We start from the raw sequence: 121,896 nt of genomic DNA on the forward strand, positions 1-121,896 counted from the left end.
GGATGGGGCAGCCACTTCTCCAAAGCCTGGCTGCTGCTGCTCCCCCTGCTGCCACCAAGGGTGGGGTGGGGCGCTCTATCCCTGGTAACCCCCCCCACCAATGCCCCAACTTGCTCCAGGTCTGGACACTTCCAAACTCCAGGAGTGAACCAGAATAAGAAACAGGATAAAGAACCCCAAGAAGCCCATGTTGCCCGCATACTGACCCATACTGACCCCGAGCGGGAGGGGGATCTCAGACGGCCCCTGAGAAACCTTTGAAGCTGGGCCCCCTTTGTGCAAGGGGGCAGGAGCGGCCGGGTCCCCCTCTGGGCTGGTCAGGTTGCTGGAGGGTCCACTTGCTGTCAGGCAGGGCCAGGCTCAGCCAACATGGACTGATTGGGATCCCAGATGGGGAAACCGAGGCTCAGAGTGGCCAGTCACTGTGTGAAAAAGCCACCTCATTTCAAAACCCCCGGAAAAGGACGGGTGGGGAGCGTGGGGAGAGGAATGACGTCATACAGCAGAAGCCTCCCCCCCCTCCCCCGCCAGGGACTTGCCCAGGCTGGTTCTGAATCTGACGCAATCCCCAGGGCACTCCCCCAGAAGGGACAGGAGGGGCTGTAGCAAGGGCAATGTCTCCAAGGCGCGGCCACCCTGCACCAATTCACCTAATTGAACCCTGCTTTCCCTCTCTGGGTTTAGAACTGTGCTGGGTTCACTGAGGCCCCTCCAGGAGACCCCGGCCATGCACCAGCCTTACGGTCCAAAGGCCCTAGAGCAGGTGTCCTCAAACTACGGTCCACGGGCCACAGGCGGCCCGCCGAGGACATTTATCCGGCCCGCTGGGTGTTTTTGTCCGTTTGGGGTTTTTTTTTACTTCGAAATAAGATATGTTCAGTGTGCATAGGAATTTGTTCATAGTTGTTTTTTTTTTAACTAGTCTGGCCCTCCAATGAGTCTGAGGGACAGTGAACTGGCCCCCTGTTTGAAAAGTTTGAGGACCCCTGGCCGAGAGGCTCAGAGCTTCTGGGATTTAGGCACCCTGGGAGGCTTGGGAACATTCATTCCCTAGATGTGGGGGCAGAGACTCTATGATGGGCACACTTTGGGGGCTCAATCCCCAGCCCAGGCACTAGGCAGATCTTTAATAAAATGCTTGCCTGTCAGGAGGCCGAACCGGCGTTTGAATCTGGGTCATACCTATTCACACGAGCCGCGGCAGCATCGTGGTTACGCAGCCGGGCTGCTAACTACAAGGGCAGCCACTGGAAACCACCAACGGCTCTTTTGGAGAAAGGCAGGGCTTTCTACCTCCATAAAGAGTTACAGTCTTGGCACAGCCCTGCTGGATGCTCACCTGCGTGAAGAGACCACTGAAGACCAGCGTGCTACAGCAAAGGGTGGTGAAGAAAGCAGATGGAGCCGAGCTGTCTTCAGGGCTGAATTCAAACAGGCAGCCATCTCAGTGAGGCTCCACAAAGTCTACCCAGAAGGAGCATACCAGCGGGTGTGACCTAAGGAGGTTAAATAATAAAATCCAAATCCAAAGGAGGGGATGGTCTCAGAATTTAAGTTGGGAAGATCCCATTTGCAGAAGGCTCTGGATGACACTGAGACCCCCAAATCCATCTGCAGGGCCCCCACATGGATGCGCCCTCTGACCACAGTCGGGGGGTGTGAGGAGCCTTGCCCGCAGACAGAGTGTATGGTCAACTCGATTATGCCTGATGCAATTCGGTTGCAATGTGATACCTGATCATGTGATCTCCCTTTGGACCCATGTTTAACATTTCCTGCCTTTTTTCCTGAAGGAGGTGTTTTTCTCCCGTTTATTTGAATATTGTTGGTGGATTCTTCTTTTAAAGATGTGTTTATCAATATATTTACTGTCTTTTTTAATGTTTTCCAGTACATGAAGCCCATGATAGGAAAATAGAGAAGACGGTAACTGGTGTAGTGGCTTATTGGGGATACAGCGCAGAGGGTAGAGAGGGAAGAGGGAAATGGGAAGCAAATAATGAATAGATGGAATGTTCTAGAACTGATTGTAGTGATGTTTATACAGCCCTTCTTAATATGACTCAACAATGGAAGGGCATGATATATGAATTATCTATCAATAAGACTTTTAAAAAGGAGTTGCAGTCTTACAATCTCAGAGGCAGTTATAACCTGTCCTACAGTCGCTGGAAGTCGGCATCGACTCGATGACAGTGAATTTGGTTTACACACACACAGCATCCACGGCACTTATGTATATATATTCATTCCATCAAGGATTTACCTGGAGGCCAGGACTAGATGGTGCCTGACAGACATCAGTGGGTCCTGATGGAATAAGAAGAAAAATGTGGTCCAGAAGTTAAATTCTGAACAAATCCAGACTGAATGTACGATGAAGACTAGAGGGCTCCCCAAGAGATGGCCCTGAGAGAGTCTTTAAGCCTTGAACCCAAACTAGTACCTAAGGGTAACCTGGAGCAAAACCAGTGAAACTTGATGGGGCAGTTCCATTCTGTCCTACAGGATTGCCACCAGTCCGAATCCACTGGGCTACACTGGGTTTGGTTTGGTGACTTTGGCCAGTTTTGTCATAGCACCCACGAACACGCCAGGCTGGAATAAAGTTTAGAGAGGCTACTGAGGCGCAGACATGGGCCCCAGCTTCTAAGGCACGGCGGCACACACACCCTTTCCCCCCCATTCCCAAGGCACCTCTGAGGCCCAGCCCAGCTGTGGCTGCAGTGTTTATTCTGCACGCAAGGGTGGGCAGGGTCCGGAAGGAGGAGGCGGACAAAGTCCGGGGACTATAAAGCACCGTCCAGCAGTGCCAGGTCATTCCCAGCTCAGATCACAACCAGCACCACACAGCCATGTGCTGGCCGGGACCCACGCCGCCGCATCCTTCTCCCATGCTGCTGCTGTTGCTGCTGCTGCTGCTGCTGCCGCCACCGCAGGGTACCGTGTCCTCCGTGCCTGAGCCCAGCCCTGGCCTCTCCGAATTTCCAGACGCACTCCGGGGTCTGGACGCTTCGAGATTGCAGGAGATGCGGAAAAGCTACGAAGCCCTGATGGACCAGCTTCGGATAAACCAGAGCAGGACAGACTCTAGCCTGGACGGCCGCACGGGATCTGTTATCCGGATTCTGACACCCAAGGGTGAGTGAATTCTTGGAGTGCCCTGTGTGAGACATTCCACGTCTAACCACTGGTTCTGAGTCAGAGACCTATACCCACCGCTGGCCCTGTTTGCCCACCCGTGAACTGGGTAGTAATATGCATAGTCTCTGATTCCAGCTGATAGATTCTGGCAGCCCCGGAGTAACCAAGGGGGGCCGTTATAACCATGCCCCGACTTTTCTAAAGGAGAGCGCCCCTAGAACGCAGGGAGCAAGCAGTCCGGTTGGCGGATGGTGAGTGGCAACAATCAGACCAAGGACCAGGTGGGAGGAGAGAGGCTTGCCACACCTGGCTAGGGCCGGTTCCGAATATGAACACGACCATCGAAGCCCAAGACAGCACGTCTAAGTTGCCTTTGCTGGGCATCTCTGAGGTCCTAAGAAGCCTCCAGGGCTCAGGGCCTAGGGCCAGGGGCTGAGCAGGACCCGAGGGGGCTGAAAGAAGCAGGGCTCTTCCTGGGGTGAGCCCCTAATCTACACCAGTCCCTCCAGGTGAGCTCCTCGCCCTTAGAGTTGAGAGACTGAGAGAGGGCCTTCAAACCACAGCCTCCCAGCATGTACCAGAAATCTGGGATGTAGGCACCCTGGGAAAACGGGCTTCATTGCCCAGATGAGGGGTCAGAAACCGAAGCGTATCGAAGACGCTTGCTTTCCCGGATCACAGAAGTTGCCTCCCCAGCCCGGGGACATTTGAAAACCAAATGCAACCCAGTCACCAGGTGGATTCCGGCTCAAAGCCACCTGGGGGCTTAGTGAGCCTTGAAGGAAAAATGATGGAGCCAAGTTTTGAGTCTGTCCTTAAACATCTTAATTCACTTGTTCCTTCGAACTCCTACTGTGTGCCAGGCATAAATCCTGCGGAGATTCTAGCGGGGGCGGGATGGGTGGGGGGGTGACGTAAGGACTCATGGGGGGGGCGGTGACCTGAAGGTCTAGGTCGGTGGGTTGGGGGGGAGGAGCGGCAGGTGTGGTGGGAAACAGGCGGGAGAGGGGGTAGTTTGTGCAAAAGCTGTGAGGCGGCGGGACACGGCCCTGCACCCAGACCCTGGTAACCGGTGTCCTCTCTCTCCCCGCAGTGCGGCCGGCTCCCCGCGGCCAGGTGCAGCTGCGCATCCCCCTCGCCGCCCTCCCCGCGGGCCGCCGGGCCGCTCTCCGCCTGCACCGGGCCCTGCTCCGCCTGTCCCCCGCGGCATCGAGCCCGCGCGACGTGACGCGCCCGCTGCGCCGCCTGCTCGCGCGCGGGGGCCCCCCGCGACCCGTGCTGCTGCTGCGACTGCGGCCGCCGGCCCGGGTCCCCGCGCGCGCCGCGCCGCGCTCGGCCCGGCTGGAGCTGCACCTGCGGCCGCGCGCCGCCAGGGCGCGCCGTAGCGCGCGGCCGCCGTCGGCGGAGAACTGCGCGGCGCGCGCGGGGACGTGCTGCGGCGTGCGGAGCCGGCGCGTGACGCTCGCCGAGCTGGGCTGGGCCGACTGGGTGCTGGCGCCGCGCGAGCTCGACGTGCGCGCGTGCGTGGGCGCGTGCCCGCCGCGCTTCCGGCCGGCCAGCGCGTACACGCGCATCAAGTCGCGCCTGCACGACCTGGACCCCGACGCTGCGCCCGCGCCGTGCTGCGTGCCCGCCAGCTTCGAGCCCGTGGTGCTCATGCACCAGGACAGCGACGGCCGCGTGGCGCTCACGCCCTACGACGACATCCTGGTCAAGGACTGCCACTGCGCTTGAGCGGGCGCCCCGCGAGGCCTGGGCCTCCGTGCTCTGCATCAGAGCAGGGGGTTCACTGCCCACGCCCCCTGTCGCTCTATTTATGAACCCCTTATTTATTGCTAAAGGAGCCCTCGCGACGCAGTGTCTAGGTGCCTGGAGACTGGAACCCACCGGCAGTCGGGCGGGAGAGCTTGACAAGAGGCGGGGAAAGCCCCATCTTTCTCCCGAGGAGTGGCTGCTGGTTTCGAACTGCTGACTTTTCAGTTCGGAGTCCAGCTCGTGACCGCTACTCCATTGCCCTCCAAAGCCGCTTGGGACAGGTCCTGGTCTGCCCTACGGCGTCACTGAGTCAGAATGAACTCTGTGGTAACACTTTATTATTATTTTCCTATTGCTAATTTATTGGGGCGATTTGCCGGGGACTGGAAGGTTGAGAGGGGGGTGTGTGTTTTTATAACTGATCATTAAAAAGTAAAGAGTTAAAAATGGTTTGTGTGACTTCCTGAAGAGGGACTAGGAAATGACCAGTCCTCCCACACACACTTCAGTTGTCCTGAGGGTCCCCAGGTCAGGAGCACGGCAGGGCTCAGGGGCAGGCCTGTCAGAACAGGCGTTCTTGGCAATGCCAGCTGACCAGAAGGTACTGATGAGGGCCGAGGGTCAGGAGGGCAGCCCTGAACAGCCCTGTTTCTCTCTTGGTTTACCCACCTCTTCTTTCTCTGCTGCTGTTTCTTTCTGTGGTCATCTGAGTCTCAGTCTCCTGCTCTCTCTGGCTCTGGGCTTGTCTGGCCCCACCTCTCTCCTTGAATGGGAGTCATCCTTGCAAACAGAAAGGAGCCCCTGGCCAAGCCCATCCACGATAAAGGTTTCAGACCGCTTGCATAAGGCTGCCCCAGCTGGGCAGGGTGTTAAGGGGCTTCCCCCGGCCCCTGCATTACCCACTCCTGCCACCTTTCACGTAAACAGAGCAGGGAGAAATCAATACGCCATGAAAACCATTGTCATGCTCACAGCACGTCCCAGGATGTATGCTCTCCCCCCCCACCCCCCACCCCCCACCATGAGTGACCCTATAGGACAGGGTAGAATGTCCCCATGAGTCCAGCCGGACTCTTCACCGGGGTAGAAAGCCCTATCTTCCTCCAAATGGTCTTCCAACTAAGGGACTTGGATTCTTTTCTGACACAGGGTGATTTCAAATAAAATTCCTGGGATGTGCCAAGCCCACTGCCCTCCCTACACTTATCTTCCTGTCCACGTTTGGAATCTCTCAGAGGGATCTGTGATCTGGGTTGGAGAGAAAGAGGACCGGTTTTCAGCTGCGAGGGGTGTCCGCTCTGAATGTCACTGCCCAGAGGCCACTGTCACAGATTGCATGTGCCCCCGATGGATAGCTACTGTGTGCTAGGCCCTGGGTGGAGATTCAGGACATAATAGTGACAAGATACACAAGAACTGCAGGTGCAAAGGTCCTGAGGTAAGACTGAGCTCAGTGTGCAGCCGCAAGGCAGTGGAAAATAGAGGTGGCCAGAGGCTGAAACACATCTGCTGATGTGAGTGGTGGTGGGAGCTGTGGGACTGATGTAAACGGGAGCCATGGAAGGCATGTGAGCTGGGGAGGGGCAGGATCTGATTTATGCTGGGAAGTGGACAGGCAGGCAGTCAGGGGAAGGAGAGGATCAGAGTAGGGCCATTGGGGTGCAATGAAAGGTCCCCCTTGTAGGTCCCTCTCCAGCTATGACATCATTTCCATGTGTTGGGAAATGGGGGGGGGCGGCAAAATTAAACTCAAACCAGGGTGGTAGACAAGCTAGCAGATATTTCACTGAATCTCCCCCTGAGCATCTGCTGCTGCTTTTGCTGGGCCCCTCTCACGCTTCCAGGGTCTTGCAGGAGCTGGTGTCCCTGCCCAGTATTCCATTTTCCCCTCAACCTTCCTCTTCCTCCTTCAAAACCCAGTACAGAAGATGGGAACTGGAAACACAGGGAATCCACACCAGATGATCCCGTCAGGACCAGTGGTGAGAGTAGTGATACCAGGAGGGTGGAGGGAGGGTGAGGTAGAAAGGGAGAACTGATTATAAGGATCTACATATAACCTCCTCCCTGGGGGACGGACAACAGAAAAGTGGGTGAAGGGAGACATCGGACAGTGTAAGATATGACAAAATAATAATAATTTATAAATTATCAAGGGTTCCTAGGGGGGGAAGGGGGAGGGAGGGGGGAAATGAGCTGATATCAAGGGCTCAAGTAGAAAGCAAATGTTTTGAGAGTGATGAGGGGAACAAATGTACAAGTGTGATTGACACAATGTATGTATGTGTGGATTGTGATGAGCGTTATACGGTCCCCCAATAAAATGATTAAAAAAACAAAACAAAACCCAGTACAGATTATCCTGGTCCACACAATCTTCCTCAAACAGCTTCAGTCAGCTCCTGAAGGAGACCCGGCCTGGCCTTAAGTTCCTGAAGGTGTATAAGTCAAGCTTGTTAACCCCAGCTTGGGGGTTCTGTGGCAGCCAGGCCTGCGGCCAGCAGGCAAGAAATCCAGTTGAAGCCGAAGTCTGAACAAACTCCGAAATGCACAGACTCTGGGAGGGGTGGCCTCTGGTTGGGGAGGCCGCAGGGAAGGCTTTCAGAGAAGATGGGGTGGTCCCTGGGTCCTGAATGCGAAGTCAAGTGTTCTCAGAAGATTAGAGCTAAGGATCACCTCTCATCATCCCGTTTCACAGATGGGAACACTGAGGCCCAGAGGGTTACTGACAGGCTCAGGTTTGGGATCCTAGCTTCCGGAAGCCCTGACCAGAGCCTACACGCGTATTCGAAGTTTCAAGTCTGAGAACAAGAGACAGAGAGGCTCGAGGGGGGCTGGGTTTGGGAAGGTTCAGGCCACAAGAGATTGTGTGTGTGTGTGTGTGTGTGTGTGTGTGTGTGTGTGTGCGTGTGTGTGTGTGTGTCCAGAAGGGCAGGATCAGACCGCAGGAAGGCCAAGGGCCTGGGGGCAGTGGGATGCCACCGGAGTGTCCTGAAGACAGGAGGGCGTGGGGCACCGCAGAGGGGCTGGATGGAAGGATTCCTAGCGGGCTCTGGGTGGTGACCTGGTTGAGTGTGCACTGCTAACTAACGGAAAGAAAGACTAGCGGTTCAAGCCCATCAGAGGGGTTTAGAGCCCCCTCTGAGGGGGAAAGACCTGTGGATTTGTTCCTGCACAAAGGACATGTTAGTTCTGCTTTGTCCCCCAGCACGGCCCTGAGTCAGATCTCTCCGTGGTACACAGCAAGGGTTTGTGAAGATGGGGCAGCAGGAAGGGACCGGGGTGGGGAGAGGAAGCTACATTCCCAGAGCCAGCCTCTCATCCGCCATGTTTATTGTCATCTGCACACCAATAGGCGCGTGCTGGCGAGGGTCACGCATCGACCTCCCGGTCCCCTCACTGGGGTCTTCCCCTTCTGACCTTGGGGGCCAAGGATCAGAGTGGGGCCTGGGAAGAGGGCTTCAGAACCTCTCGGGGACCTAAGGATGATCCGGCCTGTCCTCAGATGAGAAGACTGAGGCCAGAGAAGAGGCTGAGGTCAGAACTCCCTGAGTCACCTGTCAGGGACCAGAGGGCCGGGGGAACCCACGTGGCACTCAGCGCCCCGGGATCACGTACTCCTCTTCATCCAGGGACCCCAGGTTGCCATAGACAGGCTGGGAAGTCTGGCTCTCACCCTCGTAGTTCATGTAGAAGTCATCCTCCGAAAAATGCGTCCTGTGGGGAAGGAAACACGAGGGGGTGGGGGCAGGGACATCAGCTTTGAGAGGCTAAGAAAGTTCAAGGCGGCTGGGTCCCACTTCCCCTAATATTGATGGCCCAGGAGACAGAGGGCAGGGCTGCCTGCCTTTCTCCAAGGAAGGAAGGGAGGGGGGAGGGAGGGGACTGTGGAGGCAGCACCTTAACCCTGAAGTTCAAGGACCTTCAGCCATTTGAGATTCCAAACCCCGCCCCCTTACAGTTAAAACAGACGCATCCAGCCTCTGATTTCCTCTGGGAAACCCCCGTGGGTCCCTGGGACACACAGATGTCCGGAGCCCTACGGTGGCTCCCCATTTATGGGAACTGCACTCACAGACTGCCTCACGATGTGGAAATAAGAGTATAAGCACTGGGGCTGGGGAGTGTGACCAGGGGAAGTGCCGTTTGTCTCGCTGAGCCCTCCCGCGTCCTCAGAATTGGTCGGGAAGGACTGTCTTGTGATAGGAGGTGAAGTTTCAGAGAAGAATCTTCTTGCCTCTTGATTATCCTTTCCCCGTCCCAGACCCTGTCAACTCTGCTTGTGAAGGACCACAAGGGGTACGTGGGACCTTACCACTCACAGCCACTCACACTTTAGTATGAATTACTCTGAACCCGAATGAACCCGAATGTCAATGGAAGGGATGGTGGGGGGAAGAGAGGGATGGGCAGGGCTGAGAGTGGGGGGGGGGGGTTGTTGTTGTTGTTGTTTTCATCTCTGCTTTCACAAGTCACGGCCCTCCCTCCTCCTGGCTTCTCTTTTCACCACCTAACAGGAAGCCTGGAAACAAGACATTGCGTTCTAAGCAGAGTAGTTGTGGAGGTTGGGACCCCGGGGGACGCCGGCCTTGAGGTCTTGCGAGTGATCACCCAAGACACAAACTGCTGCCTGAGTAAGCCCTGTGCCTTCCAAGCCCGCCACAGACCACTTCTGCTTTCGATCCATATTTGCATCTGCTTTGCATAGACTTACTCTCCTTTCCCTCCAACAGCCTCCAGCGGCCTCCCTGCCTCCAAATGTGGACTCAGCTGCCTAAACATAGGCACGCATGCCACATCCCCTTCCTGCTTGGATCTGCCCAGCCCCCTCCAGCCTCGGTCTTCACGTCTCACCTTCAGCAAACTCCTTCACATGAGGGTCTTTCTCCTCTCCCACCTCCTGGCCTTTGCCCCTGAAATTCTTTCTACTCCCGGATGCAGCCAGGGAAAGCTGAGCTTCTGGAGGTATTGGGGCCTCGTGGGGGAAGAGGGGCACAGGTGGTCTTTGTGCCCTCTGTGTTGGGGGCATCCTATTGGCTCCACTTGTTGAAAATGACTTGGTTGAAGCGGTGCCTCTCAGTCACTCACACTTTAGTATGAATTACTCAGCACACATAAGCTCTCCAGTTTTCTTTCTCAACAGCCTTTCCCATCAGATTCTTTGTTATCGCTGCTGGACCACCCCTGAGATTCCCTCCACTCCCTGGCGCCTCCTGTGTCCAGTGAGGATTCCAGGGCTACATCCCTTGTCCGGAGGCATTAACAGAGGTTTTGTCACATGGGATCTGAAGTCAGGCTGGTGACCACAGAGCTCTCCCAACCACCCCTGGCAGCCAGAACAGGGTGTGTGGGTCGTGAAGGAGGAAACAGGTCCTCTATACTGTAACTCACATGATTCTTCCGGTCCTACCTTCAACACCCAGGGCAGGGGCTTGCTGCTACCCCTATTTTATAGGTGAGGAAACTCAGCCCGAGAGCTGAGGCTGCTTGTCCAAGGTCACACACAGCTGTGCAAGATGCAGAGTCAGGGACTTGACTCAGGGCTATGTAGCCCTAAGTTCTTAGCCACTCTCAGAGGGTGCCCTGAACACCCTAACCCCGCCCCACATCCTATGGGCTCTGCTGAGAAAATATCATTTAGGTAAGTGGTGTCTATCAGTCTATCAGTCATTCTCAAAGGAGCTGGTGGCACTATAGATAAGACATTGGGCTGCTAACTTCAAGATCGGTGGTTCTAGCCCACCATAGCCGTTCTCAGGGAAAAAGATGAGGCTGGCTGCTCCAGTAAAGATGTACAGTTTCAGGAACTATATATATATATATATATATATATATATATACACACCTTGAATCTGAACCAACTGGATAGCAGCAAACCTATCAGTCACTCACACTTTAGTGTGAATTACCCTAAATGCCAAAATCACTTTAGGGGGTGGACAGGACGAGGAGTCAAGGTTTGTTCCTTAGCTCTCTGCTTTTGCCACACTCGACGTGTGGGGTCACTCACCTGTGTTTGTCCCAGTGGTACTCCTGGGTGCTGGGCCCACCAGCCAGCTGGCCCACAAACATGTTCTCATAGTCGGGAGTGGAGGGCCTGGGTGGCGTGGCCACCGAGGGCTTGGGGTGGAGGCTCCGGCTGCTGTACCGTGGCTGCCGGGTTGAGCTGTTCCTGGGCTTGTCCTTGCTAGTCTGGGTTTGTCTCAAGCCATGGCTACTGGCCTGCTGGCGTCTCCGGAACCTCCAGACCAGCAAAGGGCTAGCGATGAGCAGACCGAGGGACAGACAGACCCCAGCCACCACAGCCCCAATAGTGCTTGGGGCCAGGCCTGGGACACAGCTGACCTCCAGGAAGGCAGAGAGGTTGCGCCAGGTGCCCGTAGCCAGATCCAGGCATTTCAGGGCCAGCTGGCCAGAGCAGTTGTCAGCCCGCACCTCCTGCCAGGCCGCCAGGCCACAGCCACAGTCAGCTTGCAGGTCCAGGTCACATCGTGCGGCCAGCGCACCGCTGATGCGGTCCAACCGGTTGCCAGTGACATTCAGGAACCTCAGCGACCCCAGGTTCTGGAAGAAGAGAGGTGGGAGCGTGCGCAGGCCGGTGGAGGACAGGTCCAGGAGGACGACATTGCTGGCCTGCAGAGACTGATTCTCAGGCAGCGTCAGTTTCTGGTTGCTGAAGTTCAGGCACTGGCTTGTAAACGGGACCGTCCAGTCCCCGGGGTCCGAAGACACGAGGCAGGCGTCCTCCGTGCTCCTTGCAGCCCACAGCCTCAGCAGCAGCAACAGCACCCACAGCAGGGCGACCCCCATTCAGGCGACCTGGGCAGAGACACCGGAACCCCCAAGTTCAACTTCGGCCCTGTGGTCACCCTTACCGCCCACGCCTCTGGGTTTGGTTGGGTTTGGTTTTACAGCAGAGATGGGCTCAGACCGCATCTGAAAAGGGAAAACCTCTCTGGGGGCTTCAGCCCCCATCTAAGCCTCAGTCTCCTCTTCTGGACACCCTTTCCCCAGACCCCAGATAATCCCTGACTGGGCTTGTCCCTGGCTCCAATATTTCGGGCAGCCTGGTTTGTCAAAACAGGACAGTGTGCAAATGAATGATGGCCTTGCTACCTGGCCTTCTCCAGTGACCCGAAAACTGCTTCTCCCAGAACTGCAGGGATCTGGGAATCTTGGGCAGGGGTGGGGGTGGGGGGACTGCTAGAAGGGCCCCAGCTCAGGTCCCATCCCTGCACCAGTGTAGGCCCTTCTAGTGCCCGCCCCCCTGCCCAGTCTCCCTCCGTGATGCCCCAGGGCTCTTACCTGATCTTGCAGGCCCGAGTGGCAGTCACCCCCAGGATCCGCTGTGGTCCCCGGCACGGCACGCCTTTCCAGCTCTACACCCGCACTGCGCTTTGAGAGAAGAGGAACTGGGGTCCAGCTCAGCTCTGAGGGGAAGAATGAAGAAGCAACAGAGACCCGCCCCCAGCGAGGCCTCCAACCGAGGTTCTCACGGGAGGGGGAGGGGCAGCCCAGGGTCCTGCTTCCCTCTTGCTGGGAATTACATGTCCCCCCCTTAGCACCCCAAATGAGTGGCACTCACCAGCGCACTTCCTGGTCCCAGCACGGCTCACTCCTGATTGACGGCCCCAATCATTCATTCAACAAAGGACACCAATGCTGGGCCCTTGATGCCCGTATCAAGGAACCCCCATTCTTGGGGGTGGTGGGGAACTGACCAGACACAGCCTCAACTAACCACACAATTTTGGGACTGGGCTAGAAGGAGAGACAGGATTGGAAATGCACTGGAGGTGGGGGGCATTAGAGGTGGGGCTTCAACATATGAGCAGGAGTTTGCCGGAGATGCCCCAAATGTGCTTTGGGGCCCGGTGGAATGGACAGGCAGAAGGTGTGGTCTGCAGGAAAGACTTGGCACTCACACACCCCATATATTGATTGATTCTTTTACGCTGAAGTGGGTCTGGGCGCTCAGTGAAGGAGAGGCTATTGAGCCTGTGACCAGAGAGATAGGAGTGCATTGCAGAGTTGAGGCAGATGGCACAGCAGGAGCAAAGGCCCAGCGGCTTGATAAAGTGTCATCAGATGGGCCAGCAGGGTTCAGAAGGGCTGGAGTGGGGAAACGGGCAGGGCCTTACCCAGGGCAATGGGGAGCCAAGGCAGGAGTGTGAGCAGGGGAGAGGCGCTGTGCTGGAAGGAAGGAACTCCCTGCGGTGTGCCTGGTGTCCAGAGGAGGCGGTCACACCTGGGTTACACTCAGGAGATGGTTGGAGAGAGAGTGTGGGTAGGCCTACGGAGGGGCGGCGTTCAGAGTCTCACTAACTGGGGCCCTGGTATCAGGCTGACTAAGTTCAAATCCACCCTAGCCCCAATTTGAGGTATAATTTTAACCTCTCTTTGACTGTTTTCACATCCATAAAATGGAACCAGAGTCTTGTCTCCCCCACCAGCTTCTTCCGGTCCCCAGCCCCACCCCCTCTGCCCCCTGCCATCCATCTCCACACCCCGGGGAAGGGGCCCACAGAGGTCACGAGCCTGGGCTCTGCAGACAGGCTGTAAGTGCTTTCAGCTGACCCACAGAGAAAGCCTTGACCTCACTGGACAGAAAACTGCGACCACACCCCCAGACACCGGTTCTTCTCGCCTCTCAGATTGGGAAAACCTCACGGTGTGACCACACTGTGGGGAAAGGGACCCCGCCCCCCATCGCTGAGGGGAGGGCAGAGAGGCAGCCCGACAGGGCAGGGTCCTCCTGGCAGAAGCCACTGCAAAGATGAGTGTGTGTCCGCGTGACCCAGCAACTCCACTCCAGAGGATTCACCCTCCTGGCCCCTTATTTGCATGTTTGGGAAATGACACGGCCATGAACAGAATGTGGTCCATCCAGAGCACAGCCCCTTCCTGGGCCATGAGAAGAAAGGGAATGCTGGTCCCGGAGGAGTGAGGGGCACACAGGTGCACGGGAGCCGCTAGTCTACAGGACGAGTAGAACACACAAGCCCCAGGCTCTGCCATCCTGAGACCAGAAGAACTAGACGGTGCCCGGCCACCACAGCAGACTGCTCGGAAAGGACTCACAGTAGCTAGTCTTGGATAAAGTGGGGGGAGAGTGTGGAGCAAGACTCAAAATCACACAGAAAGGTCAGGTGACTGGTTTGAGAGACTAGTCGAACCCCCCCAAGACGAAGGCCCTTAGTGACCCTTCAGAGTTGGAACCCAACTCCACCCCTGACCTCAACTTTCAGCCAAGCAACAGACACAGGCCTGCACATTTCCACACTAAGAACAGGCGAGAAAAGACTCCGCTCCACTGAGACGCTGGCGAGACTGGCGGCCTAACGAATGGAAGCCGAGCATTGTCAGAGACAGTGCCGGGGGATGGGGTCCTGGGGCTCGAGGGCACTCGAAACGTGACTGAGGAGGAGCTGAGTTCTCAGAGCGGAGGTGATCACGGTGACCCGAGCCTGGTGAAGCCTGTGGGAGGGGAGCCTTGGGAATCTTCTTTTGCTGATGGCGCCCGACTCCAGGTACAGAGAAACAGCTGCAAAAATGTGCGAATGATCGCAACTTGGAATTTACAAAGTATGAATCCAGGAAAGTCAGAAGTGGTCACAAATGAAATGGAATGCCTAAAATCGATAGCCTACGCGTGCGTGAACTGAAATGGACTGGTATTGGCCATTTTGAATCAGAAACTCAGATATGATTTACTTTGCCAAAAATAACACAATCAACTTCGCCACATTATCATGACCTCAATCTGTCTTACAAATTGGATTAGACCAGAGCATGTACACTACTACAGATAAGAGCCCGAAACACTGGGAATCCAGGATAGATTAACCCCTCAGGGCCAACAAGGAGAGTAGAGATACCAGGAGGATTAAGGGAGGGTGGGGGGGAGGGGAAACCGATCACAAGAATCAAACTAGAACCCCCTCCCAGGGGGATGAAGAAAGGGAAAGTGGGGGAGGGGCAGCAGAGGACAATGTAAGATATGGGAAAAAATAATCTATAATTCACCAAGGGTTCGTGAGGGAGGGCGGGCAGGAAAGAGATGGGGAAGACATGCGGAGCTGATAGCAGGGGCTCAAGTGGGAAGAGAATGCTTTGAAAATGATGATGGCGGCATATGTGCAAATGTGCTTGACACAGTGGATGAATGTATGCATTGTGATGAGATGTAAGAGCCCCCAATAAAAGTATTTTTAAGAAATAATATAGTCAAGAGGAATGGCATGGCATTCCTTGTCAAAGAGGACGTTCAAAATCCATCGTGCGGGACGGTGTGTCTGTGTGGGGATCATATCACTGTGGCTTCAAGGAAACCCAATCATGATGACAATTATTCAAATCGATGCACCAACCATGAAAGCTAGTGATGAAGAAACTGAAGAATTCTACCAGCAACTTCGGTTGGAAAATATGGACTTGGTAATAGAAACAAGGCTGGAGATTGCATGATAGAATTTTACAAAAACAACAACCTGTGCACAGCAAATGCCTTTTTGTTCAGCAACACAAAAGGCAACTATACACATGGACTTCTCTAGATGGGATACACAGAAATCAAATTGATTACATCTGTGGGCAGAGACGACGGCGAAGCTCAATATCAGCAGCTAAAATAAGCTCTGGGGGCAACTGTGGAACAGGCCGTCAACCGCTCACATGGTTGTTCAAGTTGTAGCTGAAGAAAGTGAAAGCAAGTCCACTGGAGCCAAAATACGACCTTGAGTCTCTCCCACCCGAACTCTGAGACCATGAAAAGACAGGGAAGAAAGGATCAAAATGGATGTCAGAAGAGACCGTCAGCCATAAAAGAACAAAAATTCATATCGTTGTGTGCTCACCTTCCTGACAAGATCTCTGAAGACAAACGGGCGCACAAGCAAATGTGGTGAAGAAAGCTGATGGTGCCCGGCTATCAAAAGATACAGCGTCTGGGACCTTAAAGGCTTGAAGGTAAACAAACAGCCATCTAGCTCAGAAACAATAAAGCCCACATGGAAGAAGCACACCAGCCTGGGTGATCACAAAATATCTAAGGGATCAGGTATCAGACTTCAAAGAACAAAAAAAATCCTATCATTGTGAATGAGGGGGAGTGCAGATTGGGGTCCCAAAACTCATCTGTAAGCAACTGGACATCCCCTTACAGAAGGGTCGCAGGGAAGAGACGAGCCAGTCATGGTGCAGTGTAGCAACGATGAAACATACAACTTTCCTCTAATTCCTAAATGCTTCCTCCCCCCACTATCATGATCCCAATTCTACCTTACAAATCTGGCTAGACCAGAGGATGTACACTGGTACAGATAGGAACTGGAAACACAGGGAATCCAGGACAGATGACCCCTTCAGGACCAGTGCTGAGAGTTGAAATACTGTGAGGGTGGAGGGAGGGGGGTTGGAAAGGGGGAACCGATTCCAAGGATCTACATATAATCTCCTCCCTGGGGGACAGACAACAGAAGAGTGGGTGAAGGGAGACATCGGACAGTGTAAGACATGACAAAATAAGAATTATTGATAAATTATCAAGGGTTCGTGAGGGAGGGAGGAGTGAGGAGGGGGGAATGAGGAGCTGATGCCAAGGGCTCAAGCAAAAAGAAATGTTTTGAGAATGATGATGGCAACAAATATACGAATGTGCTTGACACAATGGATGGATGTATGGAGTGTGGTAAGATTTGTATGAGCCCCCAATACAGTGATTAAATTCAAAACAAAAAAAAGAAGAGACTCTGAAACTTACTCTTACTTGTCGAGTAACTAAAGCAAATGGAAGAAAGGATGAAGTCAAAGAACTGAACAGAAATTTTCAAAGGGAAGCTAAAAAAAAATAAAGCCAAATATTGTAACGAAATGTACAAAGTCCTAGAATTTCTAAACCAAAAGGGAAAAACACACTCAGCATATCTGACACTGAAAAAAAAAAACCAAGAAACAATTCAAACCTCGAGTTTCAATTATGAGAGATTCTATAGGCAAAATATTGAATGATGCAGAAAGTGTCTAGAGAAGATGGAAAGAGCACAGTCACTGCACCAAAATGAACGAATCGAGAGTCCACCCTTTCAGGAGGGAGCATGTGAGCAAGAACCAAAGGTGCTTAAGGAAGAAGTCCAGGCTGCATTGAAAGTGTTAGCCAAAAACAAGGCCCCAGGAATTGATGGAATCCCCATCGAAATGTTTCATCACATTGTGGTAGTTAAATCATCTGGTGTCAATTCGAGGAGGGGTGGAGTGTAGCCTGTCAATCAGGTCACAACTTGATGGCCTCATTTGGAGGCGCTAAGGAGATAAATAACTCACTGGAGGCTGGGCACGCACACACTCCCTGCAAGACATCCCTGCTGACAAGCCACATGGAGAGAAGCTAATGGAGCCAGAGCCCTGGAGCTGAGGAACCACGTGGAGACCCAGGCCGGTGCTGAGATGTTTCCACCACCACAGGACCTGCAAGACTTTCCACCCACTGGCCTGTGATCTTCCTGCATTCAGCGTCATTGCATGTGTTGCGTGAGTCTAAACAGGAATTTATAGACTGGTACTGGACAAATGGGCTAATATCAGACTTACGGGCTTGGACTGGCCTGGGCTGCGATGCTTTGTCCTTAATGTACAATTGGTCTTTGGTATAAAGCTCTCTCTGACACACATATGAGCGTCAACCTAGTTTATTTCTCTAGTCCACCCAGACTAAGACACTTAAGGAGCACTGGACACACTCGCTCGTCTCTGCCAGTGTAGGGAGCTGCGTGTCTCCCCACCCTGGATTTTAGCCATGAATCTACTCTCGCCATACAAACTGCCCTGAGGTTTTTCTGCCCTTTGTTCCTTTCCCGCCAGAGGGTGGCTGCCTTGACCCTTGCTAGGATTGGTGCTCTTTCACTAGCAGCTGCTATGCTCATTGGTCAATACATGACTGATGGCATCTCCCCCCAGGCTCACCGGGAATGCTTCATTAGCATACTTACCTGCTCGATCAGTTGCCCGCCATTCCTTCCTTGTTTGGAGATGCACGACTATTGGCTACCTCAGCTGTACCTTATTTTACATGTGACGTAATGGTGCCAGCCCCTCGCTGGCTATTTAAACCTCAGCTCTCAACTCAATAAATGAGGCTTGATCAGATTCCTGTCTTGCCTCCATCTCTGAGCCCTTGCCCATCTTCATTCCCAGTCCCTCTTTCAGGTCCACGTTGTTGATGTCCCGCGGGATGGGACATGCCAGGAAACTGGAAGACAGCCACTTGGCCGACTGACTGGAAGAGGTTCAAACTTGTACCCATTCTAAAGAAAGGTGGCCCAACAGACTGCTCGAATGATCGAGCAATATGATTGGTACCGCACAGAAGTAAAATGTTGCTGAAGATCATCCACCCACAGCTGCAGCAGCACATGGACAGGGAGCTGCCAGAAGTTCAGGCCGGATTCAGAAGAGGACGTTGTGGAACCAGGGGTATCACGGCCGATGTCAGATGGATCTTGGCCCAAAGCAGAGAATGCCAGAAAGATGTTTACTTGTGTTTTATTCACTGTGACAAGGCATTTGACTGTGTGGACCACAGTCAACTGTGGGTGCTCTGGGGAGGAATGGGAATTCCAGAGCACTTGATTGTGCTCACCTGGAACTTGTGCCAGGATCAAAGGCAGCTGTGAGACTAGAACCAGGGATTGCGACACGGTCTAAAATCGGGAAAGGTGCGTGTCCCGGCTAGATCCTCCCCCCGCACTTGTTCAGTCCGTATGCTGAGCAGATCTCCGGAGAAGCTGGATCAGGTGCAGATGAAGAACGTGGCATTGGATCATGGTGGTGAGTGACATGACATGGAGACAGATCCAAGGGGGACGGGTATCCCAAGGTGGGGGGCAGCTTTGCTGGTCATGAGACAGCTGAATAAGGAGACATAGGAAGACAGACGGGGAAGGAGCCATCTGTGGTGGGCAGGGGGGCGGCGGTGGAGTGTGGGGGGCGGGGGGCGGTCATGCCAGGAACAGGAAGAGCCTGTGCAAAGGCTGGGAAGTTGGAGCCAATGTCAGCAAAATACAGAATTAAGCAACAAGGGTCCAGGCTGCTTTTGAGGGAAGAAACTCTGGAATAAAGCTGGAAAACCAATCCTCCCTGCCATTGACCTTCCTGAGCAGAAGGCAGTGGGAAAAGCCTGCCGCTGGCACTTACACTTTTTAAATTTTAGAATCATCTCATTGCCAGTGACATCAGTCAGAAAAGGGGAACCAAGTCATCTCCACATATGTGACTCAGAGGGTGTTGGGGACCGAAAGCATGGAGGAGCTGAAGTCAGTGTGCATCTGGGTGTGGGAGGAGCACCCCTCACCCCCCCACCCCACTCTCGTGCCCTCAGGCGCCCTCCACTCCAGGGCCTCTCAGAAGAAAGAGGAAATGGTAAAATGAGGAAGTGCCTCAGGCGCTCGGGGTGCAGTAGGGGTGCTGAGCCTGGGACCCTGAGGTCTGGGGTGCGGTGGGAGCCTTGGGATCTGGGGAGCCTTAAGTCTGAGGGAGCTCAGAATCAGTGGGGTAGGAGTCACGGGGTCTGGAGGACCAGGGGCTCTGGGGAGCAGGGGTGTAAGAATGGGTGGCAGAGACATCTGACCTCGGGACAGCGGGAGGATTAGTATCGGCCTCAGCCAAAGCTGAAGGAAAAACGTGCCTCCTTCCTGTCTCCAGGCGTCTCACCCACGATGCCGCCAGCTGCCCTGCCACGTTACTCTCACCCTCCCTGCTGGGTCAGCATGGTGCCATGACGGGCACACAACTCACAGCCCACGGTCACCGGTCTGGGACAGGCTACCATCCAGGATCCGAAATGCTCAGGAGACAGTTCTTTGAGCAAGACAGACTCTTCAGCTAAGTCCACAGGCAGGCCTCTCTCTGGCGCTTAGCCTGGTCTCTGCCCTGCTCTCAGGAGGATTTCAGAGACACCCCCCCTTCTATCAGTTAGCCTCCCGTCCAGAGATGCACAGGTTGCTGCTGATTCTCTGCTGCCGACTTGCACTGTCTTAGGAGGGTCTCCGTGCAGGGGTCTTGGGTCCAAAGGATGTGCCCTGCTCACATCTCTTCTTGGGGGGTACTGGTCCCCACTTCCTGCTTCTGGGAGGGCTCATTTTAAGCCTAGCCAGATGACAAAACTGACTGATCCTTCTCTCTGGTTCCATACACCTTCCTCATTAGGTAGCTCCTGCACAGACACAAGGATGTTACTTCGAGGGCTTAGGAGCTCCTGACCCAAGCCCCGGGGTTTCCCATGGCCTCCTCTGCATGGGGAAGCCGGACACTAAGGAAGAGCCGAGCAGCATGGGTGTATTTGCATGGTGGTGCTGGGGATGACAGTCCCACGGACTGCCCAAAGGATAGACACACGACCTTGGGAGAAGAACGGTCAGGGGGCTTCTTAGAGGCAAGGAGAGCAAGACTGCCGTCTATATTTTGGACACGTTGTCAGGAGAGACCGGTCCCTGCAGAAGGACATCATCATCATGCTCGGTAAAGCGGAGGGGCAGCCAAGGAGAGGAAGGTCCGCAATGAGATGGTTGACCCCGTGGCTGCAGGGATGGGCTCAGGCACAGAGAGGGTTGTGAGGGCGGGCAGGGTTTCCTTCTGTGGGGCACGGGTGGCTGTGGGTCAGAATGCCTCCATGGCACCCAAGAGCAACCACTATGTCCCCTTATTTGCATAGCCCCACCCAAACTTTGGGTGGAACTTCAAAGGCTATGGCTAGAAAGGGCATCTACAGTGACCCTTTGCGTGGAAGCAGTTAGTCCAAAGGGCTAAGGGAGCGCACCAACATCGAAGTCCGTGACTCTGAGGCCAGAAGAGGTCAATGGGGCCTGGGTGGCCGCTGCCCCGCAACGGATCACATGAGAACGTCCCGGATGGCGCGCAAGTCAAATGTCGTCCTCCATGCAAAATCATGACGAGGACCATGCTAGCTGCAGGGAGACTGGGGGACCCTAGCTCACCCATTCAGATGGGGCAATGAACTCAGCCCAGCGACTCAAATTTCAGTTCGACCATGGAGGGGTCTGTAAGGGAAGCAGTCATGCTAGGGGGATGCACTCCTTAGCATAAGCCAGTGGTTCTCAACCTGTGGGTCACAACCCCTCTGGGGGGGCAAAGGACCCTTTCCCATGGTTGCCTAATCTATTCTGTATATCAGATATTTGCATGACAATTCGTCACAGTAGCAAAGTGACCGTGATGAAGTAGCAAGGACAATGATGTTCTGGTTGGGGGTCACCGCCTCATGAGGAACTGTCTGCAAGGGTCGCGACGTGGGGAAGGTGGAGAGTCGCTGCCATAAGCTGTCCTTTGAGATCAAGGGCAGCTGATACCCGAGGATTGATCAAACAATGCTCAGAAGATGAGGGAAGGAGGAGGCAGGGAAACAGGAAGCCCGGCGAGGAAGTGGGACTCGGATGTCACATTGTGGGGGCTGCAATCAGTGACATAAACGTGCATTTTTTAAGAAGTCATCGGTTGCACCACGGGTCTGGGAAGCCTGGGGCTTGGGGGACCCAGGACCTGGGGAACCCGCGGTCTCAGAAGTCTGGAAGACCTGGGGTGAGGGGGCCTGGGGTCCAAGAGTCTGAGGGACTTGGGGTTCATGGGATGTGGGCTCAGGGGACCAGGAGTCTGAGGGACCTGCAGTCAGGGGACCTGAGTGCGGCTTGAGGCGGGGGAGCTGAGTTCTTGGGGACCTGGTTTCTGGGAGGTCAGAGGTATGGAGGACCCGGAGTCCTAACCTTGCTTAAGCCCTAGCCGATCCCACCCAGGCCTGGGAAAAGCAGGGTGTGGTCTGGGCTCTGCTGCTCCTCCCCCCCCTCCCCCCACACACACACCCTCCCTTTCCCCAGGGCAGTGAGGTCCTAGAAGCTTCAGGCGGCCACACCAGACACTGCCTCCCAGGAGGGAGTCCCAGGAACACAGACACTGCAGCGGGAGGAAGGTCCCAAGACAGAGAGCCCCCTCCCCACAGAGACCCTCAGAGGTATTCAGAGATACCCCCCGGGGTGCAGAGACATGCAGAAAGCAAAAGATACCCAGAGAGAGACTCCCTGGGGTGGCCTTGTGCCCGCGTCCCCTTAACACATCAGACAGCAAACTAGACTCAGCCTTGAACACTTGGTGCCTCTGTGCCCTCTGTCTGAAATGCCCTTTTCCCAACTTTCTCCCAGCCCTTCTCCTCGGTCAACGCTACTGGGAGTCACCTCTCCTTCGACCCTCTGGATCCTCCCTGTCTCTGTGCCCATGTGCATCACTGATGAAGCCACCGTACCCTCGGGGCCACCTGATGCTAATCAGGCCAGGCGCTGGGCATCAGGGACCACAGGGGACACCCATCGAGACCTCCTCAGAGATGCTCAGGGTGGGCAGGAAGGTGGGGGTGCATGCATTCTTCACGGGTTATTGACTTGTCCCTGCTCTTTTTATATGAGGGGTAGGGGGAAGCAGGAGGGGGACCTAGCACACACCGCCAGGCGGGGGCAGCATCACCTGGAGACGGGCGGCGGGCAACTTGACTGTGGACGACTGTGTTTGAAGCAGGGCTCAGAGGAAGAGAACCAGGTGAGATGGAGGAAGACGGGGACCCTGGGGGTGGAAGAGCCGCAGAAGCAATGGCTTGGAGGTGGAGAAACGGAAGCTGAGAGGCAACAGGGATGTCGGGCTGCCCCGGGGTCCCAGGGCCTCACTAGCACCTTCTGGTCACCTAGCATTGCTGAGAATTCCATGGCCCTCCAGCCCCCTGGGAACTGAGACTTGGGGCGGTGGGGGGAGTGTCAGGTTCTTCCTGAGTCTTCCAGGCCCTCCTTTCTGGACACCACCGTGGTGGTTCCTACGTGCCATTTTTACTATCAGTTAGAAATACATACAGGCCCGTCCTGCCAGCCCTCCCCAGGGAATCCCCGCCCCCCACAAAAATTGGCAGTTTAAAAAAACAAAAACACAAAGCACAAGCAAACCAAACCCATTGCCACGGTGTGGATTTCAAGTCACAGCAACCTGACGGACACTCACCGTCCTGCGGTGACCACAAGCCGCCGTGAGGGGAAATTGCATGGCTGGTATTTCAAACGGCAGCAGGGTCCACGTGGAGGACAGATTTTAAGTTACACAGGGGTCGTTCTCTCATTTCCTCTAGGGTCACTCTGAGTCGGAATTAGCTCAATGGCAGTGAGGTGTTTTGTTTTTGGTTTCGTTTTGGGTGTGGTAGGCTAAGAATAGACGCAGAAGATGGGCTAGATGGTCCACTTCTCCGAGATTAGCCACCGAAAAGCCGGTACATCGCATCCGATCCTTGTGTGCTGCCGTGCTGGGAGACGAGGGACTGGCTTGGAAGGCCCTCAGAATGTGACCGGGAAGGAGCTGGCTTCTCAACGTAGAGGCAACCCAAGGGGGTGGAGGGAGCCAAACTCTCAGGACCTTCAGTTGCTCAGGAGATGTGGCGGCTTGACAATGAGAAGAACCAGCTGCAGACATGCATCAATCATGGGAACATGGGATGCACAAAGGAGGAATCTAGGAAATCGGAAATCTGCCAAACATAAAGTGGACCACGTAAAGATGGATGCCGTTGGCATGGATTCCCGGAGCTGCGAGGCTGTGACCCTGGCCCATTGGCCTGGACAGTCACATGGTTTACTCTGCTGGGAATGACATTCATCATCAGAAAGAACCTGTCGAGATCTATCTTGGGGGGAATCTATCTTCAATACAGTGCTGCCATGATAGGACACTATGTCTATCCCTACACGGAAGTCCAGTGAATGCAAGGCTTATTCACATGTCCACAGTAAACACTGCAACCAGGGATGAAAGAAAGTGAAAAAACCCACCCGCCTCTTCCCTCTGAAATGGATCCAGCAGCAATCACAACGCACTGCTGATTACGGCTGATTGGAATGTGACCGGCGAAGCATCAGCTGTCAGAAGATGGCTTTGAGCAGCGGCTCTCGACCTTCCTCAGGCGGCGACCCTTTCACACAGTCCCTCATGGTGTGGGGACCCCCACCATTATTTTCGTGGCTACTTCATCACTGTCATTTTGCTGCTGTTATGAATCATCATGTCAATATCTGACAGGCAGGAGATATTAGGTGACCCCTGTGAAAGGGTCGTTCAGGCCCCCCCAAGGGGTCACGACAGACAGGTTGAGAACCGCTGGCTTTGAGGATGGAGATTACCATGGTAGGAGTTTGCGAGACCAATGACTTCTTCATACCAAATAACATCCCCCCCGCCTCCGCCCACAACAGCAACGTGGACCTTGCCACGTTGAACACACAAGAATGAAACTGCCAAACCTGTGGGAAGGGAAAGGCACCCCCTGGTGGTGACGTTGCATACGCATTTGGGCTGGGAGCCCCGGGGTCAGCAGTTTGACTCCACGAGCCATTGGGAGGAAGAGGAGGCCCATCAAGAGTTACAGTCTCAGGAATTCACAGGGGCAGCTCTTCTCTGTGCTAGAGGGTTGCAATGAGCCGGAATCCACATGACGCCATTGAGTTTGGTTTCGGTGGGAAGAGATGATGGAGAAGCTCAACCTCCTCAGCCAAAATGAGACCAGGTGTCGAGAGTGGGACAGACCATCAATTGCTCAAATGCAAGCTCAGGTTGAAATGGAAGAGGATGAAAAATTCAGAGACCACCTCAAGAGCTGACTGGACGCACCGAACACCAGTGACGTGGGAGAGCATCAAGAGCAGCATGCATGAAGAACACAAAGTCACTTAAAAGGGATGTTGGTCTGGGTGGACTAGAGCAGCGGTTCTCAACCTGTGGGTCGCGACCCCTCTGGGGGTGGAACAACCCTTTCACAGGGGTCGCCCGATTCATAACACTAGCAAAATGACAGTGATGAAGTAGCAACGAAAATAATGTTATGGTTGGGGGTCCCCACAACATGAGGAACTGTATTAAAGGGTCGAGGCATGAGAAAGGTTGAGAACCACTGGACTAGAGAAACAAAGCCAGTGACACTCATATATGTATGTAAGAGAGAGCTTTACATCAAGAAGTAATTCTATATCAAGCAAACATCCCAGCCCGGTCCAGATTAAGTCCATAACTCTGATACTTGTCCCCAAGTCTGAAACGAGTCCATAGTCCCTCTTCAGACTCACGCAGGCGCATGCAGCAATGGCATGCATGTGGAATACAGTAAGACTGCAGGCCGGTGGGTGCGAAGTCTTGTGGATCCAATGGCGGTGGATGCACCCCAGGGGTCGCACGTCTCCTCGTGGCTTACCAGTAGGAAGGTGAAAGGAGAGGGGGTGCGGTGAGCTTCCCAGGGCACCTCCTTCTGAGAAGGCCACACCCACACGGAGGCTCCATCAGGCTGCGACCTGATTGACAGGCTAGACTCCACCCCTACACTTCAAGTTGGCCCGGAATTATGTAACTGCCACGAAAGATAAGACCAAAGTGGATGTCAGAAGCAACTCTGAAACTTACTAAAGTGACAGGGAGAAATGGTGAAGCAAAACCCGACCATAAACGTTCAAAGGACGACCGGAGAAGACAAAGCATTCTTATGAAATGTCCAAAGACCCAGAGTCAGAAAGCCAAAAGCGAAGAACAAGCTCAGCACGTCTCACGCTGTGAGAACCAAAGGAAACACCGCAGCCTCAAGCTGCGATCGCGATCAGCCGATGGGCAAGTATTGAGCGATGCAGAAAGCAGCTATCGGAGACGGGGGGAATCCACAGAGACGGAACAGCATTGGCCGACATGCCATCCTTTCCAGAGATAGCATGCATCAAGAACTCATGGCAGGCACAGAAGGCTGAGCTGAAGGCAACTGTGGACAACAAGGCCCCAGAAAAGGACAGAAGACCAGCGGAAACGTTTCCACACACAGATGCTGGGCTGGAGGTGCTCACGTGTCTCCGCCGAGAAATCTGGAAGGCGGCTCCCTGGCCAAACGACTGCGAGACACTCGTTCCTATTTGTGCTCATCCCAAAGGAAGGTGACCCAACAGAGTGTGGAAACCAGCTACCAATCATCGATACCACATGCAAGCAAAGCGCTGGCTGCAAATCATTTTTTAAATGGTTGCCACAGTAAGTACCCAGACAGCTGCAGAAACCCAGGCCAGAGTCAGAAGACGACACGGGACAAGGGGTCTATCACTGCAGAGGTCAGCCGGATCTTGGTTGTAAACAGAGAATGCTAGAAAGATGTTTGCTTATGCGTTTTGTTTGTTTGCTTGCTTGCTTCTGTTTTATTGACGATGCAAAGGCACTCAACCGTGGGGATGACCACAAACTATGGATCACATTTCAAAGAATGGGAATCTCAGAACACCTCCGGGTGCTCCTGAGGAGCCAGTGCCGAGGACAAGAGGCAGTTGTTCACACAGCGCAAGCGGATACTGCGTGGGTTAAGCCCAGTGAATCTGAGTGTCAGCGTTAATACTTTCACTGCCTGATTCAATCTGTGTGATGGGCAGAGTCCAAGAGCCTAGACGACATGAAGAACGCGGTCGCAGGAAGGCTAACAGCCTTCACTAGTGTGTCAGTCGGGGCAGACGAGAGAAACAAATCCACAGAAATTACAGAGATAAGAGAGTTTTCTATAAAAGGTAAGTGTACATTCAGAAAGCATTCCAGTCCAGTCCAAGCCCATAAGTCTGATATAAGTCCATATGTCCCACACCGATCTATAAAGTCCTCCTCAAACTTGTAAAACACATGCAGTGACGCCAACTGCAGGAGGAAAGCTGAATCAGTGAGTGTGTCAGCATCTCAGCGCTGGCAGGGGTCTCCACGTGGCTGCTCCAGCACCCAGGGCTGCATCAGGATAGGTCCATGCGGCTTCTCCTTGGGAATGTCTTGCAGGAAGGGAGCCTTGCTAGTTGAGGCAAAGTACTAGTTAAGGTCCAACCATCAGAGAACAAGAGACCAAAGAAAAAGAAAAGTGAGGTTCGCTGAGCCATTTAGCTCTCCGCCCTTCAATAAATCCCACATGTGTTTCTCGGCCAGGTTGGCACCATGGACCTTCACTATCACAGCTAGGCAGCTGGCACGGCCCTGCTGGCTGAAAGTGAAGAGGTCTCCAGGCACTTACTGATAAAGATCAAACGCGACAGCCTTCAGGATGGATTGTAACTCAATGTAAAGAAAACAGATACTCCCACAGATGGACTGGGGGCTCACACCATGATAAACAGAAAGGGATGGACGTTGCCATAGATTTCATTGAACGTGGATCCACAGTCAGTGCTCATGGAAGCAGCAAAGAATCAGCGATGTATATGGTATTAGGCAAATCTCCCGTATCCCTGCCATCGAGTCGATCCAGACTCACAGTGACGCTGTCGGACAGGGTAGAACTGCTCCTGTGGGTTTTCGAGACCAGGACTCTTGATGGGAGTAGAAAGCCCCATCTTTCTCCTGAGGAGCAGCTGGTGGGTTCGAACTGCTGACATTACGGTTAGCAGTCTCATGCTTCACCACTACGCCACCACCTGGGGAGCAAGGGGGGGAGGGGTCCAACCTGCTATGTAAGGCCTCTTAAAGCCTTAAAGAACAAAAATGTCACTTTGAAGATTAACCAAGTCCTGGCATTTTCAATTGCTTCACATGCATATGAAACCCAGACACTGAATAAGATAGATCTAAGAATGGATGTATTTGATGAGGGTTAATACCACGACTGCAAGAACGTGCAACTGTGTGGGAAGAAATGCAGATGGAATGCCCCTTAGATGTCAGGATGGCAAGACTTGGTTTCACGTACTTTGTGCATAGGATCCAGAGGGACCAGTCCCTGGAAAATGACATCATGCTTGGTGGTGGTGGTGGTAGTAGGTGTCATTGAGTAGGTCTGAACCCAAAACGCCAGTATGCACAACAAAACCGAACACTGGACCAGTGGTTCTCAACCTTCCTAAAGCTGCGACCCTTTGATACAGTTCCTCATGTTGTGCTGAACCCCCCAACCATGAAATTATTTTTGTTGCTACTTCATCGCTGTAATGTTGCTACTGTGATGGATCGGGCAACCCCTGTGAAAGGGTCGTTTCCCCCCCCACCCCCAAAGGGGTCTTGACCCACAGGTTGAGAACCGCTGCCCTGGACTGGCCTGCGCCACCTCCCCGTTGTTGCTGTGCCCATCATTGCAGGCATGGTGTCCGTCCAGCTCACGGAGGACCTTCCTCTTTTTTTGCTGCCCGTCCACCTTACCAAGCATGATGTCTGTGGTAGTTATACAAACGTTTGTCAATGTGAGAGGATTAAGAGGGAAGGGGTGGAGTCTAGCCTGTCAATCAGGTCATAGCCAATGAGGCCTCGGTGTGGGCATGGCCTTCTCCTGAGGATTCTGGGAACTCCTGTATTCCTCCTGGGAGGTAGGAGACATTCTATGCTCAGTCCCTGGGAGACATTGCAGCTGACAAGACACATGGAACTATGCTAGCACCCTGAACTGGAAGAGCCACCATGGAGACCCCAGCCATCGCTGAGATGCTACCACCACTGGATCCACAAGACTTCCCACCCACTGGCCTGTGATCTTCCTGCATTCAGCATCATTGCATGTGTTTCGTGAGTCTGAAGAGGACTTTATAGATTTCTGACATATGGGCTAATATTGGACTTATGGACTTGATCTTCTCAATATTCAATTGCTCTTGTATAGAAAGTTCTTTCCTATACACACGAGTCGGTTTGAATTGGTTTCTCTAGTCCACCAGGACTAACACAGTGTCCTTGTTCAGGAACTGATCCTTCCTAACAACACGTCCCAGGTATCTTCACTCCGGCTACTTCTTCCAAGACAGATCAGTTTGTCCTTTTAGTAGTTGGTGGTACTTCCAACAGTCTCCAGCATCACAACTCAAGTGAATCGACACTTGTCCTGTCTCCTTTGTTCCGGGTCCACGTAGCACAGGCATGTGAGGCGACTGCAAACACCCTGGCTTGGTCCGGCCCACCTTAGTCCTCAAAATCACATCCTCAGATTTACCAAACACAACGTGTCCTCTGATCTCCTGACCGCTGCTTCCGTGAGCATTCATGGCGGATCCGTGGCAACGTCAAGCCTTTTCTCCATCTTATCATGATGATGTTACCTATTGGTCCAGTTGTGAGGATTTGGGTCTTCTTGACATTGAGCTGTGATCCGTACGGAAGGCTGCAATCTTGGAGACTTATCAGCCAGGGCTTCAAGTCCACCTCCTTTCAGCAAGCAAGGTTGTATCATCTGCATATCGAGCGTTGTTAATAAGCCTTCCTCCAATTCTGCTGCCGCACTCTCCTTCGTGTAACCCAGCTGCTCTGGTGACTTGCTCAGCGTACAGACTGAATAGGTCTGATGAGAGGAGACAGCCCCTGAGGCACATCTCTCCTGGTTTTAAACCATGCTATCTGCCCTTCTTCTGTTTGCGCAAGTGCCGCTTGATCCGTGGTTCTCAAACTGTGGGTCGCGACCCCTTTGGGGGTCGAATGATCTTTTCATAAGGGTCACCCAATTCATCACAGTAGCAAAATGACAGTGATGAAGTAGCAATGAAATTAATTTCATGTTTTGGGGGGGGTCACCACCACAAGAGGAACAGTATAGAGTTGACGCATTAGGAAGGTTGAGAACCCCTGCTCTTGATCCACATGCAAGTTCGGAATGAACACAACGAAGTGCCCTGGAATTCTCACTCTCAAGGTTACCCGCAAGTCACTGTGATTCAAATCATCGAGCGCCTTGGCATAGTCCATGAAACACAAGGAAACATCTTTCTGGGATCCTCTGCTCTGAGCCAGGGTTCATCTGACATCGGCAATGATATCCCTTGTTCCACCTCTTCCTGAATGTGGTCTGACCTTTTGGCAAATCCTTGTTAATGTGCTGCTGTCACCATTGCTGGATGACCATACAGGAAACTGTACTGTGTGTAACATCAATGACATCGTTGGACACTGTGAGCATTCTGTCGGGCCACCTTTCTTTACAAGGGGTACAAGTATGGATCTCTTCCAGTCAGTCGGCCAACCAGCTGGCTGTCTTCCAAGTTTCCTGGCAGGGACGAGTGAGCACTTCCAGGGCTTCTTCAGCTTTCTGAACTGTTTCACTGGGGGTTCCATCAATGTCTGGAGCCTGGTTTTTGGCTATGCTTTCAGAGCAGCTTGAACTTCTTCCTTCAGCACCACTGGTTCTTTCTCACAGGATCCCTCCTGAATAAGGCTATTCTCGACTCATCCTTCCTGCTACAGGGACTCTGTATTCTTTCCATCTTCTCTCGGTGCTTCCCGCATCAAATACTTGGTCTATAGACTCTTTCAAAACTGCAATTCGAGGCTTGAATTTTTTCTTGAATTCTTTCAGTTTCAGGTATGCTGAATGTGCTCTTCCCGTTCGGTTTTCTAATTCTAGGTCCTTTCACACTTAAGTAATATTTAGCTATGTCTTCTTGAACTGCCCGTTGAAATTTTCGATTCAGCTCATAGCAAATCATTTCTTTCAACAACACAAAAGGCAACTATACACATGGAATCCCCAGATGTAATACACAGAAATCAAATTGGCTACGTCTGTGGGGAGACACGATGGAGAAGCTCAATATCAGCAGCTAGCACCAGACCAGGGCGGACTGTGCAGCAGACCATCAATTGCTCCTATGTAAGGTCAGGATAATGCTGAAGACAATGAAACAAGTCCACAGGAGCCAAAGTATGAGCTTGAGTCTCTCCCAGGCGGTTCTGAGACCATCTCAAGAACATAATTGATGCACTGATAGAACACCTTATGGGCTGTGGGAGGGCATTACGACCATCACTGGCGAAGAAAGCAAAAAAAAAGAAAGTCATTAAAAAGACAGGAAAGGTACCACCCACCACCCCCACCCCCACCCACCACCACCACCACCCACCACAAAAAAAAAAAAAAGACAGGAAAGAAAGAAAAGAGCCAAGTGGATGTCAGAAGCGATTCTGAAACTTGCTCTCAATTTTCAAGTAGCTAAATCAAATGGAAGATCCCAAGGGCTCCACTGCCACAGACTTTACAAGACGCGTGTCACCACGGTCAAGGACTCGTGTCCCCTCTAAGGAGTCAGCTCCTCCTCAGCCACATTTTGAGGGCCCTCAGACCCAAGGGGCCCTTCCGGCACTGTCTCCTGTGGGAAACAAAGATTTCTCTCAAGTTGTCTCCCCAAAATTTATGCTAAACATAACTGCTTGCTACAAGCAAGCACATGACTATACATTTGGAAGTCAACAGAAGTCAGGGATTATTCTCCCTAAGGGTCATCAGCCATCCAGAGCAAGCAGACACCACTGTTTATACCACAACAAGTAGGGCCCACTCCTTTCTGATAAGGATAGTAGTTGTCTGTTTCCTTGTAGGAGACCTCTGAGAGGTCAAGCCCACCCAAGGGTGACCAAGGTTAGGCCGGCATCATGAATCTAGGGTCCGCCCATCTTGTTACATGTATCCCTCTAGTCCCCCCCCCTTCCTATCATGTGCACACCCCTAGCTCATCCCCTTCCTTTCACACTTATGCCCATTGTACAGACCTTTCCTATGATGTGTATGCCTGTCGTACAGCCCCTTCCTGGGACATGTGTGGTTACCTGTAATCACACCCCCTAAGTAGATATAAGCCTTGGTTGGCAATAAACAGGGTTTCCACCCCTCTTCACCTCGGCCCACACTATGCAAGGACCTGGTTGGTAAGATCATGGCCATCAGGAGGTAAGCATGCTACTATGAAATGTGTCTGACTTCTTTATTTGATTCTCTCTTCTCTCTCATTCTCTATGACTGTATTATAATTTTTATGTATCTTAACCGTACAATTGCACTTACTTAATCCATGATTAGTTGTGGGGGGGCTGGCTGCCCCCCCCAGTCTCCCACAATGCTCTGCTTCCATACATTAGGCCTTCGGTGATTGACACGTTTTCAACACTCTGCATGAGGTCTGAAGTGGGCAGCGAAGTCCTTAGAAGCTCCGCTGAACCCCGTTCGCTTTGGGGGACCCTGCTGGCATTCGACAGACCAGTGAGTGACCTAGCTCCCAGCCTCAAAGCGACCCGGGAGGCACAGCTGGACGACAAAGCGACAGACGGGCGGCGGTCACGCTTGGTAGTATCATTGAAAAAGAGGCAGACCCTCAGGAGGTAAATAGACACAGTGGCTACCATAGCGGGCTCAACCCAACAGTTCTGAGGATGGGCACCGCTTCATTCCCTCGTGGGTGAGTGGCCAGGAGCCGGAACAGACCACCTGCCAGCCATAGCCACGTGGACAGACTGGAACTATCTTCTGGCACACTGCCACACCATTCTCCGCATGGACGATGGGTTTGAAGAGCACAGTGAGTCTCACTGCGATCCAATCCATGCTCACTGACTGCGGCCCTGAGACGAAGCAGCGCTGCCCCGTCCGTGACTTTCAGAGACTGTGCGTGTTTACGGGAGTAGAAGCCGCATCTTTTTCCGGCGGGGTGGCAGCTGGTTTCCATCTGCTGACCTTGCACATCACAGCCCAACGCTTCCCCACGACGCCACCCGGGCTCCTGTGACAGTACCCAGTGGAACGTGGGCACCAGCAGCCTCTGGGGGCCCCTCCAAGGTTTGGGCGCGGGTCACTGAGGCCCCGACTTCACGGGGCACCCACTCAAAGGGCAGTGGCAGCCCTTGACCAGGAGGACGTCTTAGGGTGTGAGGGTCCCGCGGCCGTCGCTTTCGGGGCGCAGGAGCCACGCAGTCTCGGAGCGGTGCGGCGCAGGCGCAGAATAAGCACGCAGTTCCGGGGGCGGGGCACCTGCCGATGACGCATGCGCGCACGCCCGCGGTTGCGGCGCCCCCTGCCGGGGGAGCACGTTGGTGCGGCGCCCCCTGGTGGCGCGCGGCCGCAGGCGCCGGTCCAGCGGGCCTGGCCTGGCGGCGCCCGGGACAAGAGCGGGACCCGAGGCCGGACCAGGGCGAGCCAGCACTGCGGCGGGCCTGTCGCGTCGTGCTGACGTGTGTGCTCTCCGGTGGCAGCAGGAGCTGGTGTGGGAGGGGAGCGGTTCTGGGAATACCCGCGCGCGCACGTGACCTCCAGCCGAGATGGGCCCTGGTGGCCTGGCTGCTTCGTCCACTGGGAATCCTCGCGCCCCCCCCCCCCCATCCCACCATGGCTGGCCGCAGCTCCTCCTTCCAGCCCGCCCCAAGTAAGCCCACCCCGCATTTCTTGGTGGGTCCCTTGTCGGCCCTCAGCAAAGACCCTGCCTGCCTTGTGGTCACTAGTTCCTAGGACAGTGGGTGCTTAGTAAGCCTTGTACTGAATGAATATCTACACGACTCTCAGAGACCCGGATTCAAGTTGAAGAGCGCTGGGGCCCGGAAGGTAGGTAGTTAGGAACCACCAGCCACTCCGCGGGAGAAAGACAGAGCTTTCTACTCCTGTAAATAGATACAGTGTCAGAAACTCACCCCGTCCTAGGGTCACGATGAGTCGCATCGACTGTGAGTGAGTCAGATTCAAATTATAGTTCCCTAAAAACAGAGAAAAGGAAGACAAGAACACACACAGAAAAAAAAACTGCACAAAACAAACTCACTGACATCGAGTCCCTTCTGAGTTAGAGCAAACTGGGTGTAGAAAGCCTCATCTGGCAGGGGCCAGATTAAATACAGGGATATACATGGTAGACAACTAAAAAGGAGGTAGGGAAAGGTGAAAAAAATAATTAAGAAATGAAATGGGTAGCGGGGGCACAGGGTACTCCCCCACCCAAAGGGAGGGTATTGTCTGTGTCTCCACAGGGAAAGAGGGACCAGACTTCAACCCGATGCTCCAAGATATGAATACAACATGCCAGCATAGAGTAGGGAACCAGTGGAGAGGTCTGGGGGGCTGGCCCCAATCCCAACTACTAAGTGGACGCTTGCCCCTTCCCCCAGAAGAATTTATTTCAAAAGACGGCATTGAATCTGCAGCTCCGGGAGAAGGACATATCTGATTGGAGCACATGGGTACAGTGAAGGGGGAGGAGGAGAGAGTAGAGCACATCCTGGCCCACGAGGCCTTGAGGATGATGATCCCAATCAGAGCATCCAGTCCACAGAGAGGACCACATGGCTGGCCCCACTATGAGACATGACGCCCCTCACTGACCCATAGCCCTACATGGGATAACACCAGAGACAGTGTGGGAATCGCACCCAATCTGATCCCGCCACACCGAGGCAAAACACTCAGGGGGTGCAACAGAACAGCAAAGGAATGGAGCGGTGAGGTCCCCCAGGAATGCTGAAGGTGGACTTTGGAGCTAGGGCATGGTGCCCCAACAGACTGGACTGGAAAACACTCCTAAAGGCCAACAAATGATCCTTGAACTAACTACAGGCTTTTCTTTCTTGTGTGTGTGTTTGGTTTTTTTTGTCATTGGTTTGTTGTTTTATTGTATATTGTTGCTGGTTTTGCTCTGTCTTGTTTTTGTGCATGTTATTATCTCTGCAGGTCTGTCTAAATAAGATAGGCTGGATGAACAATCTGGAGGAGACAACAACGGGACCGACAGTTATGGGGGGGACATGGGAGAGGGGAAGGTGGGGGCAAAGGAAGTGGTGTTAACAAACCCAGGGACAAGGGGACAATAAGTGATCCAAATCGGTGGTGAGGAGGGTGTGGGAGGCCTGGTTGGGCATGATCAAGGGTAATATAACAAAGAGGAATTGCTGAAACCCTGGTGGGGACTAAGCATGATAGTGGGACAGGAAGAAAGTCAAGGGAAATAGAGGAAAGACCTGGGAGGCAGAGGGCATTTATAGAGGTCTAGAAAAAGACATTTACATATGCAAACATATTTATACATGAGGATGGGGAAATAGATCTATGTGCATATATTTATAGGTTTAGTATTAAGGTAGCAGAAGGACATTGGGCCTCCACTCAAGTACTCCCTCAATGCAAGAATACTTTCTTCTATTAAATTGGCATTCTATGATGCTCACCTTCCCAACACAACCACAGAAGACAAAGTGGGTGAACAACTAAATGTGGTGAAGAAAGCTGATGGTGTCCGGCTATCAAAAGATATAGAGTCTGGGGTTTTAAAAGTTTGAAGGTAAACAAGCGGCCATCTAGCTCAGAAGCAACAAACCCCACATGGAAGAAGCACACCAGCCTGTGTGATCATGAGGTGCTGAAGGGATCAGTTATCAGGCATCAAAGAACAAAAAATCATATTATTGTGTGCTCACCTCCATGATATGATCGCTGAAGACAAATGAGTGCATAAGCAAATGTGGCAAAGAAAGCTGATGGTGCCTGGCTATTAAAAGATATAGCGTCTGGGGTCTTAAAGGCGTGAAGGCAAACAAGCAGCGATCGTCTGGCAAGGAAAGAATTAAGCAGCTCTGGTCACAGCCGGAGCTTCTGCTTCGGAACCAGCCGGACTGGGAAGTGGAGGGGAAGGAGGGGGAGAAGCCCAGCAGCAGAGAAAGAACTAAGAATAGTAAGAGCAGTGGAGCCAGAACACGGCTGAAGTAGGGCATTAAGTCTTCGGTACATGTGTTAATGCTGGTAGATACCGCCAGTGGGCCGGGTGCCCGCTTTGGGGAGCTGACCTCACCTAACCAGGCGGAAAGATGGGCTGGGTAACCCTTGGAAACAGAAGAAAGATCTGCTGCTGTCCTTGGGAACGCCGCCCCAGACCCCAGTCTCGGGTGCTTTGGACATGTTCCCAGGGAGGACCAGTCCCTGGAGAAGGACATCATGCTGGATAAAGTCGAGGGGTAGTGAAAACGAAAGGCCCTTATCAGGATGGACGGACACGGTGGCTGCAACAGTGATGAGGAAGGCACAGGACTGGGAGATGTTTCCTTCTGTTGGACAGAGGGTCCCTTGTCCGGAGCCGTGAGGCCCGGCCATTACTTGGAATTTATTAGGACTTGCCTGGAGCCGTGAGGCCCGGCCATTACTTGGAATTTATTAGCCTGAGCTCTGGGCATTCTTCTACCCCAGCCTACGTGACAGAGCACTGCAGCTGTAAAGCTTGAGCAAACAAGGGGTGATGCCCTTTAGATAAGCACCCTTGTCATGCCACTCCTCTGCGTACCTAATTGAAGACTGTAAGTCCTTACTGACTCAAGGGCAGGGCACACTCCCCTGAATCCCCTGATTGGCCTATTGTCAAGGTAGCCTAATCTGCATGTGCGGCTGAGGCTCCCCCCCTTGGCTGGCCGTTATAAGCTGTGACTCTTTGTTCATTAAAACAGGACTTGATCAGGATATTGTCTTGTCCTCATTCTCCGTGCCTCTTGTACCCCCCCCAATTCCCACTCTCTCCTCCAGGATCCATGGTGAACGTCCCGCGGGACGGGACAGTCCCTAGCAACAGAAGTAGGTCAGGGGTTCTTCTCCCTAAGGGTCATCAGCCATCCAGAGCAAGCAGTGACCACTGTGTATCCCACAACAAGTAGGGCCCACTCCCTTCGGATAAGGATAGTAGTTGTCTGTTTCTTTGTAGGAAACCCCAGAGAGGTCAAACCTGCCCAAGGGTGACCAAGGTTAGGCCGCCATCATGAATCTAGGGTCCGCCCTTGTAACTTGTGTCCCCCTAGTTCCACCCCAGCCTGTGATGTGTATGCCTACGGTACTGCCCCTTCCTGTGACGTGTGGTTACCTGCAATCACACCCCTCGAAGTAGATATAACCGTTGGTTAGCAATAAACGGGGTCCTCCAGCCTCCTGCCCCGTCGTCCTCGAGCCTCCTGGATCTACACCCCTCCTCGCCTCAGCCCTCACTGTGTGCCAACCTGGCCGGTAAGACCATGGCCATCCAGGAGGTGAGCATGCTACATGAAATGCATCTGACTCCATTATTTCAATCTCTCTTCTATTTCTCATGCTCTCTATGACTTTAATGTAATCTTTATATATCTCAACCGTACAGTTGTGTCTATGAAACCCATGATTAGTGGTGGGGGCTGGCACCCCCTCCAACCGCAGTCCCTGGACACACTGCCAAGCATTCCACAGTGAGGGACCTTCCAGAAACTCCGCGGCCACTTCTGACACCTCCTCAGAGTCCCTGACACTTCACTCCTGAAATCCAACCTGCTCACATTTCCTTCCCATGTGCCTTTGCTTCCAGAATATTCTACAGCCCTGGGATCCCAGTTGGCTAGAGGCAGGCCTTTGTCAAGTCTAATACCAGACTCAGCACAGAGCCATGAAATCGATGCTGACTCATAGTGACCTTCAAGTCAGGGCAGAACTACCCCTGTGAGTCTCCGAGACTGGAACACTTTACAGGAGTAGGAAGCCCCATCTTTCTCCCGAAGAGTGGCTGGTGTTTTTGAACTGCTGACCTTGGAGATGGAAGCCCAGCTCCTAACCATGACACCACCAGGGCTCCCCTCTAATACCACAAGTGACAGGATTCATACCCCTTCCCAGCCTCTTGGGACTGGGGTACCCCATAGTCCCAACTCCCATCTAGTCCTGGTGACTGCCCTCAGCACTGTCCAGGGGCATGATGGTAGATTTCTTCCGCTGAAGGGCGGAGGGAAACAAAAGGTGTGTTTTTCCAATGGTGTGTCTTTTTCCTGATCTGATGTCTGGGGGGTGGAGGGGGAGGGAAGACAATGCAGGCCACCCTCTCTCCTAGGGTCACTTGCCAGGCATCTGGACTTCCAGAAAGAAGTCAATCTAAACAGACACCATCATCTCTGGCCGCTGTCCTGCTACTGCCTGTCCCTGCCCCCTAAACAAAAAGTGGGGGATACCTGTCGGTGCAAGCACCCCTACGGAGATTTGCAGACAGAAAACAGCAGAAGAAACGTGACAGGAAAGCGGTGGACAGAAAACCAGACAGAGGGAAGCCACAGAGGGAGAAGGAAGCTTTAGAAGGAACTCCGGCTTGAAAACTTAGGGACTGTCACCCTGCAGACGGTGAGAAGCCTGGAAGCGGCCCTGCCACAGAGCTGGTGGCGACAGCAGTGACCTGCTACCTGGAATGGGGCTAAGAAACCAGAACAAGTACAGTGGCTCCGAGCTGGGTCTCTTAGCCACTTAGCTGTCAATATGGTCTGTGAGTTCGGTCCCTGTGGCCAGGCCCGGGGAGCAAACCTAGCAGAAAAGTAGAGAAGGCTGTAGGAGGGGCGGCTGGGTCAGGACTGGTAGGAATGTTAGAGTGGAGGTGTATCTGACCTTCCCCCTCCTCAGAAGGACCAGCCTTGGGTCCTTTTGACTCTCATGATCTCCCCAGGGCATGAGTCTGACCTTGGCACCCTCTGACACCACCAGCTGCCCTTCTGAAGAAAGGGACACCCACAGGGCGGGGTAGCCTGTCCTGTCCTGCAAGGCCTTTATGAGTCTGAACTGGCTGGATGGCAGTGAGCTTGTTTTGACCCTGCTGCCACATTTTATAACCCGGAGTGGAATTGCTTGGCCACATGCTAATTGTAGGCCTGATCTTTTGAGAAATCACCAACTTGTCTCCACAGGGGCCGCCTGCCCGCTTGAAAATGTGTATTGAAATTTATGCAACAAGGACTCACCTTAGGGGTTAGGTTCAGTGGTGTTTACCTACAATGACTCTTGTGTGACCGCCTCCCTCGGGATCTAGAACTTTCTTTTACCCAGGGACACCTCAGCCCACGTCCAGGCTCTTTCCCCAGGGCACCCGCCACACCACCTGTACCCCTGTTGGGGTGTTTGTACGCAGTGTGAGTGAACAGAACAGACGACTGACGTGTCCTTCAGTCGTTCCCGTGTCTCCCAGGCCGCTTGGAGTCCACCGAGCGCCGGTTCCACCAAGGCCGCCTACTAGCCACTCAAGGCTCAGAGTGGAGCCTGGGGCTCACGACCACCTCTCCCAGCAGGAACAAGGGCTTCTCAGCGCCAGCAAGGACCTGGGCCCCCAACTCTGGACTCTTGGCTGTAGACTGAGCTGGCTCCTCCTTACAGACTATTTGGCTGATGACCTGGTGGGCGGCTGTGGCCCAGCTGGGGTTTTCGGGGGATGGGCTGAGGGCAGCCAGTAAGGCATGAGCTTGTTAGGCTTCTCGGGCGGGAAATACCTCCGTTCTTGGTGATCCAGGTGGGTTTGTATGAAGAAGTTTCAGGTTTTACAGTCACTGAACATGGGCACCCTCATGGGACTGCACCCACACACGTGGCAGCCTGAGGCGGGGGGGGGGGGGGGGGGAGGGAACAGATGGGGGCGGGGAGGTGAGGGGGGAGGAGAGAAAGGAGAGGAGAGAGAGAAAGAGAGAGGAGAGGGGGAAAGCGAGAGGTTGAGAGACAGACAGACAGACAGACCCCTGCAACACAGACAAACAAGGCTTCGAGAAACAGCCAAAGGGAAAGAGGGCCCTGGTCTCCAGGTTCTGGCCTTTGGGCCTTCCGCTGGTTGACCCCATTGGCTGAATTAAACCCACCTGGCCTAGTTTGGGCCCACCCAGGTGTAACTGCCTCCCTGGCTCAAGGGCCTGATTTTGGAGCATGCTCAGTAGACACCCCTGGTCCCTGCTCTAGCTACTGAACAAGCTCAGCAGTTCGATGCCCCAGTCCCCAGTGACCCTGTCACCCTGGCTGGAGCCAAGTCAGCCGACGACAGGCTGGTCCTCCCCTAGCTTCATTCCCCACACCCACCTCGGCACCCCATAAGCCAGGGGTTCTCAACCTGTGGGTCACGACCCCTTGGGCTCAAATGACCCTTTCACCGGGTGGCCTGATGAAGTAGCAAGGAAAATGATGTTCTGGTTGGGGGTCACCCCCACATGAGGAACAGTATGGAAGGGTCGCGGCCTGAGGAAGGTTGAGAACCGCTGCATAAGCCGTGCTGAAGCACACAGAGAATCTACTGGGTCCTCCAGCTCTTGGAGACCCTATGCCGGGTTTCGGGGCCACCTGAGCAGATCAAAGAGAATCTGCATTAGTTGTTCCCTGGCTGGAGGGGAGCAGGGGCCTGCCGCGCACCCTGAAAAGGTGAAACAGCCCAGAAGCGTACAGAAACCTGAGTGTTCATGATTTTAAAAACGCCCTGCAGTTAATGCTGACAACAGAAACCTTTTCCACCCTGTGAGAAAGAAGTCACCAGGCTGGTCCATCTGCAGCCATCAGAGATCAGAGTAAATAGTTACTAAGTCGCTGGGCACCAGCAGAGAGCAGCTCTGAGCTCAGGCCCCGAGGTGTGAAATGTGGGAACTCCAGGAATTTTAGTGGGGGGGAGGGTGAATCTGCCCTGGAGGAGAAACCTCTTAGGCAATGTTCTCAAGAAGGATAGCTCACCCCACAGTACTCAGCCAATGAGGAGCCAGGAGAGGGGGTTTGTGAACAAGCACATAAAATGCTGGGGGAGGGCGGAGTGAGGCTGTGAGACACACACACACACACACCCCACACACACAGACACACCTTTGCCCAATTTGCCTCTGGACTTAGGTGCCCGAGGGGGGTTGTGAACTAGCGTATAAAATGCTGGCGGCGGGGGTGGGGGGGAGGGTGAGGATGTGAGAGAGAGAGACACACACACACACTGCACACACCACACACACACACACCCTTTGCCCAATTTGTCTCTGGACATAGGTGCCCGATTTTGCAAAATCACAAAATAAAGGCCTCTCACTAGTAGAACTGGATTTCTTCAGCATTTGTTGGTTATAATCCCATGGGAAACTCATATAGGTTAAGGCGGTCCGTCCGCCCCAGTTCTCTCTCCAGAGACCCTTTGGGGTACAGCCCCGGTTGTGTTCTGATCTGCCAGTTACCAGGAGGAACCAATACAGTTTCTGGGGTTCAGACAGCGTTTCTCACAACCCACACTGGAGTAAGCCCCCAGTAGATTCCCTTCGCCCACAGCTGCGGGCAGCGCCTGGCCTTGCTGTCAGACAGCAGCACTGTGAAGTTGATTAAGGCTTATGTAGTGGTTTGCAATGTAATTCTCCATCCTGTTCTCTCGCCTTGGCCCGTTTTAAAGTTGCCTCAGTTTTTACTACGTTCTGCTTTCTTTTGACTGAGGTTTTCCGGTTTTGTCTAGTCTTTCGTGGTGTTGGGGACCTTCCTGTTTGTGTTTCGTATGGTTTTCTGTATCCAAGCCAGGACAGGGAGCTCGGTAGAGACAGTAAGCGATGCCCAATTGCCTAGGTGCAGGGCAGGGGAGGGGTCGGGTGGGGAGTTGGCAACAGTGAGTGCCAGGAAACACCGCTCTGGAACGGATCGCCGTGATGAGTGCGCACATCTTAATATGACGGAAAGATTAAATTGTAGGATATTTGAAAATGAAAGTTTGTACAAGCCCAGCTTCCATGGATCAAGACAGCCACTGGGCTGACGCTGTACCCTGGTGGACTTTCTGAACCTCGTCTTGCACGCTGTCCTGCAGGGCGGCTCAGTCTGGCACCTCTGGGCGAGGCCTGTGCTTACCATCCCATTTGCATAAGGCTTGTCTTTATTTTGTTAACGAGGCAAGATTCCGGGCAGGTTTTGAGTCAACCTCACACAAAATATAAAAAGAGGGGAACAGGACAGGCCAGCAAGCAGAGTGGGGGTGGGGGTGGAGAGGGAGGAGAAGCTAAGGTCTTCTCCACCACCACCACCCCCCACCCGCCTTTGTTCTGCCCAAGGCAACCTGTGTTTTATTACCACCCTGGAATACAGGCTGTGGTTGACCTGAAGACAATTCTTGTTTAAACTATTTCTCTCCGTATCAGGGAGGAGCAGTCAGCCCATCTCGCAGGGTCAGGTGTGTTTATTTTCCCCTCGCCAGGGAGGCTAGCTAAAGATGAGATCCAGGGGCGGATCATAAAACAAGGCGCCCACGACTTTCCCCAAATCTACTTGTATTTTCTTCTGTCAATCCCGTTTACTTAGTGATAGCTGAATCTTTCACCTGCTTCTCCTGCATTCTGTACCCGCTCACTCCCTAAACGATATAAAAGGATTGGCCCAAGAAACACCCCCAGGGCGGCATGGGGGGTGCTCTTCTGAAAATGTCCCCTCTGCAGGTCCTTTATGTGACATCATAAAGACGTCGCATCATTGGAATCGGGCAAATGCTGTATCAGACATTTTAATGAAGGTACTTTTTAAAAATTATTTTATTGGGGGCTCGTACAATGCTTATCACAATCCATCCATCTATCCATTGTGTCAAGCACATTTGTACATTCGTTGCCCTCATCATTCTCAAAACATTTGCTTTCTGCTTGAGCCCTTGGTATCAGCTCCTCATTTTCCCCCTCCCTCCCCACTTCCCCCTCCCTCATGAAACCTTGATAATTTGTAAATCATTACTATTTTGTCCTGTCTTACAGTGTCAGATATCTCCCTTCACCCACTTTTCTGTTGTCTGTCTCCTAGGGAGGAGGTTATAATGTAGATCCTTGTAGTTGGTTCCCCCTTTCTACCCCCCCCACCCCCCTCCTTGCATCGCCACTTTCACCACTGGTCCTGAAGGGATCCTCTGTCCTGGATTCCCTGTGTTTCCAGTTCCTATCTGTACCAGTGCACATCCTCTGGTCTAGCCAGATTTGTAAGTTAAAATTGGGAACATGATATTGGGGGGGTGGGGGAGCATTTAGGAACTAGAGGAAAGTTGTATGTTTCATCGTTGCTACACTGCACCCTGACTGGCTCGTCTCTTCCCACTGACCCTTCTGTAAGGAGATGTCCAGTTGTCTACAGATGGGTCTTGGGTCCCCAATCTGCACTCCCCCTCATTCACAATGATATAATTTTTTGTTCTTTGATGCCTGATATCTGATCCATTGGGCACCTCATGATCGCACAGGCTGGTGTGCTTCTTCCATGTGGGCTTTGTTGCTTCTGAACTAGATGGCTGCTTGTTTACCTTCAAGCCTTTAAAACCCGAGACGCTATGTCTTTGGGTAGCTGGGTACCATCAGCTTTCGTCACCATATTTGCTTATGCAACCATTCTATCTTCAGTGATCATGTCAGGAAGGTGAGTATCATGGAATGCCAGTTTAATAGAACAAAGTGTTCTTGCATTGAGGGAGTACTTGAGTGAGGCCCAAAGTCCATCTGCTACCTTAATACTAATCTGTGTCCATCTGCTACCTTAATACCCAACATATAAATCTATGTACATATACCTATATCCCTATCCTTATATATTAATATATTTACATATGTACTTATCTGTATTTAGACCTTTATAAATGTCCTTTGCCTCCTTGTTCTGTCCTCTATTTCTTTTTACCTTCCTCCAGTTCCACTATCATGTTCTACCTTCATACCTTCAGTCAGCTTTCTGTAATTCCTCTTAGCTACACTGCACTTGATCAAACCCCACCAGGCATTCTACACCCTCCTTGTCATTGATCTTTAGATCACGTGTTCCCTTGTCCCTGGACTTGTTGACTTTCTCCTTCCTTTCCCCCACTTCCCCCTCTCCAACGTCCCCCTGAATGTCAGTCATGTTGTTTTCTCCTCTGAATTGTTTATCCTGCCTATCTTATATAGATAGACATTAAAAGGGGGGGGGAACAACATGTGGTATAAGATATGAAAATTATAATAATAATTTATATTTTATCAAGGGTTCATGAGGGTAGGAGGGTGGGAGGGAAAAATGAGGAGCTGGTATCAAGGGCTCAAGTAGAAAGAAAATGTTTTGAAAAGGATGATGGCAACCTATCTGCAAATGTGCTTGACACGATGGGTGTATGGATTGTGATAAGAGCTGTGAGAGCCTCCAATAAAGTACTTTATTAAAAAAAATTTTTTTAATGTTGACATAGAATGAAAATGACAGCAGCAATTTGCAAGGTTAAGAGAAGTTCGAGGTGGGGGGTAAGTTTGTGTTCCTGGTGGTGGAATGACTCAGCACGCCCTTGAAGAATAAATCCTTGTCTCTGGATTATACAGATAGACAGGGCTGTAATAGTGCTTCTTTTACAAGGTCTCTTGTCACCAAAAATCAACAATAAAAACGTGAAAAAAGCCGCAAACAGCGCCTTGAGCCTGGAGCTTGCCGGTCCCACCTGCCAGACCAGCAGCCTGAGCACACTGCTGGGTCTTTGGAAGTGAGAATTGCATATAAATGGCTCTGCTCTCTTGTCCCTGGGGAAACACTTGTCTGCAGGGTGTGCTGGGCATCTCCCCAGTTCCCCAGGGTGGAATCTGCCCCTCGGTGCCCCCTGCAGGTCTCCTCTCTCTCATCAGTCAGTCCCCGGGAACACTTGCTCAGGTTACCCTGCAAATACATATGCTCTTGAATTTCATCGCAGGATGGTCTTCTTGGGGGCTCCAAACTTAGTGACACAGAGGGCTGCTATGCGGAGGTTAAAATGCTTTAAACAGTGGTCATAGTAGCAGGTGGTGCTTGACAATCCCATTCACTACAGGACAACACGCTGCCCTGTCCTAGGCTGTCCCCACGGCTGGATGTGGATCAGGCCACTGTGGTCCACGGGGTTTCCAAGGGCTCTTATTCGGGGGGGGGTCTCAAACGTATTGCCATGGAGAGGGACCCCCTGAACAGAGCAGACATGTCTCTGTGGGGTTCCGAGACCAGGGAGTCGAAAACCTCATCTTTTCTCCTACAGAGCGGCTTGTGGTCTCGAACCACCACCCTTGTGGCTAAGCAGCTCAGTGGTTGTGACCCACGGCAACACCAGGGCGCCACCACTTGTCTGTCAGTTTGTCACGTTGCCGCCTTAGTGCTGGAAGCGATGTCACTACTGCTTGAGATACCAGCAGAGTCACCCACGGTGGGCAGATTTCGGCAGAGCTTCCAACCTGAGAGCAGCCGAGGAAGAAGGAACTGGCGGTTCACTCCAGCGGAATTGGTCACGGGGGACACTTTATGGAGAGCAGCAAAACACAGGTAGGACATTATCAGGGCTAATGCCAGGAGATGAGCCCCCTCAGGGTGGAAGGCACTTAACACATCACTGAGGAAGACCTGTCTTCTCAAAGCACCTGCAAACAAACTCAGTGCCATCAAGTACTTCTGGCTCACAGCAACCCTGGAGGGCAGGGCAGGGCAGGGCTACTCCTATGGCTTTCCAGCCCAACAACTCTCCTAGGAGGGAGAGCCCCAGTCATTTTCCCGAGGGACAGCTGGTGTGTTTGAACTACTGATCCCAAGGTTAGCAGCCTCACGATGAGTAACCAACCCCCCACCTTTCCAGCTCAAAGTAGAGTCCGCCACAGGGATGTGCATGAAGTAGACCTTTCAGAACCTTCCTTGGCCAATGGGGCACAGCTCAAAATAAGAAGCGGCAGCTGCGATAAAATCTATTAATACGAGGAACTCTGAATGAATAAAATGTGAATCGAGGAATATTGGAAGTTGTCAGAAATGGTAAGGAACTCAAGGTCGACATGCGCGGCACTAGGGAGTGAACTAGCCTGGTGTTTTCAGTGGAAAATCGTGCGGTTTACTGTGCTGGGCACGGTAAGCTCCAGGGGGACGGCCTGGAGTCAGTGTCCTAACAGGACATTCTTGAAGTACAGTGCTGTCTGTGAGAGGATTCTGCTTCTCGGCCTTCAAGGAAAGCCAATCGAGGCAACTGTTATTCAAATCTATGCACCAACCACCAAAGCCAGGCATGAAGAAATGAAGACTTCTACCAGCTTCTTCAGTCTGGCATGGATCCAGCATGTCACCAAGATGCATTGATAATGACTGGTGATCGGAATGCCATAGTTCAAAACAGAGAGGAAGGCACAGTCGTTGGAAACTAGAATCTTGGTGATCGACACCGTAAGCTGGGAGTCACGTGATAATATTTTGCAAGACTAACCACTTATGTAAAGCAAATGCCTTTTTTCTTTTCTTTTTTTCCACTCGGCGTTTTGTTTCGATGCGTTCCATCCCTGGAAAAAGCAGCCCAGGATTGTCCCTCCCGTGTGTTTTCGCCTGGCGTCCTCGTGGTCCACGATGCCAGTGGTGGCTGTCAGCACAATGAAACCAAAGTGGCGGGAAGGGAGCAGGTTGTTCTGCCACGTTTCTGGATCTGTGAGCTGCACGTCAGGTCTCGGGCTGATCGCTCCACACTGGTTTAACCGGCCCGTGAGGTTCACTCCAAGTGTCCCAGCTCTGTGATCATCCGTGATTTCAAATTCACTAATGTAGCCGGGCCTCATCATCACAGTTAGAAACGGGACAATGACTTTGGAGCACGGCCTGATAAGAACTTGGCGCTTACTTGCCTCGCTGCTCAGCATTATTGATGCTCTGGAGAGCGTCGGCCAGCACGTTCCTGTGCACCGTGATGGAGACACGGAAAAAATGGCAGAAAGAGATGCAAATACCTTTTATTAACATGCGGACTTCTCCAGACAGAACGCACAGAACTCAAGTGGACTACGTCTGTGACAGGAGACCATGGAGAAGGTGAAGATCAGCAGCTAAACCCAGGCCAGGGGCCGACTGTAGAACAGACCATCAATTACTGATCTGTTAAAGCTGAAGGAAATTAACGCAGCTCCATGCAAACCAACCTGTGACCTTGAGCCTAGGCCACCTGGGTTTCAAGAACATCTCAAGAAGGGACATGACGCGTTGGCCACTCATAACAGAAGACCCGAGGCGATGTGGGAGGACACCAGGATCATCACCCACAAAGAGAGACAGGAAAGAGCCTTTCCGGCGGTGACAAGCTCCCCACTCCATCAAGCCTCTCACCAAGGGTCTCCCTCATCCCTCTCCAGAAGAGAAGAGGAAACAGGAAGCATGTGGGGCAGAGCCAGGTCCTACTTCCCGGATGTGAAGACCATCACCACAGTCTTCAGCCAGGCACCAACAGGAGTTTTGTGTGCTGGCTGCTCTACTGCCCTCTGTCAGCCTACAGGGTGGAAAGCTAGGCTCACCGAAGGCGCCTTCAGACGGACGCAGTCCTACAAGACCTTGACTCAAGATGAGGGGGAAGCCATCCCAATAAAGCCATTTTGGATACAAAAAAAAAAAACAGACGGGGAAGAAATAAAAGATATCAGTGGGTGTCTGAAACTTGTTCTTGATCGTAGACCAGCTGAAGCAAATGGAGGAGATCATGAAGTCAAAGGCTTGGCAAACAACCTTGCCAAGGGCGGCTCACCAAGACGAAGCACCATAATAAAATGCGAGACGACCTCCAGTTAGAAAACCAGAAAGGCTGATGTACGAATACGTATGGATTGTGATAAGAGTTGTATGAGTCCCTAATAAAACGTTTAAAAAAAAGAAAGAAGAAAACCAGAAAGGCAGAACACGCTCACATGTCTCCAGCTGAGAGAACCGGAGAAAAACTTGAGGCCGTGAAGTTGCAAGAGGAGAACATCAGTGAGGACGGCGCTGGCCCGAGTGGTATTTCACTGTTGCCAATAGATAGGGTCCCGAGAAGCAGAACCTACGACAATGGCGAACTAGTGAACAGTGCAGGAAGCAACCAAAGAAGAGGGGAAGAAGACGCGGTAACACTGTGGCCAAAAGGACTCGGGAACTGTTCCAGCATGTCAGAGGCAGCGCCTGTGCGCAGGGACCGATGATGGGAAGGAAGAAGCTCAAGCCGCATTCGCCACAAACAAGGCTCCAGAATTGATGGAGCGCCCACTGAGATGTCACAGCAAGGGCACGAAGCACTGGAAGCGCTCCCTCACTTCGTCGAGACATCGTCAAGACAGCTACCTGGCCAGCTGGCTGGGAGAGGGCCTTTTTTTGGGCCCATTACCAAAGAAAGGTGACCCACCACCATGCCCGAATCATCAAACGGTATCATTGAGATCTCATGCGAATCAAAGTGCTGACAGGGACCGGCCAGCTAGTCCAGCCGCCATCAAGAGCACATGGAGTGTGCTCTCGGCTCTCGGTTCAAAGCAGAGAGCACCAGAAAGAGTGGGTTACTGACTGACTGTGCGAGGACACTGGCCTCTTGCCAGGGCACCTGCCCCTAACACGTCATCACGGGTCCGGTAGGTGCAATTGTACGGCGATAGTAAGCAAAGATTTACAGTAAAGTCTTAGGGAGCATGAGCGATAGAGGAGAGATTGAAATAATGGAGTCAGACACAGTCATGGTAGCATGCTCGCCTCAGCCCTGCTTGGCGGTCCACGTGGAGAGAGACAGTTAATGCTAACCAAGGCTTTTATATTCTCTGGGGACATGCAAGCCCCCTAATTACAGGTGAGGACATTCGTCATAGGAAGGGGTTGTGCTGTAGGTAATACAGTAATGAGAGGGGGTGGTCTAGGGGTATCCATGCAATAGGAAGAGGAGGGACTGGGGTACACATGAGGCAAGATGGGTGGATCCTCATACAGGACAGCAGCCTAACTTGGGATGTCACTGAGCAGGTTTGGCCTGTTCCCTGGCTCAACTGATAGAGACCATTATCAGTGGGGTGTGAACTCCACCTACCAAATCCATGACTGCCCATCTGTCCATTGTCCTTCACAGCAGGGAGTGGGGCCTAGAGTAGTCTGGTGACTGGCTGTCTTCAGGGAGGATGTCTGTAAGCGTATGACCGCCCCCCTGCCCCCCCCCCCCAGCCTCTGTGGATCATAACCAACTCTGGCTAGCTCTCAGAAGAACAGGAATTCCAGAGCCCTTCCTTGTGCTCCTGTGGGCGGATCAAGAGCCAGTGTGTAAACAGAGCAAAGGGCTGTTCCTGGTTTAAAGTCAGGGAAGGTGGACATCAGGGTTGTACCCTCTCACAAAACTTATTCAGCTTGTATGCTAAACAGACCATCAGAAGCTGGGCTGGATGAAGAGCGGCACAGCAGCTGGACTGGAAGAAGGCTGATTCCCAACCTTTAGGTATGGAGATGACGACATCGCTTGATGAGAAAGAGGCGGACTTGAAGCACTGGCTGATGAAGATCAAGGATCGCAGCCTTCAACGTGGATTATGACTCCACGTACAGAAAACCAAAGTCCTCGCCGCTGGACCAATGGGGAACATCGCAATAAAGAGGGAAGCCTGAAATGATGGAGGATTTCATTTTGCTTGCTTGGCTCCACAACCAATGCTCCTGGAGGCAGCAGTTAAGAAATTAAATGTTAAAAAAAAGAAGAAAGTAAATGTAAGAGCCCCCAATAAAATGATTTTTAAAAGAAGAAGGGATTGAGTAACACACTGCACTGGGTCAATCTGCTGCACTTTCAAGCACTGAGGAGCATGGATGTCACTCTGAGGGCTAAAGTGCGCCTGACCCGCGCCAGGGTGTTTTATTTATTTATTTTAGCACTTTAATTTTTACGTTTCTTTTTTTTTAATTTTATCTATCTATTTATTTATTTATTAGTCATTTTTAGGGACTCATACAACTCTTATCACAATCCATATATACATCAAATTGTGTAAAGCACATTTGTACATTCATTGCCCTCATCATTCTCAAAACATTTGCTCTCCACTTAAGCCCCTGGCATCAGCTCCTCATTTTCCCCCCTCCCTTACCGCTCCCCACTCCCCGCTCCCTCATGAACCCTTGATATAAATTATTATTTTGTCATATCTTGCCCTGTCCGACGTCTCCCTTTACCCACTTTTCTTTTGTCTGTCCCCAGGGAGGAGGTCACATGTAGATCCTTGGAATTGGTTCCCCCTTTTCATCCCACCCTCCCTCCACCCTCCCAGTATCGCCCCTCTCTGCACTGGTCCTGAAGGGATCATCCGCCTGGATTCCCTGTTTCCAGTTCCTATCTGCACCAGTGTACATCCTCTGGTCTAGCTAGATTTGTAAGGTAAAATTGGGATCATGATAGTGTGGGGCGGGTGGGGGGGGAGGAAGCATTTAGGAACTAGAGGAAAGTTGTATGTTTCATCGTTGCTACATCACATCCTGATTGGCTCGTCTCCTCCCTGAGACCCTTCTGTAAGGGGACGTCCAGTGGCCTACAGATGGGCTTTGAGTCTCCACTCCACACTCCCCACCTCATTCACAGTGACAGGATTTTTTTGATCTGCTTATACCTCATCCCTTCGACACCTTGTGATCGCACAGGCTGGTGTGCTTCTTCCATGTGGGCTTTGTTGCTTCTGAGCTAGACGGCCGCTTGTTTACCTTCAAGCCTTTAAGACCCCAGACGCTGTATCTTTTGATAGCCGGGGCCCTGGTATTTTTAATTGCCTCCTATGGACGTGAAAGTTGGACACTGTTGAATAAGGAAAACGCAAAGAGAATCGGCGCACTTGAGTCGTGGTGCCGGGCAGACAGTTGAAAGCACTGTGGACTGCCGGAAGAACAAGGAAGTCGGTCTTGGAAGTACAGCCAATGCTCCTTAGTAGTGACGAAGACAAGACTGCCTCGCGGACTATGGACACGCTGTCAGGAGAGACCGTTCCCTGGGGAAGGACATCACGCATAACAGCGGTGAGGTTGGCACAGGCCCTGGCACTGTGTTGTTGTACAGAGGGTCCTTCGGAGTCCGCACCAAAGAACAATAGATCGGGAAGTAGATCACCTGGCCTTTCTTCCTAGCCTATGTCAGGATGGGAGCTCCCCTAAAACCAGTTCAGGTCAAGGCAACATGCAAGCTGCCACCGACGGGAAGTGGGTAGCTGGGAGACGAACACTGGTGGGAGACGGAAACTGGGGCTCTCTCTGGGAAGTTGAGAATTCCATCACTGCACCGCCTGCCCCCACTGGCAACAAGGTGGTGCTGCGGTTAGGTGACATCAGGTCAGTTCTTACTCACCAGCTACAAGAGGCTGAAACTCTCCCGGCCCCCGCACCATTCTCCCACCTGTTGCTATGTTTGTGCCCATTGGTGCCCCACTGTGTTCTGAGAAGGCATCTTCTGGGGCCTTCCAATCTGAGGAGCTCATCTTCTGGGGCTCTATCTCCTCTCAGAAGTGGTTCACTGTCCCTTTCTAGTCTGTCTTAGTCTGGAAGCTCTGCGGAACCCTGCCCACCGTCGACGACCCTGCTCTTTGAAATACAGCTGGCACGGTTTCAGCATCTCAGCAGCATGCAAATATGTGAGCGCTTCCATTCTGGACCCGTCCTTCGTGGAAGGCTGTGGGTGACAGCGGAAGCCCAAAATGCACTTGCAGAGTCGCCACGGAGATTCCGCCTCCATCGAATTCCTCCTGAGCATCAACCAGGGCTGGGCACAGCCCTGCCCTCAGCAGAGTGCCCTGGAAAGTGGATCGCCTCCACTGCTCTCTAGCCAGCCCAAGGAAGGGCAGTCTCCCGTCGAGGCGTGCCCTTGATGCAGTACTGGGGCTCAGAGCCATGAGTCATGCCCAGTCAGTCACGCCACGACTGCCTTGGTCAGAAAGCCTGGGCCAATCTTGTAAGCTTCCACATCAGGCACAGTAGAACCCCGGACCTCGACGCTGATCCATTCTAGGAGCGTCCAGATGCGGTGCAGTCGATTTCCAAATCAATGTTTCCCATAAGAAACAACCGAAAACGGATTAATCCATTCCCGGCCGCCAAGTTTTTATCCTAACCTTGCCTTTCTATACAAAACATGACGCAGACATTTCAAAGCAAATAAGCTCAGAGTTAAATAATATAACTTAAATAAGAGACACAACATTTTTTTAAAATGAGCAACTACAGTGTGGCCCATACCTGGAGCATGATGAGGATCTGGATCTGTGGACACGGATGTGGAGAGGAAGGATGGAGAGAGAGTCACTGTCTGGAAGGGGAATCCCTTTCCATAAAATCAACTGGTAGCAGCTTTTCAGGAGATTTTTTTCCTTCTTCGACTTTTTTTCACTAGGACCTGGCTGGCTTTCTCTCAAATAAAATGTCTAACGTGGTCTGCTGTTGGCGGTTCCTTCCTTTACCGTTTTCTAAACCCGTTTACTAAACTGTCATCACCAATATCAATAACACGGTTACCCAGTTCTTTATCATGATGACTCTTCAAAAAACTCTTTCTTAGGACCCATGTTTTTATCCAAAAACATCACAAGAAGCCACAAAAACTAAGAAAATGATAGCAAAACACTTGGAACACAGCCGCAAAAGGTTTAAACAACGCATACTAACAACGCCAACTAACGAGCGACCCAAACGCGAACTGCTTGTGTTTATAAGAATCACGTGTGTCGGGTCGGATTCCCGTGTTTTGTTCCAGCTCCGATGCTCAATGTTTTCGACATTTCGGTGGAAATCCGATTATGTCCGGAGTGCTGGGGTTCTGCTGTGCATGTCGCCATCATGGTTCTGTGCCCGGTTCCACGGTCCCACCTGTAACTGCACGGTACTGATTTGATGCCAAGCATGCCTATCTACGTTTCCTTTGCCCTCCTGTGTCCTTTGTGAAGCCCGTAAAGCTCTATGGCAGCAAGCCCTTGACTATGGTGACCTGTGCGAACGGGCTCCCTCGTCTAGATGATGGGTCTCTGTCTTTGTCCCGTGTAAGACTTCATAAAGTTTGTCTTTAAATGATATTTGAGATTGGGGTCTCTTTTGTACCCTAAAACACAAGCCACTACAGTAAGACAAGTGGTAGACTAAATATCCAAGTCACAACTCACTGCCATTGAGCCCATACTAACTCATAGTGCCCCCACAGGGCAAACAGAACCGCCCCCCCAGGGTTTGTGGCTGTAAATCTTTACAGAAGCGGACAGCCTCATCTTTCACCCTGGGTGTGGCTAGTGGGTTTGAACCTTCGACCTCAAAGTTAGCAGCCCCCAGGGCACCTGGACATGTATCCTTAGAAGTGACCTTGAGGCGGGAGAGGCGAACAAGATCCCCAATCTTTCAACTTGGGACCAGGGGTCTTAAAAGCGCCAGGCAGAACCTGCTGGAAACTGGAGCCGGGAGCCTCTTGTTAGTCCTGTGAGCCTCTGCTGCCATCGTGTGTCCAACACAGGAACTGTAAGTACTAGGTGGAAAACCAGGCCCAGCTTCCCCTCATCCTTGGCCCACAGACTGCACACTCTCTGAAGACCCTCGAGGCGTCAGGTCACAACACAGGGGGTCATCTTCAGCTTATGCCAATTGAGCAGCCACAGCTCGCCAGGCAGTGTTCTAAAAGCCAGAGACACAACAGTGAAGCAAGATACCCTGCCCTCGGTGACGAGGTTTTAAAAGATCACCAGAAATCTCCAGTGGGCATTTGGCCCATCGGGGAGGCGGAGTGGATGCTGGGAGAAGGGGCTGAGAGTGGTGACGGGCTGGAACGGGGGCACCAGGAAGGTGGATCAGCATGTGCACAGGTCCTGAGGTGGGGGGCTGGTGATCCTGGAAAGGGGCCACGCCCCAGCACTGTGAGTAAACTAAAAAGGAGTGTGTGAACAGCACTGCCCAGTGGGAAGGTAGGACCTTAGGGTCCTCTTGTGTCCCCCAAAAACATGTCCTCTCTGGCATATGCCCTGGCCCCCAGAATCTGTGATCTGGTTTGAGAAAAGGGGGACTGCAGATGTGATTTAAGGGTAGGACCTTGAGAGGAGACCCTGATGGCTACTCAGCCATTCTCACTCACGTGGACCCCAGAGGACAGGGGAGCACTGGCCTGCCAGTTTCTGAGACTGTCCACCTTTTTTTTTTTAATATAAATCATTTTATTGGGGGCTTTTACAGCTCTTATTGTGACCCACACATCCATTGTATCAAGCACATTTGTACATATGTTGCCATCATTGTTTCCAAAACGTTTTCTTTCTACTTGAATACTTGGTATCGGCTCCTCTTTTTTCTCTCCCTCCCCCACCCTGTGACTCCTAGATAAATTACAAATTATTAGTTTCATATCTTACATGGACTGCTGTCTCCCTTCACCCCTGGGGTGAGGTTATGTGACTAGCAGTTCCCTTTCTTCCCCTTCCCCTACCCTCCTGGTATGATTATTACTCCCATTTCTGTTCCTCAGGGGCTTATCTGACCTGGATTCCATGTGTTGTGAGTTCTTATCTGTACCAGTGTACATGCTCCCCCCTAGCCAGAACTGAAAGGCAGGACTGGGGTCATGGAAGTGGGAGGTGAGGGAGCAAAGAACCAGAGGAACGTTGTGTGTTTCATCGGTGCTATACTGCACCCTGGTTGACGCATCCCCGCCTTGTGACCGTTCTATGAGATGTGAGACTGTTGATTTCACCATTCTCCCGTTGAGTGGCTGGTGGTTTCAAACTGGTGACCTTGAGGTTAGCAGCCCAACTCAGAAACCCTGATGCTACCAGGGCGTAGGTCCAAATGCAAATAAAGCACGAGGTTTGGCAAGGACAGGAAGAGAAGGTCAGTGGAAGCAGGGATTGGCGTGAGTGGTGGGACTACAAGCCAAGGCTTGTCAGCAGCCCCAGAAGCTGGGAGAAATGGAATTGACTTGCCCTCAGTGCTTCCAGCCCTTTGAACTTCTGGCCCCAGAAATGTGAGAGAGAATGAATTCCCTCCCAGTCTGTGGTATTGTGACAGCACCAGTTCGAGACAGGGACCTTGGAAGCTCCTTCCTCTGCCAACAAGGAGAGGGCTTTGGAGAGAAGAGGTGGGGGAGCACAATGCCAGGCATTCGGAGGTGTCCTCGGGCACGTGGCCTCATTGCTCTGAGCCCATTTTCTCTTCTGCATTGCCTGGGAGGATTCACCAGGGACACAGAGGCAGAATGCTGGGTCTCTCTTCAGCCAGTTCTGGATTAAGGACGTGAAGGCATTTAGGGTATCCAAGACATGAGAGACACCAGGATGCCCTGGTGTGTGAATCTGGGTACTTTAGAGAGACAAAGCCACAGAAACTCATGTACAAGAGAGAGTTTTATATAAAGGCGAAGTGCGCATCAAGAAAACATCCCAACCCAGTGCTGCCCAAGCCCACAAGTCCAACATTAACCCATTAACCCATATGTCCGACACCAATTCACAAAGTCCTCCTCCATCTCTCAAAACAGATGTAATGATGCCGACTGTAGGAGGAAAGCTGAATCAGTGAGTGTGTACACATCTCAGTGCAGGCAGGGGTCTCCACACGGCTGCTACAGCACTGAGGGCTGCATCAGGGTAGGTCCATGCGGCTTCTCCTCGGGGATGTCTTGCAGGAAGTGAGCCTTGCCAGCTGAAGCAGGGAACTGGCTAAGGCAGCTGCACCCTGGTCTGAACATCAGAAAGCAAGAGACCTGAGAACTAGAAAGGCGAGGCTCACTGAGCCATTTATCCCTCCACCCTTCAATTAACCCCACATGTGTTTATCAGCCAGGTTGGCACAATAAACTGACTCACCTGGTAAGAGGTGGGTGCTTGAGGCAAGAAGGAGCCCTGCAAGGGGGTATGGAAGGGGCACCAAACTGGGCTCAGTTTCATATGAATGTCACAGGGACTGGCCCACACACCTGCCCTGAGTGGCCCCATCCTAGGAATTTCATTCATGGGTGACCAGGGCCGCTGCCTGAGTTCCAATCCCTGGCATGCCTAGAAAGAGTACTCTCTCGGCCAGAGGGAGCCGGGGTTGGTGCTTGGAGTCCACTGATGTGAATGCCAAGGTGAGAATCCCAACCTTCTTAACAACCCCCCACCCCCACCCCTGGCCTCCTCTAGGTAACTCCCCCCTCCATCCTCCGAATGAGTATCTGTGATCTAGGCAGGTGGTCAATGGGTCACGCCTGGCAGACCCTCGGTGCCTCCCCAGCCTCGGTTTCCCTCCTGTAACACGGGAGAAGCCCTGCTGACTCTCTCCCGGTTTGCCTGGAGAATTAGTGGAGCGCTGGATGCACCTTGAACTCTCCATGATGAGGGCTCCTTCAGTCTGGGCGCCTCCCACGCAAGGCGGTGGGGTGGGGGCGGGGAAAGATGGGGCCAGGGAGGCTGGAGGTTGACTCCCTGGCTGGGTTCTCGCGCCCTTGCCGCAGCCGGGGTCCCTCCCAGGGACCCACCAGGGCACACACCCGGCCGCGCTAGATCCACGTGGAGCCGAGCTCCGGTTCCCACGGGCGCCTGCTCTTTGGCGCCCCATGCAGGCCTCCTTCCCTCCCGGTCTAAAATCCTCCACCCCCTGCCGGGGGCTTCCTGGAGTCAAGCCTCAGATACCCACGGGCCTGGACATGCGTGTCTTGGGTCTATTTTCCAGAAAATGCAAACGAGGTTGTGTGGGAATCCACATCTTTGCCCCTGCCCAAGCCCAAGCCCACACAGCCAGGGCTCCATGGGGGGGGGGGGCTCCTTCTTCACGCACAATCCCCATATCAAAGATGGGGAGACAGGACTCCACGAGATAGGCGGAGTGCAGGCTGCTTAATGGATCCTCTTGCCTGCAGCCCCCAGCTCCCTGGAGAGAGGTGGGAGAAAAAGAGAGAAAGAGGGGCTTGTTCTGCCCACCAGATCCAGGCTGGAATCCCCACTGCCCCCTCTTGTCGCCCTCTTTCAGCTGCTGCTTCCCTCCCGGTGTTGTTTGGGTTTTAATTTTTTGTGTTGCCTTTAGAAAATTACCCCTAATGACAGCTTCTGAAAGGAAAGATCTGGAAGCGCAGTCTCGGCACCCAGCTGCAGCCCGCCTCCACGCCGGCTGGGGAGGAGCTGCAGGGTCCCCAACTTCCTCACGTCCCTGACTGCAGTGGGGAGGAGTGGGCTCCTGCGGAATGGAAAAGCCCACCCCAGCCCCCATTCCGACAACTCCCTCACCCAGTTCTAGCAAGGGCTACGCAAGGCCCCAGCCTCTGTGTGCGGGGGTGGGGGCGGGGTGGGGAGGAAGGGGGATGGACCGGATCTACCAGGGACCGGATTCTGACTGCTGGCTGGAAGCATTCTTTTATCTCTTGGGTTGCAGAACCACTAATCAGGGGGAGAGAACCAGGGAAGGTGGGGAGGGAGAGGAAGAAGAAACCGAGGGAGGGGCAGGAGGAGGAGTGGAAATACCATTGGGGTTCCGGAGTGGGCCAGAAGAGAGCCAGCGGAAGATGCTTCAGGCCGAGGGCTGGCACCCGCAGAGGCCGGAGAGTGACCAGCCTCTCCTTGGGCGGAGTCGGCTTCTGCCTCCAGCTCCTCCAGCCTCTGCCCCACCCTGCTGGGCTGGAGATTTGTAGGATACCTGTGGTGGGTAACCAGCCACCGCTTTCCCCCACTCCACCCCCCTGTATTCCAAAGCAGCCACGTGTTGTGGTGGGTGGGCTGGCAAAGGAGACTGGAAGCCAGAGAGGAGGTTGCAGGTCTGGGATCATCCCCGTCTGAACCCTGTGCACACACTCACTCACTCACTCAGACACACTCACTCACTCACTCAGACACACACACTCACTCACCCACCGCTTCCCCACACCCCAGAATCCCCGCTGTCTTTTTACCAGCCCCGACTGACCTTGCCCACCGCTGTTCTAAGGAAACTTCTCAAAACTGACACAGAGCCTGCTTCTCTCTGACTCCAAACCCGCTCATGGTTCCCCCATTGCCCCCCCAAGCCCCCCATCCTCATCCTCACCTCACCCCAAGCGGACTTGGTCCCTCCCTTCTGACCTCACCCCCCCCCCCCTATCTGCTCAAGCCACTCTAGCAGCCTTTCTCCAGAGCCTCTGGTTGTTCCTTCCTCAGGGCCTTTGCCCCTCTCTTGCCTTCTGTTTAAACATTCTGCTTCTAGATCTTTCAGACCTACTCTTCTATTTTAAGCCCCTTGAGTGATTAATATATCATCCCCCATCATACAATTTCCCCATTTGGGGGATATGATTCATTGGTTGGTTGGTTCTGTTTACTTATCCTCAGACTATCACTATAGTCAATTTCATGAACATTTTCATTTCCCGGTACCCTTTCAGGGTGAGTCCATTAGGTTACCCATCTGGCTGCAAACCCTAAGGTCAACAGTTGAACCCCACCACCACCCCACCCCCTTTCAGAGGAGGAAAATGAAACTTTGTAACTCTTCTAAAGCAGTACGGTCTCAAAGCTCACAGGACAGTTTCTATGTTTCTATGTTACCTTATCCCGGGTCTCCATGAGTTAGAATCGACTTTTTGGCAGTGAATTTTTTGTCTTGTAGGGTCTCAAAGCTCACAGGACAGTTTCTATGTTACCTTATCCCGGGTCTCCATGAGTTAGAATCGACTTTTTGGCAGTGAATTTTTTTGTCTTGAGTTTCGGTAACCTAGCTTCCTTCTTCCTCGCCTTCCCTGGCTTCTTAAAACAATAACAACTCGCTGTTACTGAATTGATTCTGACTCACAGGACCTTGCCAGGAGCCCTTGTGACATAGTGGCTAAGCATTGGGCTTCCATCTGAAGCCCAGCAGTTTGAAACCACCACTGCCCCAGGAATTAAAACCAGGCTTTTTACTCAGCCCCGTCCCCCTCTCAACAGTTACAGGGGCAGTTCTACCCTGTCCTCTAGGGTCCCTATCAAGTGAGAGAGATAGGACAGAGTAGACATGGCCCTGTGGGTAAGTCTTTACAGAGGGGGGGGGGTGTTGTAGAAAGCTTGATCTACTTTGCTGTTTCTAACAGCTCACCTTCAGTAACAGCCCGAGGTTAACCCACTGGCCCATAGCAACTACCAATCCACCTTTTGTCTCTGCATTTGCCAGTTCCGGACCATTCATAGAGCTAGATACATTGTATCTGACTTCTTCCACTCCTACTGTTTTCAAGGCGCATCCACGTTTATGTTTACCAGCTTAGGGAGGTAACACTCCACCCGATGGCAGAGCCATCATCGCCGATGGACACCTGGCTTGTTTCCTTCTTTCAGCCTCTGTGATGAGCGTGAGGCCGCACGTCGTCAGTCCTGCCTGGGGAGCATCCTTTGAGGAATTGCCAGGCTGTTTGGCAGCAACATGGATGCAGCTACTGACTTCTCCGCATCCTCGCTAGCACTCGCACTTGTTATTTGCCGGTTGTTTTATTATTATGTTATGATTATTATTATGCGAGCCAGCCTCGTGGGCGCGAAGTGGGAGCTCCTAGTGGTTTTGATTTGCATTTTCCTGAGGACTAACAATGTGATTCCCTTTGTTTTTAACATTTTCCCCCCATTTGCCCGTGGGGGGGGGCTCTTTTTGACTGGGTTCTGGTAGAGCAGAGCCAGCGCCCCGGCCGGCTGTGCGCGCGGCTCGGCTCCCCGCCGCCCCGCGGGGCCGTGCTTGCTCTCGCCGACTTTTCTGCTGGCGCCGGCGGTGTTTGGAGACCCGGCCCCGTTGCCATGGGAACGGCGCCTCTCGCTCCCGCCCGCCTCCCCCAAATGCCCGCCGCTCCGGCAGCGTCGCCGCCCTCCTCCCCGAGGCAGTCCGCCCTGCTGTGCGCAGCCGCCCCACCTGGGCGCTCGGGCCCCGTCCGCCCGTCCTCTCCGCCCCCGGTCAGCACGTGGGACACTTCGAAATGACATCCCCGGTGGGCCTCTCCCGTCAGTCCGCTCCACGAGGGCAGCAACGTGCCCCGGCTGCACACTGTGGGCGCTCCAGAAATGCTGCGGGGTGCATGGAGGGCGAGGGACCGCCCAGGGCACGTCGCTGGGAAGCGGGGGAGGAGGAGCCGCGGAACTTGGGGAAATCAATGGAAGATTGTGGGGAGGCTTCTGTCTGTCACCCAAGTGTCCCTCCGCGCGCCACACCCTCCGTGCCCCTAGGGAAGAGTGGGAGGGGTCGTTGCCAAGAAGAAGGGGTCCTAGCCGCCAGCACCCCCAGGCGGCCTCCCCTGACCCCACGGGTGTGCAGTGCAGCACCCCCACCGCGCCGGCTCTGCCGAGCGCCCCAGTAGAGGAAGCGGGGGAGGGGACGGTGGCTGGACGGGAAGTGGGAAGGCCGCCCGGCGTCCGCCCCTGGCCGGGCCCCGCGGGCGGGGAGGAGGCGGAGCTGAGCCGGCCGCCCTTCCCTTCCTCTGCTGCCCTCCAGGAGGCCTGGGTGGGGCGTCACTGTAGGGGAGCCCAGCTGCGGAGCCGGTTGGCAGTGGGGAGGGGTGCTCCTGTCCAGACAGACCCCCGGGTGGGGATTACACCGCACGGGGCCCCTGGAAGACACGCCCTTCCCACACGCGCACCAGCTCAACCATAACCCCAGAAACTGGCACTGGGGGACTCAGCACCGGGACATCTTGTGCAGGCGCGCGCGCGCGCGCACACACACACACACACACACGACCGTGCACAGGAAATCTCCAGTCTACATTCACAGAAACGCCCACGAGTGACAACCTGGCCGCCCCCTCCCACCCTGTACGTGGCCACAACTGTTCTGGTGCTGGGCTGCCCACCCTAGGAGGAACCTCTGCTGGAAGACGTTCAACCCCCAACATGCCTACCTCCTAAGCCTGCCCCCTTCCCCCACCCCCCCAGCCTCCCCTCTCCCGGCTCAAGCCCACGTGGCCAAGTCGGGCAACTGAGTGGCCCAGAAGCTGTTAGTCAACACCCCCCACCGCAAGTACCCACTGCCTTCCCAGGTGTCCTTGGGCCTGTTAGCAGTTCTCTCCCCAGGACCCCCTTGTAGCCGAGCCTGCCAGTGTGCTGGTGGCTGAGCGTGCCTGGACTTCACCCTGTGTGCCTGGGTGTGAGGGTGGTGCTCTGGGTCCCGAGCCTTCGCGTGGGAGCGCTGTATGTCCGGTGTGGCTAGGTCTGTAGGAGGGCAGTGGGTCTTGTGGCTGTGGGGCTTTAACGAAGAGACTATAGCTGAGACCAAATGTGTGTGGCCCTAGGTGTGCAGCATTTTGGGTGGTAGGGCCTAGTTTACTGTCTCTATGTGAAGGTGGATCTGACGGCAGGCACGCGTGTGGCTGTGGCCGTAGATGGTCGTCCCCACTCGTGCTTCGCGTGTATGTGCGGCTGACCATCTGTCTCAGGGTCACTGTCTCCACTGGCCCCCCCGTGTGTGTATTTCTCTCCTTGGCACCAGCTGTGTTCCTGGGTGGCCCTGGATGCATGTGGAGCTGGAATTAGGTACCCAGTAGGCACCTCTATCCGTGCCTGGGTGGCCATCTCTAGTAGGTACCTCTGTGTCCCTGGGGGGCCTTTCCCACTCGTGTTACGCGTGCAGCTGTGGTTAGATGCGTGCGCATGTATGACCGTGGGGGGCCGCCCCCGGTTAAGCCTGTGTACTCGGGCAGTTGTGCGACCCCTCCTGCCCTGGGACCGGAATCGCGCGTGCGCGCCCGACCGCGGGCCTGGCAGGCGGGGCCCATCCGCGCGCCCGGCCGCCGCCATCGCCCCTTTAAGAGCGGCGCCCGCGGGCGGCGGGGGAGGTGGCGGCGGGCGGGGGCGCGCGCGGAGGGGGGCGCGCGCTTCCCGGAACAGCCGGCGCTGAGAGAAGCTAGAGGGAAAAAATAAAACCCGCGCACGGGCCGAAGCTGGCGACGCCGCCGCTGCGAGCTCCCCCACGCGGAAGATGCCCGCGGCGGGCGCGCGGGGCTGGGCGCTGTGAGGTCCGGGGCGCGGGGTAGCCATGGCGACGGCGAGCGCGGCCCGCGGCGCCGCCTGACAGGTGTGGGCCCGGCGGGACGGCGCGGAGCAGCATGTACGCCAAGGGGGGCAAGGGCTCGGCCGTGCCCTCCGACAGCCAGGCCCGCGAGAAGTGAGTGGGACCGCGGGGCGCGGGACTTCCGTGGGCTCCGACGCCGGCGGGCGGGCGGGCGCGCGCGGGGCACGTGGGCGGGGGCGCGCGGCGGGCGGGCGCGCGCGGGACCCGAGGGGCGAGGAGTCGCGAGAGTTCGGGGGGCGTGCGGGGCCCAGAGGGCAGGAGAGCGGGGTGCGTGAGACCCGGGGGCGCGGGGGACCTGGGGGCGCGAGTCAAGACGGTCGGAGGGCCGCGCAAGCCCCGAGGGAGTTCAGGGGGCGCGAGATTTAAAGGGACGGGAGCCGCTGATGGGGCGCGCGGGCTCGGCGGCGGGGGGAGGGGGCACAGCCTGGGCGGCGGGGGGAGTTGGGGTGAACAGTGGCCGGGTGGGTGCCGCCTCTTGCAGCTCGGGGGGAAGTTTCCCTAGCCGGTGGGACTGGCCACTCTGGGTACCGGTGCCTCGGGGAGGCCGGAGGGGATGCCAGCCACCTGTCCGGGCGGGGGCAGCTGCGAGGCGGGCCCCGGGCTGGCCCTCGGGGCTCTGGGCTGACCCCACGGCCGAGGGCGGGTCCAGCCCCTTCCCGGATGCTGAGACCAATGCGCAGAGGCAGCGGGTGCTGCATGGCTGGGCGCTCCCTGCTCCCGGCTGTGCTGGGTTCCACTCAGCTTTCCTGGTTTGCACTATTACCGCATCAGGGCGAAGGAAAGGGTGCCAGAGGAAAAGATGCTGGCACTGGTGGCCTGGGTCGGCAGCTAGCCAGCCATCCGGATGGTGACCCGCTCCCATGGTCTCCCAGGATGCCTGGGAGTGTGGCTTCTAGGGCATGGGCGGTAAAGAGCAGCACCCGCTGACCTCTCTCTCCCAGACCTGTCGAGTCTTGCCCCAACTGACTCCACGGAGCATTTGTTCTCTGCCCAGGCCCAGGGTCACTGGGAAACAGCCTGCATGCTCAGAAGGCGTGAGGCCCACCCCCAGGACCTCTTGCCTAGCCACATAGGTATGGTGATGTTGAAGTACCTGACCCTCTGGGCGTCTTTGGACTGGCGCCTGAGTGCTGCTCAGATTGGAAGAAGGGGGCGGTTAGCATAACCTGTCTAAATCTTGGATCCTTTGGCTTTACACAGCCTTCAATTCTCTGATTGCAGCATCAGAAGCCCCCAGCCACAGCTACCTACCCCCACCCCCGGGTGCTATATCCGCAGCACACCCTCAACTCTGGGTGCCCAGGGCACCTCCTCTCACCCAGTGGAGGGGCTTTGCTGCTAAAGGAAGCTTGGAAAACCAATGGTCCAGTGCCCCACTTCACTGACAAGATGTCACCCTGATGTGTGGGGACCCCTTGCTAGAGAGGAATGAGGGGCTTTTGCTCCCTGAGCCTTCGTATTGTCTCCAGAGATGTGGGCCCCTCTCACCAGAGAGAACTCAGGGACTTGGCTGAGGATGGCCACCAGGCAGTCAGCCCTCAGGAAGTGTCAGCCACTGGCCAAGCTACTTCCTGTCTGAGCCTTGGTTTCCTCCTGGGGTGAAAGTGCCTCTGCTCCAGCTCCTGACCCTCCAGGATGGTGTTTCCCGCCTGCCTCCTGCAGTGGAGCCTGCCAGCCTTTTGGGGTCCCTGGGTGAGGGCAAGACAGATGGGTTGTGTTTGGTTTTGAGTGGACAGATTGGTGGTTCAAGCCAACCCACAGGTACCTCAGAAGAAAGGCCTGGTAATCTGCTTCTGAAAGGTCACACTAGTTGGAGCAGTTCCACTCTGCACGCGTGGGGCTGCCCTGGGTCCCTGTCCATTGACAGCAACAGACAGCTTCCCCCCCCCCCCCCCGCCCTCTCCCGGCCCAAGTTCCCATGACACTCCATAGGGGGCTTACCAGGATCGCCCCACCTCAATCTGGTTCAGAAAGGATCCAAAAGCTGGCCCCCAGCTGATAGATGATGACATGCAGCCAGCGGGGAGTGTGGTGAGGTGAGGGTGAGGCAGAGAAGGCTGGCAGGAAGTGGCTGGGGTCCTTAAAAGAGGCTGGCTCCCCCCTAAAACTGAGCATTACCAACCACCGACAAAGAGGCCTCTAGGGTCCTACTGTGCCATCCCCTTGGCCATTGGCCTTGAATCATTAAAAATAACACAAAGGTGACCGGTTGAAGTCACCTTGCCCTCTTCGACCCCAATCCTTGAGGTTCTCCACTCCAGAGCAGCAGGAGGCTGACTCTCTTGCACTCCATGTTCAGTGCTTGCTCGGTGTGTATTTGACTCGCTCTCCATGAGATCAGAGTGCAGGGAGATGTAGTTGCCCCCCTCCCCAAGGCCTTCTACTTCACATCCCAGTGAGGCCTGGGTAACAGCAGATGGGTGGGAGTCAGTAGGGCAGAGAAGCCTCTGGTAGGGTCGCTGGAGTAAAGGCCCCGTGGTAGGGAGAGAAGTGGGGTGTGTGCACACCTGTGTGGGACCACCAGGTCAGGCACAGGTCACATGGCCCTCTTAGGCCAAGCTGGCAGCACCTGTGACCCATCAGCTATGGGGGTGGGGTGGGGGAGTGAGGGACAGATGGGCAGCAGCTGCTGCAGGTGTCATCAAAATAGAATGGGAGGCCATGGAGGGAGGGACCTGGGAGGGTCAGGGAGGCGGAGAGAAGCTGTGGAGGAGGTGGGGCTCAAGAAGGACTGGCAGTTTGCTTGGTCCCCTAGCTCCTGGGGCCAGGAATGTGGAAAAGGCACCATATAGGACCTCTGCCTTTTCCTGACCCCCTTGCCCTTCCCAGCCTGGATCCCCATCCCCGAAAGGCCTGAGCATCCTAGGAATCTGCTGCCCCCACCCTGCCTCCTGGCTAGATGCCTCTGGGAAGGAAACTAGCCTGGCCAATTGCAATCTGGTGGGGTCCAGAGCGGCTCTGCTCCCATCCCCCCTCCCTCACAGCTCACCTGGGGCTGGGGCCTGAATGCTGCCATGCCTCTCCCCATGAGTGTGTGGCTTCAGAGGGGCAGGGGTCTGGGTCACACGGGCCTCCCAGCACAGCACTGAGGGAGACCTCGGCTAATCTAGAGCAGCGGTTCTCAACCTGTGGTACAAGACCCCTTTGGGGATCGAGTGACCCTTTCACAGGGGTCGCCCGATTCTAACAGTAGCAAAATGACAGTCATGAAGTAGCAACGAAAATAATTTTATGGTTGGGGGGGGTGTCGCCACAACATAAGCTGTATGAAAGGGTTGCAGCATTAGGAAGGTTGAGAACCCCTGTTCTAGAGCCTGGGGGTGGAGGGCAGAGTCTGGTGGGAGTGGGGAAAGGACTCAGGTGGGTTGAGGGGATGGAGCCCCCTTGAGCGTACAGCGGGCGGGAACTGGACAGCCAAAGGGTTGCCTGGGACAGGAGGCTGTGTAACTCCAGGCAGGCCGCTGGGAGAGCAGGGCTGAGTCAGGGGAAGGTTATTTTCGGATGGGGCCCTGCCAGCCAGGAGGGTGGGCCGCCCATCTGTGGGGGAGGCAGCACTGAGCTGAAAGATGGCAGCGTCCAGAAGGGCCCCAGGATGTCTCCTGCCTTCAGCTCCCACTATCAGGGGATCCAGGCCCTTGGGGCTGGACACGTTGTGGAGGAGGCCATTAGACTCTGAAGAGGAACAGCGTTGGGGCCCAGGAAAGGTAGTGCTGGTACTGCCCAGCACCCCCTCCCCACCCCACCCCCACCCGGCAATACTCCCTGCTCACTTAAGGTGGGTGGGTGACAGAGGCTCCTTCAGGGGACTCCGCCCCACTGGCAAGCATCTCAGGGGTGGTCATGTAGTAAAGACAGGGCCATGGCCTTCCGTGCCCGTGAGGAAATGCTGAACAGAACCGAATTCAGCCAGCAAGTAGGGCTTGGGGCCGGGATGTAGTGTCCCTGGGCAGGTGGTCTCAAGGAGGGGCTCTGCAGACAGGGTCTCCCTCTGTGGAGGAGCTGGCCTGGTTGAGCCGCCAGGAAGGAGGCAATCTATTGAGAAGAGGGTATTGGGGTTCCAGGTTCAGTGGAGGCAGAATGGAACAGTGAGGGAACAGGGTGTCAGCAAATGAGGTTGAGGGTGGGCACAGTGAGGGCCTGTCTGGGGTCTGAGTGCCCGCCCCTTCCTCCAAGGCTGGCCTTGTACGTCTATGAGTATCTGCTGCACGTGGGAGCCCAGAAGTCCGCCCAGACCTTTCTGTCCGAGGTATGTGGGTCCTCTGCCTGCTCCCGGACCTCCCTTTCCTTCGGGGGTTCTGTGGGTGGGAGCTTCGGGCAGACCTCCGTCACATCACCCATCATCTTCCTCCTACAGATCCGATGGGAGAAGAACATCACGTTGGGGGAGCCCCCAGGGTTCCTGCACTCCTGGTGGTGGTGCGTGTGGGGGCAGGACACGGGCAGGGGGAGGGCGTGGGGAGGGCAAGGGGGCACTGGCGGGGAGGAACCATGCCCCCTCCTGCCTCACAGTGTGTTCTGGGATCTGTACTGCGCGGCTCCGGACCGGAGAGAAGCCTGCGAGCACTCCAGCGAGGCCAAGGCCTTCCAGGACTATGTGAGTTCCATGGGGACTTGGGGACTGGACGGAGGAAGGTGTAGGCCACTCCCGTTGGGTGGGGCGCCTCTTAACGCAGCCAGAGGCAAGGGAGCGGGAACACTATGGTCACAGTTAAGTGACTTCACCTCAGCCAGCCTCGCTTTCCCCAAGGGCTAAACCCGGAGGCTGAGGGAGGCTGGGGCAGTGGCGCATGGCCCCCAGCTTCTCCTCCGTGCTCTGGCGGGGATACCAGGCGTGAGGCCTGGACCCGCTGTTCCTCCTCTGGCCGTGCCTTGGGCGTGGGTTCGCCGCGGCCTCTCGGAAACCGGCGCCTTCCCTGCTGGGCACCACCCCAACCCTTCCTGGAAACGCGGGCTGTGCGCACTCTCCAGGGGCGCCCCCTGCCCGCGTACGCCCCCACGCCTCCCGGCTCCCGCGGGTGTCTCCGCGTGGGCTCGGCTCTCGCCCTCCGTGGGGGGCGGGGGGCGGTGTCTCCTGGGCTCCGCTCCTGAGTTCTGCCCTGCGTTGGAGTCAGCAAGCGCGCTTCCGTGAGTGCGCCCTGGTTGTCATGGCAGCGCCAGAGCGTCGGGAGAAGGCGCGGGGACTGGAGACCGGGTCCCCGCGGGGCGCAGGAAGCTTGGCGAGCATCCTGCGGCCGACGGCGGCGGGGGAAGGGGGGAGGGAGCGTCCCCCATCCCCCGCCGGTCGTTCCGCCTTCCCGTCTCCGCTGCTCCCGGCCGAGGACTGACCTTGGCGTCTCCAGGAAATGCTTGCGCCCAGCCGGTCGCCATGGCAACTTGAGCCCCGGTCCCGGGTGCCTCCAGAAAGTGATTCACCTAGGGGGTCCAGCCCGCACCGGTGGGGCAGGTGTAGGGAAGGCCTGGGCCAAAGTGAACCTGCAGGCCCTAAAGTTGAGGGGTACCTGTACTCCCGCCAGCCGCCCTGCTACCAGCCCCACCAGGAAATGCGCCGGCGCCTGCCCGCCCCCAGCCCCCAGGTACCCCAGCTGCCTAGGCAGGCATCTCCAGGGCGCAGCTGCCCCAGGCCCCCGGTGCAGAGTGCAGAAGGAAGGGAAGTGGCGCCTCCCTCCCCAGCGGGGCCCTGCAGAGAGCGCTCTGACACGTGGGTCTGTGGGAGTTGCCCCTGACGCACCCCCCCACCCCCATCCCCGGCTTAACAGGCTTTCTAGGCGGGACTGGTTTCGAGCTTCGCCTGGAGAGCGGTTGGAGGGGCCCTGCTCTGGTAGCTGAAGGGCTCCCCGCCCCCAACCCTTCTACCCAGACCCTCAGCTCCCTGCAACCCTGCCTCGGGCTATGGCTCCTTGGAGACGGGCCTCCCACACTCTGCACCTCCCCCCCTCCCCCAAGTGCCCCTCTGGCCACTAAGCCTAGCCTGGGTCCCGGAACGAAGCGGAAGTGGCCTGAGGGCCTTTCCCAAACTGCATCTTTGCTCCGCCCTCCGCCCCCTTCCCAGCTGCCGTTCGCTCTGCTAGTTTTCTGTGATGTGGGCCGAGGGCTTCTGCCTTGCTGCCGGGATTGACCCGGAAGCTGCGAATGATTCCTTTTGCACCCAGGTGGGGTGGTGGTTTGGGTGCTCTTGGGTGGCCCAGGGGTCCAACAGCTGACCAAGAGTCGGGGCGTTTGCTTGGGGAAGAGATGCGGTGGCCTTCCCGCAAGCTGCCTATTTTGGGACAGTTCTGTGGTGCTCTGACTCGGAATTTGACTCCGTAGCTACAGATTTGGGTTCTTTGTCTTTTAGGGGAGACCTGTGGACCTAGGCCAAGCTGCCTTACTACCTGGGGGCAGGGTGGGGGTTGGAGCCCTCCCTGGAGGCCAGCCTGGACTTCTCTCTGCTTGTTAGAGGGCTGGGGTAGGTTGCCCCGGGAGGGTGCAGAGAGTTGGACTCAGCTGCCAACCCAAAGGTTGGGAGGTTGAGTCTACCACGCGGCGCTTCAGAAGCAAGGTGTGGGAAACTGAAGCGCAGTCCCACTGGGGCACGCTTGAGCAGGGGTGTCAGGCCACCTCAGATTCAGAGAGTAAGCACTGTTCCGTCGGTCAGGGTCTGCTCGCGGGCTCGGACCCAGATGGCTAGCCAGGGTCATGCCTCCCCTTGAACATCTCTAGACTCAAAAGACTCTGGGACCCAGCTCCAGGATTTCATTAGCTGCTTCCCAGCCAGGAGTCCCTGGGGGGCAGCTGCTCACTGGGTCAGCAGTTAGAATCCAATCACTGCTCTGGTGGAGCAGGAAGAGGGTTTCTACTCACCTACATCCTACCACTTAGATACCCACAGGGGCAGCGCTGACCTGCCCTAGAGTGTTGCTATGAGTCAGAGTGGACCCTCTGGCAGCGAGAGTTTGGAGTCCCTTAGCACCTTCCTGGGTGTGATGGGAGGCAGGGCCCTTGCTGAAGGCCACCCAGTGGGCCAGAGAGGCCTGTCCAGGACTGCAACCCAAGACTCCTCCCTCCTGGGAGGCCTCTTCCCTGCCCCCCCCCCCCCCGTGGGTGGTGCACAGATGAAGTGGCTCTGGGTATAGCTCCTAGGTCACCTGCCCACTGACAGAGCCATCACCCCTATTTAGAAAGGTTGACCTCTGTCAAGGACAAGGGGATGTCCCAGGAGACTTGTCCTGACTTGTCCCCACCATCTCCCCCTCCTGCAGAGCACTGCAGCAGCCCCCAGTCCTGTGATGGGGAGCCTGGCCCCCAACGATGCCATGGCCCCTGGCTTCTTCCAGGTATGACTGAGGTTGGTCGCTTGGGATTAGGGCAGGAGAGCAGGGCCTGAGGGAGCCCTTTGGCCCTGAGACACAGAACCCGACCACCCAGCCTCCTGCGTCTTTGGTACCCCTGCCCCTTCCTTGGCTGGACTAGTAAGGCTGCAGAACACACTGAGGCAACCGGGGTGACCACGCTTCCCCCAACCCCTCTGGTTCTGTTATCCTATGGCTCCCCCAGCTCCCAGCCCCCCTCCCCCAACATTTCTATGCTGGGCCTCAGAGTCAGGCAGGATGCTGAGCCCACCACCCACACACACACCACCTTCCCTGCCCACTGTGCCCCAAGTACCAGGTGCTCTGCTCGCCTGGAGAAGGGACTGCTAGATTTTGGGGTTCCTTTGAATAGAAACAGGGTAGTGTGGGGGTGGTTAGGGGGAGGCGCTGACCCCCCACCCACCTCTTCCAGCCCTTCATGTCACCGCGGTTCCCAGGGGGCCCCCGGCCCACCCTGCGGATGCCGAGTCAGGTGAGAGAGGGATGGGGGGTGGGGGACCCAAGGCTGGGGGCACGGGACACCCTGGGCTCAGTGTTGCCCCTCCCTCTGCAGCCTCCAGTAGGGCTTACAGGCTCCCAGCCCCTCCTCCCTGGTGCAATGGACCCCTCCCCTCGGGCACAGGGTGAGTAAGGAGTACTAGCTGGTGTTGCTGCCCCAGCCCCTCAGCACCCCAACCCCACCACCTCCCCAGTCTAAGTGCCCTTCCTTCTGTTCCCAGGACATCCCAGCATGGGTGGGCCAATGCAGCGGGTAACTCCTCCCCGGGGCATGGCTGGTGTTGGGCCTCAGGTAAGGCTAACCTGGGGGCCATGGTGGGAGAGAGAGTTGGAGGGGTGACCCCTCCTCATTGACCGTTCATCTTGGCAGGGCTATGGAGGCAGCATCCGGCCCCTGCCCAGCCCCCTCACTGGCCCTGGACTGCCTACCTTGAACATGTAAGACCCACAGCCTGGACACAGTGGACCCACACTCTGGTCCACTCCTGTGGAGGAGTCCTTCTGTGACACTACAGTGGCATTCCTTGGGTGGGGAAAGAGGCCTGAGCTGTGGTCAGCCACTTCCATTTGGGTGCATGTGGAGGGTGGGGGTTGGTCTACGAGGGCGAGGTTGTGCGCCCCTAGCCTGAGCCCATGGTCTTTTCTAGGGGCCCAGCAGTCCGAGGCCCATGGGCCAGTCCTAGTGGCAACTCGGTGAGTCCCAGGCTAGGTGGGTGGGGGGCTGGGGTTTCCAGCCGCGGTGGGCCATCACTCAGGGTGGTCTCTCTGCGCAGGTCTCCTACTCCTCGGCCTCTCCTGGCAGCTACACAGTGAGTGTCCCGGAATCGGGTCGGGGGTGGCCGTTGAGGGAGCTTTCTCACCTCCCCATCTGCCTCCTGTGCAGGGACCCCCTGGAGGTGGGCCCCCCGGAACACCCATCTTGGCCAGCCCTGGAGGTATATGCCTGGGGAAACAGGGCTGGAGGGCGGAGGACCCTCCCCTTGACCTCACCCCTTGACCCCACCACTTCTTCCCAGACTCCAACTCCAGCGAGAGCATGTACACCATCATGAACCCCATCGGGCCTCCAGGCCGGGCTAACGTGAGTGCGGACCGGCTAGGGGGCGGGTTAGTGGGCTCGGTACTGCAGCCTGAGGTCATACTGCGCCCCCCCCCCCCCCTAGTTCCCGCTCGGCCCTGGCCCTGAGGGCCCCATGGCTGCCATGAGTGCAATGGAACCCCATCACGTGAACGGATCCCTGGGTGAGTACTTGCTGGGGGGATTCCAGCCCCGTTTCCTGCTCAGATCCCCTCCTAGCACCCCCAGACCAGGACCCCTGTGGCTGGGCACTGGCTGGGCTGCAGTGTGCTTAGGGGCGGGGTTGGGGAGACATCTGGCGGACCCCGCCCTCAGACGCACTCAGGGCCTGAGCTGGGTTTGGTTGGTCTGTCCACAGGCTCTGGCGACATGGACGGGTTGCAGAAGGTGAGGCCTGCGATGGGAGGTGGGGCTCCGGGTCCAGAGAAGCCTCGGGTGGGCGGGGCCACGGGGAGGGGCGTGCGGTGTCGTCATGGGGCGGGGCGGGGCCGGGCTGACCGCGGCCACCCCTAGAGCTCCCCGGGCGCCGGCCTGAGCAATGCCCCCGGCACCCCACGGGACGACGGCGAGATGGCGGCCGCCGGGACCTTTCTGCACCCATTCCCGAGCGAAAGCGTAAGCGACTGCGTCGACTCCCCCCCCGCGGCGGCGGCGTCGGGCCGGAGGGGCCTGGCGGGCAGACCCCGGCGGGGCGGCCGGGGGGCCAGAGCAAGACCGTGACCGCGGCGGGCCAGGTGGGGGGGCGGCCGCGGCACTCCTTCCCCTCCCTGCCCTTCCCTCCTGGCTCCCCATCCCCGGGATTCCTGCCCTGGGTAGCCTTTCCTGCATTCTGCCCCACCCTGCCCACCTGGGACCCGGCCCCACCCATCCCTGCCTCATTGCCCACCCCACCCCCACTTCCCACCCCGGGAGGGGGAGGCAGGTCCCAGCAGAAATCTTATTAGCTGAGCCTGTGCGCCGCGGACGCCCCCCTCTCTCCGCAGTATTCCCCCGGGATGACCATGAGCGTGTGAGGGACCTCCGCCTGGGGCCCGGGGCTCCTTGCTCAAGGCCACATTTCTGGCTCCTGGGCCCCCACGCTGAGCGAGCTTGGCAAGCCCTGGCCCACCCGGACTTTTCATTTTCTAAAAAAAAAACGCAAGGACCTCAAAGAAGAGCTCCCCTGTATGGCCCTTCCCTGCGGCTCTTTGTATTTTGTCCCGAGGGGACTTCTGGGAGGGCACAATAAATGTAATTGTGTGTTTTGGTAACTGCCTCAAATTTCTTCATGTCCATCTGTGACAAAACCCCATCATCCACCCCCCACCCCCGCACAAAGCTGAAAGGTCAGGGGAGGCAGAGGGTCTCTGGGGATCTTACAGAAGGGTGGGGGTGGGGGTGGAGAGCCTAGGCCAGAGGCAGAGGAGGGCGGGACGGGACCCCTGGTGGGGAGAGAGCAGGCACAAAAGGCTTAGTTGTGATAGTGGCACCAGCTTTATTATTGACGGGAATGGGGGGGGCAGCGCCAGCAGACTGCAGCCTCAGGGGGTGGCCTCGGCCTGCAGATGGCCATTGGCATCACCGGTGCAGCCGTTGGGGGCAGCAGGGACTGGCCCTTTGCTGTACAGCACAGGATGATGGGCCACGGGCCCGGTCGGCTTGAGCACAGGGTCGGGGCGCTCCATCTTGTGCTCCAGCAGCATGTGGTTCTGTGGTGGAAGTCCCAGACAGGCCCTGGAGGGCCACAGGGGGACTCAGCAGGCCAGGAACAGCTGGGAAGGCCACCAGGGTCCCCGACTCCAGCCCAACCCCAACCAGCACACCTCGAGCCCCTCAGGTGCACCGACTCACTTGAGAATATTCTCGATGCAGCTGCGTTGGCGGAAGAGGGCATTGACCACAGGGCTGCCCGGGGGCACTAACGGCGCCTTAAAAAGGAAGCCAAGCAGGGCCAGCACGGAGTGGAAGCCCTGTGGCTCTGGGTCCGTGTCCGTGCAGAAGCTCACTCGCTGGCACAACTCAGTCAGTAGCACCAGGTCCAACATGATGGGCGTGGCCAGCAGCGAGTCCTGGGAGGGTGGGGGTGTGAGTGGGTGGTACCCTGGGTGGGTTAACCCCCATCCACCCTCAGCCTCACCCCTGCACCTCGCAGGTGTTGTGCAACACCAGGGTGTTGGTGCCGCCCAGCATCAGCTCTGAGGTGTACTCGTCCAGGGCCCGCTTGCTGTCGCCCACATAAGGCACATACTTGATCACCACCTGGGGGGCAGGGGACCACAAGAAGTCACACCAGCTGCTGGGTACCCCCCTCCCTGCCCACCTCAGGGGGCCCCCAGGTCCTCACGCACACAGTGGTCAGGCCCCTCGCCAGGCGTGTAGAGCACTGGGTTACTGAGCACCATGTCGTCCACCACATTGCTCTTGGACACCTCCTTGGAGCGGAACTGCGATGGAGCGGACAGGTTCTGCCCATCATTGTTGCCCAGGTGGTTGTAGCTGACGATGGACATGGTCTGCGGGATAACAGTCCTGTGGCACTCCACCAGCGTCCTCTCTCCCAGCCCTCGACCCCTCCCCCACCAGCCACCCTAGTCTCTCACCTTGAGCCCAGAGCTGATGAGGAAGTCCACCAGCACAGACTTGACCTTGGTCTGGCCAGTCTTGAAGTCATCCCCGCCCACGAAAACGCGGTGCTGCCGAGCTAGCTCCAGCGCCCCCGGCACCAGTGTGTTCTGGGGGGACCCGTTGAGGAAGGCACAGCCCTCCAGGATGCTGGCCACAGCAAAGAGTGTGGACGGGGACACCTCCCCACCGGCCTGTGGATGTGGGGCAGGGGGCAGTCAGCCAAGGGGCTGGGCTCTGATCCCGGCCCGGCCTGCCTCAGCATACTCCCACCTCAATGGTTCGAAGCAGGTTCTCGGCGGTGTCGTTGCAGCCTGGGACCACGTCGCAAAAGCGCTCGGTGTTGGCTGTCCACAGCACGATGACCTTGTCCAGTCCCTTGCTGGCCCAGAAGTCTCGGATGTCCTTTCGGATCTGTTCCAGCTGGGGGAAGGTGGGAGGAGGGAGACAAAGCACCCAGGCCTTCAGCTGCCCAAGCTTGAAGGGGGGCCTGAACTTGTCACCCTCTGTGATGGGGGGCGGGGGAGAGCTGGGGCCATAAGAAAAGGGGGAACCGGTGGGGAGGAGGCAATAGGTGGAGGTGTCGGGCAATAATCGGCAAAGGCCAGGTTTGTTTTCTTAAAGGGGGGGACCAAAGTGGCACCTGCTGCGCACGCGTGCCCGGGATGAGGTTGTCCGCACGGGTGCCCTGGTTGGCCGCGATGAACTCCGGGATGTAGACGGACGGGCGCGGGCGCAGGCTCTCCATGTGGGACCACAGCTGCTCCTGTAACCCCCAATCCAGCACCTGCGCACGCCGCATCGCCTGGGCCAGGTTCAGTGATGAGATGTCCCAGCCTGGGGGCGACCCTCAGGCTGGTCAGCCTCACTTGGCCCTCGGCCACTGCCCACTGTGCGGCCCCGCCCCCGCCCGGGCCCCACGCACCGTCGAACACCAGGTCATCAGGAGCCACCATGGGCAGCAGAGCGCGGAAGGGCACGTGCACCTCCTGGCCCTCGGCATCCAGGCCCAGGCTCACGGTGCCCGCCTGCGTCAGCGAACCATAGTAATTGGCTTCCTGCGGGTAACAGGCCGCGTGAGGGGCGGGGCCGGGGAGCGCTGGCCCCGCCCCCTGGCCGATCACGCCGCGGGAGGCCCCGCCCACAGAGACCACGCCCTCGTGGACGCCCCCTCCCCTCGGTGGACTCTGCTCTCCCCCGCCCGCCCCCGGAAGCGAAACCACCGGACGGACGGACCCCCGTGGCGTTCCCTCCCTCGGGGGAGCCTTCCAGGGCGCCCCTCGCCCTGCGGAGGAGTGAGCGCCGTCCCCCGCGGGGTCCCCCGGTGGAATCCTCTCGCCACGCGCCCCCACCTTGCGTCCCGTGCGCGTGGGCCAGGACAAGCGCAGCCGGTTGGCCAGCACGGCGGCGGTCAGCGTGGAGCCGTTGTTGCCGCCCCAGCCGACCAGCATGACCCCAAGGCGGGGCACCTGCCGGCTCGTCCGGAAGGTGAAGCGCGTGGACGTGGGGTGCACCTGGGAGGGGGGCGGCGGCGCTGAGTCTGGGGTGCTCGCCCCGCCCCGCCCCCTCTGCTCGGCGGGGACCGTTGGGCGGGCTGCCCACCTTGAGCACAGCGCCCTGGCGGCTGACGCGAGTCGTCCGGTACTCGTACTGAGCCTCGATGGCCTCGGGGCCGTAGACCACGTCGGGGCTCTCCACCACAAACTCGGCGGCCGTCTGCATCGCGGCGGGCTGCGGGGGGCGGGGGGCGGGCGGGCTGCGGGGACGCGAGCCGGCGGACTCGGCGCGAGGAGGAGCGGGGTGGCGGGTCGCGGGACGCACTCACCAGTCCGGCGCGGGCGCGGGGCGGGCAGCGCGAGCCGGCGGGACGCTCAGGCTCCTGGGGAAAAGCGCGCGCCCCGCCCCGCCCCGCGCCGCCCCGCCCCCGGAAGGAGGGGCCCGGGAGGGAGCGCGGCCTCACTGGGCCGACGCCCGCAGCCCCATCTCCACTGAGCACTACCAGGCCAAGTGCTGTCGGGTGGTCGCGGGGGTGGGGGCACAGCCAGGGAGAGGAGACGGAGGCAGCAGCGGGGGCGGGGGTGGACCAGCAGAAAGCCAAATCAGAGTTCCTGGATCAGGTCGCCCCCAAACTTGGAAACCACGCTCCGCAGAGCTCACAGCATGCTCCCTCGTTTGTACTCTGCGAGGCTCCCTCAGCCTCACCCAATGAAAACACTCCAAAGAGGCGAGAGCACAATGGGCGGGGCAGCCGCTGCAGGAGCGGGGTGCTGGGAGGTATTTTTCTCCTATAGACATTGAGACCCAATTACAGGGCGGAGAAGCTGTTCTTGGAACGCAGCTTGGAGGGCGATGGCGTTTTGCTGAGGTCAGCAGCTCCTCCTCAGGGGCCCTGCAGGCGGGGGGCGGGGGACGGCGTTCAGGGGCTGACTGGGAAAGGAGGGCACTTTGCTTCTGCCAGATGCCCGGGCCAGCCCTGCGTTAACTCCTGACTGTGGCACACGCAGAATGGGGGTTTAGAGGGCCTGGGTCGGGCCTGGTCTTGGGTCAACACGGGGGCACCTGGGAGGTTTATCTCAGTCACGTGGGGCGTCTGGTTCTCTGCAGTAAGCCAGTTTCTAGGACAGAGCCTGGAGGGCTTCTCGGGGATCAGGTAAAATTCAACGCTGTCAGCCTGGGACCCCTACTTCCTGCCCCTCTCCCGCCCCCTCGCCATGACAGGGTAGACTGTGGGGTGGCTGCTGAGATATTTCCCCAGCGGCCTTGGTTCCCCCACCTGCAGCAGGATTGGCTGAGGGCAGGCAGTCCGTGGGGAGGGGGGCAGGGGCTGGCCCATCAGCAGTGGTGGCCCCCTCTAGCTAGCCAGGCGACAAAGGAGCGTGGGAAACCAGCGGGACGCTGCAGGGCAGGCGGCTCCCCCAGGAACTTTCCAAAACAAGTGGCCTCCTCCAGCCGGAAAATTTCCATGGCTGGAGCTGACCCAAAAGGTGGATAGATGGGATGTTTGGGGCCTGGCCTTAGAGCAGGAACTCTTGGGGCCTGGGCAAGGCCTAGCCCTGGACACTCTTGTCTGGTACAGGGGGAAGCAAGACTTGGCTACCCAGCCAGTGGGGACCAGGGGTAGGAGCACGCCAGAGGGCTGGAAAGGCTTCCTAATGAACGTGGCCACTGGGAAGGGTTTTGAGGTATGAAGAGTTTGCTGGCAACTAGGGAAGTAAAAAAGTGGGGGTGTCAGGCCCAGGAATGGGGTGAGGGAATCTTACGGCCACATGTGAGGGATATACAAAGGATACAACAGCTCAGGACCCGACAGGCATCCCAACATTCATAGGTGGGGGACACAGGCCCAGGTACCCCTCTTGGAGTAGTTGGGTAAGGGGATGGCAGGGGCAGGGCTGACATTGCCAGCAATCACATAGCACTGCAAGGGATGGAAGAGCCAGGCATAGGCCTGGGAGGGGCGAGGACGCAGCCGCTACAAGCATCAGGGTGCAACGAGGGCCACGGGGTGAGTATGATTCAGGTCAGCGGGCAGGCAGCAGATGGTTGGGCCCTATAATCCCAGGCCATTTGGGGGTCATCTCCCTGCTATGGTACAAGGGACAGGCCCAAGAACACTGGGGCCCAAGGGTGTGGGATTCCCAGGGCAAAAGTGAACAAACAGCCAGTGGCAGGTGGGGGTGCAGCTGGCTGCTGGGCAGTGGCAGGTCAGAGGAGGTGCCAGGCAGGGGCGGTGATGCCCGGAGGATGAGGACAAAGAAGATGTTATCTGTGTGACTTGTACACACTGCCCCTTGGGCTGCTGGCAGCTACTCCTGTGTCTCTCAGAACTTGAGCCAAGGTCGCAGCCAGCCGACTGCCCACTGCCCCCCGAGTCTGCAGTGACTGTGGGAGTGAGTGTGCAGGGCCTCACCGCCTTGTCTCCCTTGGTTTTCCTTCCTCACGCAAGCTGCTCCTGCACAGAGCAGCCAGCCTCCAGGACTCCGGCCTCAGGGTTCCCTTAAACCAGGGGACACAGATGGCCATTCCTACTGGCACCCTCTGGGACTCAGCGTTCCAGCAGAGGCCCCCTCGGGAGGAGTCTCCCTCACACAGGGAATGTGGTCCTCCCCTGGTCACACACCTACCCTTGCTCCCCCACCCCCTGGCCCCCTTCTTCATTTCGACCTCCCCTACCAGAGCCACCCACTGGCTGCATAATGCCCTCAGGCGGCGATGTAGGAGCTGGTCTGGGACAGACAGGAGAACAGGAGGGGTGCCAGAGCCCCGATTCGGTTCAGTGAAATTTATTGTAGGTTGAAAAACTTCAGCATTCACCTGCTTAGTGTACACAAAGAACACTAGCTCTTTTAATAAAACACGAGGAAACTCAAGACACGGCGCCCCTCGAGTGTAACATTTTGGCAAAAGTGAGAAGTCCTTGTAAACACCAACTCCATGGCTCAGAGTGGCTTTGCTCCACAGCACGGGGCTGGGACAGAGCGCCATGGCGGGACTGCCCTCCACCAGCCCTCAAAGCACAAAACACCTCTGAGCGTCACCAGTCCTTAAAAGGAGAACAGCAAACACTAAGGAAGGGCATAGCTGGCAGGGCGGGGCCTCCTGGGTGCATGTGCCCAGGAGCGGGCGGTGACTGCGTCCCTGCGACCACTGAGGGTCCACGTTTCTGCAGGTCCATCCCGTTGAGGGCCTATCCCAGACAGCACAGCTTGGTGGGATCCCTGGCCCCGCGGGGATGGGGACTGAGGGCGCACTAGGCACAGCAACAAAGCAGCAATTGGGGGCCCATGAAGCCGCACCCCCAGCCCCTCCTTCCCTGAGTGCAACCCCGGGGCCTCAGAGGAGGGGGTCTTGGCCCCCGAGGGCGGACGGACAAACAGCAATAGCAGCAGCAGCAAAGGGGGCGCTGAGGACTCATCGGCCACATGGGGCAGCACCCGGGCCTTTTGGCGGGCAGCTGGGCACAGGGAATAGCAGGCCAGCTTGGGGCCACGGGGCTGGCACCTCCCGGGACAACTGGGCCCCGCAAGCCCCTGGCCCACAGCTGCTCCGTGCCAGCTGGGGCTCTTGAAATAGAGCTGCCCGCTTGCTCCGAAATCCTGGGGCAGGTGGGGAAGGCAGGGATCAGCTGACCAGAGATCACCCCAGGTTACAGGAACCTGATGGATGGCCCTGTATACAATGGCCCTGGGCCAGGCTCCTCAGAAATGGCTCCCAACGGCCACTGTCCAGGGCCCAGGGCCCTCATTCAGAACAGTGCTCACCCCAGTGGCCGTAATACTGCAGAAAGGAGCCGGGCCCAGGGGCCACAGGCAGCAGGAGGCACAGGTGTAGAAAAAAAGGGCTTTTTCTCTTCGTACAAAAATAGACGAGTCTCCTCGCAGTAGCTAAAAGTGGCTATTCGTATAAAACTAGAAAAGACGCCCAGCCCCTCTTGAGCCACGCAGGGCGGGTGGTGCAGCCCGAGGCCCCGTCGTCAGGACCCTGGTGTCCACCAGTGGCTTCAGAGAAGCGAGTGTCCTTACATTTATTGTTTAAATAAATTCTCTTTCCCACCGCTTGTCCCACAGGCCCAAGGGTCCACACGGCAGGGGCAGGCCACGAGGCCACTGGTCCCTGGGCGGCGCCTGTCGCCCAGCACCTCCAGCTAGTGCCAGGAGGGCACCTGGCGCTGGTCGTACTCGGCAATGAGCCTCTTGATGTGGGCCAGCTTGCTGTGCAGGTACTCACAGCGCTGCTTCTCCTGGCTGTAGTGGGTGTTCGTCTGCGGGTGGGGACAGAGGCAGGAAGGGACGCTTGGTGAGCTCGGGGGCCAGTGCCAACTCTGCCGACGGGATGGCCAGAGGCCTCTCTGGGGGTGGGGGTGGGGGGGCAGGCCAGGAGGCTTTGAAGACACAGAGCCAGTCACCCAAGTGCAGCCCAGAGGTTCCCTTCCACCCTGGGGAGCGGTGGGGAACAATGGGGGCACCTAGGGACCCATCCAGCTCTCCCCCACCAGTCTCATCCCAAACAGACCCACCTTTTTTATTTTCCGATACTCCTGTAAGATCTGCCCTCTAGTGGTCTGGGGGGAGGGAGGAGAGATGGCATCACCCGCCTGCAGGACTCTGCCAGCCCCACCCCCCGGTGTCCAGAGAGGGTGGTGGGGCCCACCTCATACTCTGGGGACCCCTGGGAGAGCTGCCGGAGCTGGGCGTCGAGTTGCGTGAAGCGCCGCGTGATGCGCTCGATGCGGGCGTGCAGGTCGCGGTACTCGCTGTACTCTGAGTTGAAGTCATTCTTGTAGCTCTGCCGCTGCTCCGAGGAGGAGATGGCCGCGTACTTCCTGGCAGGGGAAGAGAGCCGGGTCCAGGGCCAGGCCTCCCCCCGGGGTACCTCACCCAGGGGAGCTTGGGTGGCTCAGAGGCCTGGCCAGGAGCACATCAACACGCTCTTACTGGCCGCCAGTCCCTGCCACCAGCGGGTCACAGGACAGGCTGGCTGCTGAGCAGTGGCGTGGGATGGGGAGACCGCTGGGTACTCACAGTAAGTAATCAGGTGTGTCTGAGGTGGAGGTGGGGACGCTGGCGCTATGGCAGGCACCATTCAACCCTGTGGAGAACAGATGCGCTGTCACAAGGCCCATAATGCCCAGACCCCACCCACCCACCCACCCATGGCAAGCAGGTATTGGCACGCTGCAGGGTGGTGGGCCCACAGGCAAAGCAGACCAGAGCCAGACCTGAAGAGGCATCCAAGCAGACACTGGCCAGCAGCGTCACCACTGCCGGGCATGTAGTCATGCCCACGGCGGAGGGTCTAGGTTGCCAAACACACCGAGTGGTTCCTAACTCGCACTCCTAATGCCCTGCTGTTTCCCAACGCCTCCTCTGGGCGAGCTTCCCAAGCCCTCTGCCCAGGTGGTGTGGTCACTGCTCGACAGCTCACAGGCCCCAGAGGCCAGGCCCAGCCTCCTCTCCAAGCTCTAGGGACCACCAGGATGGGGCCTGCCCACCAGGGCCACCAGCAGCCTCTAAGCCCCACAGCCATTTCTCTGGAGAGAATGTCCCACCTGCACCCCTAATATTTGTCCTCTTCCCATGAGCACCCTGCACACCCGGGTGCCCCAGCAGGATAGGAGGCACCCATGGCTGACCCCAGGCTCAATGTAAGGCCCAAGGGATTGTGGCGCTCGCTCATGGGGTACAGAATGTGGCAAGCTCCCTGTGGCACCCCCTCCACCCCCCACCTACCTGGGGCATCTGGCGGGGTTCCGACGGTGCTGCCTGAACTCTCCACGGGCTCTAGGTTGGGTTTCGAGTCCCGGGGCCGGTCCTTGTCCCGGTGCTTCTTGGACTTCTTCTTGGCCTTGCCATGGGGCCGGCTGGGCCGGGTGCAGTCTGGAGATGGGGGTAGGTGCAGGCGCTCAGTAGGGCCTGGGCCTCCTGCCTCGGGAGGTTCTGTGTCCCGACCACTGTGGCTTAGGTCATTGCTAACGTCAGCCAGGGGGTCGTGGGGCCTCAGGGGCTCAGGCATTGGGGGATTGGGGGTAGCACGGTTAAGGGGTGGATTCAATTTCCCGTTGATGGCGGTCTGGGTACGCTGGGTAAAGTGTGAGATCCGAGGCTTCTTGCTGGAGAGGGGATCGATGAAGTCAGGGGGCTGTGGCCGCTTCTGTGGAGGAAGGAGGTGACTGGATTACTGGGGCAGTCCATGTGGGAGCAAGCCCAGCTGCCCAGGTCCAGTGGAAGCCAGCACAGGCTGCAGGGCTCACTCTGGCCACACGGTGGCACCCACACACTTGTAGCCGGACACCCTAGTGCCCAGCTCCTGCCCACTGGCGCCCCCTGGGGGCCTGAATTGCCAGCTTGGCACCTGTCCTAGTGGCACACTCCAGGACCAGGGCCACCTTGGGCAAGCTGTGTGGGCGGTGCCAAAGTAGGCCACTGAGTCTACGGGGCAGGGCTGACACCCTTCCCTAGTCTCCTGTTCTGATGCGCTGGGTGGTGAGTCCTCATGCAGGGGCATAGAAACAGGAGGCTGAAGTCCGGGAAGCTCTCAGCCAGCCCTCTCCTGTCCCCCCCACCCATGGGAAAACCCCCCAGGAGGGGCCACAAGCCCCACTCCATGATGCACCTGGCTCGGCCCTACCTGTGGCAGGGAGGAGGTATTCCCGTGCTCCCTCGGAGGGCTGGCAGCAGGGTCCCCAGGGATGGGGCCGGCACCCTGTGGCTGGTACAGCTTCCTGAGGGGGATGGAGACGGTTGGAGGGTGAGCAGCAGTGCAGGGGACACCTTCAAGGTTCCAGAGTCAGAAGCAGAATGAAGGGGTAGGGATTTTGTCCTGGCTGGCTGGTGGGGGGGGGGGCGGGCTAGACGGGCCCCGGCGTTGCTGGCCTCCAGCTCCACAAAAGAGTCCCAAGAGTCCCCTCTGTGAACATGAATGCTTGTGGAAGCAGCTCCAGGAAACACTACTGGGAGCTCGGGCCCATCCCCGCTGCCTGCTGGAGCTCTGGGTCCAGCACCTCTACTCTGGATGGGGAAGAAGGGGTGCCCTCAGAGAGCCTGAGCACAGACATCTGCCATAGAAGACCCAAGGGGAACACCGGGGCAGCATGGATGGGTGCAAGAGCTCAGCCAGGGATCTGGGGAGACCAGAACCCTTGATTATTGCTGGTAAGACTGTCACATGGTGTAGAAAACAGCCTGGCGGCTCCTTGCCCCACAGAAACAGTTACCATGTGACCCAGATCGGTCCTTCTGAGGCATTTAGTGTAGGGTCACAAAAACACATGTCCACCATGGCGCCTGTCCAGGAATGCCACTGCAGCACAGTTCACAGAGCCAGCAGGTGGACACACGCCAACGAGAGATGGATAACTCACACGCACCAGGAGGGAGGCGCTGATTCCCACTCGGACATGGAGGGACCGTGAGAGCACCCTGCTGAGCTGAGCAAAGGCAGACACAGAAATGACCCACTGATCGGGAATGTGCAGGACAGAAAAACTAGAGACAGTGAGCAGATGCCTGGTTGCCAGGAGCTGGAGAGGGGCTGGGAGAGCTGGCTAATGGGAACATGAGTCTCCTGGGGATGATGAGACCGCTCTGGAATGAGACAGGCAGCGGCGGCACAACCTCGGGAAGGTACTCAGCAGTGCTCAGATGAGTGGCAGGATGTGCACATTTCCCAGTGTCCCCAGAAAGAGACCCCTGGATGCATCTGCTATCAACTCTCAACAATAGAAGGGCAAGTTAAAAGTGACATCCCTGCACAAGACAAGGCCCTGGCAGGAGAGCTCCTGAGAAGAGACAGCAAGAGGTGGGCTAGAAGGAAATCTCAAGCAAGATGACAACCTCTCAGGCGCGGGGTCCCCCGGGGCAGTGCCCAGCCTCTGCGCACGCAGGTCTGGGGCTGGTGTCCAACCTCAGCTGTGCATCAGGAGAGAGGGTAAGCCAACTCACATGGAGAAATCTAGGTGCCTTAACACAATGGCCCAGGCTTGGGTGTGGTGGGGAGGTCCCCACTCACTGTGCTCTAGATGCAGGTTCTGTCAACAGCTGACCTAGAGGGCCTGAAAACAGCTCCTCCCCATACCCCCGCCCCAGTAGTCACTTAGTCACTTCAAGTCTAATGAGTGCGTCCACCTGGCGCAGCAGTTCCTTCCTTCCCTCGGGCTGCATCGGGAGGAAGTAGCTAATTGCCTGAGCCTGCTCCCTACATCTCCCCAGAGCCATGGGCACCCCCACCTCAGGTCCTGGGGACCCCATGGGACACATTTAATTAGCGAGGCGCAGTCCTGCCCGAGGAGAGTGGTTCGGCCTCATGTTCTTGTGCTCCTGTGAGAGAGGGAGGAGGCTCGGAGCCCGGCCCTGGAACACACAGGGCTTAGCATGACGGTGACTAGGTGGAAGAAAGGCTAGACCCCGAACAGGCCTGTGGAAACCTCCCACCTCATGATATCTGCTGACCTCAGACCCAACTCCAGGTAGAGATGAGGGGAGCCCTATAAGGTCACCCTGATATGCTAGAAGTGATCTCCTAGTGCCCCAGCATCAGGGTATCACCCAAGGTCAACTGGGGTGCTCTCAGCTTAGGGGAGGATCCTCAGGGTTGGCAGTAGGAGGATTCCCAAGACTGGGGTCAGGGGTCTTGGGGGCAGTACCTGACGAGCATGCGCTGGAGCAGTTGCCGGTCACCCTCTGAGTAGCCAGGCCAATCCCGCTGCACGTCCTTGTACATGCTGTCCTTGAGTGTGCACGTGCCATCCTTGGCATTCACGTTGGCCACCTGCGGACAGGATGGGATGTCACCTGCATGACCCATGAGCCCAGGGTCAGGAACCTCGACAGATATGGAGAGGATGCACTGATGCACAATTCTCAGCTGGTCCCGAGTGCGTGTACACCACCACCCCCACTCCCCACCTTCAACCAGCTGCCGGAGGGGGAGGGGAGTGGTGTCTCTGTCTGAGGCAGTCATCTGCTGTTCAAGACCGGGGGAGTCCACATCGCCTCAGTAACTCAGCCCAGGCACCAGGGCCACATGCTGAAGGCTGAGTCGTCCAGAGGGGCCTGTTGTTAGCTGAGGCCCCACACACCCACTGTGCACCCATAGCAGCCTGCCCCAGATGCTGCCTCTTGAAGGAGTTGCTGCCCTCGCCAGGCATGCTTGCAGGGCCGGCTGGGTAGCATTCTGGAACGAGACAGGCCTATGTGCTTGGCCATTGTCCTTCAGGAGGCACCTCCAGGGTCAGGAAACAAGACCAACCTTCCTACACTGAGAAGGTGCTTTGGGCCAGCCAGCACCCTCCCGCTGTCCTGCTGTCCAATGTACACGCCACGCTCAGCCTGGTGTGCTCAGCGAGAGCCTGGACCATGCAAGCTGAGCGACCTGGGCAGTCCTCATGGGGTGGGCTCCCACACCCCACCACTTCCCAGACGGGCACGCAGGGAACAGCACAGCCCCAGCGGTTTTCCCATCCAGCCAGTATAAGTGCCAGCTTTCCAGGCTGTCCAGAAGCTGGTATCTAGCATACCAGGCTGCCAGGGACACACACCTAGGGTGGTGGGGGAGAGGATGCTGTGGCGGCTGATGCCTGGTGTGTGTGAGTCTCCTCTGCTCGGGGCACAAACTCAACAGGCCCCTGGAGGCCAGTGGGAGGCCATCGTCTATCTTCAGAAGCCCTACCACCCCAGCCACTCTAGGAGTCCCCAGACTCGGGGGGCGGGGCAGCTAGAAGCTCCCGACACTCTCTGGCAGACCCTGTGAGCTATGGAGCCACAAGGCTTCTTGACGTCTCCCACACCCGACCCCGACGGAGGGGTGGGTGTCATTCTGAGCTGCCTGCCTCCTGGGGACCTGAGCCCTTGTCATGGGCGCACAACCACATGAGAGGCTGTACCTGCCTGGCTTCCTGCTACAAGGGGTGTCACCTGGGACCAGGCATGAGTGAGGTGGGAAGCAGCAGGGCCCCACTCCGGCCTCTCCGCTAGCCCTGACAACACCATCATTCTTTGTAGCCACAATGTCAATGCCTGTTCCGTCCAAGGTGGCAAGACGCATAGCCCTCGCCTCCGCAGGCCCCACAGGGAGCCCTGGGCATGGCTCCAGAGAGTCCCTCCTGCTGGGTGGCTGCAGCGGGTACAGCTGGGATGCAACGGCTTTGGAGAGGCTCCCGTCTTTGCCCCCCGCCCCCACCCCAGCAGTCAGTCCCATAGGAGGTGAGCTCCCATGTCCTCCACCTGCTGCCCCTGTGTGTCCCTGCACCTGCTGGAGGAGGCTGTCTAGCGAGTCCTTGTCCGGCTGCGCCAGCCCATCCCTCTGCAGACGCAGCAGCAGCTCGGCCTTTCTGTAGGGCCTCAGCGCCAGGAGGTGCAGCACCCGGTCACGAAACGGCCGCTGGGAGACACCCCCACCACTGCACTTCTTGAGCGTGCTGGCTGGGTTGATCGGGGTGGCCCGCTTCCGGGAGGGCACGGAATCTGTTGGCCCTGGGGCTGGCTTCCGAAAGTGAACCCTTTTGCCTGAAAGGAAAGGCAGAGCTGGGTCAAGAAAGGGGTGCACGGCAGAACCCAGACCTGGAGCTGGATGGCCCCCGAGGCTCGTCGTACTGGGAGGGTCCAGTGGAGATGCAAGGAAGAGAATACTGCATGTGACGTGAGCTGTACACCTAACACGTGCCATGTGCGTGCTGTGTTCCTGATATGTACAGGACCTGACAGGGCTTAGGGCCCAGGCGGCTTTGCATGGTAGCCTACGTCCCAGCCTTCAAGTGCCCAGCCCTGCAAGGATGGTAAAGGAGGCCCTGGCCCTGCCTGTGGGCCCCGCACACACACAGGCACACTCCACCCGAGTGCACGATGTCTGTTTCTCAGTTCACAGAACCACTTCCCAACAGCTGAGTCCCAGAGTGCCACAGGGTCAGATGACTGCTGTGTAACTGCCCAGCCTAGGTGCCACAGTCTGCACTTTAGGGGGGCAAGGGTTAGACAGGTCCGAAGGGACGGCCCCCAGGGCTCAGGGGAAGGGCTCCAGGGCCATGTCTAGGGTCAATTTTCCAGGCCAACACTCTGGTGCCCACCTCACCCTGCCCGGCCCTCCTCACCCAGGTATCGGCCACCCGGCTTGATGACAATGGCGCTGCGGCTCCGAGTCTCCTCCTCAGCCTGGGCCAGGCTCTGCCGCGCCTTCTGGTAGGAGTCATCGGTGGCACACACGGTGATCTTGTCCTGGATGCTGCCCAGGCAATCCAGGTGGACATCCCCGCGGCTGCCAGATCAGCAGGGGTTGGTTATGAGCTGCCCCAGCAGAGGCCCAGCAGGGCAGCCACCCAGAAGCAGGAAACCCCAGGGTCCCAGCCAGGGCTCAGTGCCGCCCCTGGACAAGTTCTAAGAAGACCTGGGGAAGCTCCAGCCCAGAAGGGCTGAGGAAGGCAGACTAGCTGACCACAAGGCGTGCATGGTGGTAGTGGGTGTGGGCAGGGCAGGCCAGCTCACCCGGACTGGTACTGCTGCACGCAGTCGAAGCTGCCCTGCGGGTTGTCACGGCCGATATTGGAGAGGTAAAAGGAAAAGGTCCGGGCCTCGGAGGGGCAGTCAGGCTGAGGGACGAAGATATGCTGCAGGCAGAATGGGGGAGAGGGTTGTCACCTGGGAATGCTTGCCACTGCTTGTCCCAACCCACACTTCATGGGGAGCAGGGGGCTGTTTCCCATTATTTCACCAGCTTGCACTAGGGCAGAACAGCCCCTGCCGCCCGCTGGCCTGCCACTTTCTCCTGAGCACAGCCAGGGCTCCGGGGGGGGGGGGGGGGGGGCACTCATCCCGGTACCAGTACCTCAGCTCTCAACAAGCCCTGCTCACGGGGGTCCTCTCCACTGGGCAGGCGTCCTTGTCCATGCTACTCTCACACACACGGCCCTAGCAGCCACCCCTCTGGCCAGCTCGGTCTGACCCAAACATGCCTCCCTCTGTAAGGCGGGGGACGGTCTGCTCACTCAGCAACAGGGATCCCAAGTGACCTGTCCCCTTCAAGAACTGAAGAGGACACACATCAAAACCACACAGCCTCACCCCACCCCCGCCCGCCCTCCGAGCACACTCGCCCTGGGGTGACGGCTCTCCAGGGATGCTCACATTTCCAACCCTTTGAGGGAGAGCAGGGACAGGGTTGGGAGGCAGAGCCTGAGCCCAGGCCCCAGAGTGGCTCCTCCGGGTCTTCCCTCTGGGCCTGGCCTGTGCAGAAGGGCGGGGTGGTGAGGGGGAAAGCAGATGGCGGGAGAGGAGAGGAAAGTGGGGGAGGAGGAGAGATGGGCATCTCTTCCCTCGGCCTATGGTGGTGGCAGGTATGTGGGCATCTGATGCCAGCCCCTCGCTAGGCTACGGGGCGGTGGGAGGGCACTCTAAACTGGAGTTGCTGCTTGTTTTACGGCTGCCTGGCAGGGCCCACACAAGCTGAGCATGGCTGGAACGCTGGTGAATGGCAATGTCTACAGTGAGTAGCCCTCCAAGTCCACCCTCCCTGGGGCTCCAGGGATAGTCAAAGGAAGTCTGTGCTGGGGAGTGGGGGGCAGTAAGCCCTGACACGGCATCGGCATGCTCAGGCTCAGGCGGTTTCTGTTTGTGCTTGCTTTCTTCATAATATCATCCCCCAAAGTTATTCCCCAGAAAACAACAACCCCTTACTAAGAAGCACTGTTAGGACAGGCAAGGTGATTTCTAGAAGCAAAGCATTGCTCTCCTGCTGCCCCCAGTGCCCAAAGTGGACCGAGCCAGGCCCCCAGTCCCAGTATAGGGTGGACCCAGCCCAGCACCCTCCCTCCCACCACCCCAGGAGACCCCTTATGCAGTCTGTGTAGTATCATCCATGTCCGTACTACAAACAGCACAAGAGCAAGGAGCCACCGCCCACGGACCGAGGAACACTAACCAGGAGCACCTCACTGGCGGAGGGGCACACGGTGACCCACATCCTCTGGGAAGGACCCTGCCTGGTGACCGCCGGCTCAGTCCTCCCATCTGGCCACTCCAGTCCATGCCCTGCCTGTGTCCAGTGCCCTCTGTTCTGTCTGCAGGCTGCATTCCAGTTGTGGGCCACAAAGGTTAGTTCCTGCCATGTCCCAGCCTGGGTTGGACTTGTCTGGCACTGAATGAGGCTCAGTCCCAACTTCCCATTAGCCCAGATGCCTTAAACCCTGCCCTAGGGGCATTTGTAGCTGAAGGTGGTGATCAAGGCCGACTTCACCACATGTGCCAGCTGGGGAGGGGGTTCTCCACCCCATGACTGCTGCCCACCAGTCTCCAGCCTGACTCTGGGGCCCCGAGGCACAACCAGTGACTGATGCAGGCCAAGCAGTGCTTGAAATAGTGGCGGTTCCCTCCACAGCCCAGAGGTGCTTCTGAACAAGAGTACCCCACCTCCCCATCCTAGTTTCTGTGCCCAGACCCCACCTTCCAGCACAGCAGAAATTCATCTCTGTGCTCTCAGGGTCTATGGCCTGCTCTGAGAACCCCCCCCCCCCCGCAACCCTGACCCCCTGCCTCTGTGGGGAACCTGGACCACCCCAGATCAACAGGCAGCCTCTTGGCTCTCTGGGATTCCCCAAGATCAACAGGCAGCCTCTTGGCTCTCTGGGTTCAGCCCCTGGGAGAGTGGCCACACTGGAATGTCACCCCTGCAGTGGCCCGGATGGAGCGTGTGACCCCAGCCTCTGGCCCATGTGTGTGGGACTCACCCCTTGGCTGCCCTGAAAGCGGATCGATGGTCTCAATGTGACGGAGTCCTAGGAGAGAACACAAGGACGTTGTCAGCATGACGTGGGGACAGCAGTTCAGAACCTCAGCGTGCCTCCAGCACATGCAGCTGGGGCCCTGGGGCCCTACAGCTCCCATGGGGGTGGGGCTGGAATGACACACCGAGAGCTACTGAGACCACACATGCCCCCACCGGAGGCCCCAGAGCCAAGCTGGGGAGGCCCAGCCAGGCAGCCCTGGCCCCACATGGCAAGAAGACCGATGTCAAAAAGGAGGTGTCGGCCGGCTGGCCAGCCAGGGTATATATAGCCAGATGCTTATGGCGTCAGCCCTTCAGGCAGAAGCCACACCCCTGGGCCCCAGCACTGCATCCCACACCTGCATGTGAGAGCTGCAATAAGACACAAGGAATCCTGGTGGCGCTGTGGACCTGGGTCCGGCTGCAACCCGCAGGGTCAGCAGTTCACAGCCCCCCACTGCTCGCAGGGAGAGACAGGGCTATCTCCTCCTGACAGGCTCAGAAACCCTACCCAGGGTCTAAGAGTCAGACTCGACTCGATGGGGTTTATCAGAACAGGGTCTTCAGACACTGTCCAAAGCACACATCTGAGGCCACGGGCTTAGATGACACCACAGGCCTAAGCCCAGGTGGCGGCTGCTCTGTAACCAGCTCACTTTTTGAGCCTGGCATCTTGCGCAGTGTCAAATTGGTAAGGTGCCAGACGGCCCGGCTCTTACGGCTCTGCAGTACTCCAGGGCCAGAGGGGCCACACTGTCTCTGTCATCTGTCGGGGACATGAGGCCCGTTCCTCCACGGCCATGTGTGCCTGCTTAGGGCCACCACTCACCAGTGTTCAGCAGAGCATCCGGGGGGTGGGGGGTGGGGGCGAGAGGACAGTGAGACACACCGACAGCAGAGGGATGGCAGGAGAGGCTCATTCTCGAAGGTGTGGGGATGACATAGAGACCAAATCCAGAAACCAAACTTACTGTCCTTGAGCTGCTTCTAACAGCGACCCTACAAGCAAAGGGAGAACTGTCCCTGTGGGTTTCTGACACTGTAACTCTTCACGGGAGAAGAAAGCCTGGTCTTTCTCCAGACGGGGGACCAGGGAGGGCAATGTCCCTAGCAGAGGGGAGCAGGTGGGGGTGTTCTTCGGCCTGCTCCAGCTCCTCAAGTGTCATCCACACATGGCAAAGAATGGGTGTGGGTGGGGGGCGCGGGGAATGAAGAGGGAGGCCATGATGATGGGACAAGGTCGACATCCAGGGATCTTGTCTCTCCCAGTGGGCTCAGCCACAAACGCCACCAGACTGATGGCCACACACACCTTCACATTCCCCCAGAACAGCTCTTGACCCTGGCTCCTCAGAAGGCACCAGACAGACGGCTGGGTGTTGCTGACTAGTCATCGACGGGGGACTGGGGACTCACCTTACCCAGGGTGGGGGCCAGTGGCACAAAGTCGCACGCCCCACTGGGGAGCCCTGTCCGCCAGCCGCCTGGCCGCTCTCCCACCCTTTCCAGGAAAGCCCGCACAATTGAGAAACGCCTTGCTGGAACCCTCCCCGGGGCTCCCTGGCATGCTTCCCGCAGAACAGGAGGCCACGCAGAGTTCACACCAGCCGCCCATGGGCCGCGAGGAGCAGAGGGGCAGCCCGGAATGGACACATGGAACACGGTCTCATCTGAGAAACAGACGTACAGACCCCGAGACCCGCCTGGGACAGCCATATACACCCGAGGTCCCGGGCAGGACAAGACCCTCAAACTGAGGCCCCGGCTGGGAGAGGGGTGACGCCTGTCCACACAGACGGTGACGGGCAGGAGGCACCATCACAGGCGGATGGGTGGGCGGCCGGGGCTGAGGGAAAGCGCAAAGGCCAGGCAAACGCCCACCTGCTCTGTGTGCCCACTCGTTGGCAGAATCCCCTTGGGCAGTGTGAGCCCCTCACTTCTACCCACCTGTTGGCATGCCCCCTTGACCCTCGGTAACCTCGGGCCTGTGGTTTGCCTTTTCCAGGAAGTCATCTCAACAGGCTCATGTTACATCGACTTCCTGTGGTGGCCCTGCTGGGCGCACGCTGTGGTCTGCAGGCCGGCTTCCTGAGACGCTCACTCCTCTGTCCTCACGTGGTGGCCATCTCCTGTCTGCTCTCCCTCTGCGAGGACCCTGGGATGCCACCGGGCCCCCCAGATTGTCCAGGATCCTCTGCCCATCTCAACCTCCTTCACTGCGACCATCTATAAAGTCAAGTCACCTCTCCAAGGCTGCTGGGACCAGGACCCCCACACCATCTGCCAGGGTGCAGCCAAATCCATGTTGTGGGTCTGGGAGAAGCAGCATCCATTCCTCTCACTGCTCAGCTGCACCCCCAAAAACCAAACCAACTCCCCGGCCACCGAGTCCAACCCGAGTCCTGGTGACCTCCTGCGTCACGGCACAGACACCCCCTGGGTTTTCTGAGCTGTGATCTGTAGGGCAGCAGACTGCTAGGCCTCTCTTTGGTGGTGCTGTCATGTCAGACGTGCGATGGCGTATTGTTGGGGAACTAGCAGGCTTGTGGGGTCGTGATGTACTTCTCAAAAAGATGACGAAGGTGGTGTCGGGCTGAGGCGTGCTGGGGACCGTGAGTGGCAGTCACATCAGCAGAAATCGCAGCAGCTTCTCTGGAAACTACCAGTGTGCACTGGGGAGCAGCCTTGCAGCTGGGCTGGGGCTGCTCTCGCCCCCAGTACCCGCTCTGTCATTCTTCCAACTCAGCCTTGCCAAGCAGTGTGGGGCATCTATCTCCCTGCAGGGCCCTGAAACGGAGAATGGGGGACATCTTCTCACAAACTTGCTGTTGTGTCTCAGCGAGGTTCTGTGCTCACACATTACGCTCACTTGCACAGACGGATGATCTGTTTTCCTGTTGCGGAGGTACAGACTGGTGACACCATCTAGCCAACGCACTGGTCTCCCCACCCCACCCCACCCCCAACAGCGTCTCTGAAGAGCGGAAGCTCTTCATGTGGATGACGTGGGGTTTCTCAATTTTTCTGTGGATCCTCTTTTTGGAGTCAGGGCACTGCCGTCTTCTTCGAGAGTTAAGTCTCTTCTATGGAAGTCTCCTGAACTACTAGCCTCACCAACTTCCTCCCCTCACACGACGCTCCAAGGTGGCCGCCTGGGTCGCCAACTGCAGGCTCCCTCTGGGCCTGACGGCGAGTGGTCCGGAACAGAGGCTCTGCTCCATCCGCGCTGACCATCCTGTCCCCTGTGACACAAAGGCCACCCTCAGGAACTGAACTCTCAGACCAGACAGGCGCAGGGCTGCCAGAAAGGTGGTTAGCAGGTGGAATGCGTGCAAGGACCTGTGGGGAGGAAGCGTCTGGGCCGCGCCCAGTGGTGGGAGGGGTGAACTAGAAAGGCTGGGAGGCAAGGGATCAGCACTAAGGGTAGACGAAGCCAGAGAGACTTGGCCCTTGCCAGGTGGGGGGGCCCAATCGGACACACCAGCCCCGTGACCTTCAAGCGGGACTCCCCAGAAACAGTCTATCTCAGTGCTGGCTGGGAGAGAGTCATGGTCCCTTTGCTGGCGGCAGCTCTGGGGCCTGTGCCCAAGACATCACGTGGCCTCCTGACACACAGAGCTCCCCCAAACCCCTGCCTCCCATGCCCTGGGGAGAACCCTAGTCACAAAGTCAATCAGGGACAGGGGTGCACACTGAGTGTGGGGGAACATGGCACAACACGGACAACAGCGGCAACCTGGGGGTGCACAGATGGCACCTCTCAGTCCTTCCCATCCAGCAGAGGCAGGCCCCAGCTGAGAGCAGTGAGGCAAACGGATAGGATCACTGGCTGTGACAGGAGGACACGGGGACCTGCCCATCAATGCCTCTCTGGAGAGGGCTCAGCCTGGCTGGAGCATAAGCCCTATTCCCCGCCTCCCCTGCATACAAGCTGGGTCTGGGGCTTTTTGATATTTCTCACAACCACGGCCCCTTCCTTGTTCCTCCTTATGCCGCTGTGCAGAGCCAACTGGCCCGCTGGCCCACCGCCACACCCACACCCAACAAGGCCCTCACATTCTTAGTGGTCTACCTGGGCAGGGGTATCCCTGGCAATCCCTTCCAGCCCCAGTGGCGGATGGAAGATTTCCAAAGCTCACACTTTCACTCAGAAGTTGTCTGCTGCAATGAGTGACACACCTTGCCCACAGATTTCCTGCCAGGGACAGGTCTGTAGCTAGTTTCGAAGTCTGAGCCCGCTGGGCAAGCAGGGGCCGGATCCCACACACCAGAGCCCTCCAATCCAAGGCCCAAACCCCACCTGAGAGAAGGGCAGGGTCGAACCTGACCCACAAATGCTCCTGCCTATTGCTCCTGAGGCTGGACTCAGGCCTGCAGATGGAGAAGTTAGGGGTTCCCAGCTCCCCAGAGGGCACAGGGTTTCTGAGGCAGACTGATACGGATCCAAGATCCTCAAAAGCAGCACCCACCACATTGTCTGTGCTTCCAAAACCCACACAGCTCAAGGCGGGCACCCCACTTGAGAAAGGCACCTAACGGCCGCTGGCTGCCAGGTCCACTGGTCTGACCAGCAAAGCACAGCTGGTGCTGACTCCGTGGGTGCTCAGCCCCCTCTCGGCCCACCAGAGTGGGGGTTTACATTGGAAAGATGGGTTACATCACTCAACCCATGACCACCACCACCACCCTGAGTCCAGGAAGAGGGCAGGCAACACTGGATATTGCTCCAAAGCCCTCGGGGAACGCGGTGGGAACGCAGCAGTGGTCAGAGAGGCCTGGAGAAGACCATGGATCTCAGACAGTCTCCAACAGCAAGACTGCTTTGCCGGGGTACATTACACCAGGAGGACCCCAAAGGCCAGTGTGGGTGGAGGGAGATGCAGCGGAGACACATATGGGGGTGGGGAGGGGCGACTTCCAGGCAGGCCCCACCTACCTACAGCTCACCACTGTGCCTCTCATGGATCAGGCACCCAGGGCTAGGCCCACCCCCATCTACCACCCCCAACACACCCCCCATGGGAAATCCCCTCCTGAGTCAGACTAGAAGCAAGTACTGAGAAATGCAAGGGGAAAGCTGGGGCTCCCCAGGGCCCACTCTTCAGAGAAGTTGCCGGATGGAGGCCTGTCTGACCTAAGCGACTGAGCTGACGTGGGGACATGAGGGCCACTGTAGATGGGAGTGTTCTCCCCCCATACACACCTTTTTAAACTTAATTATGAATTAGGCAGAGGTCTACATTTCAGAGGAGCCCTGGTGTTGTAGTGGTTATTCTTTGGGCTACTAACTACAAAGTCAGCAGTTCAAAACTAGATACCTCTAGATAAAGATGAGGCTTTCTACTCCCATTCTCGAAAACTCACGGGGGCAGGTCTACCCTGTCTTACAGGGTCACCATGAGTCAGACCGGACTCAAAGGCGGCAAGTGGTTTCACTGAGTATTTCAGATCGCTATTCTGTACTCAACAGCTTACACAACCTAGCAGCCCTCCCATGAGCTCGTCCTGCCCCTCCTCCTTTCCCCATCTCCCTCTCAGAGGATGGTCTCCTCCTCCCTTCACCCAAGGGAGCACCGACGACCCTCGCCTACTGCTTCCCCTCCTTCCAGCCCCTGGTAGCCATCAGGGCCGAGTCCTTTGACATACCATCCTTCAGTTTGGTCTTCTCTATCAGGACAGGGATCGCATACAGTATTTGCACTTTCATGAGTGACTAACTTCACCCAGCACCATACCCTCCTCCAAGCCCATGCCTGTCCTGGAGGGTTTCAGAGTTCCATCTCGCCCCTTGAGCGAGGCGTAACTGTCCTTCTACTACCGGGCACACGGGGGCTGCCATCTTCTTCTCTCGAGACTCAGAGGTCACGAGAGAGCTTCTATCTGCTCATAAGGCTTTGCTCCTTTGGCCCAGAGGTTCTCAACGTGTGAGTCCTGACTACTTTGCAGGTAGAACACCCCTTTCACAGGGGTCACCTGATTCCTAACAGTAGAAAAATTAGTTATGAAGTAGCAACGAAAATAATGTTATGGTTGGGGGGGGAGGTCACGACAACATGAGGAACTGTATTAAAGGGCCACGGTGTTAGGAAGGTTGAGAACCACTGCTTTAGGCTGTACACGGAGAGAGGGAGGGCTGGGACATGTGGTATTTCTACCCCCAGTTGTTGGAGGACGCACCATGCCACTTTACCCGTGGCTGTGCCGTGTCACAGTGCCCCTGGCCCTGGCTGAGGGCTCCAGGCTCCGCAGCATCTACTTTAGTCTGTAAAAGGTGATGCCATTGGGGTTCGCGTCTCCCCAATGGCTAGTGGTCGCGAGCCTTTTCTTCCTATGCTGGCCGCCCAGATGTCTTCTTTGGTAACTGTCTGTTCCTGTCCCCTGCCTGTTTTGCAACTGGATCACCCCTCCTTTTCTGGTGAGGAGGTGCTTGCTACAACTTTGAGGGCTCGGGTGCTGTGGCACCCGCCACTGCCCAAACTTCCCCGCCCGTGGGTCCCGTCTTCTTCCTTCGTTGAAGTCTGTCGATGGGCGGGCAGCAGGGTGTGGTTTGTGGGCAGTCTGCCTTCTGCTGAGGGAGCGTGACTATGGGTTACGCCACGTCTCAGGCTCCTTTATCATCCCATTTTTCCGGCTGAGGATCTTTATAACCGTAGGACTTACACTTGGGTCTCTCACTGGTCTTGACTGGGTTTCTGCACACGTAGTAAGGGAGGGGTGCACTATCGTTCTCTGGATGCAGCATCCCAGAGGACACCAGACTGTGGTCTTTGGCTCCTGCTCACCTGGGGAAGGCACCTGGGTGCACAAACAGATCTGCAAAGACTGCTAGAAACACAGGCGTGTGCGTGCACACTACGTGCAGACAGGAAGGAGCCATCTGAGGAGGGTCCAGAGAGAGGGCTGGGCTGGGGGCCGTTCCAGATGAGGAAGCAGTGCAATGCCTGCACCCTGTGCGGCAATCCTACCACGCACCCTTCAGAGCCGAGCAAAAGTCCCTTCTCCAGCACACAGGCCTCAGGGAAGCAAGTCCGACCAGGTCAGCGGAGATGGGCTCCAGCGATGTGGAGGGCTAAGTGGCCCATCCCCGGGGGTCAGATGCTGAGGAAACACAGCTGGGCCCCCGGAGCCCCTCTGAGTGGGCGGAAGGACACGGCTGCACAGTCTATTAGCCTGCTGTGAACAGCCTGGCGACCCTCAGGCCACCCTCATCTTTCAAATCTCCACTGACGACGACGACGCCGCCGGCTGGCTTTTCTACACGTCTCTACACTTCCCAGACTGGCCCCTTCCTGGTCCCACCTGAGGCCACTGTGCAGACCCGACCGGCACAGCTGCCCTCCACCGGACAGGATGACAAATGTCACCGACCGACACCTAACAAGGGCCTACCAGCCGCAGTCCGGCTCCTCGGCTAAGGGCCTCGCCCACGCTCAGGCCAGACAGGGGAGCCAAGACATCACAGCCAAGACCAGCCAGCAAGGCAAGGAGGAAGGTATAAGCCTCCGGTGGCCTCAGTAAGGACCCCCACCCCACTGCTCAGCCTCCCCCATCATGTGTGGAGACCAACAGAAACCCCTTCAAAATCAAGAACCAAGTTTCCGTGAAGGCTGTGGGGTTCCTACAGGGGCTACGGCAAACTGGGAGCGGGGGCGCCTGTGGTGGGGACGGAGCAGCTTCCACACAAGCATTGTTAAGCAGGTTTACTACCAAAGAGGAGCCCCTGGAAAGTAGCAGACACCCTCCTGCCCCCACACGAATATTTTCTTTCAGTGATGTCCTCAAATACCACAAGGGCAAGGACATCACACTCCAAAAACGAGGTCATCCCCCAGGAACTTTAAACAACAGAAACACCCACCCCGGCACGTCCCAAAGCCTCACACCCAGACTCCAGGAACGTGCCGTCTGGGCCCTCACAGGGATGCGACGCACCAGCTGCCTCCCGAGAGTCTGTGTCTGAAACGTGGCATGGGAGATACCTGCCCAGACGTCTTCGGTGAGGACAGCGCCTGGACTGCATCTGTTCACAGTGGGCTGGGTCACTGTGCCCAAGGGGACCGGGCACTCCCAACCTCAACTTATATCTACTGGTTGTATTCATATACTAGGATATATAGCATGTCCTCATGACGGCCAGCGTGTTCAAACCCACCTCTGTGGCTACTCGGGTGACCCCTGTCCTTACCACGCCACTACTTCACCAAGCACAATGGCCTCTTCCACTGATTGACCCCTCTTGATGACGGGTCCACAGCAAGTCAGTTGGACACTGTTTGTTGTGACCCATCGGGTTTTCACTGGTTGGTTTTGAAAAATCAACGGTCAGACTTTTCTTCCACCCACCAGCTGTAGTTGGTCAATAAGCATAGAGGAAACTTCAAGGAGACTTAAAGCAGCCCCTGCCACCCCCACCTTTGAAAGACCCCTGCTTCCTACGTGTCCAGAGGCAAAGGCCCAGGTGCTGAGGAGAGGGGCGGCCTGAGGATGTCCCTCCATGGTAGCCCAGCACACAGGACGTGGTCTTGGTCCTAGCACTGTGCCTGTAACCCGCACTGCTTAACGAGACATCCTGTGCTCACTTTGGACAGTGGTTTCTGCAGAACCTTCCAGAACACCACTCGTGAACTCACTAGCTGACAAGTGCTTGGTCGGGTTTAGGGACCTGGGACAAGAGACTATTGCTTCAGGCTGCCCTGGCCCAATGCAGCATGCTCAGATTCTGCCTCCCCTCTATGACACAGCTCCAGCCTCTCCAGTGGCACGATTGTGGTGGCAGCTGTGCTATCTTGTTGGCCCGTGGTGGGGGTGTTACTAAGAGCACCACAGAAAGCTGTTCCTCTTGAGGCTGCACGGGGGCCGCTGCGTCTGGCCAATTAGGATCTCGTAGCAACTGCCCATGAGCACCCTGGACACGGGCCCTGGAGAGATGCTCTCAGCAAGGGCCCCATCCCAGCCACCGGGTCCACTGGACACTCGAGAAAGAGAAAGCCTTGGGCCGGGGCGGGAGGGAGGGGGGCACGAGAGGTCCAGGAGCCATGCCACACTATCTGCCCTCTCAGCACTCAATGCTCTGTCCTTCTCAGGTGACTGGCCTTCCCAGCAGCCGTGCCCTCCATCCTCCTTGGCTGACACACCACTCACACAGTCCTGGGCACTCTCCTCTCTGAAGTCGTCCTGGGTTTGAAGATGTAGGATCTGCCACACCCAGTATACAGACTCAGCCTCCAGCCACTAGGTGCTGTGCCCAGAGGCCAGTCTAGCCCCACTGAGTGGCTCTGCTCACACAGGCCTGGAATGACGATGGCGACAGGTCCCACACACTCACTCCATGGCGGGCATCCTGGGTTTTGATGGCCCCCACCTAGCTCTCTCTGCCTGCCTGCTCAATGGACATCTCACCAGTAAGACAGGGCACTTGGAGCCTGCAGAGCCAGGAAGTGAAGGCCAGCAATGGGCCTTCTTGGACACCCAGCGAGCCTATCGTGACAGAGCTCTCTCAAGGGTCTGGCCACAGAGGAATACTATCCAGGGCAGGTGACCCCGTTCATCTACCACTGTATAATTTGCTGGCTGAGGCCACAGTTCCCTGGCTGATCACTGACTCCCTGTCCATGTGTCCCGCCTGAAGTCTGCTCCCCAGGGGCAGAGTCCCCACAATGCAGCCTCTTTACTGATCAGAAGCCTGAGGACAAGTGGGGCTCAGGGCATAGAGTCACCATCCCACCCACCCCCCACCCGCCCTCCTGCCTACCTGTGCTTCTCAAGTCCAGGAGATTTGTGCAGGTCCTCGGGGAAAGGTGGCCCCAGGATCCTGGGCTCCTAATGCAGAGTGGGGGTGATAGACATGCCAGGCAGCCTCAAACATCCCGGGTGACACTTCCTCATCTCAGCTTGGATCCTACCTTCATTGACTGTGGGACTGGGACTGGGAGATAGGCCACCACCGATCCTGATAGGAACATCCAAGGGCTGGACCCAAAGGGCCTCTGGCATTGGTGTTCCCAGGCTCACAGGGTACCCTACAGAGAACCTCCAGGCTCTAGAAGACAATGAGTCTATAGGTCACAAGACCCTATCCACCCTTCTCGACCAGGGTCAGGTCACAGGACTCAGCTCATGTGACCCGCCCTGTCCACCCTTCTAGTCCAGAGTTCAGGCCACATGATCATCCAGCCTACTTCTTCCATAGCAGGGGTCAGGTCAAAGGACACGCTCCTGCCCAGGGACAAAAACTCTCCCAGGGGCCAGACTAAGTATGTTCAGCTTTGCCACCTCATCACAATGGACAAGGAAGGCAGCCACTGATAGTACAGGTGGAAACCGTGGTCTGCACGGAGTTGCTTCCAGCTCCCAGGGACCGTGGAGACCAGGGTAAAACGAACTGCCTCTGTGGGTTTCCAGTGCTGTCTGTCTTGCTTGGCTCCACAATCAATGCTCATGGAAGCAGCAGTCAAGAAATCAAAAGGCGAGTTGCACTGGATAAATCTGCTGCACACGATTTATTTAGAATTTTGAAAAGTATGTTACTTTGAGGACGAGGGTGCGCCTGACCCAAGCCATGGCATTCTCCATCGCCTCATATGCAGGTGAGAGCTGAATCGGGAAGACGAAGAAGACATGCTGGAGAAGACTATTAGAGCTACAAGGACAAACCCACCTGTCTTAGAGGACCACGGCGGGAGTGCTCCTGACAGGCAAGCCTTCCTCTTACAGACTCTGCACATACTGTCAGGAGAGACCAGTCTCTAGAGAAGGCCCAGAGGGCAGTGAAAAAGAGGAAGGCCCTCAAGGAGCTGGATGGACAGAGTGGCTGCAGCAATGGGCTCGGGCCTGGGGCTGATCATGAAGACGGTGCAGACCTGTGTGCCATTCTGTTGCACAGAGGGCGGCAGCCAACTCTCCAGCATCTAACAGCAACTCCTTACAGGTGCGGAAGCTTAATGGTCCTTCCATGGGGCAGCTTGACAAGGGTGGCAGCCTGGATCTTCCTGGCCCATTTTGGACTCTAAGGCTTGCAGGTGGAAGACTGCTCTGCTGGGGTCATCAGATCCTGCAGGAGCCCAGGGTGGGGGCGGGAAGTAGGGGAGGGGCTAGGGGCCAGAGCAGACAGACTGCAGCTTCCATGGGGCAAGCACAGCACTCTGGCACCCCTCGTGCCAGCACTGCCACGACGGGGGCTCATCAAGAGGCTCCCTCAAATGTGAGCCCTCTGCCAGTCCCAATGGGTAAATCCACGTGTGGGGGTGGGGGCGGGGGGAAGGGTTAGGAAGTGGAACTTCCCCTCAAACTGTTAGAAAGGGGAACCACGTCCCTTCTAGGATGGCTCTTATCAGGAAAATGAAAGCTGCTCAAAAACCCCACCGCCCCAGAGCAACTCCGCTCCCAGGCACAAGCCTAGGAGAATGGGCTGCAGGACCATCAACAGAAATCTGTCTGTGCCCCCAGGGGGAAAGGACTCAACTGCCTGCCCCCTACCCGCAACCCAGGCACACAGAGAGTGCTATGGAGTCAGTGCTGACTCACAGCGACCCTGGAGGACAGGCTGTAAACCTGCACTGGACCAGAGAGCCTCACCTTTCTCCTGGCGAGCGGCTGACTGGACTGAACCGCTGACCTTGTGGTTAGTGGCTCAATGGTAACCCACGGTGCCACTGGGACTCGTTGCAAGCATACAAAGGAGTATTTGTCGGTCATCAAGAGGAGCCCAGATGCCCAGGCCAGGCCAAGGGGCCAAAGCTTCATCCAAGAAAACTGACATTCGGCATGGGAGTGGCTCCTCCCTGGAGCGAGCAGATGGCACTGCTTCCACCCTGAGGACTCCATTCATTCTCTAAGGAAGCAGTTCCCCAAGGTACTGGTCGCTGCTGAGGGACTGCTGGGCCTGCAACGAGCTCACCCCTACCATTCTCCTAGGCCTGCCATTCTCCTAGGGAGCTCAGGGCAGTTGTGCAGTGCATGCATATGCACGCACAGACACACACACACACACACACACACACACACTGTCCAAGGGCTTGCACGGCAGCACCCACACAAACAGGAAGCCATCCAGGAGTCAGAGACAGGCCCAAGGATGCTCATGGGGCCTTCAGCGCCCTAGCCAGACTCACAGTAGCTTCCTCCCAGGTCCCCTCCGCTGAGGCTAATTAAGCCATGCCCTCCCCACAAGCAGTCTGCCCAGGCTGCCCTTCGGCATGCTCCCTGCTGTTGCCGTGCATGGCATGGCTGTATGCACGCGGCCAGCATGTGACCTGTGCCTGCCCCACGGCTGCAATGAGAGAAGGCTGGGGACACCGTGTATCCGATGGCACGGATGCTTTCCTGACACCTTTAGCTCTGGGCCCTGCTCCACCAGGCACTTCTCCCAGTTTGGCTTCTTCTGCGCCTCCTGGGTCTCAGGTCTGGCCTCCTGCTCTACGCCTTGCTGGCTTCCATGACCGTGACTCAAAAGACTGGGGATGGCTTCTGTCACCCACAGAGCCAGGAGCTCTCCGCTTTGGTGCCTGCCACTCACATCAGGCTGACCAGAAGAAGTTGCTTGGCCAGGCTCTGTTAGAGCCCTGTCACACTGTCCAGTATGGCCTTGCCTCGGTCCCCCCCTCAAGTCCGATCAAGCAGTCCTCTGAGACCCCAGTAGGGCAGTAAGCCGGCCTGCAGCAGCCAAGCCCAGGCCCCACGCTTCCAGCACTAGCACATTCCACAAGGGTGAACTTGGTGACCAAGACGCAGTCACTGAAAAACCAGGGTGAAGAGCACAAATTAAACAAAAAATAAGAGGGAGACGGGGGGCCACACCACAATGAAAACATGCCAGCCCCGCCCCAGAGGTCAAGCCTGAGGCAGAGGTGTCTTCGAGACCCCAGTGGCCACAGGAGTGTGTGCCAGACTCACTAGAACTCAGGAGAGAGGCGCAGTCGCTCCTGAGAGGGTCCAACCCTGTCCACCTGCACAGGCAGGTACCTGTGCCCATGGGACCCAGGGAGCTGAGTGCCCCTGGCTGGCAGAGCCAGGTGGCAGATGGAATTAGCACACAGTACGGTTGCTCCACTGTGGGCGTGGTAAGTGTCCCCCCCCACCCCCCAAAGTTTATCTGGGGACTGGCTCTTTAAATGACGTGACAACATGAGGTCCCGCTGACTGCTAGCGACCCTGCAGGACAGGGGACGAGGGCTTCCAAGACGGTCACTCTTCACGGGAGGACATAAGACACTGCAGACACTTGTAGTCCTTCCCATAGACACTGCGCAGACGGACAGGCCTGTGAGCAGAGGCAGGGAAGATGTCAAACAGAGGCCTTCCCCACCCCCAGGGCCCCTCTGGCCACATCCTGGAGCAATGCCTGTTTTCCAGTAGGCTGCCTCTCCAGAGGTCCCCTGACGATGTCACAATCAGACGTGATGTCAAACCGGCTCTGGGGTGAACTCTGGCCTTCCCGATGAGTCAGGGGAAGGGCTTCCAGGAGAGCCAGCTGTTTACATGCAATGATGGCCGGCCACAGCCATGCCGGAAGCAGTCAGGGGCCACAGGTCACAGTGGCCAGGGCTGTGCCCAATCCCTCACACCCCTATCCTCCCACCAAACTCCAGCCTCAGGGATGCTTGCCTCCGCGACAGACACCCAGGGAGTCAGTCACACCACCCAGACCTACAGGGCCCACCTTCAGACAAGCAAACCTGACCTGCACATCCCTCCCCGCCCCATCCCCACCTATGCTAGGTCCACACCTCCTGCCGGCCAGCAGCCACCACCCAGTGACTCAGCCTTCTCCCTCAGTGGGGTGAGCAGGGAGGACAGGAGAGAGCTCCAAAGAGGAGTCCTCACTGTAAGGACTCAGGGGCACCCTTGTCCTCAGCTCAACCCCCAGCCAACAATGTCCCATGCACACGGACCCCAGGCACAGAGCCATGCACAACTCCCTCCCATCTCAGAGTCCCCGGTGGCCCCGATTCCCTTCCAGCCCCTAAACTGAGACTTGAGTTGGGATGCTGGGGCAGGCAGCACGGCCCCACTGAGCCTCCTCAACCCAAAAGCACCAGGAAGGCCCAGGTGCCCTCTGAGGGCTCCATGGGGCAGCATCCCCAGCAGAGGGAGCTACAAGAGGCCATCCTGCTCTGGCCTGACCACCTGGGAAGGCAGCCTGGTGTCTGCACGGTGGGAGAGACATGAGCTAAATTAAGGATTTTTCTGCCAGTGCCTGGGTGACGTTCCCACGCCACCCACCCACCAGCTGGTGAGCAGCCTCCACTGCCCACGTAACCTCAGGGATGGCTTGTGGGGCCTCCTAACCGTACCCCAGCTCACACTGCCCACCATGCCCCAGCCTGGACCCTTGGCCTCCTTCACAGCTCAGCTAGCACCTCACGGGAAGGGGCCCTATTTCAAGTCCTTGTTAAGGCTCACTGAGGAGATGTTTCTGGCTGATGGCCCTGCCCAATCTTGCTTATGACGTCAGCCCGTGACAGGACTGAGCCAGTCACCTGCAGGCACTCCTTAAGTCTCTGTAAGACAAGCACCCGGGCTTGCTCTGAACCCACAGGTTCCAGGCCAGCCTCCGTGCAGGCAAGGGCTGTAACAGAAATGGTCTCTAGAGAGGTCGGGGCTGCACAAACTCTAACAGGGCCCCCCACAGCCCTGAAGGAAAGAAAGACCTGGAACTCAGGGAGGACTGAGGACTGAGCCCCTCACAGCTTTAAGGAGGTTCTGGAATACTGGGAAGGTCTGCTGCTGAGCCCTGAAGAGAAGGATCTGGACCGGGACCCTCACAGCATAGCCCAGGGGGAGGATCGGAATCGGGTTGAGAAAGATCCAGAATCAGACAGCTCAGGTTTCAGGCCAAGGCCTCAGGCAGGCAGGACCAAAATGCAAACCCAGGTGGGGACTAAACCCCAACTAAAACCCCAAATCAGTTGTTGAGTCCATTCGGACCCACAGCAACTCTGCCACACAGTTTGTAACTCAGAGAGGAGGAGGCTGCCTGTTGGCCCAACCCCCCTGCAGCTGTGGGGAAGAGGTCTCCCCCAGGTAGAAGAGGCAGGTGCCACTTCCTGCAGTGTGCTCACGGGACACTGAGGGGGTGGCATGACATGGTCCTGGAAGGATGGGTGACATCATAACTTCCTCTCCTCTCTCCCTGGAAGTCGCCCTTCTGAGTAAGAAAAGGGACCCACCTCCTGGGTCAGAACTCAAAAGTATTTACATCAAAGAGAGGCGGGCCAGTGAAAAGCTGGGTTGTGGGAAGCTAGCTGTGTGAACATGTTCCAACCTGTCCCAGGGCCGCCCAGGGGCAGCACCTGCTCCAGACCCCAGACAGCAGGCTGCTCCAACAGCCCCCTGAGCCAAAAGAAGGGCCTGAAGGACACACCTGAGTCGTGAAGACCTCATCCCAGTTAAAAAACACACAAGAGCGCTCCCCACAAGCTCCTGCCGGCAGCCCTTAACCACAGGCCCCAGGGCAGATGGCAGCAGACAGAATATGCGCAAGTCAGGCACTGTCAAGGGCCAATAAGAGGCTCTGTTTACACAGTTTTCCAAGTCCCCTTCAGAGCCCACCACTCAAAAGCCCTGACCCATGTTCCACCCACCAAGCTGCCCTGAGGGAAGAAGTAAGCCCCAAACTGCAGAGCAGATTAAACTCCCCTTTGGTTGTGGAGAAAAACAGTGAGTGTGGATCACCCTGAAACATAAGGCCCCTTCCGTGTCTCCCTGCGTGGCCTGGCGCTGGGGACAGCCAGGCCATCTGCAATTACCTTCCCCTTCATGGAGGCCGACCTGGCCAGGCCCGGGGTTTCACCCACACCCAAAATTAAAAATAGCAGCCTGATGGCAAGAGAGGGACGCCAGGCCGGGCTTTCCACAACCCTGGGGGCAAGGGTTGGGACGCCAGGGACTAGGTCCCCCATCTGCTGTATTCCCATGACTCACTCGGGTTCTCTGTCCCCCCCGCCGCTCTAAGCAAAGTGGCCTTTCCCAGAGCCATGTCCCCGTCAGACATGGCCCGGATTCCCCCAGGAAGGAGGCGCCTTGCTCAGACCCCCTTCACCTGTGGAGGCCTCGGCCTCCGTTCGGGGAACTCTCTGGACACGGGGAGAACTGGCAAAGGTCACCACTTGACCGACAGTGGGGGAAACTGAGGCACTGAGCTGTGAAGGAAGCGGCCCGGAGAAGGAACAAGCCGTCGGGAAGGTCCATGGCCCAGAACGCAATCGGAACCAAAAGGGGAAGAAATTCCCGGCTTGGCTCCCAGTGCCAGGCAAGTCCAGGGCAGGAAGAACGCCACATTCCTTCCTAGTTAGTCTCTCCTCTTGCCCGCAACCCCCCGCCCCCCACACCTCTAAGACACAAAACACACCCGGGCAGCCTGTCCTCAAGTTCGATGCCCCTCACCCCACCCCACCCCCTTATCGCTCTGCAGACCCTGCACTGAGGCACGGCGCTGCAAACCACTTCCTCCCAGACCAGTCCATCGGACACCTGCCACCCAGGTCCCCGAGGGGAGGGAGGGCGCCATGACACACACAGAAACGGGAGCGGCAGGTTCTGACAGCGGCTGAGACCAGGACACCGTAGCCACCCCCCGCCCCCCGGCCAGCTGGCAGAACCGAAACACTTCCAACTTCCCTAGATGGGCCAGAATTGGCTTCCGAGAAGTTCGAAGGTCCGTGGCTACCAGGTGTGGAGGCCAGAGCTTCCGCTCAGGTGCCCACCAGGTGGGGGGCCCCCACGCGACGGGAGCGACCCCACCCACAACCCCCCGAGGAGACAGTACCGCGCCCCCCACTCCCACACGGACAAACCCCAAGGGTGTCAGGTCAGACAGGCTCACCTAGAGGGTGTGGGGGCTACCGACGAGCTGTCAGCTCCTCCCCAATCCTCCCTCCCCAGTGAACAGCGGCTTCCACTCGGCGGCCTCACTGACAACCTCCAGGGCGGCACCCAGGGGCAGCGCGGACTCCCTCCCAGCCCACCTGCCCACCCACCAGCTCCGGGATCCGGAGGGCAAAGTCCCATTGAGCCCTGACGCCGGGGACCCCCCTCACCGCGGGAAGCTGTACTCGGAGGCCGGTCCACTTCACCACCTTCTCAGGGACCCAGACCAAAGAGCTGCGGGTGCCCCCCCACCCGCCGCCAGGTGCTCGGACCTGGCCCTGCCCAGGTGCCGGGAAGCCGAGGGAAGGACGCCCCGGGTACCCCCTGGATGCGCCCCAGCCGGAGCGCGAGTCTGGACCCCTCACCGCCCGGCCTCTCCGCCGGGGCCATCCCCTCCGTGCCCTGGAAGGCCGCGCCGGCCCCGCGCCCCCAGGCCCGGACCAGCGTCCCGCGCGTCGCGCCGCTGTTCACCTGACTGGAGCGGTAGCTCTCGAAGGCCCTCAGGGCGCTGTCGGTGAGCTTCACGTGGAACACGGACACCCGGCTGCCGTCGCCCAGCCGCCCGCACGACAGCCCGTAGCTCCAAGTCTCCTTCAGCGCCGCCATCTTGCGACCATCGCTCCCCCGCCCCCCGTCCCGGATCAGGCACCACAGCGCGGACACGCCCCGCCCGCCGCCCGCTGACGTGCTGCATTATTCATAAGACGTGGAGGGTCACACCCCTTGCGCGCCCGCTGCCCGGTCTTGGCGTACTGCATATTCATGAACACAGTAGGCCCCGCCTCCCAAGGCCTTCCGCGGCACCCGGACTCCGCCCCGACACACGCACCCTCTCTGAACCAGACTTTAAATTATTCATGATGCTGACGCTAAGGGCCGCGTAGAGGCCCCGCCCACCTGGTGCTGACGTAATATATTATTTATGAGATTCCTTCCTCCCTCCCTCATTGACTTCCGTTGAGAGTCGCGGGAGAGGTCTGGAGGGGCGTGGTTTACACGTCGCACGTGGGGGGCGGAGCCAGAGACTAGTTCGTCGGTAGGTGGGCGTGGTTATTCAAACCTAGCGCGCATAGGACGCTGGGTTTGGTTGTTTGTACTTCCCTTAAAGTGGGCAGGGGGTATTTCCTGTCGGTGCTGTTGTGAGGAACACGGTCCACGTTAGGAATGCACTTTGCAAAAAACAATATCCTACATTCCCACTGGCCCTGACCGAAGATAGAGTCAGGTTTCCTTATATTTTTATAAACAAGCCTGCGTGACGTCGTACCGTAGTCTAAAGTTTGCTTTCTCAAGGGCTTTTGGTAACTTCAGTGGACTTACTTGTGGACCATCTGCCTCCCATGGAAACGCCCCTTCTCCTGCTCAAACCCCCTTCCCCCTGGCGGCGGTGCCCGGGAAGTGCCCGGGCTCGCTCTGTGCAGCCCTGGCTTCTGATCCTACAGATTTCATTCCTGACCCTCATGTGTGGCATCACATGGTCTGTTTGTCCGTTTATGATTGGCTTCCTTCCCTAAGTGGCTTTTGTTCGTTCGCCTTTACTGAAGGATACTATGAACTTCACCGTTTAAAGTGCTTAATTCAGTGGTATTGATTAGATCCACAAGTGGGTACAACCATCCCCACGGTATCTGAGAGCATTTCCCCCTGTTCCCATTAAGCAGTAATTCTCCACTTCTTCCCACTTGCAGTCACCCAATCCGTTCGTTGCCAGTTCTGACCCACGGTGACCTCATATGGTACAGGATACGTGTACTTCCTAAGACTTGCTTGGCTGTCATCTTTACAGAAATAGATTACCAGGCCTGTCTCCCATGGCATGGCTGGGTGAGCTCAAACGTCCAACCTTTAGATAGGTAACCACTGCCATCAGTTGATCATGTAGGGCAGGGTAGAGCTGCCCGGCCCGGGGGGCTTCCGAGACTGGAACTTTGCCAGAGTGGAAAGCCTCATCTTCCCCCCACAGAGCAGCTGGCTGACTTAGTTAACAGCCCAACACACAACCCCGTACATCATCAGGGGTCCTTCCGCCTTCTCGGCAACCATTCATCAACTTTCTTGTCTCTGAATTCTCCGACTCTGGACTGTTCACGAGGTTCCTGGTTGGCGCCCGACTACCCCTGCTGACTGCTTGGAAAGAGTGGGCTCACTGTTATAGAGGGTCCTGGATGGAGGGGGAGGAAAATGTGGAACACAACTCAGAGTCATAAATAAAAATTTTAAAAAGAAAACTCAGGGGGAGCGGGGAGGGAGGAGGGAAACGAGCAGCTGATACCAAGGGCTCAGGTGGAAGGCAAATGTTTTGAGAATGATGAGGGCAACAAATGTACAGATGTGCCTGACACAAAGGATGGATGGATGGTGATAAGAATTGTACGAGCCCGCAATAAAATGGTTTTTACAAATAAAATAAAATGTCAAAAGGTCTAATAGAGAAGATGGTCCTTAGTTACTTTGTCACACTTTAGGCTTGGAATTGAACTCACCTCCAGGGCTCAACTTTCCCCCAAGAGAATGGATAGGCAGTGCTAATGGGCACTAACACCTTTGAGCGGCATCCATGGCAATCAAAGGGCAGCACTGCCCAGAGGCAGAGTTGGAAGGTAGGAATGGATAAAAAAATTTTTTTAAAGGATGAATAGAAATAAGAAACATGGGAAGTGCTGTCATATCCTGGGGACTGTAATGGGGTCATGAAACAAAATACGTATGTATGCATTATTAAATTTGCTCTGTACACACTTACTCAAAGCACCCGCGCATGTGCGTGCACACACACACACACACACACACATAGTTTCTTTAATGGTTGAACTGCTGACCCGTCAACACTAGAGTCCCTCTTCTGTACCTGTTAAGAGTGTCCCACTTACAAATGCAGAAGCTGAATCTCCGTGGGGAGTAGTTTTTGGTGGGGTGGGTGAAAGGAATGGGTTGGGTGAATATATGATCACCTTTAATCCTGACCTTGCAAGTCAGCCCAGGTGAAGTTCAGGGAGCCAGTTCAGGGTCAGGCACGCTGCAGAGACTGTAATTCCAGCCCAGGGCCAACTCTCTGGGATCTTCCACCCCTCAGCCCAGATCGGCTGATCCTGTGGGTGAGTGCTGACACATGCCCAAACACACTGACCGTCTCACCACGGCCAGTGCCCAACTGTCGATCCAGGAGGCTGGACCAGCTCACTCAGAGAAGGCAGGAGCGCGCTGCCCAGGAGGGTCATGAGAGGGCAGGAGCCAGGGCTGGCGGGCACAGTAGTCAGAGAGGACGGACGGGCTGTGGGCAAACTGGTTGCTCAGTGGAGGAGGAAGTGGGCGGAGCAGCCTGTGGGATTCCCTTATGGCCTTCGGTCTGGTGGCTCAGGTGTTAAAGGCGTGGCTGAGAAGCACACATTGACAATTCGAGGCCCCAGTGTCTCGCTGCTTCTGTGAACTTACAGCAAACCTTGGACCAGTGGTTCGCACCCTCTCATGCTGCCACCCTTTCGTAAGCTCCTCGTGTTGTGGCGACCCTCCAACCACACCATTATTTCCGTGGCTGCTTCCTCACTGTCGTTTTGCTAGTTAGGAATCGTCATGTAAATATCTGATGGGCAGGATGTATTTTCATGGTTACAAATTGAACATCATTAAAGCATAGCCATGAATCACAAAAACAATATGTCATTATATATATATCTCGTGAACTATTTATTTCTAATGACAAATGAATGAAATTCTGTCTTGAAGCAAGGTGTAGCATGGGTAACAGGTGGGCGTATCTGCATGTGGGCAGACCCGCCTGGAGACAGATAGAGGAGCCGTGTCTTGGTTCCTAAGATCACCGGAAATATGTTTTCTGATGGTCTTGGTTGACCCGTGAAAGGGTCGTTAAACCCCCAAAGGGGTCGCGACCCACAAGTGGAGAACTGCTGCTATGGGCAAGTCCGCTCCGCCCTGTGAGGGACCTGAGTAGAGACTGCTTCGAAGGGGTTTAGTGTGTTTGACCGTAGGAAAGATCTTTCCGTCTCTGCGGGGCTACCTGAAAAATAGGGGACAGTCAAGAGTCCCTGTGAATCGAAATCCACTCGTCAACCAACCACTGAACTTTGTGTGTGTTTGTTTAATGACACCTGATGTTGCTACTCTTTCTGTGTGCATATTGCCATTTGAGTATCTTTGGTGAAACGTAGTACCTGTACCCATTTATTTTATTGGACTTCTGGTTGCAGGCGTTGCTGATCAATTCTGGCCATTAAATCCTTCTAGGCTAGACTTGGCTGGCAGACAACTGGATGGCTAAGGGTGGACAGGTAGGGGGACACGTGAATGGACGGACGGGTGGATGGAAAGCTGAAGTCAAGGTCACTCCACTCATGGTGACCCCGTATGTAAAACAGAACCAAATCTTGCCTGGTCTGCATCATTTTCATAACAGGGTTGAGTTCACCGTTGCCCACTTGTGCCAGTTGAACCCACCTAGGGTCTTCCCCTCCCCTCACTGGGCTTTTAGGTCAGCAAACAGGATGTTCTCTTTCAGTGACACCTAGGGACGTGTCCAAAGTGAGCCTTCAGCTTTGCTGTGAATGATTTTCACAAGTAGAACGCCAGGCCTTTCTGCCAGGCCGGTCTTGCTCTGGAGGCCCTGCCGGAATCTCCGGAACCTGCTCGCTGCGTGTGACCCCGCTGGGCGCTGAGACTGGCAGCATAGCTTCTGATGCCACAGGCAGGCGAGTCACGACGTCCACAAGCTAATAGGGTTGTTATCAGGGAATGTGAGCCCCAAGTCTTGCCTCCTGGTCTGGAGGTGGTCTTTGCGCCTTGTTGATAAGCCTCTGGACACAGAGACGTTTTCCTTTGGAAGGAAGTCCGATGCGCCTGTGTGGTCCTTTGTTTCTTGTGCCTTCGGCGTCCTAGGTAAGAAGCTACTGTTGAAAACCAGGTGCCAAAGCTTAACTCCTATGTTTTGTTTCAGGCCCACCCAGGGACCCACACGCACACACACAAGAGAATGTGGTGGTTTTTCTTACGTTTAGGGTTTTGACCAACGGCATTCCCTCTCGCATATGGTGTGAGGTAAGGATCCTACTTCATTTTCTGTGTGGGGAGCATAATTATCTCAGCACAATTATTAAAACAGACTATTATTTCTGGGCTGGGTGGACCTGGCACCCTTGTCAGAAATCACCTGATCCCAGACATTAAACAACTCTTTTTAAGTGGACATGTACATTGCTTCAAGATAAGGTGGTTTGGTTGTTTTGTTTTTAAACCATACGGAGATGCCCACCTTGGTCAGCTATGCTGCACAACAAATAAACTACCATATTAGTGGCTTAAAATAAAACCCATGTTGCATCTCAAAATTTCCATGGGCTGAAATCTGATACATTCTAATGATGTGACAAGAGGCTACCGTCAAGTACCAGGCTGGGGCACAGCCCCAACCCCCAAGCAGCTCCTTCCCCACCCATGCCCGAGAGCAGGACATTATTACACTGATGGGCTTGAGGCACCTGGGGTATGAAGGGGTGTCCCAGCTGAGACGTGGCCCTCCCTGGAGCCTGGACAACCCTGTTCCCCCTCCCAGAGTGTACCACAAAGCCCCGGTGTCTGAGGGCCAGGGGGCTGGGCTTTAAGCCATTCTGGCCTCATGCCCCTGTGCCCCTGAACAGGGTGAGGGCAGCTGGGTACAGACCCAGATTTGAGGCTGCCTGACACATCTTGCTGGACAGAAGGGCCAGTGGCTTCACCTCCCAGGCTGAGAGGGCAGGTGGCAGCTCTCGGGGGTCTTTCAGAGGCACCCTTTCCTGGGTCAGAATATAGCAGAAGACGGGCCAGTGTTGGGCCAGCCCAGCTCCGTGTGTTGCCTCTGGCTTCGGCTCTCGTTGCTCTTGGACCTGTGAGGCTTTGCACCACGACACTGGCCAAACGCTGGGCTGCCAGCCTACCACCTGGCCAGATCCTGGTGGCCAGTATGCTCCGCCACCCCCTGCAGAGGCCTTTTCAGAACTGTACCCCCTCACGGCCCATCATTACCCATCTCCTGTCGTCTGTCCTGTGACGGGCTGAGCCCTGAGGATGACAGGGTAGGAGACAAGCGAGGTGTGGCGGGCATGAGTGACCCTCTCAAAATCCTGAAGGTCAGAGCACATGGCCTGCTTTCCCAGCCTGTTCCCCCTGAACCGGCCATGCCCACCGTGCTGACGGAGCCTGGAGAGTCCCACGTAGCCAAAGACCACTCAAGGCGAGTCATTGGACTGCGGGTGAGAGGCTTTATTTCACAGAGGTGAGGGGAGGGGGGAGCCAGGACAGAGGGCAGCAGGCGGGACAGGAAGGGCTGGCACTCAGGGTGGAGCTGTGGTGGGGGAAGGGCTGCCCCCAGGCCTGTTGGGAAGGAAAAACAGGGACTGGCTAGTGAGGACCTGACAGGGATTGGGGGTTGGGGGGGGGGGGTAGGAGCTGGGCACGGGGATGAGGGCCCCTCCCTCTGGGCTGGACTTGGGCTCGGCCCCTCCTGGCTCCCCTCCAAGAGCTGCTGCGCCTCAAGCTTGCTGGGCCGTGTGGCCCTCAAATCTGTCTGCCCCAAGCCAGGGGAGGGGCTGGGTCAGGAAGGGCAGTGGACGGGGCCAAGGGGGTTGGGCAGCGCAGGGTGGGGTCCACGGTGCATGGAGGGTGGCAGCCACCTGAGTGTTCAGTTCCTGGCAGCTATGACAACGGAGAGGGCTACGCCCCCCAGGGCAACGGCAGTTGCTCCAAACAGCCACTTCCACGGGATGGACTAGGGATAAAAGGGGGAGGGGAGGAGCGGTTAAAGGGAGGGCTGTCAGGCAGCCAAGGCTCACCAGCCTCTGGGACCTCAGCTCATCACAGCCTTCCAGCAGCCCCCTGCCTCTTCATGCCTTTCCTGGCTCCTTATAAACTCCTACTCATGCGTCAAAACCTAAGTCGAATGTCCCCTTCTCCAGGACACTGCCCCTCTCTGGAGTCCCTCTGCTACTCACTCCTGGTCACACAAGGCTGGGGCTCCTCTGACCCAGCACCAACCAGCCAGCATGGCCAAGGAGGACTTCAATGGACCCCAACCCCTGAGTTAGCTTCCGTGTCCAGCCCGGGCTGTGCCCTCCACCTGGCGCGACCTCCCAAGCCCCAGCCCCGTCCCTTCCAGAGCCCGCTGTCCGAAGCTCACCCAGGCACCCTTCCCGGGACACTTGGCAGGCAGCTGGCTGGGGTTGCCCAGCATCTTCCGGTACAGAGCGGTCTCAGTGTTCCGCTGTGCCGCGTGCTTCTTCACCAACTTGGAGAGCTCTGCGTGGATCGTCTGTGGGGGTGATGGGGGGTGAGTGGGGCCACCACGCCAATGTCTGCACATGGACTGCCTTTTTGGAGGTGCAGTCACTTGGGGGCTGGAGGACCCTAGGGCCAGGCTCTACCCGTTCAGCCAGGAGGAGAGGAGGGAGACCGAGGGCACGGGCAACAACCATGCTCAGGGCACACCGCTTGGCCGGCGGGCACTCAGGAGGGTGGGCCCATCTAGGAGTCAGGCGGGTCCCAGCAGGCTTGCCGATGCCCAGTTGGCAACACCTGAGACAGCCACAGAAACGAGCAGACTTCCCAGAACGCCTCACCTTGTTGGACGGTTCTAGCTTCAGGGCCGCCCGCAGGATGGGGATGGCCTCGCTGTACTCTCCTTGCTGGGCCAGCACCTGGGGGGAGAGGGACACATCCTCAGGACCCTGCTTCCACCCCCACGGGTCTGTCACAGCCTGGGCCACGGTCCCTCTGTCCCTTGCCACCTCAGCGGGCCAGCTTGTCCTTGGCTCCCAGTGCATAGATGCTCCTTAATGCCCTCCCTTGGCCCGAGGATCCCGTCTCCGAGCTCACAAAGAGCATCTTTGTCCTCTCCATGCCTCTGCCCGGCCCTGCTTGCAGCGGGCTCACGGAGCCCCCGCTCAGGCCACTCAGAACCATGCCTGCCACTCTCCCGCCTGCACCTCCATTTCCCGATCCCGCGGGCCCCTCGCCCACAGGATAGCTGTGTGGCAGACCCAGATGCAGCAGTGGGGGACACACAACCCCGCCGGCCACGGGGTCAAACATGGCTCCTGCAGCCCTGTGTGTGGCATCAGGGGGTGACACGAGAACCTCGAGAAGAGGGGGCAGGGGGACAGAGTGGAGGCAGGCGCCTGGCTGAGCTGGGGTGGCAGAGGTGACCTGCGGAGGTGACAGCCACGCAAAGACCAAAAAAGGCCAGGGAGGACAGCACATAGGCACACCAGGTGACTGTCACGGGTGCAGTGGTGCCTGGCCACGTAAAGGCCCGGAGTGTGCGCACGCGTGTGCGTGTTAGTGTGCGTGTGTGGAGCCACGGAGGAGAGGATGGCATCCGAGGGAGGTGACAGTCACGGAGGGCCCTAGGCCCGAGCAAGTAGGGAGAGCCAGAGGACCCCAGGAATTGAGTTTGAGTGGCCCCTCCCACAGGTGGCTGTGAGCCAGGCCACACACCTCCAGGTGCCCCCCCCGCCCCCGGCACCCACCTTGCCCTTGCGGAAGAGCGCCTTGATGTTGTCTGGCTGGTGCTCCAGCACAAGGCTGCAGGAGCGCAGGGCGGCACGGTAGTGGTCCAGCTTCAGCTGCGAGGCGGCCAGGTTGTTGAGACACTTCACCTTCAGCTGCAGCAGCTCCTCCTCCTCCTCAGACGTCATGTCCACTGCGGGCGGGCGGGCGGGCAGCTGGGTGTCACCGCCACGTGGCGGCTCCGCGCCCACCCCTCACTCTCACCCAGCTGCCCCGGGGGTTCCTATAAAAGCTAGTCAGGCACCCCGGGGCGAGGGAGGACCCAGGGACCAGGTTAACACGCGGCCAGAAGCTGCCCTTCCCCAGACGTCTCGGAGCGGGCCCTGCAAGAGGGAGCCTTGGGGTAGGTGGCATGGATGCCAAGTGGGGTGCCCCCTGCCTGGTGACGCTGGCACCAGGGGGGTATCCCACTAGTCTGGACTGCATCACAAGCCTGGAACAGGCTTGAACCTGAAGGCCCGGGGTTGCTCCGGCATCTGGTCTCTCCCAACTCTGGACCAGTCTAGGACAGAGCTCAGCAGGCAGACTGCGGCTTGTTTGGTGCCTGCACGTGGCTCCCGGCAAAACTGGAGAGCTTTAAGCCTATTGTGCAAAGACTGGTGATGTGATTCGTTTGTGAAAACATGATTTACGGCAAGTTCTTGTGAAGGGTACGATGGGCTCTTTTGCCTCACAAGTTTGCCGGGCCCTGGTCTAGAACATTCCAAGCCACTGGTGGTCTCCGGCTGGCTCCCGGGGCCCCGACAGTGGACCGAGTGGCAGAGGCGGGGGATGCGATCTCGCGCAGTCCCGGGGCAGGCGGGCGGGCGGGCGGGGCGGGCACCTTTGGCGCTGGAGGTGATGGCCTTGATGGCGAGGTCGTAGGAGTTGGCGGCCAGCACGAAGTCGGCCCGCTGGTAGTGGGCGTTGCCGCACTCGCGCTTCCGGTTGGCCAGGGCCACCCGCTCCTGCCCGGAGAGCATCTCCAGGTCAGGCCCATCCTCGGCTGTCTGCAGGGTCACCTCCAGGCACAGCGCTGCGTGCGGGGGGATGTAGGGGCTCCTGCTGGGGAGCGTGGGGCAGGGGTGGCACTCAGCCTTGGCGTCCCCTCCCCCCACACGCACCCCTGGCCCAGGAGAAGTGGACTCAAGGCCTGATGTGCAGCCGCTGAGCCTTCCCTGGTAGAGGGTGGGGAAACAACTCCCGGTCCCCTCCTGGAACTGTTTCCCCAGATCATCCAGGCAGGTGGATTAGGGGGGAGGAGGAGGAAGGTGTCTCACCTGCCCTGGGGGCCATAGCAGTACTTGGAGTCAGCGGTGACCATGGCAGTCTCCCCCACGTCCATGAGCGGGACACTGAGATCCAGAGCCTGGGAGGAGGGCAGCAGAGGGTCAGAGGTGCCCGGGCTGGCCCCAGCGCCCCCCTGGCCCGCCCAGACACCCACCTGAATGACGTCGCAGTCGCCCAGGGTAAACACCAGCTCTGGCTCCTCCTGCACCCTCGTGCCATTCTCCAGAGACGTCTGCAGCCGCACGGTCACCACCTGGCCCTTGGCTGGGCGGCTCGACCCAGGCGGGCCTGGGACAAGTGTCTTCTTCCTCAACTGTCCATTCCCTGCAGGGCGGGAGCACAGCCTGTCAGCAGAGGCTGGGAGGGAGGACTCACTCTCCGCCGTCCCGGGCTGGACACTGGGCCGAGTGGGCCCAATTACAGCTGCTGGTATGGAGAACTGCCAGGCTCTTTTGAGAAAACCAAAGGTCTACTAGCATCAGGGCTGAGAAATGGCTCCCAGCCAGCACCAACAGGACTCAGTTTACCTAAACGGACAATGGGGTCCTTTTCGGGGCTTCCTTGAGCAGAGCACCACACTGCGCATTTGTCTCTCACACAGCTCTGGGGGCGAGTTAGAACACCGCTCACCCGCCGCTTCTGATGAGCCTCCAAGAAAGCCACAGCGGGGCGTGCCGCCCCTTGTCCCCACCAGAACCAGGAGCGACTGCGTCAGCACCAGCTCGTGGGGCCAGTCAGGGTGGGACTGAGCAGCACCGGAGGGTGCGCGAGGTCGGCTTTCTCAGACACCCAGGAACAGGCCTCTCTTCAGCAGTGTCGCTGGTGGCCACCAAGTTGGCAGGTGGCAGTGGAGCTGCTGCCAGTCAGCCTGCTCGGGCGAGATCACGCACAGTAGCAGGAAACACGGCCCAGCCCCACGCTGTCCCGCGCATGTTCTGGGCTGCACTGCTGTGCTCCACAGGGCTTTCCTGGGCTGATGTTTGGAGCAGGGACTGGATCGCCAGGCCTTTCTTCCGAGGCGCCGTGCGTGGTGTAGTCTCACCCCTCTAGCCTTCCGGTTCAAAGCTGAGCACCTTCGCTGAGCACCATCTGGGGACTCTCCAGCCGCAGCCACTCCGGGCCACAACCATCATGAGGGGGTGGGGGAGGGGGGCTAGAAGCAAGAGCTCAGAGAAGATCCATAGGCTCCCCCTCCTCAGGGTCTACACAGCGGAGCCTCGGACCAAGGCCTAAACCTGCAGAGCACGTTGGACCGACCGGCACCTTCATCAGGAGCCACCGAGTTTGGACACTTCCCGCACAGTTCCCGCTGTCAGGGTGCACCAGTTTCTGAAACAGACCCCAACTCAGCGGGTCTCAACCTTCCTCAGGCCTCGACCCTCTCATACCATTCCTCAGGGGGTGGGGACCCCCAACCATAACATTACTTTCGTTGCTACTTCCTCACGGTCATTTTGCTACCGTGACGAGTCGTCATGTCAACATCTGACAGGCAGGATAGATTGTCAGTTATAAACTGAGCATCATTTTAGGGTAGTGATCAATCACAAAACATCATGTAATTATATATTGTGAGATATTTGTTTTCCAGTGGTCTTAGGCGGCCCCTGGGAAAGGGTCTCTAGAACCCCCATAGGGGTCGCGACCCACAGGTTGAGAACCGCTGCCCTAACTAAAGCTGAAAGAGCGTTAGGTTGCATGTGTATTCTAGAATGTTCTGGATTTCTGCGCTGTCCCCCAGTTTGTATGTGCCCCACATCCGGCCTGAGGATCTTGCATTCAGCTTGCGGTACGGCCAGGTGCTGCTGGCCAATGACGCCACCTCTTGGGGCCTGGGTTTCCTCGTCTGGAAAACAGAAGCCACAGCTGGGCCCGAGAAGGCGGGTCTGAGCAAGACAGACCAAGCGTGACAGCCTGTGGTTCAGAGGGCAGCAAGAGAGCGGCCCAAACTCTGACCCAGTCCGGGGGCCAGGGTGACCTCGCCGGCCAACAGCCCCCACCTGTCAGCTTGTTTCCCCATCTGCAAAACGGGGCTTTGGTGGGAATCGCGGCCTCCTGTGGGGACGCAGGACTCCCTCAGGGACCTGGGCCCTGACTCAGCACTGCTGTTACCTAACTAGACGTCACCTAAGCAAGTGTCGGGCTGCTAGCTATCGGGTCGGTGTTTCAAGCTCCGAGGGAGAAAGCTGTCTGTGTATGTAAAGCCGTACAGCCTCGGGAACTCTAGAGCAGCGGTTCTCAACCTGCAGGTCGAGACCCCTTGGGGGGGGGGGGTGCAGTTTGAAGGACCCTTTCACAGGGGTTGCCCGATTCATAACAGCAGCAACATTTCAGTGAGAAAGTACCAAGGAAAATAATGTTCTAGTTGGGGGTGGGGGGTCACCACAACATGAGGAACGGTATGAAAGGGTCACGGCATCAGGCAGGTTGCGGACCACTGCTCCAGAGAGTCGCTAGGAAGCCGTGTGACTTGATGGCAGTGGGTGGATAAGTCCCTGGAGAGGCAAAGTGTGACCATGCTGGGAGTTGGAGGCCACCCAGAAGGGTCTGGGGGGGGGGGGGAGCCGCCGTCATCGCCATAGGGAGGTGCCGCTGAGTCAGGTCCCACTGCGAGTGACCTGACCGCCAACAGAAGGACACACACTGCCCGGGCCTGCGGGTTCTGACGCTGGAGCCCACTTCTGCAGCCACTGTGTCGGCCCCTCTCGTCCAGCGCCATCCTCTGTGTCGCTGCCCCTCCATGTCACCAAGCATGATGCCCTTCTCCGGGGCCTGCCAGTCATCTTTTCGAAAAATCCCCCATTGAGAGCCCTCTGGGCGCAGTGCTGTCCTGTTGCACGTGGGGTTGCCCAGTTTGAGGACCAACTCAGCAGCAAGTGGCTCCTCGAGTTACCCTCTGACTCGGATCCCATTGGAGAGAGCCCTAGTGACGTAGTGGTTATGCACTGGGTAGCTGGCCACCAGGAGGTCAGCAGTTCCAAACCACCAGCCTCTCTGAGGGAGAAAGGAGAGGCTTTCAAGAGGTAGCCTCAGACACTGGCAAGGGCAGTTCTGTCCTATAGGGTGGCTATGAGCTGGCATCGCCATGGCAGTGGCTGAGAGGTGCTGTCGGGACAGACTCGGCAGAGCTGTGTTTGTTTTGTTTTTAATTTCTCGTCGCAGGCATGTTTTTGCTAGTCACTGGAGTAACATTAGAAACAAGCCCGTTTACCTGCCTCAGTCCAACTTGGTCCCCCGACAGTTGTAGGAAGCGTGCCAGCACCTAGGGCCTCCAGGAGTACAAAGGGTTAAGCCCTTGCCTAACAGATAAAAGGTTGCTGGTTGGAAAGCACCCAGGGGTGCCTTGGAAGAAAGGCCGGGCCTATAGCGTCTGGGGTCTTAAAGGCTTGCAGGTAAACAAGCGGCCATCTGGCTCAGAAGCAACAAAGCGCACATGGAAGAAGCACACCAGCCTGTGTGACCACGAGGTGTCGAAGGGATCATGTATCAGGCATCAGAGAGGAAAAATCCTATCATTGTGTGCTCACCCCCTGATACAATCGTGAAGACAAATAGGTGCATAAGCAAATGTAGTGAAGAAAGCTCATGGTGCCTGGCTATCAAAAGATGTAGCATCTGGGGTCTTAAAGGCTTGAAGGTAAACAAGCGGCCATCTAGCTCAGAAGCAACAAAGCCCACATGGAAGAAGCACACCAGCCTGTGCGATCACACGGTATCAATAGGATCAGGTATCAAGCATCATCAGAACAAAAAAATCGTATCATTGTGAATGAGGGGGAGTACAGATTGGGGACCCAAAGCCCACCTGTAGGCAATTGGACATCCCCTTTCAGAAGGGTCTTGGGGAGAAGAGCCAGTCAGGATACAATGTAGCAACAATAAAATACACAACTTTCCTCTAGTTCCTAAGTGCTTCTCCCCACTCCCCTCTACCATGATCCCAATTCTATCTTACAAATCTAGCTAGACCAGAGGATGTACACTGGTACAGATGGAAACACAGGGAATCCAGGGCGGATGATCGCTTCAGTGGTTTGAGTGGTGATACTGGGAGGGTAGAGGGAGGGTGGGGTGGAAAGCAGGGACCGATTGATTACAAGGATCTACATATGACCTCCTCCCTGGGGGACAGACAACAGAAAAGTGGGGGAAGGGAGACATCAGACAGTGCAAGATATGACAAAATAATAATTTATAAATTATCAAGGGTTCACGAGGGAGGGGGAAAAATGAGGAGCTGATGCCAGGGGTTTTAAGTGGAGAGCAACTGTTTTGAGAATGATGAGGGCAATGAATGCACAAATGTTCTTTACACAATTGATGTATGCATGGATTGTGATAAGAGTTATATGAGCCCCTAATAAAATGATTTAAAAATAAAGAGGGGCCGAGCCGTCTGCTTCTGCAAGGTCACAGCCTTCAACCCCGAGGAGCAGTTCTACACTCTGTCCACACAGGGCGGCGAGAGCGGGGTAGTCTCAGAGCTGCACCGTTCCTGCCATGGGTCGGAGTAACGCTGGGCCTGCCCCTAGGTAGATGTTAGTGTGAACGAGTGTGCAGACCACAGCACTGGCAGGACGTACCTCCTCCACAAGGGTCACTACCATGCAGGGAAGCTGGGACAGGGCACAGGGGCCCTGTGATGTGTGGGCTGGGGGACTTCTTGCCTGCAGGACTTTTCTTTAGAGCCCGGAGAAGGACAATAACCCAATAAGGGGGGGTGGGGTGCTTAAGAAAATGGACATTTCTGCCTTGATCTCAGGATGTGTTGGAGAGGAGGCTACACTTGGCAGATATGGCTAGGAAGATGCGTGGGGGCTAAGGACACCAGTAACACAAGACACAGACAGCCAGCACCCCTCGGAGGCTCAAGATCACTGCCATTACCAGAGCTGGGGCTGCTGAGCCTGACCAGAGGTGGGAAAGGAGGCTTAGCGGGCAGTGAGCCTGCAGCCAAGTACTTCCCAAGTAGAGCTTTCCCTTACCCAGGATGTCCAGCCACTCGTCCGGGGTTGGAGCTGGGGCAGGCTCAGGTTCCATGGAGGCCAAGAACTCTCGGGCCAGGGCCCCAGGTTGCTCTGGCTCCTCCGGTGGGGGCTGCCCCATGTCCTCCAGCGGCGGCAGCTCACTCAAGTCATTGTCATTCTCGTCGTCCTCCTCTTCTGCATCCTCCACTCCATCCAGCACCTCAAAGTCCTCCAGTGGCGGGAGCCTGGCAGGTAGCGGGGCGGCAGGCTCAGGGCCCACGGCAGAGGGCTCTGCACAGGATGCCATGCTGCCGGGGAAAAAGGGATGGGGGTAAGGACCCTGCCCGGCCCCTCCAGTTTTCCCATGCATCTCACATGCTCAGTGACTCGGCGCCTCGGTTTGCTCATCTAGACAACGGGTATAACAACAACCCTAACATCAGAATTTTGCCAATTTAGTGTGTCTGGCTCTGAACAAGCCAGCAGGTTAACACCCCTGGACACGGACGGACACACACACACACACACACACACACACACACACAGCAGGTAACACACACAGCAGGTAACACACACACACAGAGAGAGAGAGAGAGAGAGAGGAGAGAGAGAGAGAGAGAGAGAGAGAGAGAGAGAGAGAGAGAGAGAGAGAAAGTAAAACCCAGAGCCCAGAGAGGCTAAACCATTTGCCCAAGGTCACAAAGCCAGCCAGTAGAGGTGGGATTTGAACCTGGGGCTCCACAACCCAAAAGGGGGGGTGGGGATTTGGGGTGGGCAGGTATGCTTAAAGCCCCCAGTAGAAGAAAGATAACTCTGTCTCTTGGGAGCCCCATTCTCTGAAGGAGCCCTTTGCCCACACAAGTAAGTCACCTCCAGCCCGGTGACACCTCACCCCAAAACAACTCCAAGTTCCTTGGCGTTCCAGGCCGTGAGGCTTCTAGGGCCCCCTCCCACACCAGGGAGCCAGGCCCAGGCCCCCCAGGAAGTCCCTTCTCCCCGGCTCGCAGGCAGGCGGCTGGGGCCACACCAGATCCTGTGCCTTCCGTGGCCCCGGGCCTGTTGGGAGCCCTAGCGGTGCAATCGCAACCACCGCCGCCCAGGCCCCAAGGCCCCAGGCGCCCCAGGAGATGGGCCCTCGTTCTAGTCGCCAGCACTCCCGCTGACCCTCCACCTGTCCTCGGTTCGGACCTGCTTCCCAGACCCTCCGAGCTCCTGCCCCCACAATGCCCTGCGCCCGCAAATCCGACCTCCTCCGCCCCAACTACCGCCCCCGGCCCAGGCCAGCCCCCCACCATTCCCTTGCCCGGTGAGCCCCCGAGTCCACAGACGCCTCTTCTCGCATCCCACCGCGCTCGACGCCCCCTGCTCAGGCCTAGCCCCGCCTCAACTGCTCCCCGGGGCGCCCCCAACGCCCCCCGCCCGGCTGACGCCACCAGTCAGGGGCCCTGACCCCCCGCGCGCTCCTCGAGGGCCCCGGCCTGGTCGCATCTCGGCCGGCAGCCCCTCGCCAACTCTGGTAGCCCCCCAGCCCCGACGGCACCCCGACCCCTCCGCGCCCCCGCCCCGCCCATTGCCCGCTGCCCCGCCGCGCAGGCCCGGCCCAGCCCAGGCCCAGGCAGCGTCTCAGTCCGGCGCGACCCCGCCGGCGCCCCAGGACACGTGCCTCCGGCTCCGGGACCCCCACCTGGGGTCCTGCGCCCCCCTCCCCGCCCCCAGCCGCGGCCGCCGCGCCTCGGGAACCAGGCTCGGGCCCCGGCCCCGCCCCCTCCGCGTCCATTGGCTGCCGCCTCAGCGACCGCCGCCTCCATTGGCCAGAGCGCGCATCCGTCTCACGCTCAGGCGCCGCCCCCTTCCTGCTGGGCCCCGGGGGGGGGTGCTCTTAAAGGAGCCGCGGCCGCGGGGAGACGGAGGAAGGGGGCAGGGCGCGGGCAGGGCCAGCGGGCGGGCCGAGGGCCGGAGGCTCGGGCTGGCCGTGCGCGGCTGGAGTCCCTTCCTGCTGCCGGCCCAGAGTGGCCCTGCCGGTCGGCGAGATGGGGGTCGACTTGCCTCCCCGCAGCCCCCCAGGGGGGCTGTCGGGCGGGTTGCGCTACAGGTGCTTCCTGCCGAGAGTCAGAGCCGCGCCGGGCTGCAGGGTGCCCCGCGTGAAACCTTCGTCCCCGCTGCACTGGACGGTTGCCTGGGACACCCAGTGGGCAGAGGCGCCAGGCTGATGACTGAGCAGCCCGGGGCGCTCTGTGCCCCGCGATTAGTCCCTGCGGGACCGTGATAAGGTACCCGTGGCCCCCGAGAAGGTGGCAGCCTGGATTAGATGCG

The 121,896-nt window shown here is 57.0% G+C and overlaps 6 protein-coding genes and 1 long non-coding RNA gene across 18 annotated transcripts; 2 read left to right on the forward strand and 5 right to left on the reverse strand.

Annotated features, from left to right (window-relative positions):
• The first annotated feature begins 2,836 nt into the window (after positions 1-2,836).
• Positions 2,837-5,326, forward strand: GDF15 (growth differentiation factor 15). The gene is made up of 2 exons (XM_075537882.1): positions 2,837-3,141; positions 4,238-5,326. The coding sequence occupies exons 1-2, from the start codon at positions 2,856-2,858 to the stop codon at positions 4,876-4,878; spliced, it is 927 nt and encodes a 308-aa protein (XP_075393997.1). The 5' UTR covers positions 2,837-2,855; the 3' UTR covers positions 4,879-5,326.
• Positions 5,327-8,228: 2,902 nt separating this feature from the next.
• LRRC25 (leucine rich repeat containing 25) lies at positions 8,229-11,710 on the reverse strand. The gene is made up of 2 exons (XM_075537892.1): positions 10,910-11,710; positions 8,229-8,616 (listed from the first exon to the last, which is right to left on the reverse strand). The coding sequence occupies exons 1-2, from the start codon at positions 11,707-11,709 to the stop codon at positions 8,496-8,498; spliced, it is 921 nt and encodes a 306-aa protein (XP_075394007.1). The 5' UTR covers position 11,710; the 3' UTR covers positions 8,229-8,495.
• A 42,835-nt stretch (positions 11,711-54,545) lies between these two features.
• On the reverse strand, positions 54,546-56,758 carry LOC142432676 (uncharacterized). The gene is made up of 4 exons (XR_012780904.1): positions 56,623-56,758; positions 55,802-56,035; positions 54,994-55,029; positions 54,546-54,867 (listed from the first exon to the last, which is right to left on the reverse strand). It is a non-coding gene; the product is annotated as an uncharacterized LOC142432676 (long non-coding RNA).
• Positions 56,759-60,934: 4,176 nt separating this feature from the next.
• On the forward strand, positions 60,935-71,327 carry SSBP4 (single stranded DNA binding protein 4). Of its 7 annotated transcripts, none has more exons than XM_075549031.1 (17): positions 60,937-61,249; positions 65,330-65,402; positions 65,511-65,572; positions 65,666-65,750; positions 68,395-68,469; positions 68,918-68,977; positions 69,059-69,128; positions 69,225-69,295; positions 69,374-69,441; positions 69,651-69,696; positions 69,777-69,812; positions 69,887-69,938; positions 70,020-70,084; positions 70,167-70,245; positions 70,440-70,468; positions 70,595-70,815; positions 71,065-71,327. In XM_075549031.1, the coding sequence occupies exons 1-16, from the start codon at positions 61,191-61,193 to the stop codon at positions 70,799-70,801; spliced, it is 1,137 nt and encodes a 378-aa protein (XP_075405146.1). In that variant the 5' UTR covers positions 60,937-61,190; the 3' UTR covers positions 70,802-70,815; positions 71,065-71,327. The 7 variants fall into 7 exon arrangements, with proteins under 7 accessions (XP_075405147.1, XP_075405149.1, XP_075405146.1 ...); XM_075549033.1 differs by having other exon boundaries at positions 60,938-61,249; positions 70,595-70,696; XM_075549027.1 differs by lacking the exon at positions 60,937-61,249 and adding an exon at positions 64,557-64,931.
• Positions 71,328-71,540: 213 nt separating this feature from the next.
• ISYNA1 (inositol-3-phosphate synthase 1) lies at positions 71,541-74,513 on the reverse strand. The gene is made up of 10 exons (XM_075549035.1): positions 74,285-74,513; positions 74,035-74,196; positions 73,608-73,740; positions 73,326-73,519; positions 72,956-73,105; positions 72,661-72,876; positions 72,409-72,573; positions 72,206-72,319; positions 71,912-72,129; positions 71,541-71,794 (listed from the first exon to the last, which is right to left on the reverse strand). The coding sequence occupies exons 1-10, from the start codon at positions 74,402-74,404 to the stop codon at positions 71,602-71,604; spliced, it is 1,665 nt and encodes a 554-aa protein (XP_075405150.1). The 5' UTR covers positions 74,405-74,513; the 3' UTR covers positions 71,541-71,601.
• A 2,436-nt stretch (positions 74,514-76,949) lies between these two features.
• Positions 76,950-105,426, reverse strand: ELL (elongation factor for RNA polymerase II). Its single transcript, XM_075549036.1, has 12 exons — positions 105,269-105,426; positions 87,894-87,941; positions 85,657-85,778; positions 85,266-85,429; positions 84,428-84,684; positions 82,824-82,948; positions 80,810-80,903; positions 79,912-80,332; positions 79,204-79,270; positions 78,833-79,004; positions 78,699-78,743; positions 76,950-78,443 (listed from the first exon to the last, which is right to left on the reverse strand). Exons 1-12 carry the CDS (start codon positions 105,401-105,403, stop codon positions 78,327-78,329), a joined length of 1,767 nt encoding a protein of 588 aa, XP_075405151.1. The 5' UTR covers positions 105,404-105,426; the 3' UTR covers positions 76,950-78,326.
• Positions 105,427-111,031: 5,605 nt separating this feature from the next.
• On the reverse strand, positions 111,032-121,649 carry FKBP8 (FKBP prolyl isomerase 8). Of its 6 annotated transcripts, XM_075549041.1 has the most exons (10): positions 121,247-121,343; positions 119,602-119,891; positions 114,771-114,940; positions 114,607-114,695; positions 114,171-114,391; positions 113,308-113,480; positions 112,399-112,476; positions 111,960-112,091; positions 111,457-111,551; positions 111,032-111,157 (listed from the first exon to the last, which is right to left on the reverse strand). In XM_075549041.1, exons 2-9 carry the CDS (start codon positions 119,888-119,890, stop codon positions 111,465-111,467), a joined length of 1,239 nt encoding a protein of 412 aa, XP_075405156.1. In that variant the 5' UTR covers position 119,891; positions 121,247-121,343; the 3' UTR covers positions 111,032-111,157; positions 111,457-111,464. The 6 variants fall into 6 exon arrangements, with proteins under 6 accessions (XP_075405156.1, XP_075405155.1, XP_075405157.1 ...); XM_075549040.1 differs by lacking the exon at positions 121,247-121,343 and adding an exon at positions 121,630-121,649 and having other exon boundaries at positions 111,032-111,551; XM_075549042.1 differs by having other exon boundaries at positions 111,032-111,551; positions 114,171-114,388.
• Between the last annotated feature and the right edge of the window lie 247 nt (positions 121,650-121,896).

Source organism: Tenrec ecaudatus, chromosome 1 (assembly GCF_050624435.1).
Source record: "Tenrec ecaudatus isolate mTenEca1 chromosome 1, mTenEca1.hap1, whole genome shotgun sequence".
NCBI classification, from domain to species: domain Eukaryota; kingdom Metazoa; phylum Chordata; class Mammalia; order Afrosoricida; family Tenrecidae; genus Tenrec; species Tenrec ecaudatus.

Excerpts from the sequence above, each read along its gene's own strand:
- ISYNA1 (XM_075549035.1), bottom strand. The coding sequence starts at position 74,404 with ATGCAGACGGCCGCCGAGTTTGTGGTGGAGAGCCCCGACGTGGTCTAC. Across the intron at positions 73,106-73,325 it reads CGGGCACGCGTGCGCAGCAG|CTGGAACAGATCCGAAAGGA; the intron begins GTGCCACTTTGG and ends ACCTTCCCCCAG. Across the intron at positions 72,574-72,660 it reads TCATCAGCTCTGGGCTCAAG|ACCATGTCCATCGTCAGCTA; the intron begins GTGAGAGACTAG and ends GTTATCCCGCAG.
- ELL (XM_075549036.1), bottom strand. The coding sequence starts at position 105,403 with ATGGCGGCGCTGAAGGAGACTTGGAGCTACGGGCTGTCGTGCGGGCGG. Across the intron at positions 87,942-105,268 it reads AGAGCTACCGCTCCAGTCAG|GACTCCGTCACATTGAGACC; the intron begins GTGAACAGCGGC and ends GTTCTCTCCTAG. Across the intron at positions 82,949-84,427 it reads TAGACAGCCTCCTCCAGCAG|GTGGCCAACGTGAATGCCAA; the intron begins GTGCAGGGACAC and ends TCCTGTCCGCAG.
- SSBP4 (XM_075549027.1), top strand. The coding sequence starts at position 64,723 with ATGGCAGCGTCCAGAAGGGCCCCAGGATGTCTCCTGCCTTCAGCTCCC. Across the intron at positions 68,470-68,917 it reads TGGCCCCTGGCTTCTTCCAG|CCCTTCATGTCACCGCGGTT; the intron begins GTATGACTGAGG and ends CACCTCTTCCAG. Across the intron at positions 69,296-69,373 it reads TGGCTGGTGTTGGGCCTCAG|GGCTATGGAGGCAGCATCCG; the intron begins GTAAGGCTAACC and ends TCATCTTGGCAG.
- FKBP8 (XM_075549040.1), bottom strand. The coding sequence starts at position 119,890 with ATGGCATCCTGTGCAGAGCCCTCTGCCGTGGGCCCTGAGCCTGCCGCC. Across the intron at positions 113,481-114,170 it reads CATCACCTCCAGCGCCAAAG|TGGACATGACGTCTGAGGAG; the intron begins GTGCCCGCCCCG and ends GCCCGCCCGCAG. Across the intron at positions 112,477-113,307 it reads CGCTCTTCCGCAAGGGCAAG|GTGCTGGCCCAGCAAGGAGA; the intron begins GTGGGTGCCGGG and ends CTCTCCCCCCAG.
- GDF15 (XM_075537882.1), top strand. The coding sequence starts at position 2,856 with ATGTGCTGGCCGGGACCCACGCCGCCGCATCCTTCTCCCATGCTGCTG. Across the intron at positions 3,142-4,237 it reads CCGGATTCTGACACCCAAGG|TGCGGCCGGCTCCCCGCGGC; the intron begins GTGAGTGAATTC and ends CTCTCCCCGCAG.
- LRRC25 (XM_075537892.1), bottom strand. The coding sequence starts at position 11,709 with ATGGGGGTCGCCCTGCTGTGGGTGCTGTTGCTGCTGCTGAGGCTGTGG. Across the intron at positions 8,617-10,909 it reads TACCACTGGGACAAACACAG|GACGCATTTTTCGGAGGATG; the intron begins GTGAGTGACCCC and ends CCTTCCCCACAG.